A 121,896-nucleotide genomic window follows, 5' to 3' on the forward strand; every position below is an offset into this window, starting at 1 on the left:
ACACGAATGCTCACTCATTCGGGAATAATTGCAATCAATATATATATTTATGCTCAGTGTGTCGTCGTGATTTCTGTTGGAAAGTTTGTCCTCACTCACTCTCTTCCGTGGTTAGAATGGATAGGTCCGAGTCCCATACAGAAATTTTATAGAATATATGTTTCGGCGGTTGTCGGCCTTCACATTCACGGGTACATAATTTCTAGCTGCAGACTAGTAATTTGTATCGAAAGAGTAGCTCTTATTTTGCCGGATGGATAGTCTCAGAGTTGAACCACATGCTATGATTAAAAGATTCAGCAATCTACTCAAACCTTAGCACCCTCTGTGATGGGGTACTGGTCTGGTCTCAAACCTCGAGGTAAGCTGGTCTGAAGGGAATTCCTCCAGGTGGGGGTTATATTCGTAACAGTAGAAAGGGGCTGTCCCATGGCGCCAGTTCAATGTCTGTGCTCATGGTGCAGGCCAATGATTTAGTTCAACTTTAAAAAGGGAATTTGATTTTCTTTCATTAAACAGTTTAAAATCACATTACATAATTTCACAAATAGTTTCATCTTTCCTCATTAATTTTATACAACAATCAGATGCAAGACTCACAAAACGGAGACTCTTGTATAATCAGAGTTTTGGTAATGTCGCTGTATTGTCTCTCATGAGTTTCACAAAATTATACAAAATGGACCAGTTCGTAGCTGGATTCTTCCCAGACCGTGTACACATTCTCCAAAACATGGACATTGTTCAGTTCTCAAGCTCTTTGATGTGGAAGGGGTTCCTTTGTTCTCCTGTGAAACTCACTCTCTTTATACTCTGGCCATGAGGAGAAACTACTCTAGGAAGTTATGACCTGCCTAACAGAGCCTGGGTGTAGGGGGGACGAGAGAGAGGTGGTAAGAGAGAGAGAGTGGGATGGTGCTCGCTATACCCAAAGAGGTCCATGTCATGACACTGCCAATCCCCACGTGTGAAGGTTTGTTGGTGTGGGAAAAAAACATTGCTCTGTAAACAATGCAGAAGATTAATCCGCTGCCCTTCCATGACGCAGATGTCTTGCCAGGTGAGTGCCCTCGCTCTCAAGCTGCCCCAGAATATCCAGATGCCCTGTTTTTTCATGGTTATGACATGCCTGTTTTCTTCCTCATTCTATCATAACTGTAATTGGCAGCTGCAGCCTGTGCTGTACAGGCAGATAGAGCAGAAGCTTCTTAATCAATTTTAAGTGCGTCCCATCTGACCTCGCTAATGACCAAATGTGGCCCGAGGGGAAAATTTGTTAAACACCCCTGGGCTACAGTGTCTTAAGCTATTTTCTGAGATTGTGTAAAATAGTGTTTTTTCTCACTATAAGAAAACTTAGACAAACATTAGCTTAAAAGACAATCACATAATTATTGAACACTTTTATTCAAAAAAAAAATCATTGGACAACAACTGAGGGACTAGTCTTCACAGTAAATATACTCTACGTGGATACAAAATTGTGTGCAGTATATTGTATATTATAGTACAAGAGGAGAAGTTTTACAAACTTGGTTTGAACTTGCAGCCCATCAGTTAGATGTCTGTGAGGAACAAGTTGGAAATAACACAGTGTCCTGCTGTGTGTATGATTCTACTTTATCACTGTGCTCGCCTCGCCATAGACTGAACGTCCTAGTGTGAAGAGGGATCCCAACACTAGAGACAGAATTCAAAGTACTTGACATCTTTTTCTTGACAATTGTTGTTCTTGCTGTGAACAGAATGAAAATCTGCAAGCCCTGTGGAGCAAAAACACAAAGACGTTATCAAGTATTTTCAGGAACACACAAGGACAAACAAAAGGTAGTGTTTCCATAAGGAGCAGCTCCATTTATTTATGTTTAGTAGGTGTCTAATTTTCAAATCATGTCTGGATTCTGTCGAATAATAGTATTCATAGTTTACATTTGAGTCATTTAGCAGACTTACAGTAGTGAGTGCATACGTTTACTACCTGAGTGGTGGTGAGAACACAGAAGGAGATGTTGAGTATGGTGTACATGGTCTGGTTCTGTGTAATGAGCAACAGATAGCCCAGGATCCAGGAGAGACCGAGCACCACAGCCAGAGAGAAGCTACTGAGGAACTTCTTCTTCATCGATGTGTGTCTTGTACTGGGAAACATAACCAACATACTTACAGTGCTGTAATAGAGTGCTGTAATAGACTGCTGTAATGCTGTGGTAGAAGAACATTTGACTTCCAGTGGGTGAGTGGGTTAGAGCACGGTGCTTATTAAATTGTATGATTTGATTACTAAATGACTGAATTAATAATAATAAAATACATTTGATTTATAACAAGCTTTTCATTGAAAGACAATTAACAATTAAGCTCGTTAGTAAGCATTTAAAATCAAGACTGATTAATGTTACCTAGTTAAATGTGGGTTGGTCTTGCACGTTGTAACTGCAAAATATACCAACATCACTGTGTTGAAGATAAGCATGAATGCCACAGGGATCAGGAACCCCCAAAACATTGGCAGCTTGAAGTCAAAGTTCCCCTTTGGATCGAGGGCAGCAAGCCAGCAACTGAGAGGTCAAATGAATGAGTTTGAGAGTGGGACTGTGGGACAGACAAAACAGGCAGTGATTTGTATAACGTGGTATAAAGTAAACATGGTGGGTGGCATAAGTAAACAAGAAACCTTTCAACACAATGGATCGTTCTTTTAGTTTTTTTACAACTTTTAAAATTGCTCTTTACCATCGTTAAAAGCATGTAATACGATCATTGATAGGGAAAAGCGTTTACAGTATTAGTTATATTGATAGTACAGTACAGTTCACATGAGAACTTCAGCCAATCACTGTCCCCATGCACCCTACACTCTGCCAATGCTCTGACCATGCATCCTGTGACTGGTCAGATGTTCCTAGCTAGCCCGTCAGGTCCATTGCATGCTCTCTCAAGTGTGTCAGTATTAGCAGGGCCTGAACTGTGTTGTTTCCAGTGTCAGAGCCTGGGTAAACATATATGTATGGGATGAGTGATTACAAAAAATCATCCCCATGTACATCTTCTCCTGTGTGTGAATAAAGTTCCTGTGTGTGTTAACTCTTGGACTCTCTTACCGGGGGCGGTGTCAGTGGGTCATAGACTAGTAAATACGTTGAGGCGGGTCGCTCTCAGTACAGTATAGAGAAGTAGTATAGTACAATTCAGTTCAGTAGTAGTAGTAGTAGTAGTATAGTACAGTAATGACTCACAATTCCTCCTGCCTGTAACCCAGTGGATCATCCACTCTGTAACTAATTCCTAAGGTGAGGGCCACCACAACCGCAGGCAGTCCTAAAAGACAGAGAATGATGTTGTTATTTCCTGGTAGTTTTGCATGCAGCCATATGTTGAGTATTCTAAAAAGTATTCAGATCCCTTGACTTTTTCCACATTTTGTTACGTTACAGCCTTATTCTGAAATTGATTAAATAAATGTTGTTTTCCTCATTACTCTACACACAGTACCCCATAATGACAAACCGAAAACAGATTGAGAAATTGTTGCAAATTTATTGAAAACAAAAAACAGAAATACCATATACCTTAGCAAAAACCAAGCCTTGAGGTCGAAATAATTGTCCGTAGCGCTCCGAGACAGGATTGTGTCGAGGCACAGCTCTTGGGAAGGGTACAAAAACAATGCTGCAGCATTGAAAGTCCAAGAACACAGTGGCCTCCACCATTCTTAAACGGAATAAGTTCGGAGCCACCAAGACTCTTCCTAGAGCTGGCCTCCTGGCCAAATCGAGCAATCGGTGGAGAAGGGCCTTGGTCAGGGAGGTGACCAAGAACCCGATGGTCACTCTGACAGAGCTCCCGAGTTCCTCTTTGGTGATGGGAGAACCTTCTAGAAGGACAACGGCCTCTGCAGCACTCCACCAATCAGGCCTTTATAGTTGAGTGGCCAGACGTAAGTCACTCTTCAGTAAAAGGCACATTACAGCCCACTTAGAGTTTGCCAAAATTAAACCAAGATTGAACTATTTGGCCTGAATGCCAAGTGTCACGTCTGGAGGAAACCTGGCACAATCTCTACGGTGAAGCATGGTGGTGGCAGCATCATGCTGTGGAGATGTTTTTCAGCGTCAGGGATTGGGAGACTAGTCAGTAACGAGGGAGAGAGGAACGGAGCAAAGTACAGAGAGATGTTTGATGAAAACCTGCTCCAGAGCGCTCAGGATCCTTCCAACAGGACAACAACCCTAAGCACAGGAGTGGCTTGGGAACAATCTCTGAATGTCCTTGAGTAGCCCAGCCGGACTTGGAGAATAAACTGGATGAGCGCCGTTCAAGACTATTCTACCAACGAGACATTAAAAACGGTATTATCTTATGCTTCACCGAGTCGTGGCTGAACAACAACATGGATAATATATAGTTGGCCGGTTTTTCTGTGCATCGGCAAGACAGAACAGCTGTCTACAGTAAGACAAGGGTGGTAGTCTATGTCTAACAGCTGGTGTGAGAAATCAAATATTAAGGAAGTCTTGAGGTTTTGACCCCCCCCCCCCCCTAACATTGAGTATCTCATGATAAGCTGTAGACCACACTATTTACCTAGAGAATTTATCTATACTTTTCGTAGCTGTCTTTACCACCACAAACCGATGCTGGCACTAAGACCGAACTCAACGAGCTGTATAAAGCCATAAGTAAACAAGAAAATGCCCTCCTAGTGGACATAGACCTTAATGCTGGGAAATTTCAAACCCGTTTACCTATTTTCTACCAGCATGCTACATGTGCAACCAGAGGAGTGGGGGGGAAAAAAGACAACCTTTACTCCACACACAAAAGCTCTCCCTCACCCTCCATTTGACAAATCTGACCATAATTCTAATCAAATTTGTCACATACACATGGTTAGCAGATGTTAATGCGAGTGTAGCGAAATGCTTGTGCTTCTAGTTCCGACAATGCAGTAATAAACAACGAGTAATCTAACTAACAATCCCACAACTACTATCTTATACACACACACACAAGTGTAAAGGGATAAAGAATATGTACATAAAGATATATGAACGAGTGATGGTACAGAACGGCATAGGCAAGATGCAGTAGATGGTACCGAGTACAGTATATACACACATGAGATGAGTAATGTAGAGTATGTAACCATTATATTAAGTGGCATTGTTTAAAGTGGCTAGTGATACATGTTTTACATCAATTTCCATTATTAAAGTGGCTGGAGTTGAGTCAGTATGTTGGCAGCAGCCACTCAATGTTGGTGGTGGCTGTTTAACAGTCTGATGGCCTTGAGATAAAAGCTGTTGTTCAGTCTCTCGGTCCCAGCTTTGATGCACCTGTACTGGCCTCGCCTTCTGGATGATAGCGGGGTGAACAGGCAGTGGCTCGGGTGGTTGTTGTCCTTGATGATCTTTATGGCCTTCCTGTGACATCGGGTGGTGTAGGTGTCCTGGAGGGCAGGTAGTTTGCCCCCGGTGATGCGTTGTGCAGACCTCACTACCCTCTGGAGAGCCTTACGGTTGTGGGTGGAGCAGTTGCCGTACCAGGTGGCGATACAGCCTGACAGGATGCTCTCGATTGTGCGTCTGTAAAAGTTTGTATGAGTGCTTTTGGTGACAAGCCAAATTTCTTCAGCCTCCTGAGGTTGAAGAGGCGCTGCTGCGCCTTCTTCACAACGCTGTCTGTGTGGGTGGACCAATTCAGTTTGTCCATGATGTGTACGCCGAGGAACTTAAAACTTAATACCCTCTCCACTACTGTCCCGTCGATGTGGATAGGGAGGTGCTCCCTCTGCTGTTTCCTGAAGTCCAAGATCATCTCCTTTGTTTTGTTGACATTGAGTGTGAGGTTATTTTCCTGACACCACACTCCGAGGGCCCTCACCTCCTCCCCATAGGCCGTCTCGTCGTTGTTGGTAATCAAGCCTACCACTGTAGTGTCGTCCGCACACTTGATGATTGAGTTGGAGGCGTGCATGGCCACGCAGTCGTGGGTGAACAGGGAGTACAGGAGAGGGCTCAGAACGCACCCTTGTGGGGCCCCAGTGTTGAGGATAAGCGGGGTGGAGATGTTGTTACCTACCCTCACCACCTGGGGGCGGCCTGTCAGGAAGTCCAGTACCCAGTTGCACAGGGCGGGGCCGAGACCCTGGGTCTCGAGCTTGATGACGAGTTTGGAGGGTACAATGGTGTTAAATGATGACCTGTCGTCGATGAACAACATTCTCACATAGGTATTCCTCTTGTCCAGATGGTTTAGGGCAGTGTGGTTGTGTCGTCTGTGGACCTAAGCAAATTGGAGTGGGTCTAGGGTGTCAAGTAGGGTGGTGATATGGTCCTTGACGAGTTTCTCAAAGCACTTCATGATGACGAAAGTGAGTGCTACGGGGCGGCAGTCGTTTAGCTCAGTTACCTTAGCTTCCTTGGGAACAGGAACAATGGTGGCCCTATTGAAGCATGTGGGGACAGCAGACTGGGATAAGGATTGATTGAATATGTCTGTAAACACACCAGCCAGCTGGTCAGCGCATGCTCTGAGGACGCGGCTGGGGATGCTGTCTGGGCCTGCAGCCTTGCGAGGGTTAACACGTTTAAATGTTTTACTCACGTCGGCTGTAGTGAAGGAGAGTCCGCAGGTTTTGGTAGTGGGCCGTGTCAGTGGCACTATATTGTCCTCAAAACGAGCAAAGAAGTTATTTAGTCTGTCTGGGAGCAAGACATCCTGGTCCGCGACGGGGCTGTATGTTGTTATGATCACACCACGCCTCATTAATCATAAGGCATACCCCCCCGCCCCTCTTCTTACCAGAAAGATGCTTGTTTCTCTCGGCGCGATGCGTGATGATACCAGCTGGCTGCACCGACTCCGATAGCGTGTCTCGAGTGAGCCATGTTTCCGTGAAGCAAAGAACGTTACAGTCTCTGACGTCTCTCTGGAATGCTACCCTTGCTCGGATTTCATCAACCTTGTTGTCAAGAGACTGGACATTGGCGAGTAGTATGCTAAGGAGTGGTGCGTGATGTGCCCGTCTCCGGAGCCTGACCAGAAGACCGCTTCGTTTGCCCCTTTTACGGCGACGTTGTTTTAGGTTCGCCGGCTGGGATCCGATCCATTGTCCTGGGTGGGCAAAACACAGGATCCGCTTCGGGAAAGTCGTATTCCTGGTCGTAATGATGGTGAGTTGACGTTGCTCTTATATTCAGTAGTTCCTCCCGACTGTATGTAATGAAACCTAAGATTACCTGAGGTACCAATGTAAGAAATAACAACAAAATACTGCATAGTTTCCTAGGAACGCAAAGCGAGTCGGCCATCTCTGTCGGCGCAGGAAGTCATTCTATTCTCCTTATTCCTACTTATAAGCATAAACTAAAGCAGGAAGTACCAGTGACTCGCTCAATACGGAAGTGGTCAGATGACGCATATGTTAAGCTACAGGACTGTTTTGCTAGCACAGACTGGAATATGTTACGAGACTCATCCGATGGCATTAAGGAGTATACCACATCAGTCACCAGCTTTATCAATAAGTACAATGATGACGTTGTCCCCACAGTGACCGTATGTACATACCCCAACCAGAAGCCATGGATTACAGACAACATCCGCACTGAGCTAAAGGCTAGAGCTGCCGCTTTCAAGGAGCGGGACACTAACCAGGACGTAAGAAATCCCGCTATAACCTCAGACGAACCATCACACAGGCAAAGAGTAAATACAGGGCTAAGATTGAATCTTGCTACACCGGCTTCGACGCTTGTCGGATGTGGCAGGGCTTGCAAACTATTACGGAATACAAAAGGAAACCCAGCCAGGAGCTGCCCAGTGACAGATATATTACCAGGACGTATACTCCAAGCATGCGCTGACCAACTGGCAAGTGCCTTCACTGACGTTTTCAACCTGTGTAAATATGATAACTTTTATTTTTAATAAATGTTAAAAAAAATGGAAAAACCTGTTTTTGCTTTGTCATTTTGGGGTAGTGTGTGTAGATTGAGGGGGGGAAACAATTGAATCAATTTTAGAATAAGGCTGTAACGTAACAAAACGTTGAAAGGTCAAGAGGTCTGAATACTTTCCAAAGGCACTGTACAGAGTAATATACTACACATACATAATCTAAAGACATAACATCACTATACAAGTAGCTTTTATGTTATAGTTCAGGCTTATTAGAGCCTGAAAATATCACCTAGCATTAGTTTTGGTTCAAGAGCCTAGGTATAATGCCAGCCAAAGCCTCTGAAACAACAAAATAGTTTATTTTTCTCCATGCTGTCCTACCCCATCCGATGGCCACGGTATAGGCTGTGAAGTGTGACGGGCTGGTGGCCAGGCTGTTTCTGATCATCAGGAAGACATTTGTGGCATACAGCGTGTTCCAGGTGAACGTCCCTAACAGGAAGTACTGCAGCAGGACCGCCACTGCAGTACAGGGCCCTCTGTCCTGCTCTGTGTGTGTGTCGGACGGGGGGAGAACGTTGTCCTCGAGTATTTCAGGTTTGTCCAGCTGTTTATGAGGGTTGTCCACTCCCAACATGAAGAGCAGGGTGAAGATCAGGAGACACACGCAGACACTCACTAAGAGAACCGTTGGGTTGGTTTTGCGTGACTTCCTGGGGATAAGTGATAGACAACACTATGTTAGGGAAGTTATATGTGTAGCTATGTGTTGGTTCATTAATAGTGTGTTTTAAAATGATTTCACCTATCAAGTCCTGTTGGATCAGACAAAGGGCTTCTTTACACGGTTGAGAAGCACCAAATATTTTGAATTGGTTCTGGAACCCTGTAGGATCTTACCTGGTTGCGATCTGGAATGTTATTGTTAAACTCAACCCTATGATGGACATGGAGCATCCCAATATGGTGATCCAGTTTAGTGCTTCAGCGTATTTAAAATCCCTCCTGAACGACTGTAGAAAGAAAATAAAAAATTAAATTAACACTAAGTTTGTCACAGTCATACTGTATAAAGTCATCACCCTCATGTGTCTGGATATGCTGCGGTAAACCATAGGTTCCCAAAATAGTGGTCACGACCCCATGTGGGGGTCGCCTGATATGAAAATGGGATCACAGGAGAATTTCCTAAATCCTGCTATAGATTTAAATAGTTTTATTATTAAGTTGTATAAAATATTATAATATTGTTTGTATCTCAAAATCATTGTAATGTGGTTAACCTTAAAAAAGCTAAATTAAAATGATTCAACTATAAAATTCAACCAGAAAGTGCCCTTAGATCGTGGGAAAAGGTCGCACTTGACCGTTGCACTTGAATAATTTACACTTGAGGTGACCACATATAAAATACAAAAAATGCGGTACAACAGAAGGATTTACGGGACATTTTTTCATAATTGACATTTTTTTTGCTGAATTTTATTTTTTTGTGCCTGTGCTATAAACGGCTATCAGTCTGCTAATACAGGACTAGTAAAAGCCCAATGCACTACTTTTGTGAAAATATGAATTAATATTATTTTGTATTTCAGATTTTTCAGGGGGTGCAGCACCCTCAGCACCCTACTTCCCACTGCTATGCTTATATCTTTCAGTCTAATATGGCTATTTACTTACTTTTCTAGCTCTTCATCAGAAGCATGTTTTTTGTAAGTAGTAAGGAGGCCTGACGATCCTCTCCAAGTTTAGCAGAAATTTAGGCTGAAAGGATTTGAGAAGTATTTGTTGACGAAAGGCCTATGACATAGGCCTATGTCTCGTCTTGAGCTGCAAAAATATCAGATATCAATAACGATAGTCTCAATAGTCTCAATGTCAACAGTGAATAAGTGACTCCAGGATGCTGGCCTTCTAGGCAGAGTTGCAAAGAAAAAGCTCTATCTCTGTCCATTGTGTGTTCTTTTGTCAATCTTAATATTTTATTTTTATTGGCCAGTCTGACATATGGCCTTCTCTTTGCAGCATCCCGGAGTCACCTCTTCACTGTTGATATTGAGACTGGTGTTTTGCGGGTACCATTTAATGAAGCTGCCAGTTGAGAAACAGACGCCTCACCCGTCCTCAAACTAGACACTCTAATGTACTTGTCCTCTTGCTCAGTTGTCCAGTTTGCGCTGTTCTGTGAAGGGGTAGTACCAAGCGTTGTATGAGATCTTCAGTTTCTTGGCAATTTCTTGCATGGAATAGCCTTCATTACTCAGAACAAGAATAGACTGATGAGTTTCAGAAGAAAGTTCTTTGTTTCAGGCCATTTTGACCCTGTAATTGAACCCACAAATGCTGATGGTCCAGATACTCAATTAGTCTAAAGAAGGCCAGCTTTATTGCTGAATTTAATCAATCAGCACAACAGTTTTCAGCTGTGCTAACATAATTGCAAAAGGGTTTTCTAATGATCAATTAGCCTTTTAAAATGATTAGCTAACTCAATGTGCCATTGGAACACAGGAGTGATGGTTGCTGATAATGGTCCTCTGTCCGCCTATGATCAATTAGCCTTTTAAAACGATTAGCTAACTCAATGTGCCATTGGAACACAGGAGTGATGGTTGCTGATAATGGTCCTCTGTATGCCTATGATCAATTTGATGATATATTAATTGACAAAAAAAAGGTGATTTTCTTTCAAAAACAGGAAATTTGTAAGTGACCCCAAACTTTTGAATGGTAGTGTATATTCTTTCATAAGCGCAACGTGACTGCAAGAGACAGGTTGGAATGCCTGACTGAAATACTGGACAAATCCATCAAAAAATGCGGTCATATGACCGAATGCTGCAGATAACGCATTTTGGTTCCTGACCCAAAGGGAATAAATATCCTGCCGTCTCCCTCTGAATATTAAAACTCATGGTAACTCTTGACAGCTCATATCTGTGTGAGGCTGGATTTTGTGGATTTACTGCATTAAAACCAAATATCGATCCAGGTTGGAAGTGACAGCAGAGATGAGGTGCGCATTGTCAACCACACCCCCTGACTTTGAGAACCACCGACACAACATGAATCATGTCTCCTATCTCACTATCTCAGTAGTGGTGGTGAGATAGTAGCAAATTGGTCTGACATAATGTCCCCTGACTATCATAGCCCCACATTAAAATGATGTGATGGTGAGTTGAGAAGACAATCAAAAATACTGTTAGAATGTTTTGCAACTGACTGCCATAGCCCATCTTAATTACTACAAAAAAATCTACATGTTTGGGGTCACGAGAATTATCAGATATCAAAATGGGGTCATGGGCCCAAAAAGTTTGAACCCCTCCATAGGTCAGAGTGTGGTCAGTAAAAGGGAGATGACGGCAGTTAGCTACTCACCATCAGCACAGCAAAGTTAGTGGTGTGATTACAGAAACATCGCAGGCCGTCTGCTGAGTGGTTGACTTTGTAGCAGCCAAAGGTGCTCCAGTCTTTCAACGTGTAGTTCCACCACACGCAGGCAAAGTCATGGAGGGAGGCGTTGGGGACAGTCTGAGAAGTAAGAACAGAAACAACCTCACTGTAAATCCTTCAGAAAAACACATGCATTCACAGTATGCAAGTCAAATATGAAGCATAACAGGTCATTAAGTACATGTGGGAAAGAAGTAGTTACAATTATACAGTGGGGCAAAAAAGTATTTAGTCAGCCACCAATTGTGCAAGATCTCCCACTTAAAAAGATGAGGCCTGTAATTTTCATCATAGGTACACTTCAACTATGACAGACAAAATGAGAAGAAAAAAAAATCCTGAAAATCACATTGTAGGATTTTTAATGAATTTATTTGCAAATTATGGTGGAAAATAAGTATTTAGTCACCTACAAACCAGCAAGATTTCTGGCTCTCACAGACCTGTAACTTCTTCTTTAAGAGGCTCCTCTGTCCTCCACTCGTTACCTGTATTAATGGCACCTGTTTGAACTTGTTATAAGTATAAAAGACACCTGTCTTTTTTCTCATTTTGTCCGTCATAGTTGAAGTGTACCTATGATGAAAATTACAGGCCTCATCTTTAAGTGGGAGAACTTGCACAATTGGTGGCTGACTAAATACTTTTTTGCCCCACTGTATATCATATACCAAATACAACATATGCTTTCTTGTTCCTTGTGGCACATAAGCGTCAATGGATAACTTAGATCAGGAGTGTCAAACTCATTCCATGCAGGGCCTAGTGTCTGCTGGTTTTCGTTTTTTCCTTTCAAGACAATCAGATGAGGGGAGTTCCATATTAATCAGTAACCTTAATTATCAATCACATACATGGGAGAAACAAAAACCCACAGCCACTCGACCCTCCATGGAATGAGTTTGACACATGTGACTTAGATAATGAATAACTTCCCAACACGTTTCCCAGAGAATTTGGACCACTTTGTGTTTATTGATTCTAAGATAAATCTTACTGTGGGCTTGAAGAGCATCTCAACATGCAACCCAGATTCTTGTCCCAGGTTAGCAGAGATGACCGTTCTGCTGGTCCCTGAAGAAGCACTGAAAGCACTGGACCTGAAGAACCGGTCGTTTTGGTAGAGCACAAAACCAATGGAGTGGTTTGTGTTTTTACTATCCAAAACTGAGTGGAGTAAAATTGAAAGAGAGGGGAGAGGGAGAGCGAAGGGGTGAAGAGAAAGAGAGCAGGAGGGAGAGAAAGCGAGAGAGAGATAGTTGTTCATATACATGAGTAGCTTGACCTTACCTTGTAGGCTTATCGTGGAAGCCAAATTACTTCTCATTAGTTTACTTATCCATATTGAATAGAATTTATTTTGGGTAACAGAATTTATTTTGGGTAATTCCCAATAAATTTTTCATAAAAAGAATCCGACAGGATTCAAGAGACAACAAACCCAACAACGGAGTAAAGAAAAAAAGAAAAATGAAGTACTCTGCTTCTTACTTCTCGCTCCAGCAGAATAAAAGTTAACGATTACCCAAAGGACCCAGAGGATATTAATTGTATTAATTAAAAGGTTTGTTTCCAAAGTGGTCCGCGATGGTAAAAACAATAACATGGGGCGGCAGGTAGCCTAGTGGTTAGAGCGTTGGGCCAGTAACCGAAAGTTTGGTGGATCGAATCCCCGAGCTGTCGTTTAGCCCCTGAACAAGGCAGTTAACCCACTGTTCCGAGGCCGTCATTGTAAATAAGAATGTTCTTAACTGACTTGCCTAGTTTTTATATATATATATATATATATATATATATATATATATATATATATATATATATATATATATATATAAAAATAAATATATATAAAAATAAATAAATAAATAAATAAATAAATAAATAATGATTAAAAAGGCTAAACTAAATTACAAACAACCATAAATATCATGTACAGTGCCTTACGAAAGTATTCGGCCCCCTTGAACTTTGCGACCTTTTGCCACATTTCAGGCTTCAAACATAAAGATATAAAACTGTATTTTTTTGTGAAGAATCAACAACAAGTGGGACACAATCATGAAGTGGAACGACATTTATTCGATATTTCAAACTTTTTTAACAAATCAAAAACTGAAAAATTGGGCGTGCAAAATTATTCAGCCCCCTTAAGTTAATACTTTGTAGCGCCACCTTTTGCTGCGATTACAGCTGTAAGTCGCTTGGGGTATGTCTCTATCAGTTTTGCACATCGAGAGACTGAAATGTTTTCCCATTCCTCCTTGCAAAACAGCTCGAGCTCAGTGAGGTTGGATGGAGAGCATTTGTGAACAGCAGTTTTCAGTTCTTTCCACAGATTCTCGATTGGATTCAGGTCTGGACTTTGACTTGGCCATTCTAACACCTGGATATGTTTATTTTTGAACCATTCCATTGTAGATTTTGCTTTATGTTTTGGATCATTGTCTTGTTGGAAGACAAATCTCCGACCCAGTCTCAGGTCTTTTGCAGACTCCATCAGGTTTTCTTCCAGAATGGTCCTGTATTTGGCTCCATCCATCTTCCCATCAATTTTAACCATCTTCCCTGTCCCTGCTGAAGAAAAGCAGGCCCAAAGCATGATGCTGCCACCACCATGTTTGACAGTGGGGATGGTGTGTTCAGGGTGATGAGCTGTGTTGCTTTTACGCCAAACATAACGTTTTGCATTGTTGCCAAAAAGTTCCATTTTGGTTTCATCTGACCAGAGCACCTTCTTCCACATGTTTGGTGTGTCTCCCAGGTGGCTTGTGGCAAACTTTAAACAACACTTTTTATGGATATCTTTAAGAAATGGCTTTCTTCTTGCCACTCTTCCATAAAGGCCAGATTTGTGCAATATACGACTGATTGTTGTCCTATGGACAGAGTCTCCCACCTCAGCTGTAGATCTCTGCAGTTCATCCAGAGTGATCATGGGCCTCTTGGCTGCATCTCTGATCAGTCTTCTCCTTGTATGAGCTGAACGTTTAGAGGGACGGCCAGGTCTTGGTAGATTTGCAGTGGTCTGATACTCCTTCCATTTCAATATTATCGCTTGCACAGTGCTCCTTGGGATGTTTAAAGCTTGGGAAATCTTTTTGTATCCAAATCCGGCTTTAAACTTCTTCACAACAGTATCTCGGACCTGCCTGGTGTGTTCGTTTGTTCTTCATGATGCTCTCTGCGCTTTTAACGGACCTCTGAGACTATCACAGTGCAGGTGCATTTATACGGAGACTTGATTACACACAGGTGGATTGTATTTATCATCATTAGTCATTTAGGTCAACATTGGATCATTCAGAGATCCTCACTGAACTTCTGGAGAGAGTTTGCTGCACTGAAAGTAAAGGGGCTGAATAATTTTGCACGGCCAATTTTTCAGATTTTGATTTGTTAAAAAAGTTAGAAATATCCAATAAATGTCGTTCCACTTCATGATTGTGTCCCACTTGTTGTTGATTCTTCACAAAAAAATACAGTTTTATATCTTTATGTTTGAAGCCTGAAATGTGGCAAAAGGTCGCAAAGTTCAAGGGGGCCGAATACTTTCGCAAGGCACTGTAACTCAACTTAATTGGACAATCTACATTTAGTCACTGCTGACCTGATTTCTGAGACCACAAACAGCAGTTAAGCTCTCTCTGTGATATAAATTTAAGGAAATTGAAGCTTGAGTTCATACATTATGTTTGCATAAAACATTGGCTCACCTGGTGGGAATTTGATAACAATCTGGACATCGGTAGAACCTCCTTTGTCAGCTATCAGTTCAGAGGTATTGATGTTGAGATTAATTCCGTTTGCCACAAAATTACCAGAACTTCCTGGAGAAGGAGATTAATTTGATTCAGCAATTTAAAGCAGAGCAATATAGTGTTACTTCTGTAATTGTCTGTAATCCATACCAAGCCTTACTGACCAACATTGAGAAGTTTTACCCAGTCTGTCAATACAGATATAGACCATCACTTTAAATGCCAGTGTGTAGGTTCACTAGCAATCTCACTCACCAGTCAGAGCAGTAAACTGGATCCCTACTGAGTCACTTGGTACTTGGACAGACTGGACTACCAGGTTGGGCTGAACCACCAAGGACACATTATTGTGCTGGTCCAGTGAAAACTTCTCCAAGGTCTCGGTGAGGCTGGGAGAGAAACACAGAAAAACATTAGTGTACATGCACCCATACACACAAACACAGAGGCACACGTACACACATAAACACACACCACCACCCATGCACACACACACACACTCCAGTACTTTTGGACAGCGTCTCTCTCCTGTGTACTCTCCTCACTGGCATTCAGCAGCTGACTGATGGTAGTTACAGCTGCCACTGCGATGTCCTGCAACATGATCAAAACCAGGGGATGACCCTCAAGTGTTCAAATCACTGCAGTGACAACCTCACGTTTTTCTCCAGAACATGTCATAGTTCACGACTTGATTTCAATACATGTTATACCTCTGTGATATTTGCAGACAGAAGCAGTGTGTTAGCGATCTGAGCTGCTGTGGTGATGTTGTCAGCTGACAGCTGCTCTGGTTGGGAGGTCAGGATCTGAGTACTGAAGGCTAACTGTAGTAAATCACCTGAACTGCTGGAGATCTGAATAGAGACATAATTTTTTTTATTAATTTTAGTTTTTCAACAGAACATTGTATAAGTGACAACAACATGCTGAACTGGGAGTGCATTTGGATATTAAATTCCCAGTATTAACTACGTGGTTCAGTTGGTAGAGAACGGCACTTGCAACACCAGGGTTGTGAGTTCAATTCCCACAGGGCAACAGTATGAAAATGTATGCACTCACTGTGGATAAGAGCATCTGCTGAATGACTCAATAAAAAGTAATGTAAAACACAAATAAAAAAAGAATATTCATCATCAACTGTTAAGCAGAATAAAGGAACAGAATACATGATAAACATGGTAAAAGCCAGTTGTTACTGATCTTCAAACTGTAAGATCCACTCCTCATAATGATGACCTAAGTAACTGACCCAAAGAAAGAAGAAAGCTAAGTTGAGACTGGTCATAAATCAAGATAATTAAAAAATATACCTATTGACGTACATTTCCTTGAATGTCACTGAGGGTAAATTCACACTGCAGAATGTAAGGAGGACCAAACATCGGAGAGCCGGTGTCATTCAAACATCTTGCTGAGGCTTCTGGTAAACCGGCTGGAGGAAACAAGACAAAAAGGTAATCAAGGGCCTCCAGAGTGGTGCAGTGGTCTAAGGCACTGCATCGCAGTGCTAGCTGTGCCACTAGTGATCCTGGTTTGAGTCCAGGCTCTGTCGCTGCGACCGGGAGACCCATGGGGCAGCGCACAATTGGCCCAGCGTCGCCCGGGTTAGGGGGGGGGGGGGGGGTGCCCGGCAGGGATGTTCTTGTCCCATCGCATACTGGCGGGCCGGGCACAGTGCGAGCTGGCACGGTGTTTCCTCCGACACTTTGGTGTGGCTGGCTTCCGGGTTAAGAGGGCATTGTGTCAAGAAGCAGTGCGGCTTGGCTGAGTTGTGTTTCGGAGGACGCACGGCTCTCGACCTTCGCATCTCCCATACGGGAGTTGCAAGCGGTATCCAACTACCAATTGGATACCACAAAATTGGATGAGAAAAAAAATATTATTAAATAGAAAATATAATCAAGATTTGTTTTACCTAATACAGCATTCATTAGGATTGTAACAGATGAATAAAATGGTTTCATTTTAGGTGAATAAAAGTAACATACCACTGGTTGTCTTCTCATCACATGACTCTTCTGAATAAGCAGACCAGCCAACCGGTGTTCTTGGGAAGGAGAATCCATCCTTGCTGGTTGAATTGCAGAAATTCTCTATCGAAACAAAATATATTTCAACATGGACCAAATATGTGACTGCAAACATGAAATATACATTCTGAGTGTGTGATCCAAGGAATAGTGTTGTGGACTGAGAACGTGAGACCCAGGGTTATGTACAGTCATGGCCAAAAGTTGAGAATGACAAAAATATTTATTTTCACAAAGTCTGCTGCCTCAGTTTGTATGATGGCAATTTCCATATACTCCAGAATGTTATGATGATGAATTGCAAAGTCCCTCTTTGCCATACAAATTAACGGAATTCCAAAAAAACATTTCCATTGCATTTCAGCCCTGCCACAAAAGGACCAGCTGACATGTCAGTGATTCTCTCGTTAACACAGGTGTGAATGTTGATGAGGACAAGGCTGGAGATCACTCTGTCATGCTGATAGATTTTGAATAACAGACTGGAAGCTTCAAAAGGAGGGTGGTGCTTGGAATGATTGTTCTTCCTCTGTCAACCATGGATACCTGTAAGGAAACACATTCTGTTATCATTGCTTTGCACAAAACGGGCTTCACAGGCAAGGATATTGCTGCCAGTAAGATTGCACCTAAATCAACCATTTATCGGATCATCAAGAACTTCAAGGAGAGCGGTTCAATTGTTGTGAAGAAGGCTTCAGGGCGCCAAAGAAAGTCCAGTAAGCGCCAGGACCGCCTCCTAAAGTTGATTCAGCTGAGGGATCGGGGCACCACCAGTACAGAGCTTGCTCAGGAATGGCAGCAGGCAGGTGTGAGTGCATCTGCACGCACAGTGAGGCTAAGACTTTTGGAAGATGGCCTGGTGTCAAGAAGGGCAGTAAAGAAGCCACTTCTCTCCGGGAAAAACATCAGGGAGAGACTGATATTCTGCAAAAGGTACAGCGATTGGACTGCTGAGGACTGGGGTAAAGTCATTTTCTCTGATGAATCCCCTTTCCGATTGTTTGGGGCATCCGGAAAAAAACTTGTCCGGAGAAGACCAGGTGAGCGCTACCATCAGTCCTGTGTTATGCCAACAGTAAAGCATCCTGAGACCATTCATGTGTGCGGTTGCTTCTCAGCCAAGGGAGTGGGCTCACTCACAATTTTACCTAAGAACACAGCGATGAATAAAGAATGGTACCAACACATCCTCCAAGAGCAACTTCTCCCAACCATTCAGGAATAGTTTGGTGACGAACAATGCCTTTTCCAGCATGATGGAGCACCTTGCCATAAGGCAAAAATGATAACTAAGTGGCTCGGGGAACAAAACATTGATATTTTGGGTCCATGGCCAGGAAACTTCCCAGACCTTAATCCCATTGAGAACTTGTGGTCAACCCTCAAGAGGCTGGTGGACAAACAAAAACCCACAAATTCTGACAAACTCCAAGCATTGATTATGCAAGAATGGGATGCCATCAGTGGCCCAGAAGTTAATTGACAGCATGCCAGGGCGGATTGCAGAAGTCTTGAAAAAGAAGGGTCCACACTGCAAATATTGACTCTTTGCATCAACTGACACTTATGAAATTCTTGTAATTATACTTCAGTATTCCATAGTAACATCTGACAAAAATATCTAAAGACAATGAAGCAGCAAACTTTGTGGAAATTAATATTTGTGTCATTCTCAAAACTTTTAGCCATGACTGTACAGTTTAGTAGTGTAGTGGTGTTGAGTGGAGTCAATGGTAGATCCAGGATTAGGTATTAGAGGTCGTCCGATTATGATTTTTCAACGCCGATACCGATTATTGGAGGACAAAAAAAAAAAGCAGCTGCCGATTAATTGGCCGATTTTTAATATATATATTTGGAATAATGACAATTACAACAATACTGAATGAACACTTATTTTAACTTAATATAATACAGAAATAAAATCAATTTAGTCTCAAATAAATAATGAAACCTGTTCAATTTGGTTTAAATAATGCAAAAACAAAGTGTTGGAGAAGAAAGTAAAAGTGCAATATTTGCCATGTAAGAAAGCTAACGTTTAAGTTCCTTGCTCAGAACATGAGAACATATGAAAGCTGGTGGTTCCTTTTAACATGAGTCTTCAATATTCCCAAGTAAGACGTTTTCGGTTGTAGTTATTATAGGAATTATAGGAATATTTCTCTCTATACCATTTGTATTTCATTAACCTTTGACTATTGGATGTTCTTATAGGCACTATAGTATTGTCAGCCTAATCTCGGGAGTTGATAGGCTTGAAGTCATAAACAGCGCTGTGCTTGAAGCACAGCGAAGACCTGCTGGCAAATGCAGGAAAGTGCTGTTAGAATGAATGCTAACAAGCCTGCTGCTGCCTGCCACCGCCCAGTCAGACTGCTCTATCAAATAATAGACTTAATTATAATATAATAAACACACAGGAATACAAGCCTTACGTCATTAATATGGTCAAATCCGTAAACTATCATTTCGAAAACAAAACGTTTATTTTTTTCAGTGAAATACTGAACCGTTCCGTATTTTATCTAATGGGTGGCATCCCTAAGTCTAAATATTGCTGTTACATTGCACAACCTTCAATGTTATGTCATAATTATGTACAATTCTGGCAAATTGATTACGGTCTTTGTTAGGAAGAAATGGTCTTCACACAGTTCGCAACGAGCCAGGCAGCCCGAACTGCAGCATATACCCTGACTCTGCTTGCACGGAAAGCAAGAGAAGTGATAAAATTACCATAGTTAAAAGAAATTCATGTTAGCAGGCAATATTAACTAAATATTCAGGTTTAAAAATATATACTTGTGTTTTGATTTTAAGAAAGGCGTTGATGTTTATGGTTAGGTACACATTGGTGCAACGACAGTGCTTTTTTTGCGAATGCGCTTTTGTTAAATCAACACCCGTTTGGTGAAGTAGGCTGCGATTCAATGATAAATTAACAGGCACCACATCGATTATATGCAACGCTGGACAAGCTAGATAAACTAGTAATATCATTAACCATGTGTAGTTAACTAGTGATTATGTTGATTGATTGTTTTTTATAAGATAAGTTTAATGCTAGCTAGCAACTTACCTTGGCTCCTTGCTGCACTCGCGTAACAGGTCGTCAGCCTGCCACGCAGTCTCCTTGTGGAATGCAATGTAATCGACCATAATCGGAGTCCAAAAATGCTGATCACTGATTGTTATGAAAACTTGAAATCGGCCCTAATTAATTGGCCATTACGATTAATTGGTAGACCTCTATTAGGTATAGTAGTGTAGTATTGTGGAGGAGTCTGAATGGTAGAGCCAGGGTTAGGTATAGTAGTGTAGTATTGTGGAGGAGTCTGAATGGTAGAGCCAGGGTTAGGTATAGTAGTGTAGTATTGTGGAGGAGTCTGAATGGTAGATCCAGGGTTAGGTATAGTGTAAGTGTGTGGATGTACCCTCTGAACAGGTCTCTCCAGTCCACTCATCAGGACAGATACAGACTCCACTCTGCAGCTCACCACCGTTGATACAGTCCAGAGGGGTTGTGGTGGGAGAGGAGAGACTGATACTGGTAACAGGGATAGAGGTAGGGTAACCAGTAGTTGGAAGACCAGTAGTATTTAGGTAGCCAGTAATTGGAGTGTCAGTAGTTGGAGGGTCAGGGGTTAAAGGGGCAGTAGTAGTTGGGGTAGTTATGTCAATGGTGGTCAGAATGGCAGATGATTTGGTGAGATTCCCCTGTGGAAAAGAGACTTTAAAAAAGAGAATTCACTCAGTTAACCACATAAACAAGGGAACATAGTGTCAGTACCTATAATCATTGGAGATGATCCATGCTGTTCCAGTTTCATTGTGTCTGCATCAGTGTAGAAATGTTTTCTACTGTAGTTTATGAGAGAAATAAATCTTCATCACTGCCAATAAACGGTTGACAGCAAAGACTACTCTGTTATCAACGGAATCTAAGACCTGCCAGTAGTCAATTTACAGTCGAGTGTCTGCATTAAATAATACATCTGAAACTATTTCTTCATAGACACTAATACATTTGAAGTCGGAAGTTTACATACACTTAGGTTGGAGTCATTAAAACTCATTTTTCAACCACTCCACAAATTTCTTGTTAACAAACTATAGATTTGGCAAGTCGGTTAGGACATCTACTTTGTGCAATACACAAGTAATTTTTCCAACAATTATTTACAGACAGATTATTTCATTCTATCACAATTCCAGTGGGCCGGAAGTTTACATACACTAAGTTGACTGCGCCTGGACAGCTTGGAAAATTCCAGAAAATTATGTCATGGCTTCAGAAGCTTCTGATAGGCTAAATCACATCATTTCAGTTAATTTGGAGGTGTTTCTGTGGATGTATTTCAAGGCCTACCTTCAAACTCAGTGCCTCTTTGCTTGACATCATGGGAAAATCAAAAGAAATCAGCCAAGACCGCAGAAAAAAAATTGAAAACCACAAGTCTGGTTTATCCTTGGGAGCAATTTCCAAACGCCTGAAGGTACCACGTTCATCTGTACAAACAATAGGACGCAAGTTTAAACACCATGAAACACGCAGCCGTCATACCGCTCAGGAAGGAGACGCATTCTGTCTCCTAGAAATGAACATACTTTTTTTGCGAAAAGTACAAATCAATCCCAGAACAGCAGCAAAGGACCTTGTGAAGAAGCTGGAGGAAATAGGTACAAAAGTATCTATATCCACAGTAAAACGAGTCCTATATCGACATAACCTGAAAGGCCGGTCGGCAAAGAAGAAGCCACTGCTCCAAAACCGCCATAAAAAAGCCAGACTATGGTTTGCAACTGCACATGGGGACAAAGATTATACTTTTTGGAGAAATGTCCTCTGGTCTGATGAAACAAAAATAGATCTGTTTGGCCATAATGACCATCGTTATGTTAGGAGGAAAAAGGGGGAGGCTTGCAAGCCGAAGAACAACATCCCAACTGTGAAGCACGGGAGTAGAAGCATCATGTTGTGGGGGTGCTTTGCTGCAGGAGGGACTGGTGCACTTCACAAAATAGATGGCATCATGAGGCAGGAAAATTATGTGGATATATTGAAGCAACATCTCAAGTCATCAGTCAGGAAGTTAAAGCTTGGTCACAAATGGGTCTTCCAAATGGACAATGACCACAACTATACTTCCAAAGTTGTGGCAAAATGGCTTAAGAACAACAAAGTCAAGGTATTGGAGTGGCCATAAAAGTCCTGACCTCAATCCCATAGAAAATGTGTGGGCAGAACTGAAAAAGCGTGTGCGAGCAAGGAGGCCCACAAACCTGACTCAGTTACACCAGCTCTGTCAGGATGAATGGGCTAAAATTCACCTAACTTATTGTGGGAAGCTTGTGGAAGGCTACCCGAAACGTTTGACACAAGTTAAACAATGTAAAGGCAATGCTACCAAATACTAATTGAGTGTATGTAAACTTCTGACCCACTGCAAATGTGATGAAAGAAATAAAAGCTGAAATAAATTATTCTCTCTACTATTACTCTAACATTTCACATTCTTAAAATAAAGTGGTGATCCTAACTGACCTAAGACAGGAAATATTTTCCAGGATTAAATGTCAGGAATTGTGAAAAACTTAGTTTAAATGTATTTGGCTAAGGTGTATGTAAACTTCCGACTTCAACTGTATATCCTTCGGTTATAATCAATTGATAAGTTAAATGTATCATACATCTTTGCACTTTGAGTATACCAAACATTAGGAACACCCCTCCTTAGCCCTCCGAATAGCCTCAGCTCATCAGGGCATGGACAATACAAGGTGTCAAAAGCATTCCACAAGGATGCTGGCCCATGTTGACTCCAATGCTTCCCACAGTTGTGTCAAGTTGGCTGGATGTCCTTTGAGTGGTGGATCATTTCTGATACACACAGAAACAGTTGAGCGTGAAAAACACAGCAGCGTTGCAGTTCTTGACTCAAACTGGTGCGCTTGGCACCTACTACCAAACCCCATTCAAAGGCACGTACATATTTTGTCTTGCCCATTCACCCTCTAAACAGCACACAAACACAACCCATGTCTCAATTGTCTCAAGGCTTAAAAATCATTCTTTAACCTGTCTCCTCCCCTTCATCTACACTGATTGGAGTGGATTTAACAAGAGACATCAATAAGGGAAAATAGCAGGTGTTCTTCATGTTTTGTTCACTCAGTGTAGTCTGAACATCTTAAATCACTCTGAATTAATCAAATATAGAGCAAGTCTTACCTGTAGCAAAGACAGCTATAACCCATAGCTCCTTCATCTCTGCTGTTTCCAGTCATCCAGTGTCAGCAGACTGCACATTATTAGGACGTCTGTTGGTTTTATGCTGCGCTCCACCTATTACAGAGTCCGCATTGACGTACAGGTACCAGTTAATGATTTAGTGTTGAAATTAAGGGGAAAGTACAACACAATCAATGTTGTCAACATGATCAGTAAAGACAATGACACAAATTCTTTAGATCAGACATGACTGGATAAATAAATTAGACATGGATGGATACTGTGAGGACCAGTCAACCAATAGCATTACCCTTCTCTATGCAAAACATCCTTAGTTTCAGCTGGGAAGGTACAGCACAGGTTTTGGTAAACAGACCTTTTTTGAACTAGAGCATGTGTAAAAGAAATGATGGAACTGTCTTGGAGGTCTGGATTAGAATGTCAGGACACTAGAGGGTGTACTTCTCTAGAACAGGGTTTCCCAAACTCGTTTCAGGGGTAAGAAGTGAGTTTCCCAAACTGGGTGGGGGTAGAAAATTCCACTTAAGGCCCCCAAAAGGTTAGGGCTGGCTCTGACTGCATGTGTGGGAGCCACTTCCCTCCTGATTCAGATTGTTTGTTGTGGTCCCCACCCCATCAAAGGTGCCTATCCCTGGTCTAGTGAGAGTTTCTACCATATTTATTATTCCAGTCATTTCCTTTCAAATCAGTGAACAAGTGCAAACTTGTGGAGGAAGTAGCGATAATTAGAACGTATGTCTAAGACTGGAGGTACAGTAACTAGCGAACTATCCCTTGCAGAACCGATTATGGCAGCCAGCTCCATAGATCAGGATGAGATATAAGAGGATGGGTTTCTAAAGGCAGCAGGACGGGCCAACATTAAACCCTGGAGTCTCAGATAGACAACTCAAGTCTTAATCTGTCCACAGGCTCCAGAGCCAGGAGATGAGATAATGAAGATGAGGGTTTGCCAGGTAGATGACAGGACAGCCTATTGGTCCTAATGGAGGCTCAAAGGCTGAACTCATTGTTTTTTTTTTTTTAAACAACACTTTATTAAACTGTCACTTTTTTCCCTAAAATAGTGGGCAAAATGTATAGCAGTTCTCGAAGAATGTACCCCTAAATGAACCTTATGAAACAAATTAACCTTGAAATTAGACATACATAAGTGACAGTGAATATGCTCAAATGATGGAACGTTCCACAGCCATATTAAATCCCCCTTTAGAGGAAGAGTTTGGCGCCACCACATGGCAGTTGAAGGTAGAAACAGAGGCTGCGTCAAAATCAAATTAAATTGTCCTTTGTCACATGCTTCGTAATCAACAGGTGTAGACTATCAGCAGCGGTGCCTGGGTAAAGCCAAGCCCCCCCAACAACAAAAAAGCCATATTACAACCTGTGTTGTGATAATTGTGCTATAACCTAATTCATATGCTTTGCGACCGTGATATATAGGTCTAAAGGCCGAGACAATAAGACAAAAGTGGCAGAATAAATTCAACCACACCTTTGTTTTATCACAAAACCAGATAGCTCTGTCCAATGAAGTCCACAAAGCATATTGCGTGTACAGTAACAAACAATTAGTTACATGACCTACAGCATTGTCAAGTAAGTTAATGTTTCGACATTTTATGACCACTAAACGACTATTGAATTATAACCAGTGTTACCGCAAGTCGCAAAGAAAACAGGAGCTGCCTCCACTATTCCAGCACCATTTCAACTTCAACATTTGATCATTAAATCACCTCTGCTTTGTCTAATACAGTCAAAACAAAAAGATACCAAAAACAATAAAGGCTAATCAACGTACGCTAAATATGAGGTGGCAGTCCTGGTTTGATTTCTGTGTGCAAGTAGAAAAACAATGTTGACTCACCCTACTTGTAGAGAAACGCCAATGCCATCCTCCTCTCTTTCATGTTGAGGACACGGTCTTATCACTCTGTCATACAGCAGTACATGCTTTTATTTGTTTGTTGTCCTAGGCTACCTGGCTAAAAATGCTTGTTCGCTAGCCTAACTTCAATTCGAGGCAACATTAGCGAGTTAAAACATTAGCCTTCTACATCTAACGTTACTGTAGCTACATATTGAACTTCCATCCTCAGGCAAGAGGCACAACAATGTATGAATTAATGGTTGGATCAGAATCGCCATTATCATTGGCTATTACGGAGGATAAATAAAACCACAAGTCCAAATCACTATCTCCAACCATGGCTAATTTAGGAAAGGGCATTTGTTTTGTTAGCTAGCCACCGGGGGACAACAACACAACGAGAAGCAACAATTCAAGTTTATCTGTCAATGATGTATGCTCTCAATGGAATTTGTAAGGAGTGACGCCAAAATCCAAGCTTGCTTTCCTTGACACTTTTTTTTTTTGTGAGCCAGATAGCTGCCAAAAGGTTTAACGTACACATCGTTACGCTTCGAACACACCGACTGTGAGATTGCGTTTCGAAACACCAGAAGTACATTAATTTCCAATGGAACGCTGCATCAAGTTTTATGCGTAGACTTGACAGAAAGTAGCTAAATATGAATGTAGATTTTTTTGTTGCACACATATTCAGTAAAAAAAAAGTGGGATTACATAATAAAAACAGTTTGACTGGAGAATTTCTTTACATTTTTTTATTAATTTATTTGCCAAGTATATTATTTATTCGATGACATCCACAAATGAATTGTGAGAGCCTATAATATAATTTCCCTCAAATGCAGGTTTGGAAAGAAATGCAATAATAAATAGTCAAGATAGCAGAGTGGGCTCTTTCAACAATGAGACCAAAGTTGAGGAAGGTGGTCTTGATCGCGCTGTTGGGCCGGGACCAGCCACGCCGAAAGCGCAGGTCTGTGTGGGTCCAGAGATGGTTAAAGTCCCGAAAACAGGCAGGGGAGTTCCACCGTCTCATTCAACAGCTTCGAATGTTTGGAGAGGAATTCCGAAGTTACTTTCATCTGGACCGAAGCCAGTTCGATCACCTGCTCCAGATGGGTGGAGCCAGGATCGCCGGGATGGATACCAACTACCGGGAGTCCATCAGCCCAGTTGAACGCCTGGCAATTTGTCTCCGGTAAGCTACATTCTAGTACATTTTTAAAGCCATTGATACCATAATTGATTGATACATTGTTTTTATGTGCAACCTAGCTAGCTAAATGGCTCTCTAGTTAATAGTCCCTATTTGATATCAGATGTACTTTTACAGAATGTTCATTAGGACTATAACTTTTCCCAAAGTTGGTTTATAATCCTTTTTTAATTATGCAATGTTAACAAATGAAAAGAAAGTTGAGGTGCCTTCTGCCCTGATGAAGGTAGGCTAGTCTTCTCCAGGACCCATTGTTGTTCAAGACAGTTACATTCATTCATTACATTCTTATTGGACTCACATACACTCATAGAGAAAAAGGTTCCAAAAGTGTCCTGCTTTCCCCATAGGATTACAATTTTTGGTTCCAGGTATAACCCTTTGGGGAAAATGTTATACATGGAACCCAATAGGGTTCTACTTGGAACCAAAAGGGGTACTACCTGGAACTAAAAAGGGATCTCCTATGGGGATAGCCGGAGAACCGTTTAAGTAGACAGTACTATTCTTTCTAAGAGTAGAGTTGGCCTGGACTACAGTTTATTGATATAGTCATAGACTGAATTGTACTGTTTCAAGGCATTGTTAATGATGAGTATTACAATATAATTAGTAAAGCATAATAAACAGTATATGAGTAGATATAATATGTGGGTGGAATTCAAGTTATACACAATATTGATCATTATTTTGAATTATATTTTAGATTCTTGGCAACAGGGGACTCCTACAGGACCATTGGATTTAGCTTCCGAGTTGGACGGTCCATGGTAGCAGGCATTGCCCCCTCTGTGGCACAAGCCATTTGGGACTGTCTGGTTGGTGAATACATGCCTGTCCCCAAGGAGGAAGACTGGAGGGCCATCGTTGCCGAGTTCCTGGAATTTCCCCAACTGAAGGACTGAACCATAAATGAGTTATCAGCACGTTCAAAAGGGGGAGGGGTTGCTAGAACATCTTTAGGTCTTTGAAGGGTTTTGTTTTAAAGTTTGAATCTGTTGACAAAGCTTATAGTTTGGTCCACCCGAGAGTGGAATGTTGAGGACTGCCAGGGCTTTAAGAAACTGACGCCACCCAGGAGTGTAAGGGTTTTCCTCCTCTTCGTCTGAAGTGTAGCAAGGATCGGACCAAGATGCGGCATGGTAAGTGTCCATGGTTGTTTATTTAAAAACATAAACTCAACACTCAATGAATACAAAACAATAAACGTGAACAAAACCGAAACAGTACCGTGTGGCGAACAGACACGGAAACAATCACCGACAAAACAACAGTGAAACCCAGGCTACCTAAGTATGATTCTCAATCAGAGACAACTAACGACACCTGCCTCTGATTGAGGACCATACTAGGCTGAACACAGAAAACCAACCTAGAAACACAAAACATAGAATGCCCACCCAACTCATGTCCTGACCAACTAAAACAAACAAATAACACAAGAACTAGGGACAGAACGTGACAAGGAGGTCTTCTGTCATCAGCAATCTTGTGGGCTGCTGTGGTACTTTTAAGCAAGTCCATCATATGAGAACCCTTGACAACATCCCCCTGAAAGATACACTCTCCTTTGTCATTCCAAATAGCGGTCCCCTTTGAGTCTTTTATCTTGTTCATAATGTATCTAACATTTTTCCTGTTACGTGCCGGAACATGTGTCAACATGTCATGCATAACCTTATCTCAACATGCATTTGATCTTCAACCGGTAAGATCACCGGTCCAGGCATTACAGGGGCATGGCTCTCTTTGTGCGCGTCATCTTTTAAGGGGTCCGGTAGGGAAAGCGATAAATTATTGGTCTCTCTCTCTCACCTTGTTTTACCAAGGCCAAATACCTTTACAAGAGGTTTGTGTATTTTTGGACCTTATCATAGAGATTCAATCCTTTTCTGTTCAAAAGATCCTTCATGGACATATCCAAATCATTTCCCGCTGTTTGTCTGATATTTTCAGGACCCTGTAATTGCTGTTTAAGTCTATACAACTCTTGTTAAGGCACCAAGTACATTTGATTTGCCATCACACACTGTGTTCAACCCCCACGTCTGGCAGCAATAAGGCTAGTGATGAAGCACACGGCTATACTTAGTAATGGTAGAAGAAACCCCCCAGACTGTTGTATGGTATGTCTTTTCTTTTGAAGACTGGCCATTTTATTGAGTTTGATCGCGGCCTTTTGTCTCTTTAATTTTCTCTTTAATTTGTTTTTATTTTTTTAATCGGGTCAGGGTCAGTGGAATGTGTCCTTAAAGTAGGATTTCCTTCCAGGGTACATCTGCTGAGCTAGAAGAGTGTTTATTTGTAGTTTGTCTCTGGGGTTTTTGAACAATACCATGTAATTGGCATTCAAACTAATGGTACGGCTATTTTTACCTTGGTGAAACACATTCTGCACCAAGTAAAGCACGGACAGGTTTCGATGATGACTATATTGTGTAAAAGTTTGTGCAATTTCAGGATGTTCGCTACTGGAAAATAGCATATCGTCCAAAACCAGCAGATTGTTTTTATGGGGTAAAAGTTCATCATCAGACAGGATGCGGGTATTCCTTCAACTAACCTGATTTGTATTTTCTTCAACAACTTATCATACAAAGGTTGATAACATGAATAACACCACACAATATTGTCAGGTTTCTGAGATAATACATGTTCAGAATTTTCTAAAATACTTTTTACAAAACACGTTTTACCGCTATTGGATGGGCCTGCGATTAAGGCCGAAAATGTTAGTTGCAACCTGGGATCAAAACCTTCTACAGCAGCCATTATATCTTAAGGGTTAAGACACACGGGGCTTGTAACATAAGTCAGTAACCAAAGGGCAATGTGGTCCCGTCAGGCAAAAGCAATCTCTTGTCATAGACTACCCGGAATCTTTTAGTAAGTGGGGCATTACGTAGATGGAACCCCTTTTTATCCCTAACAATCTTTTTGTAGGAGTTAAACATTTCCAATTCACTATTACGGTCGTTTATGAACCCCTCGACCAAGCGTGTGATTGATTCCAAGTTTACACGCGGGGCATTTTCATAGTTTTGAGTCACGCCTTTGGCTTTCAACACCACGTGATTGTCTTTAGTCCTAAAATCATAGCTTTTGGGACCACAGGATGACCACTCTATGATATGGTCACCATCTTCGAGTTCACTCGTTAATTAAACCACACAGATAGTTGCTAAGAGGGGGATTCCAATCACTTGGTTTGCTTACAGAGTCTGTGTCATGATACATAACTTGCCTCTGCAACTGTTCCATGAGTGTGTGCAGTTCAAGTCGACCATAGGCCATGGTAAATGCTGCAAGAAACACATTTACATTACCCAGGGGTAGAACCCAGTTCTTGTTACGTCTCCATTGCACCAGGGCAATGTCTTGACTCAAGAATGAAAAATGTGAAATTTCGTATTGGTCCGAAAAAACAAATTCCATAAACTCTACAGGATCTTTAATGATCGATGTTGTTAGCCTATTGCTTCTCTGGGATAGTTTACCCCAAAGCGAGTTTAAATACAAGTTCGACAGATTTCGACAGGCTTTGTTGACCTCTATTCTGTCAGAGTCAAGACGTATACCTTGTCTGTCATGATAGTCCTGAATGTACTTGTCTTTGCTCTCTTGATCTGTGACAGATGCAGGATACCCTAAAGCCATTTGCTTGCATCTCAAGAAGGTCTTGATGTACTCTTTAAAAAGAGTGTCTGATTTCCTGGAAAAGTTCCACACTTCAAAGATTTTGGCCACACGATACCCCTTCTCTAGAGCCTTCCAGAATTCAATGGTGACTGTTACCGATACCATTATCCTGTGTGTGTGTATCCTGTGTGTGTTTCTTTTCTCTCTGTCTCCCCTCACAGGTGAACATCATCACTCCCCAATCAGTCAACAATCAACCCATCAATCAGAAGACACACCTCCTCCTGTTTCCTACCCTATCACAGGTCCTTCCCCATGGTTTAAAAACCCCATCATTTGTTTGCTCAATAGCTCAATCTTTGTAATGCCATGTGGGTAGATCTCTGTTCTTCATAGATTTCAGCAGCTCAATCTCTTTGTAATGCCATGTTGGTAGATCGCTGGTCTTCATAGATTTCAGTAGCTCAATCTCTTTGTTAATGCCATGTTGGTAGAGCTCTGTGTTTGACTCGCTCTCTGTGTATTAATTAACCTCTTCTTTTGTTGGAGCACCTCCAAATCACTTTGTCATCTCCTGTGAGTATTGTTTTGGTTATGGTGTTTGTTGCTGGTGGGAAAAGGGGGAAACCAAGACAAGTCGCCCATGGGCATACACTACCCGTAGGTAAACTTTGTTAAACACACTAGTTAGAACTGGGCGGACCACCCACTGTATTTTTGGTTAGTTAGTTAGCTGTTATTAAAGTAGGCTAGTCTAACTTAGGGGTGTTTTTGTATATTTATTGTTTCTTTCCTTGGGTCCAGCTCAGCCCCTTTTTCCTGCTCCCCCCATTACCGTGTGTTTATAAATAAACCCTGAGTTTGACGGTATTATTTCGGTTGTCGTGGTTATTTCGTTCACACTCACTTTGTCACAATTATAATTTACATGAGTTATGTTACGGGTCTCACTACCATCCCCCCTAGACTGTCGGGCCAAAAGGGATTCGTAACATAAGTGGGGGCTCATCCGGGATATGTCTTTACTGACACCCATGCCGCTCATGTAGATTGTTGATAGTGGTATAGTTCAGTGTTGAACGTCATAGCTGAAGTAGCATTAGTGTTTGCTATTTTCTTTGGCTCTTGTGAAGTAGTGTAAGATGGCTACTTTTGATTTGAAGTCCTTTTTGGATAATCCTTCATGGGAGGTTTTTGATAAATGTCGTAGAGTTGATTTAATGACCTTGGCTGACCATTATTCGGTATTGATTCCACAGAGTTTAGTTAAGGCGGAGGTTAAACAGCTGGTGTTAAATGTATTGTTGGAAGAGCAGGTGCTTGTGTTACCGCTGCCTGGGCATACTAACCCTGTAGGGGATGTTGCTGCTCCTGTAAGCCCATTGGTGTCTGATAGTGAGGGCGAGGCTAAAACACCAGCCACATTGTCCCATTTAGATCCACTCTCCCCACTGTCAAACGGCGATGCCAGGAGGGATGTCCGTTTAGCACAGTTACAACTAGAGGTGGAAGAGAGAGCCCAAATTAGGCGAGAGACTCTCCAGTTGGAGATGTGTAAAATTGAGGCAGAAAGGGAACGAGAACAGAGGCAGATGACGTTTAAAATGCGCCAGATGGAACTGGAGGCAGAGACAGCGAGGCTAGCCTTCGTTCCTGCTGTCACTATTAGTGAGTCGTCCTCACCAGCTGTGTCCTCAAACACGTTTGACATTAGTAGGCAGATTGCCTTAGTACCTTTGTTCAGAGAGTCAGAGGTTGACTCCTATTTTTGTGTATTTGAGCGTATAGCCGTAGCATTGAAGTGGCCTGAAGAGGTATGGTGCTTATTACTTCAGTGTAAATTAACTGGTAAAGCCCAAGAGGTTTTGTCAGCGCTACCTCTAGAGGACAGTTTGAATTATGAAGTGGTCAAAGCTACTGTTCTTCGTGCCTATGAGCTTGTGCCTGAGGCATACCGACAGAGATTTAGGTCTCATAGAAAGTCTTCTAGTAAGACTTATGTGGAATTTGCTAGAGACAAGGGAAATCTGTTTGATAAATGGCATGCTGCTAGTAAGGTAACTGATTTCAACTCTCTCCGGGAGTTAATCTTGTTGGAAGAGTTTAAAAATTGCTTACCCGAACGCATTGTAGTTTACCTAAACGAACAAAGTATCCTCCCTGGCAGAAGCGTCTGTGTTGGCAGACGAGTTTGTGTTGACGCACAAGAGTGTGTTTTCGGCTCATACTGAGAGTAGAACCACTGAGTTTCCTACCTTTAGCCCTAGTCGGCCAGCAGTGGTATATCAAGCACGCCAGAAGAATGAGCGTTCCTGTTTCTATTGTCATAAAGTGGGACATATGATTAATGATTGTTTCCTGCTAAAACGCAAACAAGGGATGCCTCTTCGTGCTAAGCCACCAACAGGTGTTGCTCTAATTCGTACAGTTGTGAGGTCTGCAACAAAACAGGTGCCTCAGGGTAACTGCAGTTTGAAAGTCTCAGTCCCCGACCGCAGTTATGAACCATTCATTTCCGAGGGGTTTGTGTCCCTAACGAATGACGGAGCGTCTCAGCGTCCGGTTAAAATCCTTAGAGATACTGGTGCGGCGCAGTCGTTTATATTGTCTGATGTGTTGCCCTTATCTGACGATACATACTGTGGTTCCAGTGTGTTAGTGCAGGGTATTGAAATGGGTTTTGTCCCAGTGCCGTTGCACTTTGTGAAAGTACACTCTGAGTTAATCAGTGGAATATTCAGAGTGGGGGTACGTCCTAAGTTGCCAGTGAAAGGTGTGACCTTTATAATGGGTAACGATATTGCCGGAGGAAAGGTAGTACCCGTATTGGAAGTATTGGATAAAAGTGACCACTCTCTCTCGAATGAGTTGGCACAGAGTTATCCACATGTGTTCCCCGCTTGTGCTGTCACTCGTGCTCAGGCACTACAAGAGGGTGACGTGATAGATTTGTCGAACACTGTTCTGTTCAAAGATGATGATCAAGAGGATGGATTGTGTGATACCTCTGAGAAGTTGATCACCTCTGACAAACAGCCCAGAAAAGAATTAAAGAACGTTGAACTTATTGCTGATGCAATACAGTTACCAGTCACTCGTGAGCAGCTGATTGCTAACCAAAAGGTTGACAACAAACTTGCTAAATGTTTTACTAGTGTTGTCTCGTTAGAAGAGGTGAAGAAAAAGAATGTGGCTTACTTCATTGATGGTAATCTCCTCATGCGTAAATGGAAATCCCATGTTGATGCGGGTGGAGATTGGAATGCTGTTTACCAAATAGTGATTCCTACAGCCTTTCGACAAAATGTGTTATCCCTTGCTCATGATCACCAGTGGTCTGGTCATTTAGGAATTACAAAGACGTATGATCGGATCCTTCGACATTTCTTTTGGCCGGGTTTAAAACAAGATGTGGCGCAGTTCTGTCGGACATGCCACACCTGTCAGATAACAGGAAAACCAAATCAGGTTATTCCTCCTGCTCCTCTTTGTCCTATACCTGTCATAGGTGAACCATTTGAGCATGTGGTGGTTGATTGTGTCGGACCGTTACCGAAGACAAAATCGGGTTACCAGTTTTTGTTAACGATAATGTGTATGGCTACAAGATACCCCGAGGCTATTCCTCTGCGAAGGATTACAGCCCCAGTAGTGAGTAAGCAATGACAAGTTTTTGTCTCGTGTGTAATGATTTTTTTTGTATGTTTTGTAAGGTTGACTTTATTGTTGATCTTGTGAGTATTAATTGTAATACTGTGATCGCAATCCCCCCTAGGGTTGCTCTTTTAAGGGTGGGAGTGTTACGGATACCATTATCCTGTGTGTGTGTATCCTGTGTGTGTTTCTTTTCTCTCTGTCTCCCCTCACAGGTGAACATCATCACTCCCCAATCAGTCAACAATCAACCCATCAATCAGAAGACACACCTCCTCCTGTTTCCTACCCTATCACAGGTCCTTCCCCATGGTTTAAAAACCCCATCATTTGTTTGCTCAATAGCTTAATCTTTGTAATGCCATGTGGATAGATCTCTGTTCTTCATAGATTTCACCATCCCCCCTAGACTGTCGGGCCAAAAGGGATTCGTAACAGTGACCCATATACCTGTCAGGGCTCTTTCTTGATCACAAGGTTTTTCCTGGTTGTTGTTTTCACTGCAGGTGCGAGAAAGGGGAAGGAAAAGTTTTCCTTGAGGTCCCTTGTAAAGCAACACTGGCAGAAACAAACCCCGGGGAGGGTGAACAGTTGTTTTTATCAGACCAAACTAGTTTTGTGGTAAGTCAAAGTTACAGTGAATAATTTCAGGATGACCCATAGGATAACAAGAGGAACTTCATTACATGAGGATAAAGGGATGTAAAATCTACATATCCAATTGTCTCATCGGGTTGCGCTACATACTGTAATGTCAAAGCATTGGTACGACCTCCATGCTAGGCCTGTCGGGGTTTCAAGGGTTCTGGTATGTCAAAGGTGGAAAGGAGAGCTTGAACATGAGGATCAGACTTTTTGAGTTCTGTCCACTCGTGCTCCCACATCACATTTACTTTCAACCCATAAGTAGCCTGTAAAGATTCCAATTTGTCTTGGAACTCCTGGTACATATTCCCAGAAGTCCTTTGGGTTAGGACACACATGGCATGGGGCACAAACAAAGATTTACAACCGTGGAAGAAACAACCGTTGTACTCAAACACTGTCTCAACACCATCAATCTCTGTGTATCCATCTCCGTGAAACGGCCCAATAGCCATCTCCCCTCTATTCAAAGCATGTTGAATAAAAATGTTTTCATCCTGGGCCAAGTACTCCAGTCATTGAATGGACCCCCTAGAGTATGACTTGAATTGTCGGCGGTAGTTGTCGATGGAATGGCTATAGATGCTGGGGGTAAAAAGTGTGTACGATAGGTTTTCATGCATGCCGATGCAATAGTTGTACAACTCCAGGGGTCAATGCCGGCATCTTTGATTACCTCTTCTCTGAATCTGAGGCATCCGTCACGCAGTATAACCACATCATTGTCACAGTATGACTCCATCTCTTTATAGAAATCCAAGGTAATATGACGTACTGTCTCATACCATGTCATGAATCTCTCTCGCTCTTTGGGAGACATTTGATCACACCTGTACATTTCGGGGCTGGGATAAGATCCAATATAATGTAGATTCACAGAGTTTTCATTTGAGCCAATCTCATGGGTAAGAAACTTGAACTGTCAATGTATCTCTGGTTGAAGGCGGGGTCTACAAAACACAAGATATTACTACCTTGCGCTATGACCCTGGGTGCAACGCCTTGTATCAAGGGGTTCAAAAGAAGACAGGAATCATAGTCTCTAGAATTGTGAGCTACAAACGTGAAGTTTCTGTACTGGGGTTTTCTGAAGTGTTTTAGAAAGAGTATTGCACAATTGGGTCCCTCTGCCCACCACTTGTCGACCTTGAAAGTCATGGTAGATACAAAAATAGGCAAATGAACCCCGGATTGCTGATTAGTCTCAAAGTCATAAAACACATATTTCTCTGAATGTTCATCTTCAGCCAAGGGCTGAATATAGCACTTGCGTGGCACTTCTTGAACCACTTCAGTGTCTCTGCTTTTCAAAGGCCCTTTACAGATTGGACAATGTATGATCCCACACACGTGAGGTTCGGGGTTGACTATTTTAAGGTTGTAATTGCAATGGCATTTTGGATATTTTTTGTTAATGTCACAACTGCTTACAGATTTACATGCCTTGTAGTGCCATGTTTCAATTTTGTGTTTTTCGTAGCAGTAGGCCGAACGACATGTGCATTGACAATCCGCACAGGGTGTTAGGGTTAAGGGTTGCATCGGACATTTTTCATCCTGACATACTGAACAGTTATAAAGACAAGAGTGCCTCCCCCCTTTCGGGTGTAGCCTGTATGACATGATGGACACACATATGGTGCTCCAAAAAAAGCTCTGATGTTGGTAATAGCATAATAATGGTTGTTTTGCACATAAAAGTACAGAATCTGAGGATGAGATTGTGGGTTGTTCTGGAATTTCCAGAGAGCTGAATTAGCTCTACTATGGTACAAAACCACAATCCTGATGTTCACAAATTTTTCAAATTTGACTGTCAGAGAAAGCCACAGCCTCCTGTATACCTAGACCGACGGAATTTTGGAGCTCCCTAGCCTTTTGTAAAGCCTCTAGATCAGTACATCCAGGGTTGAGTAAATGTGATAGGCCTATTGCACAGCATAACTGATTACCAGCATTGTTAACGTTTATGAGATATGCCTTCTCATTGTTTATGATTTCTGATTGCATGAGACTATCAAGTTTCCTTCTCTGGACCCCTCTGCCTAGGAGTTGGTGAACTATTTGTACAACAAGTTCTAGGGTCCTATCAGCTATGATGGCTAAATTAGATTGAACAAGGCGCTCCAGCAGGGCTATAAATTGTTCAAGATCTGCTTCGCCATTGGGTAAAACAAGAGATGCTATGTTTTGCATACTATCTCCACATATTTCAAGTTGTAAGACATCACGAGGTTCTGCAAAATCTGTAGCCATTTCTAAAAGTTCGCCAAGAGTATCCAAAATCATCACATAAAAACTGCATAATCAAGGCTTTGATTCATACATGTGAAATAAAAAAAGGGACAAATCTCTGTATTGCTGAATTTATTGCGGTACACAACATGGACACATCTATCAATACGATCACCACTCTGATTTATTACACAATTTTCCAATTCCTCAGAAACATTGTGGGGTTGCTCAGTCTTCGGACATAGGAGTTAAAGGAGGTGTGTGTGGGGGGGAGGGTGTTGAAGATGTTGTGCTCTCATTCATTTGGTTAATTAAGGATATGAGTTCCGTGGGGACCTGTGATAATGGGTGTTCATGTGTCTGAGTTATTGATGGAGAGGTTGGCCCTGTCTCATTTATTTGGTTAATTAAGGATATGAGGTATGTTGGTATTCTAGAAGTATCCATGTTACATACAAATTGTATCGCTTGTTTGGGCGTTTTTTTTTTTTTATCAGATTGTTGCTTAACAATCTATGTTCTATGCCAGAAGTGTAGATCTTGACTGTATTGACGCCTCAGTAAAGCAACCATACGTGTGTGTAGCTGAACCTCTCTGGCTTTTAGAGCCCTGTAAAAGGCTGTGAGAAACCTATCTTGACGATCAATTTCAGGATCTGTGTCCACATTGAGACTATCTTCAATGAATATTGTTTCTACCTCAGAATTGACTTTATCAAGCTGTTTGGCGGCTTCATACATCAACACATCGTCTTCCTCATCATTGTCATTTACAGCGTTGAAATTATCATCGGGTTTAGATGTTTTACTCTGTATGTCATGGGCGCCGCCTTCCTCCTCGGCCTCTTCCTCTAGACATATTGTGCCTTCTGTGTCTATATACGCCTGGGAGGAGTCTGAAAGAAAAATATATACAAAATAGTGTATTAAAAATTAAATGTATATTATATAAAAATTTCAAATGCATATCAAATATATTAATATATTAACGCAGTTCTCGCTGTTAGGGCTTGGGGTTTTAGTTAAATTACCTCTGGTTGTTTGATGCTTGTTTTTCTGAGGAATCCTCGATAACACGGTTCCTATCCCAAGGTCCTCTGGCTGTGTAGATTCTGCATGGTTTGTATAGCTGTCGTTGGATTCATTATTTACATTATTTGACATTGTCTTAACATATTCTATCAAAAATTTAAATATAACGAATAAAAAACTGGTCATACCGTATCCATAGAGAGCATGCTCTTGAATCCAATCGTTTTCAGGCCAGTCGGCCTTCTCGGGCTGGGGTGATTCTGTGAGGTGTACTTGAGCCACAGTTCTGCGGAGTCTTGAAGTATTGTGATGCGCTTTAGGTGCTAGATTATATAGCGATTGGGTGGAGTTTCCTGGGGGTGTGTAGCTGTGTGTTAAATCTACGATTCGCGTGTTTGTTGTTTTGGTAAAGCAGGCCGTACAGAACGGTAGAATATCGTCGGTTTCAGCGCCCCGTAGTCAGTCACAGGTGGAGTCCATAATGCCTCAGGTATTATTGTTGTGGGGCTGTCAGCTGTAAACTCAAGATTAGCTTTTTAAAATAGTGTACACACTTTTGTTTAATGCTTAATGTATAAAGATTATTACGCATTTTATTTTTGGATTTACGTCAAAAATAGCTTGAGGGCATAGGGCTGCGTAAAGAAAAAACGGCCTTTGTTTGTTCCTCAGAAACCCCATCTGGAACAGTTATAACATCTAATGTTGGATGATCCAAATCAATTATTCCCGGTAGCAGCTGTGTAAATGTTGGGTATCCTATAGACGGTTTAAATAATATAAAAAATATAGTTATACAAAATAGATACATTTTAACTTTAAAAAAGACATACATTTGACATAAAAACATACAGGAAAATTCGATGTCCTCCACTTTTAGAATATCTGCAAAAACCAAATATAACAACTGTCTAATGTTTGAGGAAACCTTATTAGGGAGAGGGAGAGGGAGAGAAAGAAAGAAAGAGAGAGAGTTCCAACAGTGCAGTAATATCTAACATTTAATATCAAACAATTCCCACAAATTACCTAACGCACACACAATCGAATATAATATATTATTTCCACATCCTCACCTTCAAAATTCTTGCAGAAAGGCTTCTCTTCATGTGTAAAGACTTGAAAAGAGTTTTCAGAGCAACCTCTGTGTCCTGACTGAGACAATGTATGGAATGAATTTAGGGGGGTCTAGGCATATTCTATGTTTGGTGGGATTGACTGTTGATCCCCCACCCATCCTCGGGAAATAACACCTGTGGTTTTGGGGGAACCCTACTTGCAAATGACCCCTAGTGTTTAAAACAATGTTTAGAAAAAAAAACATTGTATTAAAAACAAATGCAGAGACACACACACACACACACCTTTTGAGGTACATAGACAGAGAGAGCCTGATATTAAACCTCCTTGAAGGTAAATGAGATGCTCGGGAAAATGTTTTGTTTTGAGAACCCTATGTGCAAATGACACCCTAATGTTAAATTGTTTCAAACACAATTGCAGAGACACACACATACCTTTTAACACATACAGACTTTTTAAACATGTTATAATTAGTTAAACAATTTTACTATCCCTTTCTTACAGAAAAAGGGGAGGCTCTATGGTCAACCAACACATCCATCCGTCTCTAAATCCCCATCTTCAGCGTCTGACCGGTTCAGACAATGTCTCTTCCCCGCACGATATCCCGCTCCATCCAGGTTCCGTATGTTTTCTTTCCCTGGATAGATCAACCGTCTTGCCTTTAGGCCCTGGGTCTGTCTTAAGGATAGAAGCGCCCATTGGTGTAATTGTTCACGATGTTGGAAAATATTTTCCAGTTTCATCATGTTAAGGAACGTATGTTAACCTCCCACCTAAAGCTAAAGACAGTTAGTAGTTGACCTCCGTGCAGGCTTTTGAAAATACATACGAACTAACTGATTTGGTTGCATTGGAACTATTGAATTCAGAACAACCTAAAATTGTCACTTTGGAGTCGGGACTTTACGCCACTGAAAAGATTCTTATAGCTTTCAAATCATCTTCCTCGCAGACTTCCTCTTCCAGTGCGTCCCCATCAGGGTTGTCCCACTCAGGGTCTGTTCGATCTGGCATAGCGCAAGCCGTATCTTAAGCCATTCTCTCATCCACAGCGCAGGAGAAAAACTCCAGGCTTTTGTCTGAAAAAGGGTGCTGTGGCCACTGTTTGTGAAAATCTTCACAGTTGAATCGTCCGGTTGGAAAACGTAACCCATATGGCCGTCACTCATATCCAGCACTCCATTAAAACAATCAGGGGCATCCCAAACAATGTCTTTGATGGTTTTGTCATTGTGTTCTTGACACGAGGAACACAGTACACCTACAATTTGTCTAGGAGACATGTTTAATTTCTTCTTTAGTGTTCTGGGTTTATTTTAACTTCTTATTTAGTGTTCTGGGGTTTATCGAGGTCGCTCGTAGTGTTCACAGCACTTACTTATACTCCGGCTGCCCAATACCCCGGACATTACTGTTTCATACACAACAGCCAGGCCATAAGTTAACTACAACAGGGGGCCATACTCTTTGAAATGTTCAAACACATTCCACAGTTCAACGAGGTCACTACACAACAATCATCATGACAGCTTTAAGCTTTAACATAAACAGATGCACTATCTGCACTATTTAGAACGGAAGGACAGGATGCACTATCTGGTTAAATAAACACTCACTCGATACCGTGAGAACGGAAGGACAGGATGTACGTATATGGGCGTAACCACGTGACACATAAAATAGGTCCTAAATCAATGCTTTGACAGATGCCGTCTACTGTATTCCCTCTGTTAGGGTATTCAGTAGTTGGAGTGTAAGTAATCGGCGTGTCAGCAGTTGGAGTGTCAATAGTTGGAGTGTTGGTAGTTGGTGTGTCGTAGTTGGTGTGCCGGTAGTTGGAGTGCCGGTAGTTGCAGTAGTTGGAAGGTCAGTAGTTGGCGTATCAGTAGTTGGAGTGTCATTAGTTGGAGGAGCACTAGTTGGAGTGTCAGAGGTTATAGGAGCAGTAGTAGTTGGGGTAGTTATGTCAATGGTGGTTGGAATGGCAGAGGATGTGGTGAGATCCCCCTGTGATAAAGAGACTTTAAAAAGAGAATTAACTCAGTTAACCACATAAACAAGGGAACATAGTGCCAGTTGCTATAAACATAGGAGATGATCCATGCTGTTCCAGTTTCATTGTGTCTGAATCAGTGTAGAAATGTTTTCTACTGTAGTTTATGAGAGAAAGAAGTCATTATCACTGCCAATAAACGGCTGATAGCAAAGGCTACTCTGTTATCAACTGTATCTGAGACCTGACAGTAGTCTATTCACAGTATGTAAACAATGGCTTAACCGTAAATCGAACGTGTTTGGATAAAAGTCTGAAACAATGTCTTCATTGATGCTATTTTATCCCTCGCAGCAAACAGAGAAAACATCAGTCAATCATTGATTATAAACCAAACTAAAAAAGTAAGGTCATATATTGGTAATAATCATTTGATAAGTTAAATGCATCATACATTTTTGCACATCTGAATTGAAAGCAATTTTCCAACATAATTCTCAATCACAGAAGACTCTTAACAACAGTATCAAACACTGAGTATACCAATCATTAGGAACACCTTCCTGATGTTGAGTTGCACCTCCACACACTTCTGCCCTCAGAACAGCCTCAACTCGTCAGGGCATGGACTCTACAAGGTGTCGAAAGGGATGCTGGCCCATGTTGACTCCAATGCTTCCCACAGCTATGTCAAGTTGGCTGGATGTCCTTTGTGTGGTGAACCATTCTTTACCCACAGGAAACCGTTGAGCATGAAAAACCCAGCAGCATTGCAGTTCTCGCCTGGCACCGATTACCATACCCCGTTCAAATATACAGTGGGGCAAAAAAGTATTTAGTCAGCCACCAATTATGCAAGTTCTCCCACTTAAAAAGATGAGAGAGGCCTGTAATTTTCATCATAGGTACACTTCAATTATGACAGACAAAATGAGAAAAAAACATCCAGAAAATCACATTGTAGGATTTTAAATGAATTTATTTGCAAATTATGGTGGAAAATAAGTATTTGGTCAATAACAAAAGTTTATCTCAATACTGTTATATACCCTTTGTTGGCAATGACAGAGGTCAAACATTTTCTGTAAGTCTTCACAAGGTTTTCACACACTGTTGCTGGTATTTTGGCCCATTCCTCCATGCAGATCTCCTCTAGAGCAGTGATGTTTTGGAACTGTTGCTGGGCAACACAGACTTTCAACTCCCTCCAAAGATTTTCTATGGGGTTGAGATCTGGAGACTGGCTAGGCCACTCCAGGACCTTGAAATGCTTTTACGAAGCCACTCCTTCATTGCCCGGGCGGTGTGTTTGGGATCATTGTCATGCTGAAAGACCCAGCCACGTTTCATCTTCAATGCCCTTACTGATGGAAGGAGGTTTTCACTCAAAATCTCACGATACATGGCCCCATTCATTCTTTCCTTTACTCGGATCAGTCGTCCTGGTCACTTTGCAGAAAAACAGCCCCAAAGCATGATGTTTCCACCCCCATGCTTCACAGTAGGTATAGTGTTCTTTGGATGCAACTCAGCATTCTTTGTCCTCCAAACACGACGAGGAGACCTGGGTCAGATGTTTCAGCTTTCTCCTTGCTTGCTTCAGTCCCGTGGCCAGTTGTGTCAGTATTTGGTCATGCATTTTCCATTGGTCAGACCTGCGTGGCAGAAGGAAAGCATATGCTTCAGATCGGCTGGTTGTCCACATAGCGTGCAGCTGTCTGGGCTGTCTGCCAACCCCCACGTGTGAAGGTTTGTTGGTGTGGGAAAAACATTGTACACAGAGCAAAGCAGAAACTTAATCCGCTGCCCTTCCATGTTCCAGGTGAGTGACCACTCTCTCACACTCCCCCAGCATGTCCAGCTGCTGTGTTTTTTTATGGCTACAACCTTGACATGCCTGCTTTCTTCCTCAGCCTTTCATACCTCCCTCTGACATGCCTGCTTTCTTCCTCAGCCTTTCATATCTCCCTCTGACATGCTTGCTTTCCTCCTCAGTGTTTCATACCTCCCTGCTTTATTCCTTAGCCTTTCATACCTCCCTCTGACACACCTGCTTTCTTCCTCAGCCTTTCATACCTCCCTCTGACACGCCTGCTTTCTTCCTCAGCCTTTCATATCTCCCTCTGACATGCCTGCTTTCTTCCTCAGCCTTTCATACCTCCCTCTGACATGCCTGCTTTCTTCCTCAGCCTTTCATATCTCCCTCTGACATGCCTGCTTTCTTCCTCAGCCTTTCATACCTCCCTCTGACACACCTGCTTTCTTCCTCAGCCTTTCATCCCTCCCTCTGACATGCCTGCTTTCTTCCTCAGCCTTTCATCCCTCCCTCTGACATGCCTGCTTTCTTCCTCAGCCTTTCATATCTCCCTCTGACACGCTTGCTTTCTTCCTCAGTGTTTCATACCTCCCTGCTTTCTTCCTCAGCCATTCATACCTCCCTCTGACACACTTGCTTTCTTCTTCAGTGTTTCATACCTCCCTGTTTTCTTCCTCAGTGTTTCATATCTCCCTCTGCACCACATCACTCCTTTGGATCTGCTTTCTTCCAGCTTGACCTGGTTGTGCATCCCAGACTCAGCCTGTCTTGGTTTACCAACCCAACAATGTTAATTTACCAACATGTACATAGCCAAAACATTATTGGGCAATAACACTTTTGATATATATAAATGGTGTGTGTATTACTATAGGCAATAATGGAGGTCTATGAGACATTGACAGAGGTTGAACTTGCAGCCAATCAATCTGTGAGTAACAAGTTGGAAATTAACCCTTTAAGCAGCAGCTCAACTGAGTGGCTGACAACTAAATGTAAATTCAAATAAATATAACTTTTGTTTACCATATTTTATCATGCCATTTAGTAAAATGATCATGTGGTTTTCATTATTATACACAAACATTCAAAGATGGTTAAAAACCAAGACGTGAACGTGAGCAAAACTGAAGCTGATTAATCACACATTTCATGTACTAATTGTGTATAAAATGGGATATATTGTCACGACTTCCGCCGAGGTCGGTCCCTCTCCTTGTTCAGGCGGCATTCGGCGGTCGACGTCACTGGTCTTCTAGCCATCGCCGATCCACCTTTCATTTTCCATTTGTTTTGTCTTGTTTTCCCGCACACCTGGTTTGCATTCCCTCATCACTCATATTGCATATAACCCTCGGTTTCCCCCCATGTCTGTGTGTGGAATTGTTATATGTAAATGTATGTGTACTCCAGGCTGGTTTGCGCCGGGTTATTGTAACCCGTGTGAGTCCCGTGTTTTGTTTGCCTCAATAAAGGGCTCCGTTTGCTACCCATCTGCTCTCCTGCGCCTGACTTCCCTGCAGCCAGTCACACACTCCTTTACATATTACATGACTGTACAATGTTGTTGAACTCTAAAATATCATTTTTGGTATCATAAAATTACTAATATTTGATGTTATTTATTAATTTGAGGAACTCTTGAAAAAATGCTCTACCAGGCGGTTGAGTTGCCCATTGAAGGAATGCTATTTAGACAACGCTAGCTATTATGGAGAATGGAGAAATATTGTTGTGGGATTTTTTTGTCTGTGCAAATATAAATATATTTTCATATCAGTATTTACAATCTGCCTGTTCAATTTGTTTCACAAATGTTTTCAGGACATGTAATTTTACAGGTATTATGAACATATAAACAGTAAATATGAATGTATATATATTTGAATACTCATATATTGACACAAATATCATATTGTATTCATATTTGATATCAGTCATCCTTTATCTTGGCCTGTCTTCCATTATAAGTAACTGAAGCAGACATGACTTTAATTAATGTACCATTTTCAGATGATTTAAAAAGCATATGTAAAATCCAATACATAACTAGTTTAACCTAATTGGGCAACGGAACAGGCTGGTTGAGATGTTAGCAATCAAAAACAAATTATTTATGGCCTATATTAAGGTTAAATACACATATTTTTCAGAAGAAAAATGATGTGGCAGTTAAAGGGTTAATGTGTTGACAGATCAGTGTCCAGCTGTGTGTATGATTCAACCTTTTCTCTGTGCTCGTCTCGCCATAGACTGAACCTCTTGGTGTGAAGTGGGATCTCAACATTAGAGACAGATTTCAAAGCATCTGCCATCATTTTCTTGACAATTGATGTTCTTGCTGTGAACAAAATGAAAATCTGCAAGCCCTGTGAAGCGAAAGCAAAAACACAAAGACATTATCAAGTATTTTCAGGAACAAACAAAAGGTAGTGTTTCCATAAGGAGCAGCTCAATTTATTTATGTTTAGTTTGTGTCTAATTTTCAAATCATGCCTGGATTCTGTGGTACAATAGACACTAGTATTTCTAGTTTACATTTGAGTCATTTAACAGACTCTCTTATCCAGAGTGACTTACAGTAGTGAGTGCATACATTTACTACCTGAGTGGTGGTGAGAACACAGAAGGAGATGTTGAGTATGGTGTACATGGTCTGGTTCTGTGTAATGAGCAACAGATAGCCCAGGATCCAGGAGAGACCGAGCACCACAGCCAGAGAGAAACTACTGAGGAACTTCTTCTTCATCGATGTGTGTCTTGTACTGGGAAACATAACCAACATACTTAGATTGCTGTAATAGACTGTTGTAATGCTGTGGTATAAGAACAGTATGCTTCCATTGACTGAGTGGGTTAGAGCCGTGGTGACCACTACAATTAATGATTTGCTTACTAACAACAATTAATAATAAAGAATAATAATACATTTGATTTATTACAAGCTTTTAATGGAAAGACAATAAAACATCAATAGGCTCATTAGTAGGCATTTAAATCAAGACATCTTAATGAATACAACTTTGTACTTTGTGCCTCCAAAATGCCCCAATTAACGTTACCTGGTTAAATTCGGGTTGGTCTTGCCTGTTGTAACTGCAAAACATATCAACACCACTGTGTTGAACATAAGCATGAATGCCACAGGGATCAGGAACCCCCAAAACATTGGCAGCTTGAAGTCAAAGTTCCCCGTTGGATCGAGGGCAGCAAGCCAGCAGCTGAGAGGTCAAATGAATGAGTTAGAGAGTGGGACAATGTGACAGACAAAACAGAACGCCTGTTATTTGAGTAACGTGGTAAACACGAAACCTTTGAACCAAATAGAACATTCTTTTAATAACTTGTTTGAACTTTTTATATTGCTCTTGGCCAATTATTAGCATGCATTACAAACATGCATACGGACATTGAGAGGGATAACCTTTTACAGCATGAGTTATAAAATGTTATGAAGCAATTGCCCCACTTTATTTAAATTGAACCTATTATACAATAACCACTGAAGAGGAAGTAAATTACAGTACAGCACAGCACAGCACAGTACTCAGGTGTAATACTGGTAGTATGGTACAGTACAGTAAGGTATAGTATAGAACAGTACAGCACAGTACACAACAGTGCAGTATAATATAGTACAGCATAGTATAGTACAATAGAGTACAGAGAAGTAGTCCAGTAGTAGTATTGACTCACAATTCCTCCTGCCTGTAACCCAGTGGATCATCCACTCTGTAACTAATTCCTAAGGTGAGGGCCACCACAACCGCAGGCAGTCCTAAAAAACAGAATGTTGTTGTTATTGTCTTGTAGATTTGCATGCAGCCATATACAGAGTATAGACACTACACATACAGTACATCCTCTAAAGACATAACATCACTATACAAGTTGCTTTTAAGTTCTATTTCAGGCATATTAGAGCCTGAAAATATCACCTAGCATTAGTTTTGGTTCAAGGAGCCCAGGGCTAATGCCACAGCTTCTGAAACAACAAAATTATGTATTTTTCTCCATGCTGTCCTACCCCATCCGATGGCCACGGTATAGGCTGTGAAGTGTGACGGGCTGGTGGCCAGGCTGTTTCTGATCATCAGGAAGACATGTGTGGCGAACAGCGTGTTCCAGGTGAATGTCCCCAACAGGAAGTACTGCAGCAGGACCGCCACTGCAGTACAAGGCCCCCTGTCCCGCTCTGTGTGTTTGTCGGAGGGGGGGAGAATGTTGTCCTCCTGTATTTCAGGTTTGTCCAGCTGTTTATGAGGGTTGTCCACTCCCAAAATGAAGAACAGGGTGAAGATCAGAAGACACATGCAGACGCTCACTAAGAGAACCGTTGGGTTGGTTTTGCGTGATTTCCTGGGGACAGGAGACAGACAACAATATGTTAGGTAGGTTACAGTATATGTGGATGTGTTGGTTCATTAATAGTGTGTTTTAAAATGGTTTCACCTATCAAGTCCTGTTGGATCAGACAAAGGGCTTCTTTACACTGTTGAGAAGCACCAAATATTTTGAATTGGTTCTGGAACCCTGTAGGATCTTACCTGGTTGCGATCTGGAATGTTATTGTTAAACTCAACCCTATGATGGACATGGAGCATCCCAATATGGTGATCCAGTTTAGTGCTTCAGCGTATTTAAAGTCCCTCCTGTACGACTGTAGAAAGAAAATAAAAAATTAAATTAACACTAAGTTTGTCACAGTCATACTGTATAAAGTCATCACCCTCATGTGTCTGGATATGCTGCGGTAAACCATAGGTCAGCAGTTCCAACACTAGGGGTCACAACCCCATGTGGGTTCGCCTAATATGAAAATGGGGTCGCAGGAGAATATCCAAAATCCTGCAAAATATATATATATATATATATATATTTAAAAATTCGTGTCTTTGTTTCTCAAAATCACTGTCATGTGGATAACCTTAAAAATCAAAATGAAAATGATTCAAATTTAAAACATAAATTCAACCAGAGAGCGCCCTTAGATCGTGGGAAAAGGCCGCACTTGACCGCTGCACTTGAATCATTCCCACTTAAGGTGACCACATTTAAAATACACAAATGCAGGCCAACAGAAGGATTTATGGGACAGTGTTACCTACCCCGTACCTAACTTCAAAATTATCATTCTTCATGTTTTGCCAGACTGCGTCTGATTGCCAATCGTTTGATCTCAATCAGATTCATGAGTATGCATTTAGATCTTATTGAGTTACTGTTTCATGCACAACTTAGAGCAGATGGTGTTAAACTATATAGCCTTCCTGAATTTTTTTCAATCAAAGCACATTCTGCCTAGTGGCGTGTGCGCTTTTGAGGTTTGGCTGCATGATCATTTTGGGGGACTATTCAGTTAATCATCCTAAATCTCATGAGCTGGTGTTTTTAATGTAACAGTAACGTTATACTATGCTATTATATTTAATTATGTTATGTAGAACACTAAATAATAACTATGTGATCAGCTTTTTTATACAGTGGATGCTGATTGGTTAAAACTGCCTTCCAGTCGGTGTCTATTCCACAAGTTATCACCAACTAAATCTATGATGTTAAAATGCATATTTACTCTGTTCCATCTGACTGCGCAATCCACTATCTCATCAGCCCAGCCAGTCAATGTATAAACTTGATCTCCACTATAAAAGCATCTAGATTTTATCTCACATTTCTTTTATGGTAACATTTTGTTTTCTACATTGTAGATTTGACAGGGAGGCGCCGTTTCTCAGCCAGTTGAAATCATGAATCAGCTGGCATCATTTTTATGGATATATACCAAGAAATGTCAATTGATAAAAGGTCAAACAAAACAAAGGGCAGCTAATTTGCATTCTTTCCAGCTTCAGTTTGAAGTGATTGTGTTAGCTGTGTTGTTGTTTGCTAGCTCCTCTAAACAACAGTGTCCTGACTAGTGAGCACATTTTCTATGCCAGGCGAAATTGCATCCAAATAAATATCACTAGAAAACAGCTTAAACAAATGCAAATGCAGTTACTTTTCTGTTGTTTTGGCTGCAATTTTTGACATGACTGTAAGTTACTAATACAAGACCACTATTGTTGTGAAAATATGTATTATTATTCTCAAAATTTTCAGCGGATGCTGCACCCTCAGCACCCTACTTCCCACTGCTATGCTTATATCTTTCAGTCTAATATGGCTATTTACTTACTTTTCTAGCTCTTCATCAGAAACGTTTTGAAGTAGTTAGGAGGTCTAAATGTCCTCTCCAAGTTTGCTGGAATTTAGTCCGAAAGGTTTTGAGAAATATTGGTTGATGATAGGCCTAGGTCTCATCTTGTGCTGAGCAGATTATCAGATCTCAACACTGATTGGAGAAAAGTCTTTGACATAACCATGGCTGTAGGCTACCACATCCTTATGATATACAGGTATATCATAGCACAATGGGACTGCAAGAGACAGGTTGGAATGTCTGACTGAAATACGGGACAAAGACGTTTTTTTTTTCTAAATTGGTGGTGGTGTTTGAATTTGTTGATAAAATGTGGAACGTGATTGTTTGGTTGCGGGACAAAGGTCCAAAATGCAGGACTGTCACACCTGCCTTCCCTCGTCATGCGCATCGGCGATATTATACTCACAAGGACTCAAGATGCGGCGTGGTAAGTGTCCATGGTTGTTTATTTAAAAACATAAACGGAACACTCAATCAATACAAAACAATAAACGTGAACAAAACCGAAACAATACCGTGTGACGAACAAACACAGACACGGAAACAATCACCGACAAAACAACAGTAAACCCAGGCTACCTAAGTATGATTCTCAATCAGAGACAACTAACGACACCTGCCTCTGATTGAGAACCATACTAGGCCGAACACAGAAAACCAACCTAGAAACACAAAACATAGAATGCCCACGCAACTCACGTCCTGACCAACTAAAACAAACAAATAACACAAGAACTAGGGTCAGAACGTGACAGTACCCCCCCCCCCCCCCCTCAAGGTGCGGACTCTGGCCGCAAAACCTGAACCTATAGGAGAGGGTCTGGGTGGGCATCTGTCCGCGGTGACGGCTCTGGCGCTAGACGTGGACCCCACTCCACCGTAGTCTTAGTCCGCCTCTGTGGCCTCCTAGGAACGGCGACCCATGCCGCCGATCCTGACCTGGGAACCCTAATGAATAGGCCCACAGGACTGAGGGACACCTCTGGACTGCTCTGGCAGCTCCTGGCTGGCTGATGGCTCTGGCAGCTCCTGGCTGGCTGACGGCTCTGGCAGCTCCTGGCTGGTTGACAGCTCTGGCAGCTCCTGGCTGGCTGACGGCTCTGGCAGATCCTGGCTGACTGGCGGCTCTGTCACGTCTGCTCCCGCTCCACCCCCCCCCTGCGCTTGAGGGCACCAGGCTGCTCTGCATCATGCACACCTGCCTTCCCTCGTCATGCGCATCGGCGATTCTATACTCACCTGGACTCACTCATCATCTGCTATTACCTCCCTTATATATGTCAGTTCCCCAGCTCTATTAGCTGACGCTGTTCCTGTCTCGTTCCATGTCTGTTATTTATGAAATGTTTTACTCCCCGTACCTGCTTCGTCTCTCCAGCGCCAACACATGTGACATTGCTCCTATCTATCTTTCCGATTTGGTCCTGCCGTACATACCTACACGTACGCTATGGTCACAAGATGCAGGCCTCCTTATTGTCCCTAGAATGTCTAAGCAAACAGCTGGAGGCAGGGCTTTCTCCTATAGAGCAACATTTTTATGGAATGGTCTGCCTATCCATGTGAGAGACGCACATTCGGGCTCAACCTTTAAATCTTTATTGAAGACTCTTCTCTTCAGTAGGACCTATGATTGAGTGTAGTCTGGCCCAGGGGTGTGAAGGTGAACAGAAAGGCACTGGAGCGACGAACCACCCTTGCTGTCTCTGCCTGGCAGGTTCCCCTCTCTACACTGGAATTCTCTGCCTCTAACCCCCTCAGGTTTGAGACGTGGTGGAGATCTTTGTGGGCTATACTCAGCCTTGTCTCAGGGTAGTAAGTTGGTGGTTGTTGTCGACATGAAATTGACCGCAATGGATTGCACAAAACACAGGACAAATATCAATGCAGTGGTACAGGCACCACGACCGCAAAATGTGACTGAAGTGACATCTCTCACTGGACTGATCAATTACTACAGAAGATTCCTCACAAACCTTTCAGCGGTACTCCAGACCCTCTCAATCAGCTCCTGGAAAATAATAGGACATGTCAGTGGACAGCAGTGTGAAAAGTTTAAAACGGCTCATCACAGCTGAACATGTCCAGATGCATTGCGACCCCAAACTGCCAGTGAAGTTTGTTTGTGATGCGTCCCCTTATGGCTTAGGGGCCATCCTTCACACACACTGAAATATGGGTCAGAGAGGCTAGTGGCCTTTGCATCATGAATGTTGAATGATGCAGAGAAAAACTACTCACAAATCGACAAAGAAGCACTGTCGATAATGTGGGGCATCAAGAAATTCCACACCTATATGGCAAGCGTTTCACAAATGGTTACGGATCACCAGGCGTTGATTTTCAGTCAAAAGAAAGGCATTCTGGCAATGACAGCATCCAGGTTACAAAGATCCGCCTTGTTCCTTGCTGGTCATATGTAATGTCACTGAGTTTATGCAGTCATCCCTCCACACAAATGTAGTTGGATTACACAGACTGTGCTGTACAAGAGAAAGACACAGGAGTGTAGATGCAGTGAACATTTTTCATACCTCTCTGCTTGAGGCAGTACCTGTCAAATCAAATCAAATTGTATTTGTTGCATGTGGCAAATACAACAGCTTGGGGGTAGAAGCTGTTAAGGAGCCTTTTGGTCCTAGACATGGCGCTCCGGTACCGCTTGCCATGCGGTAGCAGAGAGAATAGTCTATGACTTGGTGACTGGAGGCTTTGACAATTTTTAGGGACTTCCTCTAACACAGCCTAGTATATAGGTCCTGGATGTCAGGAAGCTTGGCCCCAGTGATGTACCCGCGCTGTACGCACTACCCTCTGTAGCGCCCTACGGTCAGATGCCAAGCAGTTGCCATACCAGGCAGTGATGCTCTCGATGGTGCAGCTGTAGAACTTTGAGGATCTGGGGACCCATGCCAAATCCTTTCAGTCTCCTGAGGTGGAAATGGTGTTGTCTTGCCCTCTTCACAACTGTCTTGGTGTGTTTGGACCATAATAGTTCATTGGTGATGTGGACACCAAGGAACTTGAAACTCTCGACCCGCTCCAAATCAGCCCCATTGATGTTAATGTTCGGCCCTCCTTTTCCTATAGTGCACGATCAGCTCCTTTGTCTTGCTCACATTGAGGGAGAGGTTGTTGTCCTGGCACCACACTGCCAGGTCACGGACCTCCTCCCTAAAGGCTGTCTCATTGTTATCAGTGATCAGGCCTACCACTGTTGTGTCATCAGCAAACTTTATGATGGTGTTGGAGTTGTGCTTGGCCACACAGTCGTGGGTGAACAGGGAGTACAGGAGGGGGATAAGCACACACACCTGAGGGGCCCCAGTGTTGAGGATCAGCTTGGCAGATGTGTTGTTGCCTACCCTTACCCTCACTGCCCATCAGGAAGTCCAGGATCCAGTTGCAGAGGGAGGTGTTTAGTCGCAGGATCCTTAACTTAGTGATGAGCTTTGTGGGCACTATGGTGTTGAACGCTGAGCTATAGTCAATAAACAACATTCTCACATAGGTGTTCCATTTGTCCAGGTGGGAAAAGGCAGTGTGGAGTGCAAATGAGATGGTGTCATCTGTGGATCTGTTGGGGCGGTATGCAAATTAGAGTGGGTCTAGGGTTTCCAGCATGATGGTGTTGATGTGAGCCATGACCAGCCTTTCAAAGCACTTCATGGCCACCGACGTGAGTGCTACGATAGTAGAGGGACACATCCGAGGTGAGGATTTACAGATTTACCTCCGTGAACAACTGTGTCACGGCTGGGGTCCGCCCCTATATATAGACCCCAAGGCTGTGACACACGTTCTTTCATTTTTTCGGCGGATGTCCGTATGGTTTGAGGTACAACCTTTATGAAGTTCACTTGGTAAGTCACTGGTTAGTGTACTGTAATATCTTGCGTTGAAGTGTACTCATTGGCTGTTTGCAGCCTGGAGCAGCTGTGGCCAGCCTCTCCTCACAAGTGCTCCACTTGCTGCGCGCGGTTGATCAGTATCTTCCGCCCATGGTTTGTCGTACTTGCTTGTGTTTCGTTAGCGTCACACTACGACTCCGTATGCATCCATTAGTGTGGTGGCTCTTGCTGCCAAAAACTGTAATTTACCTTACACAACTTGTCGACTGGCTTGTTCTATGTGTGTGTTGTGAATTGCTTTAACACGCTGCTCCAATACCTGCAGTCTCGCTTGGCAGCCTCTACACTGAGAGGATATTTGGCTGCCATATCTGCCTGCCATGTTGGGTGGATGGACAGGCCAGTGGGGCGCCATCCCTTGGTCTCCAGGTTTATGAAGAAGGTTCGCCGCCAGCGTCTAGCTAGGACCCGCTCAATGGCGAGCTGGGATCTGGATGTAGTCTTGGCAGCTTTGGCAAAGCCGCCATTCGAACTGTTGGAGTTTTCCTCCCTGAAACACCTCTCTATGAAGGTGGCTTTCTTGGTAGCTATTACTTTCATGAAGAGGGTGGATGAGCACCATGCTCTTTCGGTAAGTTCTGAGTGCTACCGGATGGACCCCCCAACCCTTAATTCCTCCCGAAGGTTCTGTCAGACAGGCATGCGAACATCCCTTTTATCCTGACTGCTTACAACCCCCCGGCAGTGAGGGGGATTCTGGGCCTCCCTTCCGGGCATGCTGTACCCTGTGAGGGCACTGGCTGCCTATGTGGAGCGGACACGGTCAGTGAGAACAACATACCAGCTCTTTGTCTGCTATGGTGAGAGAGTCCTGAGGGCTGGGCTATCAAAGCAGAGGCTCTCTCACTGGATCATGGACACGACTAAGACAGCATACCTGCCTGGCTGGCAAGCCAGTGCTGGGATCTGTGGGGGCACATTCAACACGAGGTGTGGCTGCGCCCTGGGCTCTACTGAGAGCCGACTGGCACAGCCCCTCGCTGATATCTGTGCTGCGGCCAGCTAGGCTTCCTCTTGCTCCTTTGCTAGGTACTATCGGATAAATGTGGCACCTCCCTCTGCGGTTGGTTCAGCGGCCCTTGGCATCGCTGGGACCCCTTCCTCATTGACGGACCCAGCATCTCGGTCCCGCGCTGGGACTTCGCCGCTGGCTGACCAGGTCCCTCTAGCACCGACTAAATCCAGTACGGGTATACCAATATATTGGAGTGATCCAATATAGTGAAACACAACAAAGGTTACGTATGTGAGCTATATAGATCACTACAATTCTCTACGGTGCTAGAGGCTCCTCAAAAAGTATGTAGAGAACGTGTGTCGCGGTCATGGGGTCTATACATAGGGGCAGACCCCCGCCGTGACAGGTGTACACAGGAGTAAATCTGGAAATCCTCACCTCGGATGTGTCCCTCTGCCACGGAGTGACACCAATATATTGGAGTGAACCATATAGCTCACATAACTGTGGTTTCATATGTAACTTTCAATGTTTGATGTGGGGATTGAGAGTCATCATACCCCAGAAATACAAATATCAGCTTTTGCAGCAACTACATGAAAGGCATGTTGTAATTGTCCAAATAAATCTGCTCACGAGGAGCCACTTCTGGTGGCTGGATCAACAGATAGAAAACATGGCAAAGAACTGTAGCGGATGTTTGGAAACCTTTCACATGCCTGCTCCTACCCCAGTCCACTTATGGGAATAGCCCATTGCAGAGAATTCATGTGGATGTGCGCCCCTTTGAAAAGCACATGTTTCTGGTTATAGTTGATGCCAATTCAAATGGACAGAGGTTTTTTGCACTGACTCCTACACCTCAGCTCAGACTATAGTGTCTCAGAACAACTTTTACACCCTTCGGATTGGCTCTGCAGCTGGTAAGCTACAAAGCACAAGCTTTTGTAAGTGATGAGTTTTCAAGATTCATGTCGGCCGGGAGCGCCATCTCCGAATAGTACAGGAAGTGATGGTGCGAGATTACAGAAGGGGAAGGAAATGTACACGCACAAACGGGATCCAGAACTTACCAGGTTCAAGTGAGCCCAGCCATAATTTGGCGGCATCACATTAACCAAATGCATTCCACAGAAAACAGCACAACAATCGAGAGAGAACTGGCACATAGAGCTCCTGGGAGAGACACACAGGGAACTGTAGAGAACGGTGGGACGGTACAGAGACCCCAGGCTGAAATAAGGGAACGTGTGGATGAAGGTGCTGCTATAGCAGAAACTATTATGGACCAAGCACACACTGCGGATATGCAGGAGCCTCCAGACAATCCAAGGCGCCAAAACGAAGACACCAGACAGACTGGAATTATAAACAAACAAACACAAACAAAAAGAGAAGGAATGTCATGTTCTGTTAATTACTGATGTCTCCTTTAAGAACGGAGCACCGTACTTGTACTAACTAGCTTTAGCTAATGTGAAGCTCCAGTTCACTTCCTTGTATTGGAGACTTTCTTATGATATCCATTAGTAATAAGAGGTAAGACACTACAAAATGGTTGGGTCACAAGAATCTTCAGTTATCAAAATGGGGTCATGTTTCAAAAAAGTCTAGGAACCCCTCCATAGGTCAGAGTGTGGTCAGTAAAAGGGAGATGAAGGCAGCTAGCTACTCACCATCAGCACAGCAAAGTTAGTGGTGTGATTACAGAAACATTGCAGGCCGTCTTCTGAGTGGTTGACTTTGGAGCAGCCAAAGGTGCTCCAGTCTTTCAACGTGTAGTTCCATGACACACAGGCAAAGTCATGGAGGGAGGTGTTGGGAACAGCCTGAGAAGTGAGAACAGAAACAAACTCACTGTAAATCCTTCAGCAAAAAACATGCATTCACAGTATTCATCTTTTTTTTATTTTTTTATCTAAGTCAATTGTGAAGACTAACAGGTTTAACTAAATGTGGGAAAGAATAAATACCAATTATGATAGATTGTATTATGTACAAGACAACATATGTTCCCTATAGCATCAATGGAGAACTTCGTTCAGGGGTGTAAAAACATGTGACTTAGATCATGAATAACTTCCCAACACGTTTCCCAGAGAATTTGGACCACTTTGTGTTTATTGATTCCAAGAGAAATCTTACTGTGGGCTTGAAGAGCATCTCAACATGTAACCCAGACACTTGTCCCAGGTTAGCAGAGATGACCCTTCTCCTGGTTCCTGAAGAAGCTCTGTAAGCCCTGGACCTGAAGAACCGGTCGTTTTGGTAGAGCACAAAACCAATGGAGTAGTTTCTGTTTTTACTACGTAAAACTGAGTGGAGTGAGAAAGAGGGGAGATTGTTGTTCATATCAGGACTTCATATACATGAGTAGCTTGACCTTGCCTTGAGGGCTTATCTCGATAGTGACTCTAAATCTAAACGTTTGGAGACCACAAACAGCAGTTAAGCTCTCTCAGTGAAAGCAGTACAAGGAAATTGAAGCTTGAGTTTAAACACTATGTTTGCATACCAACATTGGCTCACCTGGTGGAAATTTCATGACAATCTGGACATCGGTAGAACCTCCTTTGTCAGCTATAAGTTCAGAGGTATTGGTGTTGAGATGAATTCTGTTGGCCACAAAATTACCAGATCTTCCTGGAGAAGGAGATAACATTTATTTGGCAATTTAAAGCAGAACAATATAGTGTTACTTCTGTACCACAGTAGGTGGGTGGCACATTCATTTGGGAGGACGGGCTCATGGTAACGGCTGAAGCAGAATAAGTGGAATTGTATCAAATACATCCATGTGTTTTATGCCATTCCATTCGCTCCGTTCCAGCCATTAATACAACAAATCAAATCCATACCAAACCTTATTGAGAAAGATTTAAACTATCACTTTAAATTACAGTGTGCAGGTTCACTAGCAGTCCCACCCACCAGTCAGAGCAGTAAACTGGATCCCTACTGAGTCACTTGGTACTTGGACAGACTGGACTGCAAGGTTGGGCTGAACCACCAAGGACACATTACTGTGCTGGTCCAGGGAAAACATCTCCAGGGTCTCTGTGAGGCTGGGAGAGAAACACAGAAAAACATTAGTTTACATGCACATGCAGACACACACAGAGGCACACGTACACACATACAGTGGGGCAAATAAGTATTTAGTCAGCCACCAATTGTGCAAGTTCACCCACTTAAAAAGATGAGAGAGGCCTGTCATTTTCATCATATGTACACTTCAACTATGACAGACAAAATTAGAAAAACAAATCCAGAAAATCACATTGTAGGATTTTTAATGAATTTATTTGCAAATTATGGTGGAAAATAAGTATTTGGTCACCTACAAACCAGCAAGATTTCTGGCTCTCACAGACCTGTAACTTCTTCTTTAAGAGGCTCCTCTGTCCTCCACTCGTTACCTGTATTAATGGCACCTGTTTGAACTTGTTATCAGTATAAAAGACACCTGTCCACAACCTCAAACAGTCACACTCCAAACTCCACTATGGCCAAGACCAAAGAGCTGTCAAAGGACACCAGAAACAAAATTGTAGACCTGCACCAGGCTGGGAAGACTGAATCTGCAATAGGTAAGCAGCATGATTTGAAGAAATCAACTGTGGGAGCAATTATTAGGAAATGGAAGACATACACGATCACTGATAATCTCCCTCAATCTGTGGCTCCACGCAAGATCTCACCCTGTGGGGTCAAAATGATCACAAGAACGGTGAGCAAAAATCCCAGAACCACACGGGGAGACCTAGTGAATGACCTGCAGAGAGCTGGAACCAAAGTAACAAAGCCTACCATCAGTAACACACTACGCCGCCAGGGACTCAAATCATGCAGTGCCAGACGTGTCCCCCTGCTTAAGTCAGTACATGTCCAGGCCCGTCTGAAGTTTGCTAGAGAGCATTTGGATGATCCAGAAGAAGATTGGGAGAATGTCATATGGTCAGATGAAAACAAAATATAACTTTTTGGTAAAAACTCAACTCGTCGTGTTTGGAGGACAAAGAATGCTGAGTTGCATCCAAAGAACACCATACCCACTGTGAAGCATGGGGGTGGAAACATCATGCTTTGGGGCTGTTTTTCTGCAAAGGGACCAGGACGACTGATCCGTGTAAAGGAAAGAATGAATGGGGCCATGTATCGTGAGATTTTGAGTGAAAACCTCCTTCCATCAGCAAGGGCATTGAAGATGACAATGATCCCAAACACACCGCCCGGGCAACGAAGGAGTGGCTTCGTAAGAAGCATTTCAAGGTCCTGGAGTGGCCTAGCCAGTCTCCAGATCTCAACCCCATAGACAATCTTTGGAGAGAGTTGAAAGTCTGTGTTACCCAGCAACAGCCCCAAAACATCACTGCTCTAGAGGAGATCTGCATGGAGGAATGGGCCAAAATACCAGCAACAGTGTGTGAAAACCTTGTAAAGACTTACAGAAAACGTTTGACCTCTGTCATTGCCAACAAAGGGTATATAACAAACTATTGAGATAAACTTTTGTCCAAAACTATTGACCAAATACTTATTTTCCACCATAATTTGCAAATAAATTCATTAAAAATTCTACAATGTGATTTTCTGGAGAAAAAAAATATAATTTTGTCTGTCATAGTTGAAGTGTACCTATGATGAAAATTACAGGCCTCTCTCATCTTTTTTAAGTGGGAGAACTTGCACAATTGGTGGCTGACTAAATACTTTTTGCCCCACTGTATACTCCAACATATGTAGAAATATACACCTTTCACGCTCACATACACACACACACAGACAAACACACACACTCCAGTACTTTTGGACAGCGTCTCTCTCCTGTGTACTCTCCTCACTGGCATTCAGCAGCTGACTGATGGTAGTTACAGCTGCCACTGCGATGTCCTGCAACATGATCAAAACCAGGGGATGACCCTCAAGTGTTCAAATCACTGCAGTGACAACCTCACGTTTTTCTCCAGAACATGTCATAGTTCACGACTTGATTTCAAAACATGTTATACCTCTGTGATATTTGCAGACAGAAGCAGTGTGTTAGCGATCTGAGCTGCTGTGGTGATGTTGTCAGCTGACAGCCGCTCTGGTTGGGAGGTCAGGATCTGAGTACTGAAAGCTAACTGTAGTAAATCACCTGAACTGCTGGAGATCTGAACAGGGAGAGACAAGGATTTTTATTTATTATATTTTAGTAATGTTTTTCAACAGAACATTGTATTAAGTTGCAGCAACATGCTGAACTGTGAGTACATTTGGATATTAAATTGCCAGTACTAAATAAACTCAGCAAAAAAAGAAACATCCTCTCACTGTCAACTGCGTTTATTTTCAGTAAACTTAACATGTGTAAATATTTGTATGAACATAACAAGATTCATCAACTGAGACATGTGACTAACAGAAATTGAATAATGTGTCCCTAGACAAAGGGGATGCCAAAATCAAAAGCAACAGTCAGTATCTGGTGTGGCAACCAGCTGCATTAAGTACTGAAGTGCATCTCCTCCTCATGGACTTGCTGTGAGATGTTAACCCAGTCTTCCACCAAGGCACCTGCAATTTCCCGAACATTTCTGGGGGGAATGGCCCTAGCCCTCACCCTCCAATCTAATAGGTCCCAGACGTGCTCAATGGGATTGAGATCCGGGCTCTTCAATGGCCATGGCAGAACACTGACATTCCTGTCTTGCAGGAAATCCCTCACAGAACGAGCAGTATGGCTGGTGGCATTGTCATGCTGGAGAGTCATGTCAGGATGAGATTGCAGGAAGGGTACCACATGAGGGAGGAGGATGTCTTCCCTGTAACGCACAGCATTGAGATTGCCTGCAATGACAACAAGCTCTGTCCGATGATGCTGTGACACACCGCCCCAGACCATGATGGACCCTCCACCTCCAAATCGATCCCACTCGATTAGTACAGGCCTCGGTGTAACGCTCATTCCTTCAACGATAAACGCAAATCCCACCATCACCCCTGGTGAGACAAAACCGCGACTCGTCAGTGAAGAGCACTTTTTGCCAGTCCTGTATGGTCCAGCGACGGTGGGTTTGTGCCTATAGGCGACGTTGTTGCCGGTGATGCCTTACAACAGGCCTACAAGCCCTCAGTCTAGCCTCTCTCAGCCTATTGCGGACAGTCTGAGCACTGATGGAGGGATTGTGCGTTTCTGGTGTAACTCGGGCAGTTGTTGTTGACATCCTGTACCTGTCCCGCAGGTGTGATGTTCGGATATACCAATCCTGTGCAGGTGTTGTTACACGTGGTCTGCCACTGCAAGGATGATCAGCTGTCCGTCCTGTCTCCCTGTAGCGCTGTCTTAGGTGTCTCACAGTACAGACATTGCAATTTATTGCCCTGGCCACATCTGCAGACCTCGTGCCTCCTTGCAGCATGCCTAAGGCACGTTCACGCAGATGAGCAGGGACCCTGGGCATCTTTCTTTTGGTGTTTTTCAGAGTCCGTAGAAAGGCCTCTTTAGTGTCCTAAGTTTTCATAACTGTGATCTTAATTGCGTACCATCTGTAAGCTGTTAGTGTCTTAACGATCATTCCACAGGTGCGTGTTCGTGAATTGTTTATGGTTCGTTGAACAAGCATGGGAAACAGTGTTTAAACCCTTTACAATGAAGATCTGTGAAGTTATTTGGATTTTTACTAATTATCTTTGGAAGACAGGATCCTGAAAAAGGGACGTTTCTTTTTTGCTGAGTTCATGTGGCTCAGTTGGTAGAGAATGGCACTTGCAGTGACAGGGTTGTGGGTTTGATTCCCACAGGGGACAAGTATGAAAATGTAAGCACTCACTACTATAAGTCATTCTGGATAAGAGCGTCTACTAAATGTAAAAATAAAATGTTACGTAAAACACAATAAATAAAAACATGGAATGTTCCTCATCAACTGTTAAGCAGAATAAAGGAACAGAATACATGATCTGTAGAATCTCAATTCAACGGCTCAGACACAAGAGGCATGTGGCAGGGTCTACATTCAATCACGGACTACAGGAAGAAATCCAGCCCAGTCACGGACCAGGATGTCCTGCTCCCAGGCAGACTAAATAACTTTTTTGCCCGCTTTGAGGACAATACAGTGCCACTGACACGGCCTGCAACGAAAACATGCGGTCTCTCCTTCACTGCAGCCGAGGTGAGTAAGACATTTAAACGTGTTAACCCTCGCAAGGCTGCAGGCCCAGACGGCTTCCCCAGCCGCGCCCTCAGAGCATGCGCAGACCAGCTGGCCGGTGTGTTTACGGACATATTCAATCAATCCCTATACCAGTCTGCTGTTCCCACATGCTTCAAGAGGGCCACCATTGTTCCTGTTCCCAAGAAAGCTAAGGTAACTGAGCTAAACGACTACCGCCCCGTAGCACTCACTTCCGTCATCATGAAGTGCTTTGAGAGACTAGTCAAGGACCATATCACCTCCACCCTACCTGACACCCTAGACCCACTCCAATTTGCTTACCGCCCAAATAGGTCCACAGACGATGCAATCTCAACCACACTGCACACCGCCCTAACCCATCTGGACAAGAGGAATACCTATGTGAGAATGCTGTTCATTGACTACAGCTCGGCATTCAACACCATAGTACCCTCCAAGCTCGTCATCAAGCTCGAGACCCTGGGTCTCGACCCCGCCCTGTGCAACTGGGTACTGGACTTCCTGACGGGCCGCCCCCAGGTGGTGAGGGTAGGCAACAACATCTCCTCCCCGCTGATCCTCAACACTGGGGCCCCACAAGGGTGCGTTCTGAGCCCTCTCCTGTACTCCCTGTTCACCCACGACTGCGTGGCCACGCACGCCTCCAACTCAATCATCAAGTTTGCGGACGACACGACAGTGGTAGGCTTGATTACCAACAACGACGAGACGGCCTACAGGGAGGAGGTGAGGGCCCTCGGAGTGTGGTGTCAGGAAAATAACCTCACACTCAACGTCAACAAAACTAAGGAGATGATTGTGGACTTCAGGAAACAGCAGAGGGAACACCCCCCTATCCACATCGATGGAACAGTAGTGGAGAGGGTAGCAAGTTTTAAGTTCCTCGGCATACACATCACAGACAAACTGAATTGGTCCACACACACAGACAGCATTGTGAAGAAGGCGCAGCAGCGCCTCTTCAACCTCAGGAGGCTGAAGAAATTCGGCTTGTCACCAAAAGCACTCACAAACTTCTACAGATGCACAATCGAGAGCATCCTGGCGGGCTGTATCACCGCCTGGTACGGCAACTGCTCCGCCCTCAACCGTAAGGCTCTCCAGAGGGTGGTGAGGTCTGCACAACGCATCACCGGGGGCAATCTACCTGCCCTCCAGGACACCTACACCACCCGATGTCACAGGAAGGCCATAAAGATCATCAAGGACATCAACCACCCGAGCCACTGCCTGTTCACCCCGCTATCATCCAGAAGGCGAGGTCAGTACAGGTGCATCAAAGCTGGGACCGAGAGACTGAAAAACAGCTTCTATCTCAAGGCCATCAGACTGTTAAACAGCCACCACTAACATTGAGTGGCTGCTGCCAACACACTGACACTGACTCAACTCCAGCCACTTTAATAATGGGAATTGATGGGAAATGATGTAAATATATCACTAGCCACTTTAAACAATGCTACCTTATATAATGTTACTTACCCTACATTATTCATCTCATATGCATACGTATATACTGTACTCTATATCATCGACTGTATCCTTATGTAATACATGTATCACTAGCCACTTTAACTATGCCACTTTGTTTACATACTCATCTCATATGTATATACTGTACTCGATACCATCTACTGTATCTTGCCTATGCTGCTCTGTACCATCACTCATTCATATATCCTTATGTACATATTCTTTATCCCCTTACACTGTGTACAAGACAGTAGTTTTGGAATTGTTAGTTAGATTACTTGTTGGTTATTACTGCATTGTCGGAACTAGAAGCACAAGCATTTCGCTACACTCGCATTAACATCTGCTAACCATGTGTATGTGACAAATAAAATTTGATTTGATTTGATTTGATGATCTGAAGGTAGAAGCCAGTTGTTACTGATCTTCAAACTGTAAGATCCACTCCTCATAATGATGACTGTAACTGATACAAAGAAAGAAGAACGCTAAATCAAGACTTCAATCAGGATAATAAAAAATATGCCTATTGACTTACATTTTCTTGAATGTCACTGAGGGTTAATTCACACTGCAGCTCGTGAGGAGGACCAAACATTGGAGAGCCGGTGTCATTCAAACATCTTGCTGAGGCTCTTGGTAAACCGGCTGGAGGAACCAAGACAAAAAGATACTCAAGGTTTTGTGTTACCTAATACAACATTAATTAGGACTGTAACAGACAAATACATTTTTCTAATTTTAGGTGAATAAAAGTAATACCACTGGTTGTCTTCTCATCACACAATTCTTCTGAATAAGCAGACCAGCCAACCGTCGTTCTTGGGAAGGAAAAATCACCAATGATGGTGGAATTGCAGAAATTCCCTATAGAAGTAAAATACATTTCAACATGGAGCAAATGTATGACTGAACATGAAATATACATTCTGAATGTGAGATCCAGGATTAGGTATAGTAGTGTAGTGGTGTGTACTGTGAATGTGAGATCCAGGATTAGGTATAGTAGTGTAGTGGTGTGTACTGTGAATGGTAGATCCAGGGTTAGGTATAGTAGTGTAGTGGTGTGTACTGTGAATGGTAGATCCAGGGTTAGGTATAGTAGTGTAGTGGTGTGTACTGTGAATGTGAGATCCAGGGTTAGGTATAGTAGTGTAGTGGTGTGTACTGTGAATGGTAGATCCAGGGTTAGGTATAGTAGTGTAGTGGTGTGTACTGTGAATGGTAGATCCAGGGGTAGGTATAGTAGTGTAGTGGTGTGTACTGTGAATGGTAGATCCAGGGTTAGGTATAGTATTGTAGTGGTGTGTACTGTGAATGTGAGATTCAGGGGTAGGTATAGTATTGTAGTGGTGTGTACTGTGAATGTGATATCCAGGGTTATGTATAGTATTGTAGTGGTGTGTACTGTGAATGTGAGATCCAGGGTTATGTATAGTAGTGTAGTGGTGTGTACTGTGAATGGTAGATCCATGGTTAGGTATAGTAGTGTAATGGTGTGTACTGTGAATGTGAGATCCAGGGTTAGGTATAGTAGTGTAGTGGTGTGGAGGAGTCTGAATGGTAGATCCAGGGTTAGGTATAGTGTAAGTGTGTGGATGTACCCTCTGAACAGGTCTCTCCAGTCCACTCATCAGGACAGATACAGACTCCACTCTGTAGCTCACCACCGTTGAAACAGTCCACAGGGGTTGTGGTGGGAGAGGTGGTGGTGGAGATGGTGGTGGTAGAGGTGGTAGGATAGGTGGTGGTGGTAGAGTTGGTGTTAGACATGGTGGTGGAGGTGGGATTAGACGTGGTGGTGTTAGATGTGGTGGGAGAGGTGGTGTTAGACATGGTGGGAGAGGTGGTGGTGGAGGTGGTGTTAGACGTGGTGGGAGAGGTGGTGTTGGACATGGTGGGAGAGGTGGTGGTGGAGGTGGTGTTAGACGTGGTGGGATAGGTGGTAGGAGAGGTGGTGGTGGTGTTAGAGATGGTAGGATAGGTTTTGGTAGAGGTTGTGGAAAAGGTGTTGGTGGTGTTGGTAGAGATGTTAGGGAGACTGATACTGGTGATAGGGATAGAGGTAGGGTAACCAGTAGTTGGAAGACCAGTAGTATTTATGTAACCAGTAGCTGGAGGATCAGTAGTAGTTAGATAACCAGTAGTTGGATGACCAGTAGTAGCTGCAGAGTATTCAGTAGTTGGAGTGTCGGTAGTTGGAGTGTCAGTAGTTAGATTATCAATATTTGGCGTGTCGGTAGTTGAACTGTCAGTAGTTAGATTATCGGTAGTTGGCGTGTCGGTAGTTGGACTGTCGGTAGTTGGAGTGTCAGTAGTTGGAGTTTCAGTAGTTGGAATTTCAGTAGTTGCAAGGTCAGTAGTTGGCGTATCAGTAGTTGGAATGTCATTAGTTGGAGGGGCACTAGCTGGAGAGTCAGGCGTTAAAGGGGCAGTAGTAGTTGGAGGGTCAGAGGTTATAGGAGCAGTAGTAGTTGAGGTAGTTATGTCAATGGTGGTTGGAATGGCAGATGATGTGGTGAGATCCCCCTGTGATAAAGAGACTTTAAAAAAGAGAATTAACTCAGTTAACCACATAAACAAGGGAACATAGTGCCAGTTGCTATAAACATAGGAGATGATCCATGCTGTTACAGTTTCATTGTGTCTGCATCAGTGTAGAAAGGTTTTCTACTGTACTTTATGAAAGAAAGAAGTCATTATCACTGCCAAACGGTTGATAGCAAAGGCTACTCTGTTATCAACTGTGTCTGAGACCTGACAGTAGTCTATTCACAGTATGTAAACAATGTCTTAACAGTAAATTGAAAGTGTTTGGATAAAAGTCTGAAACAATGTCTTCACTGATGTTACTGTATCCCTTGCAGCAAACAGAGAAAACATAAATCAATCATTGCCTATAAATCAAACTTTACAATTAAATAAACCACACTGTAAAAACAGTAAGGTTATATATTGGTAATAATCATTTGATAAGTTAAATGCATCATACATTTTTGCACATCTGAATTGAAAGCAATTTTCCAACATAATTCTCAATCACAGAAGACTCTTAACAACAGTATCAAACACTGAGTATACCAATCATTAGGAACACCTTCCTGATGTTGAGTTGCACTTCCCCACACTTCTGCCCTCAGAACAGCCTCAACTCGTCAGGGCATGGACTCTACAAGGTATCGAAAGAGATGCTGTCCCATTTTGACTCCAATGCTTCCAATGTTATGTCAAGTTGTCTGGATGTCCATTGGGTGGTGAACCATTCTTGATACACAAGAAACTGTTGAGCATGAAAAACCCAGCAGCGTTGCAGTTCTTGAACAAAAACGGTGGGCCAGGCACCTACTCCCATACCTGTTCAAAGGCACTTAAATATTTTGCCTTGCCCATTCACCCACTGAATGGAACACATACACAATCCATTTCTCAATTGTCTCAAGGCTTAAAAATCCTTCTTTAAACTGCCCCCCCCTCATCTACATTGATTGAAGTAAATTTAACAAGTGACATTAATAAAGCATCATAGCTTTCACCTGGAATAACCTGGCCAGTCTATGTCATGGAAAGAGCAGGTGTTCTTCATGTTTTGTTCACTCAGTGTATGTCTGAACATCTTAAATCACTCTGAATGAATCAAATATAGAGCAAGTCTTACCTGTAGCAAAGACAGCTATAACCCATAGCTCCTTCATCTCTGCTGTTTCCAGTCATCCAGTGTCAGCAGACTACACATTATTAGGACGTCTGTTGGTCTTATGCTGCGGGCTCTCCACCTGTCACAGAGACTGTAGTAACGTTCAGGTACCAGTTAATGATTTACTATTGAAATTAAGGGGGCAGTACTGTACAGGATCAGCAAAGACACACAAATAAGTCAGCTATGTTACAGGATGAATAAAATGGACCAGTCAACCAATAGCATTACCCTTCTCTATGCAAAACATTCTTGGTTGCAGCAGGGAAGGTACAGTTCATGTTTTGGTAAACAGAACAACTTTTTTTCCACTAGAGCAGGTGTAATTAGATCTCCCGATTAGAGTTGAAGAATAAAACAAAGTAATGGAAGTGTCTTAGAGGTCTGGATTATAATGTGAGGACACTAGAAGGTATACTTCTTTAGAACAGGGTTTCCCAAACTCAGTCCTGGGGCCCTCCTGGGTGCAGGTTTTGTTTTTCGCCCTAGCACTACACAGTAAATTAAATTAACCAACTCAAGATTTGATTATTTGCAACATTGAAATGGCTTAAACCACATCAAAACTGTGTTGAAATTATAATGGACCTACAAGTATAGTCTACAAATACCTAGGTGTCTGGCTACACTGTAAACTCTCCTTCCAGACTCACATTAGGTATCTCCAATCAAAAATTAAATCTAGAATCGGCTTCCTTTTTCGCAAAACATAGCTTCCTTCACTTATGCTGCCAAACATACCCTCGTAAAACTGACCATCCTACCGATCCTTGACTTCGGGCGATGTCATCTATAAAATAGCCTCCAACACTCTACTCAGCAAACTGCATGTAGTCTATCACAGTGCCATCCGTTTTGCCACCAAAGCCCCATACACTACTCACCACTGCGACCTAGTTTGGACTAGTTTGAGCAAATGTTGACTGCGAGGAAGTCTCTAAATGGGGGTCATCGCTGTTGGGGTCACCTGACAGGTACTTTCCACCCTGAGTATTCTGGGAGCTGGATGGTACCGCAATCGCTACTCCTTCTTCCTCCTTCAAGGAACTCAGAATCAGAATCACCTTTATTCACCAAATACATTTGCATGTACAGGAATTTGACTCTGTGAAATGGTGCTGCCACAATAAACAGAATAAACAGACAGACAATAAACAAACAGATTATATACGGACAATACATATATACATATACACACAGTACCAGTCAAATAAACATATATACTGTATATAGACACATAATTAATTTAGCCTATAGACCAGGCTAAAAAACTACAAACTGCACTATAAACACCAAGATAAAAACTACAGACTACACAAGAACCACCAGGCTAAAAAACTACAGACTACACTATAAACACCAGGCTAAAAACTATAGACTACACTATAAACACCAGGCTAAAAACTACAGACTACACTATAAACACTAGGCTAAAAACTATAGACTACACTATAAACACCAGGCTAAAAACTACAGACTACACTATAAACACCAGGCTAAAAACTACAGACGGCACTATAAACACCAGGCTAAAAAACTACAGACTACACTATAAACACTAGGCTAAAAACTATAGACTACACTATAAACACCAGGCTAAAAACTACAGACTGCACTATAAACACCAGGCTAAAAACTATAGACTACACTATAAACACCAGGCTAAAAACTACAGACGGCACTATAAACACCAGGCTAAAAACTATAGACTACACTATAAACACCAGGCTAAAAACTACAGACTACACTATAAACACCAGGCTAAAAACTACAGACGGCACTATAAACACTAGGCTAAAAACTACAGACGGCACTATAAACACCAGGCTAAAAACTACAGACTACACTATAAACACCAAGATAAAAACTACAGACTACACTATAAACACCAAGATAAAAAGTACAGACTGCACTATAAACACCAAGATAAAAACTATAGACTACACTATAAACACCAGGCTAAAAACTACAGACTACACTATAAACACCAAGATAAAAAGTACAGACTGCACTATAAACACCAAGATAAAAACTATAGACTACACTATAAACACCAGGCTAAAAACTACAGACTACACTATAAACACCAAGATAAAAAGTACAGACTGCACTATAAACACCAAGATAAAAACTATAGACTACACTATAAACACCAGGCTAAAAACTACAGACTACACTATAAACACCAGGCTAAAAACTACAGACTGCACTATAAACACCAAGATAAAAAGTACAGACTACACTATAAACACCAGGCTAAAAACTACAGACGGCACTATAAACACCAGGCTAAAAAACTACAGACTACACTATAAACACCAGGCTAAAAACTACAGACTACACTATAAACAACAGGCTAAAAACTACAGACTACACTATAAACACCAATATTAAAAGTACAGACTACACTATAAACACCAGTATAAAAACTACAGACTACACTATAAACACCAGGCTAAAAACTACAGACTACACTATAAACACCAGGCTAAAAACTACAGACTACACTATAAACACCAAGATAAAAAGTACAGACTACACTATAAACACCAGGCTAAAAACTACAGACTACACTATAAACACCAGGCTAAAAACTACAGACGGCACTATAAACACCAGGCTAAAAAACTACAGACTACACTATAAACACCAGGCTAAAAACTACAGACTACACTATAAACACCAAGATAAAAAGTACAGACTGCACTATAAACACCAGGCTAAAAACTACAGACTACACTATAAACACCAGGCTAAAAACTACAGACTACACTATAAACACCAAGATAAAAACTACAGACTACACTATAAACACCAGGCTAAAAACTACAGACTACACTATAAACACCAGTATAAAAACTACAGACTACACTATAAACACCAGGCTAAAAACTACAGACTACACTATAAACACCAGGCTAAAAAACTACAGACTACACTATAAACACCAGGCTAAAAACTACGGACTACACTATAAACACCAAGATAAAAAGTACAGACTGCACTATAAACACCAGGCTAAAAACTACAGACTACACTATAAACACAAAGATAAAAAGTACAGACTGCACTATAAACTAAGACTAAGGAGATGATTGTGGACTACAGGAAAAGGAGGACCTGAGCATGCCCCCATTTTCGTCGACAGGGCTGTAATGGAGCAGGTTGAGAGCTTCAAGTTCCTTGGTGTCCACATCACCAACAAACTAGAATGGTCCAAACACACCAAGACAGTCGTGAAGAGGGCACGACAAAGCCTATTCCCCCTCAGGAAACTAAAAAGATTTGGCATGGGTCCTGAGATCCTCAAAAGGTTCTACAGCTGCAACATTGAGAGCATCCTGACTGGTTGCATCACTGCCTGGTACGGCAATTGCTCGGCCTACGGCCCAGTACATCACTGGGGCTAAGCTGCCTGCCATCCTGGACGTCTACAACAGGCGGTGTCAGAAGAAGGCCCTAAAAATTGTCAAAGACCCCAGCCACCCCAGTCATAGACTGTTCTCTCTACTACAGCATGGCAAGCGGTACCGGAGTGCCAAGTCTAGGACAAAAAGGCTTCTCAACAGTTTTTACACCCAAGCCATAAGACTCCTGAACAGGTTAACAAATGCCTACCCGGACTATTTGCATTGTGTGCCCTCTTTTACGCTGCTGCTACTCTCTGTTTATCATGTATGCATAGTCACTTTAACTATACATTCATGTACATACTACCTCAATTGGCCCGACCAACCAGTGCTCCCGCACATTGGCTAACCGGGCTACCTGCATTGTGTCCTGCCACCCTCCGCCAACCCCTCTTTTACACTACTGCTACTCTCTGTTCATCATATATGCATAGTCACTTTAACCATATCTACATGTACATACTACCTCAATCAGCCCCACTAACTGTCTGTATGTAGCCTCGCTATTTTTATAGCCTTGCTACTGTATATAGCCTCGATACTGTTATTTTTCACTATTTTTTTCCCTGATGTTTTTATTTCTTTCACCTCGTTCACCTAATACCTTTTTTGCACTATTGGATAGAGCCTGTAAGTAAGCATTTCACTGTAAAGTACACCTGTTGTATTTGGCACACATGACAAATAAACTTTGATTTGATTTGAAACACCAGGCTGGCAGCAAGCACGCAACTGAGAGGTCAAATTAATGAGTTAGAGAGTGGGACTATGTGACAGACAAAACAGGATGCCATTGATTTGAATTCTGTGGTTTAAAGTAAACATGGTGGGTGGCATAAGTAAACAAGAAACCTTTCAACACAATGGATCATTCTTTTCGTTTTTTACAACTTTTAAAATTGCTCTTTGCCATTGTTAAAAGCAGGCAATACAAACATTGATAGTGTAAATGATTAGTTATTGGAGAAACAAGACCAAGATGAGACTCTGGACAAGGCGGATACGGTATATTAAAGGCCGTTTATTCAGACATGATGATATCTGGCAAACGTGCAGCACGGCTCCTATTCGTCCAACCCTTAGGGAGCTTTCGGAAAAAGAGGAGGTACAACATATTTGGGCAGTACATTTATACATTGAAATGACGTAGGTAGATTCTAGTAGTCCTGGCTCCTGGTTGGTTGTTCATAGGTGATAGACAGTCCTCTCCAGCCTGGTGTCAGTATCCCATTGGTTCTCGACAGAGTTCTTTGTCTTTGGAGCCCATCCCAAAGGGTTTTGAGCAGTGTAATTTATGGGTTGTCAGTGTGTTTTATCTTATTCCGCCACCCTGGTGGGGGTTTCCCGTGCAGTTAGTATATTGAGAAACAGAGAGAGAGGGAGGGTATAACACAGAGTACAAGCCAAAATTGTATGGTTAAGCCCAGGCAGACAACAGTCAGTGAATGCGTCATTACATGTTTTAATATGTTATTACAACAATAGGGAAAAGCTTTTACAGTATTAGTTATAACATTTCATACAGCAATTGCCCCACATTGATACTGGTAATACAGTACAGTTCATGTGAGAGATATAATCAGCTCCAGCTCGTGGCTTCAGCCAATCAGATTGTCCACATGCACCCCACACTCTGCCCATGCACTGACCATGCATCCTGTGATTGGTCAGATGTTCCTAGCTAGCCCAACACTGGCCAGTCAGTTCTGTTGCATGCTCTCTCAAGTGTATCAGTATTAACTGCAAGATAACACACACAGACTTGATAAAAGCAAATTAGATGTTCATGCAAATATGTTTCTAGTACAAGAGGGTTCTAATATAAAATATAGGAAGTGGAATAAGAACATATAATTTACTTAAATATTGTTCATCCGTCGTGCTGTCCTAATGAAGCGGGTGTGTCCTGTCCTAATGCAGCGGGTGTGTTCTGCCCTTATCTGTTATCAAGTCCTCCAGGCAGGGTGTGTTCTGTCCTGATGGGGCTGGTGCGTCGATCCATCCTGATGGGGCGGGTGTGTTCTGTCCTGATGGGGCGGGTGTGTTCTGCCCTGATGGGGCGGGTGTGTTCTGCCCTGATGGGGCGGGCGTGTTCTGTCCTGATGTGTGCAGTCCGTCTTGGTCGTTTAAGTGGCCCAGAATTGTCTTTATTCATCTTTCTTCTCCATCGGCTTCCAGGCTCTGGTCTTGTCATTTTGAGTCTCCAATATTATTCAATAGAGATACAATTAATTACAGCTAGCCCAGTGCCACAACTCACACAATATCATCAAGATTCGTAGGCCTAATACATCTTATAAAGATTCAAGATGCAACACTAATATGCATTACCAAATTAAATTGTTAGGAATTTTGTCCCTTATATACAGTACACACATATGCTGAAATACTAAGGCTACCAGCTAGGCAAACGTTATATTGTAATTCAATATGCATGGGGGTCTCGACTGAAGTATATTATGTGATAAACTTGCATTACTAATACAAAAAGATAACTATATTTTACTTAGTTAGCTCTTGCAAACACTGATGCAACTTTTCCCTGTGAGTTTGTACAAGCTCCCTGGCAAAATCATATAACAATATTTCATATTTCAATGAAACATGGTGAAGCCCCAAAATTGCCCTCGCTAGAAGCCTGTGTTTCAGACATAAGGAAGTGGATGGCTGCAAACTTTCTACTTTTAAACTCGGACAAAACAGAGATATTTGTTCTAGGTCCCAAGAAACAAAGATCTTCTGTTGAATCTGACAATTAATCTTGATGGTTGTACAGTTGTCTCAAATAAAACTGTGAAGGACCTCGGCATTACTCTGGACCCTGATCTCTCTTTTGACGAACATATCAAGACTTTTTCAAGGACAGCTTTTTTCCATCTACGTAACATTGCAAAAATCAGAAACTTTCTGTCCAAAAATTATGCAGAAAAATGTATCCATGCTTTTGTTACTTCTAGGTTAGACTACTGCAATGCTCTACTTTCCGGCTACCTGGATAAAGCACTAAATAAACTTCAGTTAGTGCTAAATACGGCTGCTAGAATCCTGACTAGAACCAAAAAATGTGATCATATTACTCCCGTGCTAGCCTCCCTACACTGGCTTCCTGTTAAGGCAAGGGCTGATTTCAAGGTTTTACTGCTAACCTACAAAGCATTACATGGGCTTGCTCCTACCTATCTTTCCGATTTGGTCCTGCCGTACATACCTACACGTACGCTACTGTCACAAGATGCAGGCCTCCTTATTGTCCCTAAAATTTCTAAGCAAACAGCTGGAGGCAGGGCTTTCTCCTATAGAGCACCATGTTTATGGAACGGTCTGTCTACCCATGTGAGAGACGTAGACTCATCTCTTCAGTGGGTCATATGATTGAGTGTAGTCTGGCCCAGGAGTGTGAAGGTGAACGGAAAGACTCTGGAGCAACGAACCGCCCTAGCTGTCTCTGCCTGGCCGGTTCCCCTCTTTCCACTGGGATTCTCTGCCTCTAACCCTATTACAGGGGCTGAGTCACTGGCTTACTGGTGCTCTTCCATGCCGTCTCTGGGAGGGGTGCGTCACTTGAGTGGGTTGAGTCACTGACGTGATCTTCCTGTCTGGGTTGGCGCCCCCCCTTGGGTTGTGCCGTGGCGGAGATCTTTGAGGGCTATACTCGGCCTTGTCTCAGGATGGTAAGTTGGTGGTTGAAGATATCCCTCTAGTGGTGTGGGGGCTGTGGCAAAGTGGGTGGGGTTATATCCTTCTTGTTTGGCCCTGTCCGGGTAGTATCATCGGTGTCCTGACCCCTCCTGTCTCAGCCTCCAGTATTTATGCTGCAGTAGTTTATGTGTCAGGGGGCTAGGGTCAGTTTGATATATCTGGAGTACTTCTCCTGTCTTATCCGGTGTCCTGTGTGAATTTAAGTTTGCTCTCTCTAATTCTCTTTCTCTCTTTCTTTCTCTCTCTCGGAGGACCTGAGCCCTAGGACCATGCCTCAGGACTACCTGGCATGATGACTCCTTGCTATCCCCAGTCCACCTGGCAGTGCTGCTGCTCCAGTTTCAACTGTTCTGCCTGCGGCTATGGAACCCTGACCTTTTTCACCGGACGTGCTACCTGTCCCAGACCTGCTGTTTTCAACTCTCTAGAGACAGCAGGAGTGGTAGAGATACTCTTAATGATCGGCTATGAAAAGCCAACTGACATTTTCTCCTGAGGTGCTGACTTGCTGCACCCTCAACAACCACTGTGATTATTATTATTTGACCATGCTGGTCATTTATGGCATCTTGGCCATGTTCTGTTATAATCTCCACCCGGCACAGCCAGAAGAGGACTGGCCACCCCTCATAGTCTGGTTCCTCTCTAGGTTTCTTCCTAGGTTTTGGCCTTTCTAGGGAGTTTTTCCTAGCCACCGTGCTTCTACATCTGCATTGCTTGCAGTTTGGGGTTTTAGGCTGGGTTTCTGTACAGCACTTTGAGATATCAGCTGATGTAAGAAGGGCTATATAAAGAAATTTGATTTGATATAACGTGTATTTGCTCCCTGGCAACTACCTAATCAACCCTGTTTCGCGTTTATTTCAAAGAACATATAACTCATTGGATGACTTTACTTGAAATGTGATTGGATGCCAGTCAAAGACCCACGTGAAAGACGGTTGGAATTAAGATTGGGGTCATTGCTTTGCTGATGCTGACGATGAGTGATCCACAGATCCACGCAGATCCTTGCCGCAGATAGTTTGAATTTGCTAAGTAAAGAAGGTAAGAATAATAATCAACTGAATACACTGTGAACGATTAAATGTTCGTACCCCAAGGTGAAATAATAATATATGTAATATATCATTTTCAGGGCTATATCAAAATGGAAAATGATAACATGCTGTTGTATTTCTGAGCAGCCAGCTGCATGTAGTTACAGTAATATAGCTATAACTGGGTTTGCAGCTAAGAAGAATTTTCCTCCATAGAGACAAAGGTTTTCCACAAAGAAAGTGTAGGATATGTCTCCAGAATTGGACCCAAATGAGCATTCTGGTACGTACTGCACTAATCTGAAATCATATGAATGTCTGCTACCTGTAGGATAAGCACCAGGAGAATATGATGTGCATTTATGTGTCTCTTTTCATGTGTCTCAACCAGTGATCTTTTGAGTAACATAGGGCTTTAACATTTTCTCTCCTTGTATTCAATTTCTCTTTCAGGACATTTTGCTTTTGTGAGGTTTGAGAATGGATGCACTGCAAAAATCTTCCAAACATCTGATATTCTAGGTGAAGAGGCAGTTCCTATCAGACAGCTGCAAGATCTTAGGTCAGGAGTAACCATTCTAGCCAAGTGGTCAGACGGCAGATTTTACAAGGCCACTGTTGAATACACTGGGCAGCCAGACCAGATTGAAAAAAAGGTTTGAAAGAAAAACAATGACAGATTCTTAGATATGGACAAGCAAGAGAAGGGCTTCCCACCTCAACCAACAGTATGTCAGTCACCCACATCTGAACATTTAAGCTCAGTGTTCAAGTGACACTGTAATAATTGAGGAGCCCACTGTCTGAACACGGTGAAGATGTCAGATCAATACCTACTCTCTGCAGACAAAACACAGCCTGTCCATCTCTATGGTGGCAATGCACTCACCCTGGTGAGACAGCATCAACCAGCCCCAATTGAACAGCATGCACCAACCCCAGTTGGACAGCATTCCCCAACCCCTATGGGACAGGACACACCCACCCTGGTGAGACAGCATCCACCAGCAGATCAGGGACATCTTCCCCTAGCCCCAGTGGGACAGCACTCACCAGCCCCCAATGGATGGAATTCACCAGCCCCAGTGGGACAGCACTCACCAGCCCCCAATGGATGGAATTCACCAGCCCCAGTGGGACAGCTCTCACCAGCCCCCAATGGATGGAATTCACCAGCCCCAGTGGGACAGCATTCACCAGCCCCCAATGGATGGAATTCACCAGCCCCTGTGGGACAGCACTCACCAGCCCCCAATGGATGGAATTCACCAGCCCCAGTGGGACAGCACTCACCAGCCCCCAATGGATGGAATTCACCAGCCCCTGTGGGACAGCACTCACCAGCCCCCAATGGATGGAAAGCACCAGCCTCAGTGGGACAGCACACACCAGCCGCACGGCAGCTATGTGATGGTTGCAGGTATGAGGTTGAAAAAAATCCTGTGTGACAAGGGAAGGGTGGAGGAAGTCATTTTGAGTATAGGTAAGTAATTAATATCATGTCACCTATCAAACTTTATTTTGTGAAGTTGAATTGTAAATAATTTTGAACAACTTCTCCAACCCCATTTCTGGTGGGGTTTTTTTTACATTTGGAAGAGTGATTGGGCCTAATAATAATGAATGTACTGTATGTGCTATTGTCTCATCTCAGACCCAGTCCAGATCCGAGAGCTGCACATCGTTGGAGAGCAACATTGTGAGCTACAGGAGAGAAAGCCATCGGTGCTGTCCGGCGAGCGAGAGTTGTTTCCTGACAGTGGCATGTTCCTCTCATCCTTCCACCTTGCTGCCATCCATCAGGCATCTAGGCAAGATTTCTTGCATCTGTTTCAGATCCTTTTTGACCGTTTTTTCTCAGTGGAAGAATGTGTCAATTCATTTGCCTTTGGACGCCATGGCAAGATCCCCGAGAGGAAGCGAGTCCTCGACCGGAAGAAGGTCAGCGGAATTCTAAGTATTTTCTCAAAGCTAGGTTACTTTGTTACTTAACTGCCTACAGCAAATTAGGATGGATGGGAATGAAAAGTGAGATGCTTTGTTGATATAATAAGCACTGTTGAATACATTTGTTGAACTGTATCAGTTTTCATTCTTGTTTTGAACAGCTAATCATTAATACTGCAAATGAATGCTAACAAATTAAATTATCAATTGTCTCATCTCATTAATCAAGCTGATGTATAGCTTCTGTAGTAATTTTAAGAGAAATAAATGAGACGAGGATGCACATACAATGTAGAGATCTCCTTTATGGCTCATACTTCTTAGACATTTCTGAAATGATCCCCTCAGACAAAGATCATTAGACTAATAAAAGTCTCAAACTTGTCTCAGGAACTTATCATTATTGCTCCTCTAAAATAACAGAGGCAAGGATGAGCTCAACGGTTTACAATGATGAGACCTCTGCTGATCATACTTCTCGAATAATGCTAAAACGATAATCTCAATTCAATTCATGTGTCCTATATATGTATCATAGAAGTCTCTAACATCTCAATATTTTTCCCAGGGGGACTTTAGGAGCAATAACCCAGACACAAATGGTCACAGAATGATTCCAAATTGAGAAGCTCTAGGTAGTCACAAAAGATCTGGAGGATATCCGAGTGAACAACAGATTGTTTTCCTATGGGCAGTACAGTATAATACAGAGAAGCAGTATAGTATAGAGTAGTATAGTACAGTATTGACTCAATTCCTCCTGCCTGTAACCCAGTGGATCATCCACTCTGTAACTAATTCCTAAGGTGAGGGCCACCACAACCGCAGGCAGTCCTAAAGGAGAGAATGTTGTTATTGCCTGGTAGTTTTGCATTTTATTTAACTAGGCAAGTGAGCTAAGAATTCATTCTTATTTCTAACGACGGTCTACCCCGGCCAATCCCGGACGACACTGTACGCTGGCCTATGTGACTCCCAATCAGAGACAGCCTGGAATCGAACCAGGGTTTGTAATGACGCCTCTAGACCTGAGATGCAGTGCCTTAGACCTCTGTGCCACTCAGGAGCCCATGCATGCAGCCATATTCAGAGTATTTGGAAAGTATTCAGACCCCTGACCTTTTACACATTTTGTTACCTTACAGTCTTATTCTAAAATGGAATAAATACAATTGTTTCCTCATCAATGTAAAAACAATACCCCATAATGACAAAGCGAAAAGAGGTTTTTAGACATTTTTGCAAATGTATTTATTAGCTTCTAAATGAGAGAATTGGTTTTCATGAGTGAACTATGCTCAAGTCAGTGGCCCCGCCCATGTGAACAGACATCGGTTGTAAACTATGAAACACGGCCCTCTCTCCCAACCCTATATAAGCCCCTTTATGAAAATGTAACTTTCAGTTCCAAGGACGTGCGGACTTGAGGTCCCCATGTTGAAATGACAAAGACCACCTACAGAACTAAGCCAACAAAATTAGCATCGAATTCCAATGTGAAGGTGACGACCTATACGCCGGAAGGATGAATTTTGACTATACCAGCCAGAATATAGCATGAGCTTAAAGTATGGCAACTTGGTATGAACTTTGAACTCTTATTCACTAAAGAAGTGATACCTCCTAGCCATTGCGTTAGCGCAGAAACTGTAGACGTGGGCTAGGAGAGGAAGGACAGAGTATCAGTCCTACCACACAACGACGGTACTACCAAGTATCCGTTCTACCACCAGACACCAACCGATCGAAGCTCAGAGTAAATATTTATTGCATTTTCCTTTTCCAAATGGGCGGTTATTTAGAATGCATAAGATTCTGTATTTACGAGAGTAGCTGCCTACAGCCCGATCTTCCCGCTCTTTCATTCTTTCATTCAAAACCCAACCCCCTTTCTTTGTGTAACCAGCCGTCATATCTGTTCCGTCCTCTAGGGACGTTTTTCTTTGACATAATTTGTAATATGATCCATTCTGTGTAGATGTAATTCTGTGAGATTATTTAGGTATTTAGTAAATAAATAAACCAAATTTTGTATTGCTGATTCAACTTGTTAGCCAGGATTCGTGAAGATAACCAAGAATTTACAACTTTCAGATGAGACTGAATAAGACAACGATTAAATATTGACTGCTATTGATATAAAGGATTACCAGGTCTTTAAGAGTTTATTCGGAAGATAACAGCTCTATAAACATTATTTCGTGGTGCCCCGACTTTCTAGGTAATTATTTAGCTGATTATCTTAAATCAGGTAATATTAATTACAGAGAAATTATTTTATAGAACAGCATGTCATATCACCTAATCCGGCATAGCCAAAGACACAACAACTGTATCCGTCACAGCACAGACAAAACATTCTTCAATCATTGACTATAAACCAAACTTTAAAATTCATAAACCAAATTGTAAAATCAGTAAGGTCATATATTATTATTATTACAGAGTCTGCATTAACATGCAGGTACCAGATAATGATTTAGTATTGAAATTAAGGGGACAGTACTTTACATTGGTTTCAACACAACGCACGTTGTCAACAGGATCAGTAAAGACAACAAAGTACATTTTTTGGTAAATAGATCAGACATGACTGGATGAATACATTAGATACACATGGATGAATACTGTGAGGACCAGTCAACCAATAGCATTACCCTTCTCTGCAAAACATTATTTGTTGCAGCTGGAAAGGTACAGTACATGTTTTGGTAAACAGAAAAACATTTTTCCACTGGAGCAGGTGTAATTAGATCTCCTGATTCGAGGGTTAGAATAAAAAGTGATAACTGTCTTGGAGGTCTGGATTAGAATTTGAGGCCACTAGAAGGTGTACTTCTCTAGGACATGGGTTCAACGCTGAAGTACATGTAACACAAAACTCATCATATACTAAGAGAAAACTGTTCCAATGAAAGGAAGTTGTTCCTTAAGTAACCATGGTAATAAGACAGATGAACCCAACTGCAGAGATGACAAATGATGCCTTTACATTGACATTATTAATTCATGTAATTCATTCAATAATCTCCCATACGCAAAGCTGCTACAGCATAGCCATTTATTGTTATTTAACAATGTACATCTCATTTAGAAACAATTGAATTGTTGAGTACTGTCAACATGAAAATGTGCATTGACAGCAGCACACAACAATATGGATGCAATCTGACCACTGCTCTTGCCTTTCTCTTAACCCTTTCCGTTCAGCTCTGGATGGCTCCTCTCTTTAAGGCCACATTATGTCCTGATCTAGTCTTGGGTATGTCCCAATTATAACGTCTGCCTCCTGAAGTGTACACTCGTTCACTATTTCACCCACAAATCTAAAAACATTGGATTCGCAGAGGCACTGTCCATAGCAGGGATGGTGAACTGCTGGTCTGGTGTAGGCCCGCAAATACATTTCCAAAAATGAAAGGAAAAGAATGAGGAACTCAGTCGGGTTCAATAACTTGTTGAAAGTTAGAATAGAAGAAAACACAAGGTGCAATTTCAATGTTTGGTTGTGCATCAGCAGTTTCTCTCTTGTTATGTTAGTCTCTGATAGTCACTCAATTAGCCCATGTCAGCAAACATTTGTTTAGACTGGTAAAATAGTCTAGCCAGCGATCTAAACTTGTAGTAATCATGGTCGAATTACCAAATGGGGAAGGTCATTCTCACTCAGATATCATAATAAAAAGTTGGGTGAGAAATTTCAAGAAATTAGCTGAAAAACTGCACATTTCTCTCCACCCAATTGCAAATTATTAGAATTCCATGAAATTAGTTAAGTTACAAAATCTCTCCTCGCCATGGCAAATTGTGTAGAATATCAGGAAATTAATTCTAAAACATACTTTTTTCCTCTCCATTGTCATTGGGGGGGGGGGGGGGGGGGGGGGGGGCGCTAAAACTTTGTGCACACAAAATTCCACTTGGGGCACCCAAAAGGCTAGGGCCGGCTCTGACTGGATGTGTGGGTATGGATGAGTTTATTTATTTAACCAGGCAAGTCAGTTAAGAACAAATTCTTATTTTCAATGACAGCGTAGGAACAGAACAACAGGCAGAACAACAGATTTTTACCTTGTCAGCTCAGGGATTTGATCTTGCAACCTTTCAGTTACTTATCCAACGCTCTAACCACTAGGCTACCTGCCGCCCCAAGGTTAGGTAGACCCGCGAGCTACTGCGGCATGATGAGTTCAGATGTTTTGTGGTCCCCACCCCATCAAAGGTGCCTATCCCTGGTCTAGTGAGAGTTTCTACCATATTTATTATTCCAGTCATTTCCTTTCAAATCAGTGAACAAGTGCAAACTTGTGGAGGAAGGAGCGATAATTAGAACGTATGTCTAAGACTGGAGGTACAGTAACTAGCGTACTATCCCTTGCAGGACAGATTATGGCAGCCAGCTCCATAGATCAGGATGAGATATAAGAGGATGGGTTTCTAACGCAGCAGGACGGGTCAACATTAAACCCTGGAGTCTCAGATAGACAACTCAAGTCTTAATCAGTCTACAGGCTCCAGAGCCAGGAGATGAGATAATGGAGGTTAGAGGGTTTACCAGGAAGACGACAGGACAGCCTGCTGAGTATTCCAATTAGTCCTACAACTATCAATTAGGGATGGCGAGATGGGGATGTAGAATTCAAATATAGATGGAAGATGGGCCTAGAAGTGGTGTCAGACAGTGGCAGGCAGCAATAGTCATTCCTTGTCAGTTGTTTAAATAATTTAGTCCTCTATCATAATTTCTTCTTCTTGTCTTGTGTGGAGGTGAACCAGGCGTCCAGCAGCTTCTTGCTGTAGTAGATCTGCCAGCCGTGCACCTGCACCGCGATCACCATCACCAGGTACATGACGGACACGGCAGAGAAGCCGAAGATGAAGCGGTAGGCCTTGCCGTGGCGGTACAGCTGCTGGGCCACCGGGAACATCTCCATGCCCCCGTAGATGAGCGGTGCTATGCAGAAGAGGCCGGCACTGATCATGGAGATCACCAGGTAGCTGATGTTGTTTTTGGGCAGGGCCATGAAGCTGAAGAGGGAGGGGATGATACTGAGCAAGTAGGGGTACTCCCACTGGTAGGGAGCAGCCACCACACTGTGGGACACTAGGTTCAGCTGGCTCACTGTCACCTGGGCAGCTAAGAGGAGCCAGATCAGAACATGGACGATGTTCAGCTTACGGATCTCGGACTTGAGGGCGACACTAATGAGAAAGACAGAGGAGAAGCACAAGAACATGTAATGTTTCAAATGGGTCACTGTGAACAAAACCTGTCATCTTGTTTTTATGTAGGCACTTAACCCTAATCGCTCCTGTAATCCGGTCTGGATAAGAGCGTCTGCTAAATGACTAAAATGCAAAAACATTCAAATGTTATTTTTATTTCACCTTTATTTAACCAGGTAGGCTAGTTGAGAACAAGTTCTCATTTGCAACTGTGACCTGGCCAAGATAAAGCATAGCAGTGTGAACAGACAACAACACAGAGTTACACATGGAGTAAACAATTAACAAGTCAAAAACAGTAGAAAAAAAAGAATCTATATACTTTGTGTGTAAAAGGCATGAGGAGGTAGGCAATAAATAGGCCATAGGAGCGAATAATTACAATTTGGCAGATTAACACTGGAGTGATAAATGATTAGATGAACATGTGCAGGTAGAGATACTGGTGTGGAAAAGAGAAGAAAAGTAAATAAAATAAAAACAGTATGGGGATGAGGTAGGTAAATTGGGTGGGCTATATACCGATGGACTATGTACAGCTGCAGCGATCGGTTAGCTGCTCAGATAGCAGATATTTAAAGTTGGTGAGGGAGATAAAAGTCACCAACTTCAGAGATTTTTGCAATGAGAGCGAACCTCATCTGGTAGTGTGAGGCCACTCTCTCGCGGTGCTGAAAGTCACTTCCATCTGTGCCAGTAGCTCGAGGTCCAGCTCGGGAAGCCATGGTTACCGCCTGTCCAAAAAACTCAAAGTAAAACATGTCATTCATTGTGTTAGAGCTTTCTAAGGTGTTCATTAGTGCTCATTAGTTATTTCACAACTGCAGATAAGTATACAGCATTCGCTATCACTCTCGAAGACATTGTAACCTAATGGCAGTCTAATTACATTAGACAACTAGCCTTTAAAATAACAGAACTAATACAATTTGTATGAAATGAGCGATACCAATGAATTAATAATTGCATTAGTCACATGCACTGTAAACAGGTGTAGACTAACAGTGAAATGCTTACTTACGGGCCCTTCCCACAATGCAGAGAGAAAAATAGAACAATAACAGAAAGATGATAACAAAGAATAAATACACAATGAGTAACGATACTTAGCTATATGTAACAGTATAAATTTTGTCCGTCCCCGAACCAGGAACCCTCTGCACACATCAACAACTGACACCCACGAAGCATCATTACCCATCGCTCCACAAAAGCCTCAGCCCTTGCAGAGCAAGGGGAACAACTTCTTCAAGGTCTGAGAGTGACGTCACCGATTGAAACACTATTAGCGCGCACCACCGCTAACTAGCTAGCCATTTCACATCGGTTACATATATACACACAGAGTACCAGTACCGAGTCAATGATAACATGACTATATACACGGGGTACCAGTACTGAGTCAATTACAACCTGACAAAATAATGGGGTACCAGTACTGAGTAACGATGACTTGGCTATATAAACTGAGTACCAGTACCAAGTCAATGTAATTGAGGTAGATATTTACATATAGGTAGGGGTAAAGTGTTTAGGCAACAGGATAGATAATAAGCAGTATCAGCAGCATATGTGATGACTCAAAAGGTAGCTATTTGGTTACTATTTAACAGTCTTATGGCTAAGGGGTAGATGCTGTTCAGGGTCCTGTTGGCAGGAGGTACCGCCTGCCGTGCGGTAGTACAGATAACAAACAGTCTTATGGCTAAGGAGTAGAAGCTGTTCAGGGTCCTGTTGGCAGTAGGTACCGCCTGCCGTGCGGTAGTACAGATAACAGTCTTATGGCTAAGGAGTAGAAGCTGTTCAGGGTCCTGTTGGCAGTAGGTACCGCCTGCCGTGCGGTAGTACAGATAACAGTCTTATGGCTAAGGAGTAGAAGCTGTTCAGGGTCCTGTTGGCAGTAGGTACCGCCTGCCGTGCGGTAGTACAGATAACAGTCTTATGGCTAAGGAGTAGAAGCTGTTCAGGGTCCTGTTGGCAGTAGGTACCGCCTGCCGTGCGGTAGTACAGATAACAGTCTTATGGCTAAGGAGTAGAAGCTGTTCAGGGTCCTGTTGGCAGGAGGTACCGCCTGCCGTGCGGTAGTACAGATAACAGTCTTATGGCTAAGGAGTAGAAGCTGTTCAGGGTCCTGTTGGCAGTAGGTACCGCCTGCCGTGCGGTAGTACAGATAACAGTCTTATGGCTAAGGAGTAGAAGCTGTTCAGGGTCCTGTTGGCAGTAGGTACAGCCTGCCGTGCGGTAGTACAGATAACAGTCTATGACTTGTGTGAATAAGGTCTATGCATTAGACTAATAGATTAGTTGAGGCATAAATACAGAAATGACTTGTGCAAAGCATAGCTGATCCTCCTAGTTTTCCTAAAGGTTACCCAGTGAACTTGACAGTGGACACATGAGGATGATGGGCATGTGGATTAACACTAGCTTGGCTACCCTCTGCTTTCCTGTCCCCTTCTGCTGGCTTATCAGATAACGCCAGGCCAGGCGAGGATGATTTCTAGTTAGGAAGTCAAATATTTAAATCCCCCCTGTGGGATATTTAGAAAGAGCCCAGAGGCGCTTGTGTTAAAACATTCAACCGGCCTGATTCCAATACAGTTTTTTAAAGACAAGAGTTAGTTAGCTAGCAAGCATCATCAGCTATTAGTATGTCGTTTTTAAAACGACCTGCTGCTTGTAAACTAAACAAGCATGCTCACAGTTCGTCCTGGACTGTGAGTGGGGAAATGCATGACAATGTAACGTTACAAGTCAAAATGTAAAAAGTCACCCAGACAATTTTAAAGTTACCAAGCTAGCTAGCATCATCAGCTATTAGTATGCAGTTTCTAAATCGACCAGCTGTTTGTACTAAACTAGCCAGCTTGCCAACTTAGTGGTACTGCTAGCTTAAGTCTCATTGGCATAGACACCTTGCAAGAACAAACTGCAGCTAAAGTTTCGTTTGCTAGACATACGTTAATGTAATACTTACTGTATGATCAGTACAACCGTAGTCGTTACACTTTCAATGACGAAACTCGGTGGACATTCCTCCTTTCTCCCGTAGACATGTGCAATACGGAAGTGTTGACTATTCAGTCTGTGATTGGACAGATGACTGAACGGAGGGTAGTGGGGGACAATCCAAAAAGTTATACTATAGTTGGAAACAGAAACGCTCATTGCGAAAGGCTATGATCTTCTTCTTCTTCGTGAGGTTCGAAATAAGTTTGTTAATTGAACTTTTATAAATCCATTGAACAATATTATAAATCCATTACACTTTGTGATACAAAATTGGAAAAGGGGAAATGGGAAAAATAAAAAAATATTTTTAATTACCCTACCAACTAACCTTATTAAACTCATTAAAACCCACCACCTTATTTCACTACTTTAACCGTATCTGATTCTACCCCAGGCCAACGACCTGAGAGGACGGGACACTACCACTCAACACACCCTGTAACTCTTCTGAAGTTAAATCTCGTACCCCCAGGTACTTTTCTGCAGCTGCCACCACAACATATATTTTCTGTGACTTTACATTCCATCACCATGGTACAGTTGATAACCATTGCTAAGGAGCCAACCTTACTGAAACATACAGTATATCACTCATTGGCCTATCCCTCTGTTCTGGCACAGATCTACTATTCACAGGGATCCTCTCAGAATCCCTTACCCTTGATCCACCCTCCTCTACTTTCTTCACTGCCTCATAATAGGACATCTTCTGCACCACTCTGACCCTGGCCACCTCAACCCTCCTCTCTCGCACCGGACACCTCCAATTCTCCGCAACATGGGCACAGTTGACACACATTTTTTTTCCCATCGAAACTACACATTGCTCTGTCCCATGTCCTCCTTCACACTTCCCACATCTTGAATTATCCCTCCTGCACACTGCTGCAACCTGCCCATAAATGTGACACCTATAACACCGCAGTGTATTGTATGATATATGAGAGATGCATAATTAGTGGTTTGTCAAATATAAATGATTCTTTATGTAAACATTTGCAACAAATGCATGATATTGAATTTTGTGAGTGTATGCAGTGTTGTACAGGTATTGACAAAAATTATGATGATGATCTTTTTGAAAACAGTGAGTAACCAACAATAGCATGTGTTGGACCCTCGTTACCACTGCAAGCCTTAATGCTCGAATCAGTTTTGTTTTGGAATATTGGCTGTACAAACAGTAAGTTACAAGTGACCAAATGGGATATGTGTATGTTCAGACAGCAGTCATTTGCTGACATGGCTATGGCAGTTGTCATAGTAATGACAGGTGTGTGCGCTGTGGTGTAGGCTGATTGGTGGTGGTGCTCTGGTTCCTATCGCTCAAAAGTTATGTAACAGGGTAAGGTGACAACAATGCCTGCCATGGATGTTTACTAGTTGCTTTAAATGTTCAAAATCATAGTGTAAGAACTCAAAGGATAAGATGATTCAACTTTAAAAACAAGTCCTTTTTGGATAGCCATAGCAGGCAACTAGCTCGCTAGGTAGCACATTCACTAATTTGCTTGTAAACAATTAACAAGCAAGTTGGCTACCACATGTTCCTGTCAAACTGTCAGAGTGGCCAGCAAGCAGCAAGATATGCCAAATAAGTCAGATTTGACAGTTCAGACTCAAGTCGCATGGCCAGGACTCAGATTTGACAGTTCAGACTCAAGTCGCATGGCCAGGACTCAGATTTGACAGTTCAGACTCAAGTCGCATGGCCAGGACTCAGATTTGACAGTTCAGACTCAAGTCGCATGGCCAGGACTCAGATTTGACAGTTCAGACTCAAGTCGCATGGCCAGGACTCAGATTTGACAGTTCAGACTCAAGTCGCATGGCCAGGACTCAGATTAGACAGTTCAGACTCAAGTCGCATGGCCAGGACTCAGATTAGACAGTTCAGACTCAAGTCGCATGGCCAGGACTCAGATTAGACAGTTCAGACTCAAGTCGCATGGCCAGGACTCAGATTAGACAGTTCAGACTCAAGTCGCATGGCCAGGACTCAGATTAGACAGTTCAGACTCAAGTCGCATGGCCAGGACTCAGATTAGACAGTTCAGACTCAAGTCGCATGGCCAGGACTCAGATTTGACAGTTCAGACTCAAGTCGCATGGCCAGGACTCAGATTTGACAGTTCAGACTCAAGTCGCATGGCCAGGACTCAGATTTGACAGTTCAGACTCAAGTCGCATGGCCAGGACTCAGATTAGACAGTTCAGACTCAAGTCGCATGGCCAGGACTCAGATTAGACAGTTCAGACTCAAGTCGCATGGCCAGGACTCAGATTAGACAGTTCAGACTCAAGTCGCATGGCCAGGACTCAGATTAGACAGTTCAGACTCAAGTCGCATGGCCAGGACTCAGATTAGACAGTTCAGACTCAAGTCGCATGGCCAGGACTCAGATTAGACAGTTCAGACTCAAGTCGCATGGCCAGAACTCAGATTTGACAGTTCAGACTCAAGTCGCATGGCCAGGACTCAGATTAGACAGTTCAGACTCAAGTCGCATGGCCAGGACTCAGATTAGACAGTTCAGACTCAAATCGCATGGCCAGGACTCAGATTAGACAGTTCAGACTCAAGTCGCATGGCCAGGACTCAGATTTGACAGTTCAGACTCAAGTCGCATGGCCAGGACTCAGATTAGACAGTTCAGACTCAAGTCGCATGGCCAGGACTCAGATTAGACAGTTCAGACTCAAGTCGCATGGCCAGGACTCAGATTAGACAGTTCAGACTCAAGTCGCATGGCCAGGACTCAGATTAGACAGTTCAGACTCAAGTCGCATGGCCAGGACTCAGATTAGACTGTTCAGACTCAAGTCGCATGGCCAGGACTCAGATTTGACAGTTCAGACTCAAGTCGCATGGCCAGGACTCAGATTTGTATCTGATTTCATACCACCTATGAAGATGATTTGAAATGTGGTTTGAAATATCTGATTCCATGTGCTTTTTAGCGGTTCAGATGGCAGGAAAAATAATACATTAAAATCTGATATACAAATACATAGTATTTGAGTCACTTCAAACTGCCAATGTGAACACAGCTTGTGTGCAGGCCCAATGTGAACACAGCTTGTGTGCAGGCCCAATGTGAACACAGCTTGTGTGCAGGCCCAATGTGAACACAGCTTGTGTGCAGGCCCAATGTGAACACAGCTTGTGTGCAGGCCCAATGTGAACACAGCTTGTGTGCAGGCCCAATGTGAACACAGCTTGTGTGCAGGCCCAATGTGAACACAGCTTGTGTGCAGGCCCAATGTGAACACAGCTTGTGTGCAGGCCCAATGTGAACACAGCTTGTGTGCAGGCCCAATGTGAACATAGCTTGTGTGCAGGCCCAATGTGAACACAGCTTGTGTGCAGGCCCAATGTGAACACAGCTTGTGTGCAGGCCCAATGTGAACATAGCTTGTGTGCAGGCCCAATGTGAACACAGCTTGTGTGCAGGCCCAATGTGAACACAGCTTGTGTGCAGGCCCAATGTGAACACAGCTTGTGTGCAGGCCCAATGTGAACACAGCTTGTGTGCAGGCCCAATGTGAACACAGCTTGTGTGCAGGCCCAATGTGAACACAGCTTGTGTGCAGGCCCAATGCAACAAGTAGCAATCAAAGAAGACAACACATTGTTTTAATCACTTCATCTTTATTTAGAAAAACAACAATAGTGCCAAAAACATTATACTAAGTTCTTCATTTGGTTATATGTTTAGCACCATTGTCAGGTAACATTTCTTTTTTCCTTCAAGGCAGTCTCAACAGGTATACACATTTACAATTTCAGACAAAATCAGTAGTTAAACAAATAAATGACAGAGAGGAATACTGCCACATACCTTAGAGAAGTGTGGTTGACTTTTAAACTTAATGTGCATATTGTAAATGTTGACTATACACACCTTCAAACTCCCATAACTCATTTATTTATTAATGCACAACAGATGAAATGGGCAGTTTACAAATAAATGTCTTCACTATGTTGCATATCAATTGAATTTTATTTTAGGTTCCAAACCATGAAACAATCTCATTTCCAAATATGATATCAATAAATAAAAATGGTAGACACTACTGCATAATCTGGAACAACGTGAATAAATTGATGATAAAAAAGAAATCAATCTGTCGTGGAGGAACTATGGGATCAGGAAAATCATGTTGTTAAAGGGGAACATACTGTGAATGTAACAGTGTTACTTATATGCCAAAAGTATAATCTGGCATGAAATAAAGACATTAGAATGTCTTCTGAAAAGTCCACACATGGAAGAATTACCTCTGAAGAATAATTGTGTACTAACATTAGGTATGCATGACAGATAAAGCTGATGCGTTGATGCTTGCTTATGAAAGCTGCGGTAGACGGCTAGCCCTTTAGTGGCGTCATAATGGCTGTGACTGTTGGAATGCTAAGAACGGATATACTGAGTGCACATAACATAAATCTGATATGCAAATATAAAATACAAACGAATGCTATGTATTCACATAAGGAGAAGAACATGTTGGGCAAATGTAATAATTCCATCCTAAAATAGTTCTCTTTAATAAAAAAAATAACACATTGTTTCCATTTTAATATGCTGCTATCCACAGTAGCGCCATAGCATGTCAGCAACCATGTTTTCTCTATAAACACTGTCAATCACGTGAGGTGGATGACACTGCTACAACTGGGATAGTCAGTATTCTCAATCATTTGCAACATTTCCACCCCCTATTAACCAACAGAAATTGTAATTTGCATAATTATCTGAATATCTACATACAGACATCTCAAACAATTTTTCTGAGGGTTTTGCCAAATTAATTTCTGGGGTAAACGAAATGTATTGCAGAGAGATTGATTTATGTTTTTTTTCTCACCCATCTAATACTGCAAAACAAAGGCAGAAACATTCTATAGCTGTAGCACTCACACATTCATTGGATACTTCTGAGCCGAGTAGTAGTTTTCACTGTTGTCATCATGTGTCACTATTGAGGTTTTCAACAGTTTTAAATGAATAAAACACTAATAAAACAGCTATGTAGTGAGTTGTGGTGTGGATGCCCTTTTTGTTGTTGATCTTTACATTGGGTACAATAAATATCCGGAGAATGAAGAGTGGACATATTGACCGGCATAAAGTCCTGCTGCCTGGTCAGATGGAAGCTGTACATGCACAGTGTCTCCTTGCTGTAAGGGGAGCACAGCACTCCCTGACGCCTGGTCCAGGCTGCCCTTTTTGTACTCATCATATGTGTACATCACAGGCTCATTGTTCTTGACCAGCGCCACCCACACATTCGCTCCTTTGCAGTGGACGTGGTAAGCAAAGTAATAGATTCCCGGTATGGTACAGCTGAAGACGCCGGTTTGGGGATTGTAGTCCTGATGGCCATTGTACAGGAGCTTGTCGAAGACAACAGGGGAGCCTACGGGGGGGAAAGGATTGGTGAGCTGAGCCGTGAATGCTGGCATCTCCAGGCCGTTCCTGTCCCCTCCATTCTTTGGTTTCTTGTAACCGCCTTGTTTAAGACCGTCCAGACCAGGACCCAGCTCAGGGAGGATTTCACCAAGACCAGGTGGTTGGGTGGGGGGTCCGGGTGGGCCAGGGGGACCAGGTTGTCCTGGTTGTCCAGGCTGACCAGGGGGTCCACCGTTGCCAGGTTTCCCTTGGGGCCCTAAAGCGCCTGGAACACCAGGTTTACCTTCGCCGGGGTAGCCAGGTTTCCCTGGAGGACCAAGCTCGCCTTTTGGCCCGGGAAGACCGGGAGGACCAAGTGGCCCACCTGGACCAAAATTTCCAGGGATTCCCTTGGGTCCCTGGTGACCTTTTTCTCCGGGCATTCCACCTTCTCCCCTTGAACCGGGCATTCCGGGAGCTCCAGGGAGGCCAGGTAACCCTTTGTGGCCGTTATCCCCTTTCGGACCCAGTGGCCCTGGTATACCTCTCGGTCCTGGTTGACCACCCTCTCCAGGATACCCACCCTGTCCAGGAAGCCCTGGAGGCCCTGGCTCACCTTTAGGACCTGGCAGCCCCTTTGGCCCTCCATTGCCACCTTCTCCCTTCGGACCTGGGAAACCAAGACCCCCAGGTGGCCCAATGGAACCGGGCAGGCCCGGTGGCCCGTTGGGTCCAGGAAGGCCTTCCTGCCCTGGGAGACCTCCATGACCTTTGTCACCTTTTGGGCCTGGAGCTCCAGGAAAACCTCCATGTCCTTTGTCTCCTTTTGGTCCAGGATATCCTGGCTTTCCGTAACCAGGTAGGCCTGGGCCCCCTGGCAAACCTGGTGGGCCTGATTCTCCTTTACCACCTGGGAACCCTGGTTGTCCTGGCAAACCATCTTGCCCGGGCTTGCCAATACCTGGTAGCCCAGGTGGTCCTGGTTCTCCTCCTTCACCTGGTGGACCAGCAAGTCCTCCTTCTCCAGGTGGGCCTGGTTTTCCTGCCCCCCCGGGCAATCCTGGTAGTCCATTCAGACCTGGTTTTCCAACCCCTGGCAAACCCCCTTGACCAGGAGGCCCAGGTGGTCCACCAGGTCCTTTCAAACCTGGCAATCCTGGCAAGCCAATCCCTTTGTCTCCCTTGGGCCCAGGAAGACCAGGCAGTCCAGGTATGCCCTTGTGTCCAGGCTCTCCTCGAGGCCCAGGCTGCCCAGGCAGTCCCTGACCCCCTGGCTTCCCGATGCCTGGCAGGCCTGGTGGCCCTGGAAGACCTGGCCCCCCAGGCATCCCCATTGGTCCTACATCACCACCAGGACCAAGGTCGCCCTTCGGACCTGGCTGGCCGCCTCCACCAGGTTTACCGGGCATTCCCGGCATTCCGGGTTTCCCTATCCCAGGATACCCTTGGGGACCAGGAGGGCCTGGTTTTCCATGGGGGCCGGGTATCCCTTGACCTAGCATCCCTGGAGGGCCCTGTGGTCCTGGAGGCCCTTGGGCTCCTGGTGGCCCCTCAGGACCAGGACCCTGTAGTCCCCTATCATCAGGTGGTGGGCCTCCAAGGCCTTTCCCATTACTGGGATATGACTGACCTGTGGATGACATCAATTAGCATTTATCATGAATTACTGACTGGAGTTAGTGACTTAGGTATCTCATTGAGCACATAGGAACATGACCAATTAATATGCATGGACATTGGGGTAAGCCCAATGGACCTTCATCCGTAGATGATGGGCCAAATTATTATATTTGAAAATGAATGCCAAAAGCTGGCTTTAATGTCCCCCTTGGACACAGGGTGCTGATAGTGGATGTTAAAAGCATGTTACATTTCCTAGTTATCGAACATACTTTCTTTCCGCCTTCTCTGATTCCTTGCTTGATTGTTGAAACAGTCAAAATACACATTTATGTGAAATGTCTTACACTCTTAGAAAAAAGGTTTCCAAAAGGGTTCTTTGGCTGTTCCCATAGGATAACCCTTTTTTGTTCCAGGGAAAACACTTTTTGGTTCCATGTAGAACCCTCTGTGGAAAAGGTCCTACATGGAACCCAAAAAGGTTCATACCTGGAACCAAAAAGGTTCTTCAGAGGGTTCTCCTATAGGGACAGCCAAAGAACCCTTTTAGGTTCTAGATCGCACCTTTTTTCTCAGTGTGTACAGTATCTGCAATATGCCGTATATCAAATCAAAGTGTATTGGTCACCTACAAAGATGTGCAGGTGTTATAGCAGGTGTTGCGAAATGGTTAGGATGCTAGCTCCAAAAGTGAAATAGAATGACTCGCAAATACAATACAAATAATAAAACATCTAAACAAGAAATAGCAGAATGAGTCCAATTAACAATCCAGTGGTAGATATATTAGAATGAGCATGCGTCAGAATCCAGAATATAAATACGTGGTGTGTATAGACAGTATATCATTTGGAAGGAAAATGGTTTGTATAGTAGTAGCTATATTAGGATGAGCTATGTGGAGAACACAGTACAGACATACACAGTGAGTAAACAACAGTGTATTTTGCCTGCTTAGCATGTGATTTGTCAAGGATGCTTTTATAACCCATGAGCTGGATCTGATTTCCTGTGGATGTTATGACAGATGAGAAGAATCTTGGAAAAGCAGTTGAGAGGTGTTTTGAATGGAACTAACATGTCAGAGACGGGGTAATGGTTTCATGTCAGCACTGCACCATGAACCTCTGGTTGTACCATACTGTCCATGTTGGCTTTCCCTTCAAACCCACATTGGTGGCCATGTCCATGATCCAATTTCAAATCTAAATATGGTTCAAATATACTATTGTTTAGCCTACACTGTTAGAAAAAAAGGTGCTATCTAGAACCAAAAACGGTTCTCTAGCTGTCCCCACAGGAGAACCCTTTAAATAATCATTTTTAGTTCCAAGTAGAACCTTTTTGGTTCCATGTAGAACCAAAAGGGTTCTCCTATGGGGACAAACAAATAACCTATTTTTTTATAAGCGTGTACATTTTTGTGATGTACACAATCTATTAAAATCTCACCTTTTCCCTTGCCCTTATTGGGTGGCATCTGGGGTTGTTCGTGCATCTGTGGAAGCATCTGTGGAAGCTCTTGCCCATACTGTGGCAGCACATATGGAATCTCTTTGCCGTATGGCATATGTTGTGGCATTTCCTTCCCGTACTGTTGCTTGGGCAGCCCGTCCCCATTCCCGTTCCCGTTCCCATTCCCATACCCGTTCCCTAGGGGCATGTGAGGTATCTGTTGCATGGGCTGGTGCTGCTGGGGAAGGTGCTGCTGTGGGTGCTGCGGCTGCTTGTGCCCGTAATATGCCGCCCCACGGGCATGGTGGCGTAGTACTAGACACAGCTGGAGTGCCACCACCAATAGATGAGTAGAGGGGAGGGGCTTGGCCATGTCCTATAGGAGAGAGAGAGGGCAGGTCAGCAGAATGAGATTTTCAAGACCATATAATGAGTTAAGCAGATGAGATTTTCAAGACCATAGAATGAGTTAAACAGATGAGATTTTCAAGATCATAGAATGAGTTAAACAGATGAGATTTTCAAGACCATAGAATTAGTTAAACAGATGAGATTTTCAAGACCATAGAATGAGTTAAACAGATGAGATTTTCAAGACCATATAATGAGTTAAACAGAGGTATTCTGACAGATATATTAGAGAAAATGTATGGCAGTACAATAACCCCTTGCCGAAGTTTCTCGGAATCCTGAGAGCTAAGATAAGTGTGCTATTTAACATTTTGTAGCGAGGACTCAGGATGCGCACTATAAACATATGAAAATACACAGCGAGGGACTCCCAAATTTTCTGATCATACTGTACTCTGAAACATTTTAAAAGCCATCTTTTTGTGGAACAGATAATGAATAATTCTGACAAGTTAAATCACATGGATTTGAGTTTAATACTGCCAGGGTGGACAGCCAGGCCACTCTTTAAGGGCAGACATTTTTGGCTCTGAAACCACAACACTCTTATTCAGAGGTGGGGTTTTGAGTTACTGGGCGGGTAGGAAATGAGAGCGAGCTCCTTGTTGTTGTGGATATCAGTTCCTGCTCTAATGAAGAGATGTGTTTTGAGTTACTGGGCGGGTAGGAAATGAGAGCGAGCTCCTTGTTGTTGTGGATGTCAGTTCCTGCTCTAATAAAGAGATGTGTTTTGCATCATTGAGAAGCGAATGTGCAACATTTCGACCTGAAAATAATCAGACGCGTTACTTCCAAGCTTCACACAGTACAGTTGTTACTGATCCAGTGGGCCTACCCCAGTGTAACGAGGGAAGAGGTGATTCATCATACAACTCTATTTCTCTATTTTTAAAGTGATATATCTTGAAAACTTGATTGTTGACACGCAAAACATTTTGGGATAATATCAACCACAGACTAATGAAAGAAATACCAAAAGAAGAGTTTTAACACTACAGTATGCTTGTTTGGGTTTTAAAGAGAACATTTTGTTCAAACAAGGTGTTAGAGTACATTTGGAGGGACACTGAGCTAGCTGTAAGATTACTGTTGATCAGTGGAGGCTGCTGAGGGGAGGACGACTGCTAATAATGACTGGAACGGAACCAATGGAACGGCATCAAAAAGATGGAAACCATGTGTTTGTATTTGATACAGTACCATTCCACTGATTCGGCTCCAGGCATTACCATGAGCCAGTTCTCCACCAACCTCCTGTGCTGTTCATACATTATGATTAGTCTTATTCCAGACACCTAGACAAAACAACTGTGAAAGGTGAGGAGTTAGATGCAACATGGCAGAGTTTAAACATGACAGTCTTCACAGCACATCTATTCCCACTGGGCAAGAACTGGTTGAATCAACGCTGTTTCACATAATTTCAACAAAATAAATCCTGTGACGTTGAAGCAACGTGGACAACTGATTGGATTTGGATTTCACGTTGAATTCACGTTAATTGACAACTCAACCAAATGGAAATCAAAACTAGACTGTTGAGCTGACGTCTGTGCACAGTGGGTTGTCAGTATATGCTAAGTACATGCAGTACAACACTGACATGGCATTTAAGGGACCTCCTCAGACCAAAGGAAAAGCAATGACTAAATGGACAATTGGCATGTGTGGTTCTTGTAGACATCAGCATGGACCACAGACTACCATACCACCTAAATCAAGTCATTTATGGTTTGACTTGGCAAAAACATCTCTGCTTTCACTAACCATTTAATGCACAGTTTGTCTACGCAGTAACCATTTGTACGTGCTCAACACTGGATAAAATGACCTCACTCTGTCCAAGTCAAGGTTGTGATTCTCCATGCTTTCATAAGAATCAGTCTGGCCAGGCTGTGAACAGGAGAGAACAGCAGTGAGTCCATTTATATCCCACATGCCAGATGTATTATTTCTCAGAAAACAAGCAGGAAGCAAGGGAACAGGATAACATTTGGTTTAATGCTCAGCCAAAATGAATTGCCCTAAAAAAGCTTCAATGCTGACTTTATCAAGTCTTGGTTGTGACAGACTGCTTAGAAACAGGAGGTCGGCACATTGGACCTAGTCAAAGCTACGGAACACTTTGACTTTCAGGGTTTTCCAAATTTCACTAATGTCATCGGTCCTGTTGATCAAACATCTTTAAAATGTTTACTGGTAGAATTAAGCATCATTTCTCATTTACAACCACTGTAGGAGCATACCAGGAACAACTTGTTGATGGAATTGATGTATCCCATGAGCCAGTGCGAAATAAGAAAAACACATAAACACCAAATCACTCCACACTGTTCCTTAACACTGCCAACTACCAAGCTATGAAAGCACCATAATATACATCCAGACCTTCGCGTTTTTACCATGATGTCTTGGAAATGAGCACATTACCATGTCATTAGACTGAAGGGCGCTACCCACATAAAAAATACTACAGTTTACTATAGAATACTACACTACTTATTATAGAATTCTGTATAAAACTGTAGTATGCTATAGAGTACTATACTACACACTGTAGTATCCTTCGATCATGTGTAGTACTTAGTATAAAATTTTGTAGTATACAATAGTAAATACTAGTGTTATCTGCAAAAAAATACTATAGTAAATAATATTGAAATGACAGCAAAAACACTACAGTGAATGCTACAATAAAGTCCACAGAAACAATACAGTGAATAAAACAGTATTCCTACCATGGTATACACTATAGTTGTTTTTCATGTGGGTAGGCTGCTGGAGCCACACAAATCAGAGGGCTGCCGACAGTGTTACACAGTCCACCCGCTTACTGTTAATGCAATGTCAGTGTTGTGTCAGCTAACATTGGCTCAGCCAGCAGACATTCCAATTTCAGCTACAAATTCTTTGTGTGTAGTGTAAGTAGTGGATCTGTAGACATGAATATGGTTGATGTTATCACTCTATACACTGCGAAGGCTGCCAGATTGTATTCATGGATAACATTTGTAGGCCTATAGTGTACAGTCACTCACCACCTCCATAACCTGTTGCATTGTGGGGGGACGTGTGCTGTAGGCCAGTGACTACTTATTCAATTATTCTATTTCCCTCTGCTAATTTTGCTTTAGTGTTTTAATAGCAACATCAGCCATTTTGTTAGAGTTTGGAATTGGTTTTGGAAAGCAGCGCTGGATGGATTCTCCTCGCCAGAATAGCAGTCATTAGGTTGAGGAATAACACACGAGACGTAATGGGAATAATGCCTCTATTATTCCAACCACCAATATTAAAATAATACAATTACAATAAGTCCATGGAGGAAGCATCAAGAGGCTGTGCCACATGTCAGTGTAGGGCAGACCAGAGAGGAAGAATGGCCTGTAATATTCACTCTGTTCATTCTCAGAGCAACAACATGAGTGGAGCTACGCCCATTCCCTTCATTCCATGAACGACCTCCTATCCACTGTAATTACACTGTGCTGTGTAAAGAGAAACACTGATCTGCACAGCAAAAATACAAAACGGTGTGGATTACCCTCACAGAAAAAAAACAGGATTTCACATCAAATCAACATAAGATCACATGCAAAGGTGTGTTTTTGTGATCACGTGAAATTCAGGGTCCAGTTAGGTGTTGTATATGTAACCTCTGTGGTCACTCACCTGCACACCTCTTAACTTGTTTTGATCTGCACTGTGTCTTTCACTTGTCTTTTCTGTCCGAATAACCTAAACTAAAACACTCTGGTTCTGGGTTGCAGCACGATCTCATAAACACAAGTTGTCTGACATGTCCTTCTCCTCTCTTTCTGCTCTTTCTACAAAATGATGGAAAGTTCAACTGTGTGTGTGTGTGTGTGCCCGTGTGTGTGCCTGTGTGTGTGTGTGTGCCCGTGTGTGTGTGTGTGTGTGTGTGCCCGTGTGTGTGTGTGTGCCCGTGTGTGTGTGTCAAATCAAATCAAATCAAATCAAATTTTATTTGTCACATACACATGGTTAGCAGATGTTAATGCGAGTGTAGCGAAATGCTTGTGCTTCGAGTTCCGACAATGCAGTAATAACCAACAAGTAATCTAACTAACAATTCCAAAACTACTGTCTTGTACACAGTGTGAGGGGATAAAGAATATGTACATAAGGATATATGAATGAGTGATGGTACAGAGCAGCATAGGCAAGATACAGTAGATGGTATCGAGTACAGTATATACATATGAGATGAGTATGTAAACAAAGTGGCATAGTTAAAGTGGCTGGTGATACATGTATTACATAAGGATACAGTCGATGATATAGAGTACAGTATATACGTATGCATATGAGATGAATAATGTAGGGTAAGTAACATTATATAAGGTAGCATTGTTTAAAGTGGCTAGTGATATATTTACATCATTTCCCATTATTAAAGTGGCTGGAGTTGAGTCAGTGTCAGTGTGTTGGCGACAGCCACTCAATGTTAGTGGTGGCTGTTTAACAGTCTGATGGCCTTGAGATAGAAGCTGTTTTTCAGTCTCTCGGTCCCAGCTTTGATGCACCTGTACTGACCTCGCCTTCTGGATGATAGCGGGGTGAACAGGCAGTGGCTCGGGTGGTTGATGTCCTTGATGATCTTTATGGCCTTCCTGTGACATCGGGTGGTGTAGGTGTCCTGGAGGGCAGGTAGTTTGCCCCCGGTGATGCGTCGTGCAGACCTCACTACCCTCTGGAGAGCCTTACGGTTGAGGGCGGAGCAGTTGCCGTACCAGGCGGTGATACAGCCCGCCAGGATGCTCTCGATTATGCATCTGTAGAAGTTTGTGAGTGCTTTTGGTGACAAGCCAAATTTCTTCAGCCTCCTAAGGTTGAAGAGGCGCTGCTGCGCCTTCTTCACAATGCTGTCTGTGTGAGTGGACCAATTCAGTTTGTCTGTGATGTGTATGCCGAGGAACTTAAAACTTGCTACCCTCTCCACTACTGTTCCATCGATGTGGATAGGGGGGTGTTCCCTCTGCTGTTTCCTGAAGTCCACAATCATCTCCTTAGTTTTGTTGACGTTGAGTGTGAGGTTATTTTCCTGACACCACACTCCGAGGGCCCTCACCTCCTCCCTGTAGGCCGTCTCGTCGTTGTTGGTAATCAAGCATACCACTGTTGTGTCGTCCGCAAACTTGATGATTGAGTTGGAGGCGTGCGTGGCCACGCAGTCGTGGGTGAACAGGGAGTACAGGAGAGGGCTCAGAACGCACCCTTGTGGGGCCCCAGTGTTGAGGATCAGCGGGGAGGAGATGTTGTTGCCTACCCTCACCACCTGGGGGCGGCCCGTCAGGAAGTCCAGTACCCAGTTGCACAGGGCGGGGTCGAGACCCAGGGTCTCGAGCTTGATGACGAGCTTGGAGGGTACTATGGTAGTTTTTCCTAGCCACCGTGCTTCTACACCTGCATTGCTTGCTGTTTGGGGTTTTAGGCTGGGTTTCTGTACAGCACTTTGAGATATCAGCTGATGTACGAAGGGCTATATAAATAAATTTGATTTGATTTGATTTGATTTGATTTGATATGGTGTTGAATGCCGAGCTGTAGTCAATGAACAGCATTCTCACATAGGTATTCCTCTTGTCCAGATGGGTTAGGGCAGTGTGCAGTGTGGTTGAGATTGCATCGTCTGTGGACCTATTTGGGCGGTAAGCAAATTGGAGTGGGTCTAGGGTGTCAGGTAGGGTGGAGGTGATATGGTCCTTGACTAGTCTCTCAAAGCACTTCATGATGACGGAAGTGAGTGCTACGGGGCGGTAGTCGTTTAGCTCAGTTACCTTAGCTTTCTTGGGAACAGGAACAATGGTGGCCCTCTTGAAGCATGTGGGAACAGCAGACTGGTATAGGGATTGATTGAATATGTCCGTAAACACACCGGCCAGCTGGTCTGCGCATGCTCTGAGGGTGCGGCTGGGGATGCCGTCTGGGCCTGCAGCCTTGCGAGGGTTAACACGTTTAAATGTCTTACTCACCTCGGCTGCAGTGAAGGAGAGACCGCAAGTTTTCGTTGCAGGCCGTGTCAGTGGCACTGTATTGTCCTCAAAGCGGGCAAAAAAGTTATTTAGTCTGCCTGGGAGCAGGACATCCTGGTCCGTGACTGGGCTGGATTTCTTCCTGTAGTCCGTGATTGACTGTAGACCCTGCCACATGCCTCTTGTGTCTGACGGTGTGTGTGTGTGTGTGTGTGTGTGTGTGTGTGTGTGTGTGTGTGTGTGTGTGTGTGTACATGCGTGTGTGTGTGTCTAATATGTTAGGTTGTGTGTATTTTTTCCTTGTGTCACTATTTCAATGTTTTATTGAAATTGTTGTCTTTATCTTTAACTCTGCATTGTTTGAAAAGGACCCGTAAGTAAGCATTTCACTGCTTGTGTGCACCTGTTGTTTACGATGAATGTCACAAATCAAATTTGATTTGATGTAATCTCTTTGACCAGAAGAGGGCGCTACGCCCACACACACACACACACACACACACACACACACACACACACACACACACACACACACACACACACACACACACACACACACACACATACACACACGCTTCCATAGATGGTCAAACCAAAACGCCCTCCACACCCTGGATGTGTGTACATTCCTCCTTTGCTCTATTTTCCTTTCCCATCCTTCCCTCCTTCCCTCAATCCCCTCCTTTCCTACTTCCTCTCTCCGCCGGCTCGTCGCTGAGTAAGGAAGAGAGAGTCACGTTTCCCCTCAGAATGAGTTGTTCCACACAGACAGCACATGCTGCTAAATGGGAGATGATTAGAGACAGGAACCTAGGACGTGACTGTATGTGTGTGTGTTTCTGCGTGTGTGTGTGTGTTTCTGTGTGTGTGTTTCTGCGTGTGTATGTGTTTCTGTGTGTGTTTCTGCATGTGTGTGTGTGTTTCTGTGTGTGTTTGTGTTTCTGTGTTTCTGTGTGTGTGTGTGTTTCTGTGTGTGTGTGTGTGTTTCTGCATGTGTGTGTGTTTCTGTGTGTGTGTGTGGACCCAACACCGCACTCCGCTGGGCCGCACTACTCCTTTAAACATGGACCACTACTCCTTGAAACATGGACCATGTCTCAGGAGATTTGTACAACGCTGCCAAGTGATCGGTGCAATAATAAACGTAAGGTGTGAATGTATGTAAGCTTCCCTCACGGTCGTCTTTACTGTTCTCTCAGCCGCGCTGAGCGCTGAGATCAAAGCATTGACTTATGGAGAGAAGATGTTTATTCTGCCTGCTGAAATAACCTCCCAAGTTGTTCTATTGTGGAAAGATTAATTACAGTTGTGTAAGCGGTGTGAAATGACTGGCTAGTTAGCCGGGCGTGCTGTGGGGCATTTCAATCAGTGATGTCACTCACTCTGAGACCTTGAAGTAGTTGTTCCCCTTGCTCTGCAAGGACCGCAGCTTTTGTGGAGCGATAGGTAACGTTGCTTCGTTGTCGATGTGTGCAGAAGGTCCATGATTTAAACCCAGGTTGGGGGAAGGAGAGGGATGTAAGCAACACTGTGACACTTGCTTAGATATTGTTGCCATCAACATCATGCTACAGGTGTGAGGAGAAAAGGCACTAGTACAGAGAACAATCTGTACACTACATAACACCCTTCAGACATCGAATGTGTCTGTCTGTCTGTCTGTCTGTCTGTCTGTCTGTCTGTCTGTCTGTGACTGTCTCTTTTTTTATTGAACAATTACGCACGTCCATTTCCTTCCTCCATGACCTGCTAACCTCGTGACCTGACAAACAGAAAAATCCTGCTCCTCTTACCCTTAGTGTCTCCTCTCCTCAAACCCAAGGGCCTGTCGCGACGACGACCTAACCTCTCTCTCTGTCCTTTGGCCCACAGGTCTCTGTACTTTCCCTCTGTTTCTGGTGTTGGAGTTGGGGGCTTCCTGAGGTATGAGACTGCTTGTGACTCTGCCACTGATCTCTGTACTTTCCCTCTGTTTTTGGTGTTGGAGTTGGGGGATTCCCTAGGCATGAGACTGCTTGTGACTCTGGCCACAGGTCTCTGTACTTTCCCTCTGTTTTTGGTGTTGGAGTTGGGGGCTTCCCAAGGCATGAGACTGCTTGGGACTCTGCCACAGGTCTCTGTACTTTCCCTCTGTTTTTGGTGTTGGAGTTGGGGGCTTCCCGAGGCATGAGACTGCTTGTGACTCTGGCCACAGGTCCGATAAGTTGCGGTGCAGTGCAGTCTAGGGCCCTGCAACAGAACGATGATGAATGAGAGATCCTGGAGTACCATGACTTTTCTCAGACAGCTGGGGATTTAACACTGAGCTGCCATCTCCATCTCACTGCCCTGCCCAACTTGGCCGTCATACAGCACTGGACAGTAGTAGAGGTGTTATCACTATGAACAGTAGTAGAGGTGTTATCACTATGTACAGTAGTAGAGGTGTTATCACTATGTACAGTAGTAGAGGTGTTATCACCATGTACAGTAGTAGAGGTGTTATCACTCTGGACAGTAGTAGAGGTGTTATCACTCTGGACAGTAATAGAGGTGTTATCACTCTGGACAGTAGTAGAGGTGTTATCACTATGGACAGGAGTAGAGGTGTTATCACTATGGACAGTAGTAGAGGTGTTATCACTATGGACAGTAGTAGAGGTGTTATCACTATGAACAGTAGTAGAGGTGTTATCACTATGAACAGTAGTAGAGGTGTTATCACTATGGACAGTAGTTGAGGTGTTATCACTATGAACAGTAGTAGAGGTGTTATAACTATGGACAGTAGTAGAGTTGTTATCACTATGAACAGTAGTAGAGGTGTTATCACTATGAACAGTAGTAGAGGTGTTATCACTATGGACAGTAGTTGAGGTGTTATCACTATGAACAGTAGTAGAGGTGTTATAACTATGGACAGTAGTAGAGGTGTTATCACTATGAACAGTAGTAGAGGTGTTATCACTATGGACAGTAGTAGAGGTGTTATCACTATGAACAGCAGTAGAGGTGTTATCACTATGAACAGTAGTAGAGTTGTTATCACTATGAACAGTAGTAGAGGTGTTATCACTTTGAACAGTAGTAGAGGTGTTATGACTATGAAGAGTAGTAAAGGTGTTATCACTATGACCAGTAGTAGAGGTGTTATCACTATGAACAGCAGTAGATGTGTTATCACTATGGACAGTGGTAGAGGTGTTATCACTATGAACAGTAGTAGAGGTGTAATCACTCTGGACAGTAGTAGAGGTGTTATCACTATGAACAGTAATAGAGGTGTTATCACTATGAACAGTAGTAGAGGTGTTATCACTATGAACAGTAGTAGAGGTGTTATCACTATGAACAGTAGTAGAGGTGTTATCACTATGAACAGTAGTAGAGGTGTTATCACTCTATAGTAGTAGAGGTGTTATCACTATGACCAGTAGTAGAGGTGTTATCACTATGAACAGCAGTAGAGGTGTTATCACTATGGACAGTGGTAGAGGTGTTATCACTATGAACAGTAGTAGAGGTGTAATCACTCGGGACAGTAGTAGAGGTGTTATCACTATGAACAGTAATGGAGGTGTTATCACTATGAACAGTAATAGAGGTGTTATCACTATGAACAGTAGTATAGGTGTTATCACTATGAACAGTAGTAGTGGTGTTATCACTCTATAGTAGTAGAGGTGTTATCACTATGACCAGTAGTAGAGGTGTTATCACTATGAACAGTAGTAGAGGTGTTATCACTCTATAGTAGGAGAGTTGTTATCACTATGAACAGTAGTAGAGGTGGTATCACTATGAACAGTAGTAGAGGTGGTATCACTATGACCAGTAGTAGAGGTGTTATCACTATGACCAGTAGTAGAGGTGTTATCACTATGAACAGTAGTATAGGTGTTATCACTATGAACAGTAGTAGTGGTGTTATCACTCTATAGTAGTACAGGTGTTATCACTATGACCAGTAGTAGAGGTGTTATCACTATGAACAGTAGTAGAGGTGTTATCACTCTATAGTAGGAGAGTTGTTATCACTATGAACAGTAGTAGAGGTGGTATCACTATGAACAGTAGTAGAGGTGGTATCACTATGACCAGTAGTAGAGGTGTTATCACTATGACCAGTAGTAGAGGTGTTATCACTATGACCAGTAGTAGAGGTGTTATCACTATGACCAGTAGTAGAGGTGTTATCACTATGAACAGTAGTAGAGGTGTTATCACTCTATAGTAGGAGAGTTGTTATCACTATGAACAGTAGTAGAGGTGTTATCACTATGAACAGCAGCAGAGGTGTTATCACTATGAACAGTAGTAGAGGTGTTATCACTATGAACAGTAGTAGAGGTGTTATCACTATGAACAGTAGTAGAGTTGTTATCACTATGAACAGTAGTAGAGGTGTTATCACTATGAACAGTAGTAGAGGTGTTATCAATATGAACAGTAGTAGAGGTGTTATCAATATGAACAGTAGTAGAGGTGTTATCACTATGACCAGTAGTAAAGGTGTTATCACTATGACCAGTAGTAAAGGTGTTATCACTATGACCAGTAGTAAAGGTGTTATCAATATGAACAGTAGTAAAGGTGTTATCAATATGAACAGTAGTAGAGGTGTTATCACTATGACCAGTAGTTGAGGTGTTATCACTCTATAGTAGGAGAGTTGTTATCACTATGAACAGTAGTAGAGGTGTTATCACTATGAACAGTAGTAGAGGTGCTTCCACTATGAACAGTAGTAGAGATGTTATGACTATGAACAGTAGTAGAGGTGTTATCACTATGACCAGTAGTAGAGGTGTTATCACTATGAACAGTAGTAAAGGTGTTATCACTATGAACAGTAGTAAAGGTGTTATCACTATGACCAGTAGTAAAGGTGTTATCACTATGACCAGTAGTAGAGGTGTTATCACTATGACCAGTAGTAAAGGTGTTATCACTATGACCAGTAGTAAAGGTGTTATCACTATGGCCAGTAGTAGAGGTGTTATCAATATGAACAGTAGTAGTGTTATCACTATGAACAGTAGTAAAGGTGTTATCACTATGACCAGTAGTAGAGGTGTTATCACTATGAACAGTAGTAGAGGTGTTATCACTCTATAGTAGGAGAGTTGTTATCACTATGAACAGCAGTAGAGGTGTTATCACTATGAACAGTAGTAGAGGTGTTATCACTATGAACAGTAGCAGAGTTGTTATCACTATGAACAGTAGTAAAGGTGGTATCACCATGAACAATAGTAGAGGTGTTATCACTCTATAGTAGGAGAGTTGTTATCACTATGAACAGCAGTAGAGGTGTTATCACTATGAACAGTAGTAGAGGTGTTATCACTATGAACAGTAGTAGAGGTGTTATCACTATGAACAGTAATAGAGGTGTTATCACTATGAACAGTAATAGAGGTGTTATCACTATGAACAGTAGTATAGGTGTTATCACTATGAACAGTAGTAGTGGTGTTATCACTCTATAGTAGTAGAGGTGTTATCACTATGACCAGTAGTAGAGGTGTTATCACTATGAACAGTAGTAGAGGTGTTATCACTCTATAGTAGGAGAGTTGTTATCACTATGAACAGTAGTAGAGGTGGTATCACTATGAACAGTAGTAGAGGTGGTATCACTATGACCAGTAGTAGAGGTGTTATCACTATGACCAGTAGTAGAGGTGTTATCACTATGACCAGTAGTAGAGGTGTTATCACTATGACCAGTAGTAGAGGTGTTATCACTATGAACAGTAGTAGAGGTGTTATCACTCTATAGTAGGAGAGTTGTTATCACTATGAACAGTAGTAGAGGTGTTATCACTATGAACAGCAGCAGAGGTGTTATCACTATGAACAGTAGTAGAGGTGTTATCACTATGAACAGTAGTAGAGGTGTTATCACTATGAACAGTAGTAGAGTTGTTATCACTATGAACAGTAGTAGAGGTGTTATCACTATGAACAGTAGTAGAGGTGTTATCAATATGAACAGTAGTAGAGGTGTTATCAATATGAACAGTAGTAGAGGTGTTATCACTATGACCAGTAGTAAAGGTGTTATCACTATGACCAGTAGTAAAGGTGTTATCAATATGAACAGTAGTAAAGGTGTTATCAATATGAACAGTAGTAGAGGTGTTATCACTATGACCAGTAGTTGAGGTGTTATCACTCTATAGTAGGAGAGTTGTTATCACTATGAGCAGTAGTAGAGGTGTTATCACTATGAACAGTAGTAGAGGTGCTTCCACTATGAACAGTAGTAGAGATGTTATGACTATGAACAGTAGTAGAGGTGTTATCACTATGACCAGTAGTAGAGGTGTTATCACTATGAACAGTAGTAAAGGTGTTATCACTATGAACAGTAGTAAAGGTGTTATCACTATGACCAGTAGTAAAGGTGTTATCACTATGACCAGTAGTAGAGGTGTTATCACTATGACCAGTAGTAAAGGTGTTATCACTATGACCAGTAGTAAAGGTGTTATCACTATGGCCAGTAGTAGAGGTGTTATCAATATGAACAGTAGTAGTGTTATCACTATGAACAGTAGTAAAGGTGTTATCACTATGACCAGTAGTAGAGGTGTTATCACTATGAACAGTAGTAGAGGTGTTATCACTCTATAGTAGGAGAGTTGTTATCACTATGAACAGCAGTAGAGGTGTTATCACTATGAACAGTAGTAGAGGTGTTATCACTATGAACAGTAGCAGAGTTGTTATCACTATGAACAGTAGTAAAGGTGGTATCACCATGAACAATAGTAGAGGTGTTATCACTCTATAGTAGGAGAGTTGTTATCACTATGAACAGCAGTAGAGGTGTTATCACTATGAACAGTAGTAGAGGTGTTATCACTATGAACAGTAGTAGAGGTGTTATCACTATGAACAGTAGTAGAGGTGTTATCAATATGAACAGTAGTAGAGGTGTTATCAATATGAACAGTAGTTGAGGTGTTATCACTCTATAGTAGGAGAGTTGTTATCACTATGAACAGTAGTAGAGGTGTTATCACTATGAACAGTAGTAGAGGTGCTTCCACTATGAACAGTAGTAGAGATGTTATGACTATGAACAGTAGTAGAGGTGTTATCACTATGACCAGTAGTAGAGGTGTTATCACTATGAACAGTAGTAAAGGTGTTATCACTATGAACAGTAGTAAAGGTGTTATCACTCTACAGTGGTAGAGGTGTTATCACTATGAACAGTAGTGGAGGTGTTAGCAATATGAACAGTAGTAGAGGTATTATCACTATGACCAGTAGTAGAGGTGTTATCACTATGAACAGCAGGACAGGTGCTATCACTATGAACAGTAGTAGAGGTGTTATCACTGAGGACAGTAGTGGAGAACTATCACTCTGGACAGTAGTGGAGGTGTTATCACTTAGGACAGTAGTGGAGAACTATCACTCTGGACAGTAGTGGAGGTGTTATCACTGAGGACAGTAGTGGAGAACTATCACTCTGGACAGTAGTGGAGGTGCTATCACTCTGGTATATAAAGATGTTCTGCGTTTTTTGACACAGAAATCAACTGTACTAGTCGTTAAGGCTCTGGTCTTGATTACTGTCCGGTTATATGGTCAGGTGCAGCAAAGAAAGACCTAGCAAGGCTGCATCTGGTTCAAAACGGAGCAGCAAGCCTTGCCATTAACTACGCATACAGAACTAACATCAACAACATGCCAGTCCTTCCTGGTTGAGGGTTGACGAGAGATGAACTGCTTCTTTCCATGAGAAATATTACTGCAATGAATATTCCAGATTGTTATTTGATTACGCAGTCATTCAGCTCAGACACCCATACATACCCCACAAGACATGCCACCAGGCATCTGTTCACAGTCCCCAAGTCCAAAACGAATTCACGGCAACGCACGGTGTTATACAGAGCCATGATCGCATGGAGCTCCCTTCCATCTTCTATTACTCAGTCAAACAGAAAAATTACTGTACCTTTAAAAAAGCTGGACTATGAGGGGGACACACACAAACACACACATTGTTTTTTAGTTGTGGTGTTTGTAAATTGTTGTTTAAAAGTTGTGACTGTCCTTGTCTTTCAGTGTTCTGTTACTTGTCATGTTTTGTGACTGTCCTTGTCTATCAGTGTTCTGTTACTGTTACTTACAGATTAATGATATTTCATGCTGAAACCCTCATATTAAACACCAATGGTATTCACTGAGCTGATGGTTTGTATTTAGAATAATGTTTTACAGCTTTGTCATTCTATTTTTTATCATCTTATTATATATACAGTAATAGTCAAAGTTTAGACACACCTACTCATTCCAGGGGTTTTCTTTATTTTGACTATTTTCTACATTGTAGAATAATAGTGAAGACATAAAAACTATAAAATAACACATATGGAATCACGTAGTAACCAAAAAAGTGTTAAACAAATCCAAATATATTTTATATTTGAGATTCTTCAAGGAATCCACCTTTTGCCTTGATGACAGCTTTGCACACTCTTGGCATCCACAATGATCAGCGAGACAATTATTCCCAGACTCAGAAGACATCCCTTAGGCTTCATGTCGGAAATGACTCTGAGACCTCGGATTAAGAATGATTTACAGCTTTGATTAAAATAATACACAAACATGAAAGAGCTGAGAGGGGATACCAAGGCACCAGCATTTACTTTAAACCAAGAGGTATATTTCTGATCCGATAAGATTTTCAGGAAGAAAAAAATAGAACTATTGTGTTTGCAATGTATGTATCCAGCACCATGGACAGAGGACTGAGCGCTGCCAAACACGAATGGATAAACACCGAACGGCACTGCAATAGAAATGTTTTAATTTACTCGCTTTGCAATGAGTAAACAGTAATAATAAAAAGTATATGACCCGGAAATAAGGGGTTAATGACAACAACAATGACAACAACAACAGCAGTGAAAACAGAGAAGAGCAATAGGCTCTTTAAAACAGATGCATCATGGCACGTCTCCAAGGACGTGTCAATCTGCCTCCCTGCTGAGAGCAAGCAGACCAAAACACATCCTATTCAATTACCAACACCTGTCCTACCAACACCCCTAGTTCATTTAACAATACTGTAATTTAACTTCACTAGGGTAGGGGGCAGCATTCGGAATTTTTGATGAAAAGCATGCCCAAATTACTGCTACTCAGTCCCATTATATAGGATATGCATATAATTAGTGGATTTGGATAGAAAACACTCTAAAGTTTCCAAAACTGTTAAAATAATGTCTGTGAGTCTGTGAGTAACAGAACTGATATGGCAGGTGAAAACCCGAGGAAAATCCAACCAGGAAGTAGTATTATTTTGAAAGGCTGTTTTTCCATTGAAAGCCTATCCACCATACAAAGACTTAGGACCCAGTTCACGAGCTCTGTGCCTTCCTCTACATGTGACCAGTCTTTAGGCACTGTTTCAGGCTTTTACTCTGAAAAATGAGGGAGATACAGCACTTTCAATCAGTGGCCAGTGGAAATTTCCATTCATCAGCCATGCGCCCTGATCGTGAACGTGCCTTTCTTGTTTCTACTTTCCTATTGACAAAGCTTTTGTCCGGTTTAAATATTATTGATTATTTATGACAAAAACAACCAGAGGATTGATTTTAAACATCGTTTGGCATGCTTCTACTAACCTTTATTGTACTTTTTAAAAACTTATTGAACAAAATTAAAATGTATTGTCTAACATGGAGACCTGGGAGTGCCACCAGATGAAGATCATCAAAGGTATGTGATTCATTTTAATGCTATTTCTGACTTTTGTGACACTCCTTGGCTGGAAAATGGCTGTATGCGTTTCTGTGGTTATCTAACATAATCCCAAAGTGTGCTTTTGCCCTAACGCATTAAGGAGAAGTTGATCTATTTTTCCATGAAAACACGTGTATAGTTTATCAACGTTTATGATAAGTATTTCTGTCATTTTATGTGGCTCTCTGCACTTTCACCGGATGTTTGTTTGAGACAATGCATTTCTGACCACAACGCGCCAATGTAAACTCAGATTTGTGGATATAAATATGAACTTTACCGAACAAAACATACATCTATTGTGTAACATGAAGTCCTATGAGTGTCATCTGATGAAGATCATCAAAGGTAAGTGATTAATTTGATCTATATTTCTGCTTTTTGTGAATCCTCTCTTTGGCTGGAAAAATGGCTGTGTAATTCTGTGAATAGGCACTCACCTAAAATAATTGTTTGGTTTGCTTTCGTCGTAAAGCCTTTTTGAAATCGGACACTGTGGCTGAATATACAACAAGTGTATCTTTAAAATGGTGTAAAATACATGTATGTTTGAGGAATTTTAATTATGGGATATCTGTTGTTTTGAATTTGGCGCCCTGCAGTTTCACTGGCTGTTGACGAGGTGGGACGCTACCGTGGTTAAGGTTAACTACTCCCACTGTGGACAGTGAGGGCCAGACACCCAGAGTTAAAGAGAGCCGGGGTACGAGGGTTCACAGCTGCTATTTTCCAGTCTCCACGCAGCCCACTCACACATCAACCAATCGGGTGACAGTCTTGGATAATCCAAGGGATTCTAGACGGACCAATTGCGAGACGCCTGTGGGAGCCGTCTTCTTTGGCTCCTCAATTTGGCCGAGGAGAGAGAATGACGGGCCTCCACTAGGGAGTCGACGTCCGGCACACAGCAAATTCAGAATCCAACAACTGAGCCGGGTCCAAGCTCTCAGCTGCAAAAGCAACCTGTTTCCTCCCCACTCCCTGCCTTATTTACTTATCAGATTCACATGACTGCAATAAAATTCTCACATTGTTTTCTGGGGCTTGCTGTTGGAACAACAAAAGTCAGTCAAACGTCAACATTTTCCTTCAACAGGCTGCCAAAATGTATTTCTCCGAAACCTCTGTCAATACTTAGACCAGGACTCTCAAACCCTGTTCCTGGTGAGCAACCCCCCTGTAGGTTTTCTACCTATAGGACGGTAGCTTTCCAGGAACGGGGTTGGAGAGCCCTGACCTAGACACTAACCTGTGATTTTTAGTGTGGTGCAAAACAATAATGATAATGCAACAAAGTGGCTCCCGAGTGGTGCAGTGGTCTAAGGCACCATTCTCAGTGCCAGAGGTGTCACTACAGTTCCTGTTTCAAATCCGGCTGTGATTGGGAGTTCCATAGGGTGGCGCACAATTGGCCCAGCGTCGTCCGGGTTTGGCCGTCACTGTAAATAAGAATTTGTTCTTAACTAACTTGCCATGTTTAATAAATAAAAAAAAAATAAAAAAAAGGCTGTTGCCACTCTACCACAGGATGTCTGTTTCCTACCACCTTTGCCACCACTTCCAACCACAGCAGTGTCTGCTTGGTCCCGCGCCACAACTCTTTTATCGCCCCCAACTCGGGGGTTTGAAAATAATCCCATTTCCATTTCACCACTGTATTTCCCTGACTGCTTCCAGATGGTAACTTTAATTCTCAATAATCAAAAGGGGATCATGAGGAAAAGCATGTTGAATACCAACCATGCTGTTGAGATATGTGCTTCTTTAGTAACCCCTTCACTATGTAAACATGCAGTGAACAAGGAAAGTTGACAAGTGAACTTATACGTGAACGTTACTGGCCCAGTCGTCGTCTATCCAAATCGAACACGGCTTGTTTCTGATTCTGATCAAACTGCAACCTCACTTCAAACACGGACACAGCAAGCAAATAAATAAGGGATAATATCATCTTTTCTACTGATCTGAACTCTGGACTGTTGAGGTGGTCAAATCAGACTCTCTGTTATGACGCTCAGTAAGACAATATGCAGCTCAGAGGACCAGTTCTCTCTCTACCCAGAATACCATCAGATGTATTTCTAATGTTCACAATTCTCCATCAATCAACTGAAAACATGAGGCTGAAAATGGATGAAGACAGGGGCCGTTTTCTTTATCCTGCCATATTATACTTCTGTGTGTTTTTTATCCAATGTTCTATTATTCTCTCAATGCATTGTTGGGAAAGAGCTCAGTACTGTTTTACACCGGTTGTATCCTGTGCACGTGGCGAATAAACTTTGAAACCTGAAACATATTCAACATGCTGTATATGACGCATATCACTCGAAGATTGGCAATGGAGACAAGCTAAGCTGGAACAGACTCACAGTCAAAAGGTTAGTGGGTTAAACATATTCTATGGAACAGAGATGGAGTGAGGGAAAAGGAGGGAACGAAAGGAAGGATTTTCATTTTTACCACGTTGGGCTTTACTTGATGCCGTTTTGCTTGCGTCGGTTCCAGAAATCAAGCCTGAACAGTTTAAGTTGAATGTGGATCATGTCCTCTGAACACAAAGGTAGGACGCGTGACTGGAGACAAAGTACTGTAATTCTTACAAAGCTGCCCTTGGAAACTCTACACAGAATACCAGAGGGAAATGCCTGACACCTTCCCATGGACCTATCTGTGTGCTCTCCTTCCTTCCCTGAATAAAATGAGTTTTACCCTACAGATCTTAATTTGATCACTCTTTTCTTGATGAAACTTGTAGTTTTGTTGCTGAAAGTTGTAGTGTATTCGAGGTTTAAAAAAGGCTTCTAAAGTTTGTAATTTACACTTTAAAATGTCAGACTTGATTTGTCCTATCGAAAAATGTATCAACCCATACAAAAAAATGCCCAATAATTATAATCCACATAATATTTCACATTTCCTGTTGCTGCAGGATTATTTTCCTGCTGTAGGAAACTGGCTCAAAATAAGTTCCTACATCAGTACTCACTGATCCAAGGTCAGTTTAGCATTTTCCCATCTAATACGTAAGGTTAGGATATGATGAGAGTAAGCTGATTTTAGATCAGAGCCTCAGTTCAGGTTCCCTTCCTACAGGCTGTGGCTGGTGACCCAAAGAAGCCCATTGTCTTTGGTGTCACCCGTTTGGCCCATTGACCCCATGAGAATGGGCCGTTTTCTCTGTCCTCAAGGGCTTCCCAATAAAACGGATGCTAATGGCTGTCACGCTCTTCACGTTACCTAACTCGCACACTTGACCTGGCCGCCTTGGCAACCGATGTCCACAGATAACCATGGCAACCACTCCAACCTTACTCTACCACATACACACACACACACACACACACACACACACACACACACACACACACACACACACACACACACACACACACACACACACACACACACACACACACACACACACACAGATGGTAATGACTGGAGCAGAATCAGTGGAATGGTATCAAATACATCAAACACATGGTTTCCATGGTTTCCATGTGTTTGATGCAATTCCATTTGCTCCGTTCCGGCCATTATTATGAGCCATTCTCCCCTCAGCAGCCTCCAATAATGAGTAGTGTGTTATACAGAAGAAGATCCGCTCCGTATTAGCAGCAGCATGGGTTAGTGATCGCCAGGAACCTTGGGACGTCCCGACCTTAACCCCTAATTCCTAACCTTAACATTTACTCTAATCTTTATCGTAACCCTTACCTAACACTAACCCTTACCTTAACTGTTTTATATTTCAAGTTCAATGGGGTGATGTCAGAGTTGGGACGTCCAAAAGTATCCCACTTAGACTTTTTCCCAGCAGCATTCTGGAGTTTCAAAGGGAAAGACACACCACTGGTTCCACAGGAATGTCCGATCAGCTGACAGAGCCGAGCGGGAGCCAAACACACATCTGGGGACTGTAAAACCCATCGGGACCTAAGCCTCTCTCTCCCTCTAGTCTTCATCTCATCTGTGGGTGCTCCCTCTGTGTATTCAGGAACACCACTCCACACTTCACTCAGCTGACCTGGTCTAGTGGTGAAGACCCTTGGGCAGCAGAGACAGAGAGACAGAGCAGGAGGGAGGGAGGGAGGAAAGGTGGAAGAGAGAGCGAGAAAGAAAGAGAGACAGAGAGAAGGAGAGTGAGACACAGAGACAGCAAGAGAGAGACAGCCCAAGAAAGTGAAGTAGAGAGAGTAAGAGGGAGGGAGCCCCATCAGACAACTGTATGAGGATGAGATGGCTGTGAGGTCTCTTGTCCCACTCTGACCGCAGCAGTGGAATCAATCCTCCCTGCAACTCACTCCTGATCCTTTGTCTTTCACTCACTTTAACTTTGTTCCCAAGCTCTCCCCTCCTCTCTGTTCTCCTCTCCATTCCTCCCTCCTTCAACTCTCCCCTCCCCTCTGCTCTCCTCTCCATTCCTCTCTCCTTCACCTCTCCCCTCCCCTCTGCTCTCCTCTCCTTCACCTCTCCCCTCCCCTCTGCTCTCCTCTCCTCTCCATTCCTCTCTCCTTCACCTCTCCCCTCCCCTCTGCTCTCCTCTCCATTCCTCTCTCCTTCACTTCTCCCCTCCCCTCTGCTCTCCTCTCCTTCACCTCTCCCCTCCCCTCTGCTCTCCTCTCCTCTCCATTCCTCTCTCCTTCACCTCTCCCCTCCTCTCTGTTCTCCTCTCCATTCCTCCCTCCTTCAACTCTCCCCTCCCCTCTGCTCTCCTCGCCATTCCTCCCTCCTTCACCTCTCCCCTCCACTCTGCTCTCCTCTCCTCTCTTCTCCCTCCTCTCCCCTCTCCTCTCTCTGTATGTGCTGTTCATCTGGCCTTGTCCGATGTGATTTATCCCATCACAAACACTACTCCACTCCCAGCAGCCTAAATACCTGCCCTGCAAAGGTCAGCGCCTCTGCCAATACTCCCGTTGTCCTGCCCATGTTATGATCTGATCGATGTGTGTGTGTGCCTGGCCTTTTCCAGCATTCCTTCACACATAGACGCTCTTTTTACAGACCAAGGCTACAGGAGTCACCCTGAGTTATTTGGTCGTAGCTCTCAGTCTCCAGAGGGGGGAAACCAATGGTGATCACGATGACCTCAGCAGTTCACAGTTCACACACCTATCATTATAATGTAATGTAATCCCTACTGCCTCTGATCAGGAGACTCACTATGTCTGAGTGTTGGAGTGTGCCCGTCTGTCCGTAAATATAAAAAACAACCTGTGTAGTCAGGTTTGCTTAATATAAGGAATTTGATGTGTCATGACATTGGCCTGGGGGTAGGTTTATGACAGTCATAAATACCTCTTCCCCCCTTTTCCCTCTCTCTACCCTACTGATGTTACATTTGCAAAACCCTTGGTTAACATAGAGATTCTGGGAACATCAGAAGGTGGGGAAATTAACTATATTCTGGTAATCTGACCAATTGAACATATGCGGTGGTACTTAATGAATATGATGTCAGTTCGGTTGTCATCTGAGACATTCTCATCAATGATAAGATGACATAAACTCTACAGTGGAAAGTCTACACATCAGAGTTATCGGATTCACATGGAATTGTTGTTTAATTTAAATGTTAGAATATGAACTTATTCGTGATAGGATGAAATGTGATTTTAGCTTCTAAAATGTGAGATTTGGGTTTTCATAAGTTTAGGGCTGCTCAATCAGTGTCCCGCCCCTGTGAAGGGACATGGGCTATAAAACTTTTCAAACACGCCCTCCTCTCCCTTCCTATATAAAGCCTTGTCGACAATATAACCTTCTGTTCCCAGGACGTGAGGATGACGGTCCTATGTCAGAATGGTTCAGATATTAACTACAGAACGAAGCCAACATCAGTGTGAGCTTTGGTTACAAATGGTATGAACTTTGAACTCTTATTCACTACAGAAGTGATACCTCCTAGCCGTTGAGTTAGCAACAGCCGCTGCAAATGAGGGTTAGGAAGGAACAGACAGAGTATCTCGTCTATCACTCAACAACGCTACTACAACGTATCCAATTGACAACCAGAGACATTCTTCAAAGGACATAGGACTCGGTTGGCCTTCCATCTACCACCAACCTACCGAAGCGCAGCTCAGAGTAAATATTTATTGCATTCTCCTTTTCCAAATGGGCGGTAATTTAGAATGCATAAGATACTGTATTTACGATAGCACAGCTTCGCCCTTTGTTCCTCAGTCTTCCTGCTCTTTCACTCAAACCCAGCCCCTTTTCTTTTGTGTAACCAGCTGTCATATCTGTTCCGCCCGCTAGGGACGTTTTCCTTTATGACGTAATTTGTAATCAAATTTTGATTTAAATATGTGTATGTGTAATTCTGTGTGATTAGTTAGGTATTTAGTAAATAAATAATTAAACCCAATTTTGTATTGCTGATTCAACTTGTTAACTTGTCAGGGTTCGTGCAGATAACCAAGAATTTACAACTTTCAGATGAGACTGAATTAAGATGACGATTAATATTGACTGCTATTGATGTAAAATATTACTAGGTCTTTAAGAGTTTATTCGGATGATAACAGCTCTATAAATATTATTTTGTGGTGCCCGACTCTCTAGTTAATTACATTTACATGATTAGCTCAATCAGGTAATATTAATTAAGGAGAAATTATTTTATAGAATAGCATGTCATATCACTTAATCCGGCATAGCCAAAGACACAACATCATTTTTTTGTATGACAATTCAGTACTTTTTCCACCACTGTACTTAAGTACATTTAAAATCAGATACTTTAAGACTTTTACTCAAGTAATATTTTACTGGGTGACATTCACTTTGACTTGAGTTATGTTTTATAAAGGTATCTTTACTTTTACTCAAGTATGACTATTGAGTACTTTCCCAACTACTGCAGTGTGAGAAATATCCCATCCAAGAGACCAGTGTAAGGGACTTTGGCTTCTGTCATCGATGCTCTCTTCACAATAACACTGGTAACACTTTACCCTGCAGGTACAAAGCAGTTACCATGTAACGCCATGTTAATAATAAAATGTTATTACCGTTGGTTATGTAAGGTGTTACCATAACACATATTTCTCCTTCCCCCCTGTACCATAATCCACCATAAAATATATATAACAGCATGTTGTGTTGTTTTTTGACTTCACTCCAGAACGACCATTAAACCAAACCCAGGATCATTTAGGATCTCTCAGAAGAGAGATGTACAGTACGGCCATGGGCCAGACAGGATAGTGATGAGGATAAGGAACATGATGGATGTCAGAGACAACTTAACGTATTATACAGTTCAGCAATCAAATACAGTATGTTCTATATCACAGGCCATACAAAACTGACGTAGGAATTCTGAATTCCATGCCATTCGCTTGAGACATCATCCGCGTAACTTTCAAGGATATTTTATCAAGAATATGACTCCACATATCTGCATAACTTTCAAGCTATTTTATTATAGATATCCACATAACTTTCAAGTTATTTTGCCAATAATATTATTAAATTCACTATGAATACTTCAATTCAGAATCTACATAACTTTCAAGTTATTTTGCCAATAATATTATTAAATTCACTATGAATACTTCAATTCAGAATCTACATAACTTTCAAGTTATTTTGCCAATAATATTATTAAATTCACTATGAATACTTCAATTCAGAATCTACATAACTTTCAAGTTATTTTGCCAATAATATTATTAAATTCACTATGAATACTTCAAATCAGAATCTACCTAACGTTTAAGCTATTTTATTTTAGATATCCACATAACTGTCAAGTTATTTTATCAACAGTACCTTCAGAAAGTATTTATACCCCTTGACTTATTGCACATTTTGTTGTGTTACAAGCCTGAATTCAAAACAAATTAAATATATTTGGTCTCACCCATTTACACACAATACCCCATAATGAAATAAGTGAAATTATGTTTTTAGAAATTACAGAAATACAGAAATCTCTAATTTACATTAGTATTAGCTCCCCTGAGTCCATACATGTTAGATTCACCTTTGGCAGTGATAACAGCTGTGAATCTTTCTGGGTAAGTCTCTAAGAGCTTTGCACACTTGGATTATACAATATTTGCACATTATTCTTCAAGCTCAAACAAGTTGTTTGTTGATCATTGCTAGACAGCCCTTTTCAAGTCTTGCCATAGATTTTCACGCATATTTAAGTAAAAACTGTCACTAGGCCACTCTGGAACATTCAATGTCATCTTGGAAAGCAACTCCAGTGTATATTTGGCCTTGTGTTTTAGGTTATTGTCCTGCTGAAAGGTGAATTTGTCTCCCAGTGTCTGTTAAAAAGCACACTGAACCAGGTTTTGTGCTTAGCTCTATTCTGTTTATTTTTATCCTAAAAAACTCCCTAGTCCTTGCCGATGACAAGCATACCCATAACATGATGCAGCCACCACCATGAGGTTTTGTGTTGGATTTGCCCCAAACATAATGCTTTGTATTCAGGACATAAAGTTAATTTCTTTGCCACATTTTTTTGCAGTTTTACTTTAGTGCCTTATTGCAAACATTATGAATGTTTTTAAATATGTTTTATTTAGGCTTCCTTCTTTTCACTCTGTCATTTAGGTTGATATTGTGGAGTAACTATAATGTTGTTGATCCATCCTCAGTTTATTCCTATCACAGCCATTAAACTCTAACTGTTTTAATTCACCATTGGCCTCATGCTGTACCTTTGTAGTGACTGGGTGTATTGACGCACCATTCAAAGTGTAATTAATAACTTCACCATGCTCAAAGGGATATTCAATGTTTGCCTTTTTTTTACCCATCTACCAATAGGTGCCTTTATTTGCATTGGGAAACCTCCCTGGTCTTTGTGGTTGAATCTGTGTATGAAATTCACTGCTCGACTGAGGGACCTTAGATATTATTGCACACAGAGTGAGTCTATGCAACTTATTATGTGACTTGTTATGCCCATTTTTACTCCTGAACTTATTTAGGCTTGCCATAACAAAGGGTTTGTATCCTTATTGACTCAAGGCACTTCAACTTTTCATTTGTAAAAAAATATATATAAAAAATAACATAATTCCAATTTGACATTATGGGGTATTGTGTGTAGGTAGGTCAGTGAAACAAACTCTCAATCTTCAGGCTGTAACACAACAAAATGTGGAAAAAGGGGTGTGAATACTTTCAGAAAGGCACTGTAATTAAATGCACTATGAATACATCTATTCAGTGGGTGTTATATCCTGATGAGCTACTAAAGAACCAGATACAGCAGCTGCAGTGGAACGGAACAGGGCTTCTCTGCTCCCGGCAGTAGGGCTGATCTGCTAGGGATAGACTGCTACTGTCCCGTATTTGGTAGTGTGCTCAAATCACAGCCACTGCAGCTGTGTGATCCCAGGGCACATTCCCCTAAACCTTATAAACACTTCTTATACAACAGCATTAGCAGAGAGAAGGAAGGAAGGGAGGAAATAAGGAAGAAGGAAGGAAGGAAGGAAGGAAGGAAGGCAGGAAGGCGGAAGGAAGGAAGGAAGGAAGGAAGGAAGGAAGGAAGGAAGGAAGGAAGGAAGGAAGGAAGGAAGGAAGGAAGGAAGGAAGGAAGGAAGGAAAACCTGGCTCCCTGTAGAGGAAAGCCTGTGCAATCACAGCACCACAGCAGAACCCGAGACAGAGCTGCATTTCCTCACAAAATATCAGAAATATAAAACAATTAGAGAGTGTAATTTCCCCACATTTGAAACCCTTATTCAAGGTTTCAATGACCTCTCTGATGAGAATAGGCTACCCATCCTGTTGGGGGGGGACGTCAAGAGCTGTGGATTGGCAGCACACTACATTGCTGCCTGCCATAAGATGAGGGACAGTGTCTGACAGACCAACCAACATGTCCTCTACATTGTTATTGTTCAATAGTTATTTTGACCCTTGGTTATTGTTGTTACTGTTGTCCCGTTGACAATATTGACTACTATTATTTTAATATTGTAAATATCCAAAATAAGCTTTGGCAAGATGTACATTGTTACGTCATGCCAATAAAGCAAATTTAATTAGAGAGAGAGCGAGAGAGAGAGAGAGAGAGGGGGGGGGGGGGGGGGGGGAGAGACCTACTAATTTATGAGCTAGAGCAGTCACACAATGTGCTTTTGTCCAATAGGTTGACACTAATTGCCTAAGCTATACAGATTTAAATCTAATTTCATTATGTGCATTGTTTGTTGAAAATGTAAATGTTCCTCCCCTAATAATCAGAGTGACCCTTTATAATACACAGCCACTTGTCAGTCTGAGGCGAGGGTTGATGTGCAACATTCTGATTTTATATGTGTTTATGTGTTGTGTTTTATCACTCAAATGTATAAAGTCCAACAGCAATATGTGCAATGAATTGTATGTGTAATGTCCTAGCCTCTGTTCTGAAACGTGTCTATATGTCCTTCCTGTTGTTTTTAAATGTCTGATGTACATATGTTGTCCTTTTGTATATAATGTTGTCGTGGTTACAGTATATGTTCACCTGCCCAGGGACTAAGTATGAGTATGTTTGCTAAATCTGGAGCAACGCATGTTTTTGTTGCACGTTGTCCCTGTCCAGATAAACTTCAGAAAATAAATAAATAAATGACATCACCAGGTGTGATTTGTTTTAAACTAGCAAAGAACACAGTTATAACCATGTCAGAGACTCAATCTCCACTTTTTGTTGTCGAGTCAAATCTCTGCCAACTGACTACACCCGAATCACCTCTTCACCCTGAACAAGGCAAGGGCACCAGCCTTAGCTCACACAACACATACAATAGGTTGCGGCTTAGAAGTTGAATTCCAAATGATTTCATCCACCCCTCCCTGAAATGGCTCAGCGGTCTAAGACAGATCACACCGGGTACTGTGGTTCCACACCTTCAGGGGGAGAGTGACCCTCTAGGGAGGGTAGAGCGACAACCCGCTGCCCAGGCCTTTTTCTGGCCCTCTCTCTCAGGCTGCACAGCAGACACACAGGAACACTCCCACAATGAACCTCAGAGACGACAGAAACAACCTGCTGCTGTATCTAATCCTTGTATAGGAAGAGAAGGAGAAAGAGAGGGGAAAGAGAGAGAGAGCAAAATGGGGGAAAGAGAGAGAGGAAGTGAGGGGGGACAGAATAGAGTTGCCCTCAGGGTCCAGGCTAAGATCTATGGGCAAGGAAGTGAAGGTAAAGCTAGGATGCTGCATGGGGCTTTAGGGAACCCATTAAGAAGCCCAGAGCCACATAGTCATGTCTAGTGGACTCAGGGCCTACTGACTTTACAAGGACAGGCCATCAGGCTGCACATATCCTGACTCCTGTAGGTATGTTTCAATGGGTTAATCTGTGTTCAACAGCCTCTCTCTCTCTCTCTGTCTCAAATGATATGAATGTGAATAATATGAATAATATTTTAATGCTAAGTGAAGGATTTAGCATATGATCATATCAGGAGATGACATCACCATCCTAATACATGATGTGATATTAACTAACTAGACTGGAGATGACATCACCATCCTAATACATGATGTGGTATTAACTAACTAGACTGGAGATGACATCACCATCCTAATACATGATGTGGTATTAACTAACTAGACTGGAGATGACATCACCATCCTAATACATGATGTGGTATTAACTAACTAGACTGGAGATGACATCACCCTCCTAATACATGATGTGGTATTAACTAACTAGACTTGAGATGACATCACCATCCTAATACATGATGTGGTATTAACTAACTAGACTGGAGATGACATCACCATCCTAATACATGATGTGGTATTAACTAACTAGACTGGAAGTAAAGCTACTGGGTCAGTTCTCTCAGAGTTAACACCTCTGACATCACTATCCTAATACATGATGTGGTATTAACTAACTAGACTGGAAGTAAAGCTACTGGGTCAGTTCTCTCAGAGTTAACACCTCTGACATCACCATCCTAATACACGATGTGGTATTAACTAACTAGACTGGAAGTAAAGTTACTGGGTCAGTTCTCTCAGAGTTAACACCTCTGACATCACCATCCTAATTACACGATGTGGTATTAACTAACTAGACTGGAAGTAAAGCTACTGGGTCAGTTCTCTCAGAGTTAACACTTCTGACAAGCCCTGGATTTCCACTGAACAGACTGTTTCACATGTCCTTTTCTCTTTGGAAAAAGAAGTGCCTCATCATCATGAGATTTAGGGTTATTCCAGCATGATCTTTTTCAGGGAATCTCTCAGTGAAGAAAGGTTAAAAAAAGTCCCAATGAACACTGAACAATTTGAGCTGCACGTTCTCCTCATTTTAACCACATAGCCTTCAGAACAACCCAGACACGTGCAAAGAATCTCGCCCTGTTCCCTCGTCACCCTTGCCAGAATACACAAACTCACCGGAGGAGAAAAATGCAGACATTGAAAGCACCAAATAGTCAGGTGGTACCAGGTCTAGAGAATGAGAATACACTCCTGATAAACACCCAGTTCACAAAACCCCTCCAAATCATCATCATAATATCAGCCAAATTAATCCTGACAGACCACACCTTCCTCCAGGAAACCTATAGGATGTCCTTACCTTGCTCAGTGTGTGTCTGTTGAGGGGAACTATCACCGGAGTTACAGAAGTGTGATACAGACCCCTGAACAGAAGTAAACAGCATGGACTAGGCTTTTATGTTCAGGTGGGTGGAGCTACTGGCAGGGAGACTTGGCTTTTATGTGCAGGTGGGTGGAGCTACTGGGGAGGACACTAGGCTTTATGTGCAGGTGGGTGGAGCTCCTGGGGAGGAGACTAGGCTTTTATGTTCAGGTGGGTGGAGCTACTAGGGAGGACACTAGGTTTTTATGTTCAGGTGGGTGGAGCAACTGGGGAGGAGACTAGGCTTTTATGTGCAG

At 42.6% G+C, this 121,896-nt stretch overlaps 4 protein-coding genes and 1 long non-coding RNA gene across 7 annotated transcripts; all 5 read right to left on the bottom strand.

Moving 5' to 3' along the window:
- Window positions 1–1,388: 1,388 nt before the first annotated feature.
- Window positions 1,389–25,655, bottom strand: LOC110527192 (adhesion G-protein coupled receptor G7). Of its 2 annotated transcripts, XM_021608334.2 has the most exons (17): window positions 25,288–25,635; window positions 23,397–23,510; window positions 20,599–20,895; window positions 17,117–17,221; window positions 16,451–16,560; window positions 15,836–15,979; window positions 15,631–15,716; window positions 15,378–15,511; window positions 15,078–15,191; window positions 12,362–12,531; window positions 11,290–11,442; window positions 8,806–8,918; window positions 8,287–8,618; window positions 3,237–3,318; window positions 2,400–2,558; window positions 1,979–2,138; window positions 1,389–1,763 (listed from the first exon to the last, which is right to left on the bottom strand). In XM_021608334.2, exons 2-17 carry the CDS (start codon window positions 23,431–23,433, stop codon window positions 1,554–1,556), a joined length of 2,406 nt encoding a protein of 801 aa, XP_021464009.2. In that variant the 5' UTR covers window positions 23,434–23,510; window positions 25,288–25,635; the 3' UTR covers window positions 1,389–1,553. The 2 variants fall into 2 exon arrangements, 1 of the variants encoding a protein (XP_021464009.2); XR_002474092.2 differs by lacking the exon at window positions 1,389–1,763 and having other exon boundaries at window positions 2,400–2,592; window positions 25,288–25,655.
- An 11,158-nt stretch (window positions 25,656–36,813) lies between these two features.
- LOC110527088 lies at window positions 36,814–38,341 on the bottom strand. Its single transcript, XR_002474067.2, has 3 exons — window positions 37,903–38,341; window positions 37,714–37,811; window positions 36,814–37,578 (listed from the first exon to the last, which is right to left on the bottom strand). It is a non-coding gene; the product is annotated as an uncharacterized LOC110527088 (long non-coding RNA).
- A 3,937-nt stretch (window positions 38,342–42,278) lies between these two features.
- Window positions 42,279–64,189, bottom strand: LOC110527190 (adhesion G-protein coupled receptor G7). Its single transcript, XM_036982518.1, has 15 exons — window positions 63,948–64,189; window positions 63,106–63,210; window positions 62,882–62,991; window positions 58,699–58,842; window positions 58,494–58,579; window positions 56,618–56,751; window positions 56,216–56,329; window positions 55,832–56,001; window positions 55,363–55,515; window positions 47,157–47,269; window positions 46,637–46,968; window positions 46,306–46,387; window positions 45,672–45,830; window positions 45,215–45,374; window positions 42,279–44,978 (listed from the first exon to the last, which is right to left on the bottom strand). The coding sequence occupies exons 1-15, from the start codon at window positions 64,177–64,179 to the stop codon at window positions 44,790–44,792; spliced, it is 2,283 nt and encodes a 760-aa protein (XP_036838413.1). The 5' UTR covers window positions 64,180–64,189; the 3' UTR covers window positions 42,279–44,789.
- A 14,988-nt stretch (window positions 64,190–79,177) lies between these two features.
- Window positions 79,178–84,470, bottom strand: LOC110527189 (protein jagunal homolog 1-B). The gene is made up of 3 exons (XM_021608331.2): window positions 84,337–84,470; window positions 81,996–82,105; window positions 79,178–81,335 (listed from the first exon to the last, which is right to left on the bottom strand). The coding sequence occupies exons 2-3, from the start codon at window positions 82,082–82,084 to the stop codon at window positions 80,870–80,872; spliced, it is 555 nt and encodes a 184-aa protein (XP_021464006.1). The 5' UTR covers window positions 82,085–82,105; window positions 84,337–84,470; the 3' UTR covers window positions 79,178–80,869.
- A 3,533-nt stretch (window positions 84,471–88,003) lies between these two features.
- LOC110527188 (collagen alpha-1(VIII) chain) lies at window positions 88,004–121,671 on the bottom strand. Of its 2 annotated transcripts, none has more exons than XM_021608328.2 (3): window positions 121,577–121,671; window positions 92,840–93,218; window positions 88,004–91,397 (listed from the first exon to the last, which is right to left on the bottom strand). In XM_021608328.2, exons 2-3 carry the CDS (start codon window positions 93,213–93,215, stop codon window positions 89,449–89,451), a joined length of 2,325 nt encoding a protein of 774 aa, XP_021464003.2. In that variant the 5' UTR covers window positions 93,216–93,218; window positions 121,577–121,671; the 3' UTR covers window positions 88,004–89,448. The 2 variants fall into 2 exon arrangements, with proteins under 2 accessions (XP_021464003.2, XP_036838416.1); XM_036982521.1 differs by lacking the exon at window positions 121,577–121,671 and adding an exon at window positions 95,021–95,155.
- Between the last annotated feature and the right edge of the window lie 225 nt (window positions 121,672–121,896).

This window comes from Oncorhynchus mykiss, chromosome 7, assembly GCF_013265735.2.
Source record: "Oncorhynchus mykiss isolate Arlee chromosome 7, USDA_OmykA_1.1, whole genome shotgun sequence".
Lineage (NCBI taxonomy): Eukaryota > Metazoa > Chordata > Actinopteri > Salmoniformes > Salmonidae > Oncorhynchus > Oncorhynchus mykiss.

Coding starts and splice junctions, on each gene's coding strand:
- LOC110527192 (XM_021608334.2), bottom strand. CDS start 23,433: ATGAAGGAGCTATGGGTTATAGCTGTCTTTGCTACAG. Junction 8,919..11,289: donor CTAACTTTGCTGTGCTGATG/GTGAGTAGCTAA, acceptor TTCTTTCTACAG/TCGTTCAGGAGGGATTTTAA. Junction 3,319..8,286: donor TACCGTGGCCATCGGATGGG/GTAGGACAGCAT, acceptor TCTGTCTTTTAG/GACTGCCTGCGGTTGTGGTG.
- LOC110527190 (XM_036982518.1), bottom strand. CDS start 64,179: ATGTCTAACACCACCTCTCCCACCACATCTAACACCACCACGTCTAAT. Junction 62,992..63,105: donor TGATGAGAAGACAACCAGTG/GTATTACTTTTA, acceptor TGGTTCCTCCAG/CCGGTTTACCAAGAGCCTCA. Junction 56,330..56,617: donor CCAGTTTACTGCTCTGACTG/GTGGGTGGGACT, acceptor CTCCTTCTCCAG/GAAGATCTGGTAATTTTGTG.
- LOC110527189 (XM_021608331.2), bottom strand. CDS start 82,084: ATGGCTTCCCGAGCTGGACCTCGAGCTACTGGCACAGATGGAAGTGAC. Junction 81,336..81,995: donor GCCTCACACTACCAGATGAG/GTTCGCTCTCAT, acceptor CTTTCTCATTAG/TGTCGCCCTCAAGTCCGAGA.
- LOC110527188 (XM_036982521.1), bottom strand. Junction 91,398..92,839: donor CAATAAGGGCAAGGGAAAAG/GTGAGATTTTAA, acceptor TGTCATCCACAG/GTCAGTCATATCCCAGTAAT.